Source organism: Alligator mississippiensis, chromosome 2, assembly GCF_030867095.1.
Source record: "Alligator mississippiensis isolate rAllMis1 chromosome 2, rAllMis1, whole genome shotgun sequence".
NCBI classification, from domain to species: Eukaryota; Metazoa; Chordata; order Crocodylia; family Alligatoridae; genus Alligator; species Alligator mississippiensis.
The window spans coordinates 218592820-218714635 of record NC_081825.1 but is presented as its reverse complement, the minus strand read 5'-3'; the positions used below and the strand labels follow the sequence as shown (position 1 = coordinate 218714635).

At 44.0% G+C, this 121816-nt stretch overlaps 1 protein-coding gene across 2 annotated transcripts; it reads right to left on the bottom strand.

The window, feature by feature from the left end:
* Positions 1-11420: 11420 nt before the first annotated feature.
* On the bottom strand, positions 11421-119992 carry TRIM44 (tripartite motif containing 44). Of its 2 annotated transcripts, XM_059722762.1 has the most exons (6): positions 119416-119982; positions 107079-107156; positions 88741-88980; positions 82598-82617; positions 26074-26201; positions 11421-18935 (listed from the first exon to the last, which is right to left on the bottom strand). In XM_059722762.1, the coding sequence occupies exons 1-5, from the start codon at positions 119893-119895 to the stop codon at positions 26111-26113; spliced, it is 909 nt and encodes a 302-aa protein (XP_059578745.1). In that variant the 5' UTR covers positions 119896-119982; the 3' UTR covers positions 11421-18935; positions 26074-26110. The 2 variants fall into 2 exon arrangements, 1 of the variants encoding a protein (XP_059578745.1); XR_009460090.1 differs by lacking the exon at positions 82598-82617 and having other exon boundaries at positions 119416-119992.
* Between the last annotated feature and the right edge of the window lie 1824 nt (positions 119993-121816).

The following is a 121816-nucleotide window of genomic DNA, read 5'->3' as shown; positions in this document are numbered from 1 at the left end:
TGCTGGCATGAATGAATATATCTTCTTGGCCAGCATGAAGGCTTTGCTTATAGTGTACTCAATATACTTCAGCATTGACAAGGGTATCCAAAAAAAAATCAAAAATCAATCTCTTGATTTATTTTTCCTCCTAAAGAACAAGAGAGCAGTTACTGTGGTCTCCTTGTTATAAAAGAGGACACAATATTTATACTGAGAACAGCTCTGATCAACAGGCAACTGCTGTCCATAAAAGAGTCGCACATTTTTCTTGTTGGGTTTGATAAATCAGACCCCTGCTGGATTAGTTGAGAATCACACCCTCAAACTGCAAATAACCCATCATATTTAATTATCTGGAAATTCCCTACCCCTCCGCTGTACATATAGCAGTCAAGTGTTACCAAGCCAGGAGCTCTGGCATCTGTCTCTACAATCACCCAGCCCTATATTCATAGAATGGGCCAGACTTTTACTGTGATCTAGTCAGAAATATACATCAGTATATTTATCATCCTATATCTTTAAACCAGCCTCTTTTAAAAGTTAGGAGGGAAAAAAAAATGAATGAGGCCATGTTAAAAACTCATGCAACTCATCTCACTTTAATGGACTGGACCCTTTTTAGATGGTGTGGACTGCAGGCTAGATGGACTGTAGCCCTCGTTATGTTCCAAAGTACTCTGTAGTGTAATGAATCCTGGTTGGTGGCTTGATGGTCACTCAGCCCCTCCCATCTGCTTGGTTTCACATGTCATTAGTCATGGACTGTTTATTCCTCAGGGGATCCTGCTTCTTCCTCTTTTTCCTCCTTTGCTTTATTCTTCTTTATCCCACTACTTTGCTGGACCTGGGAGCACTGAAGTGACAATGACCTGGAAGGGTGGTAATGGCAGTAAATCTCTATCAGGAGACAGGATGCCCTCAGGTTTAATGACTAAAGACTACAATTCTGCAAGAAAAAGGAGACTAACTTACCAGAGAGGTCACTATCTATCAAACAGTCACCCTCTTCTTGCCCTTACAGCCACACTGACCTTCCCCTTTCAAATACTATATCACAGCCTGCAAGTGCCGTGATACAAGGACTGAAAAATCTCAGCAATTGTTGCCAGAAGAGCAGCTTCACCGGAAACCCAAACAATGTTGCCACGCTTGATTGTCCATACACAGTCCATCCCTAATTCTGCAAGAGCAGCAAAATTCAGCACTTTGTTCCCTCACTTCCAGCTCAGTAGAAAGTCTGCTCTGGGTTCAGGAAGAGCTTCACAGCTCAGTTTTCTGATACTTACCTACTCAGAGAATGGCCAAATCCGGAACATTAACCCTCATCCACATTCAGTCAGTCCCTTATCTCAGCTCAGGAGCCACCTCCCGGGGTGCATCCAGACGAGCACACACACCACACATGCAGGCATTAACTGCACTGCTAATCTGCAGTGCAGTGGTTTTTTTTGGTTTTTTTAATACCAAGAGATCCCAGTGTCAAAAAAACCCGTGCCAGAAAAAGGTGGGGCGGAGCAAGTGGCTACAGTGGGTGCTGTCCGAAACTGGAGCCTGGCTGGCCAGAGCCATGCTCTGATGGGCAAGCAGGCTCCTTGCACCCAGATTGCTGCTGCTGGAGTCCTAGAAAGCCCCCAGGCCCCAGGTAAGGCTGCTGGGGCCAGCCCTGGTGCTGGCCCCAGCCTTCCCTACCCTACACCCAGGGCAACTTCCCACATGCCAGGGCATGCATGCCCTGGCATTCCTGGAAACAACTAGCAGTGGCACAAATATGTGCCACAGCTAGTTGTCCCTAAGGCACACGTGTTCCTGCTTGTGGGGACACCCTCCAGGAGTCTGCTTGTTCTTGGCCCATGCCAAGTGTTTTCTTGTGAGTATAAGATATCAGTTGCATGTTGCATTTTGTCCATGGAGCCCCTTTTCATGGTAAAGTAAATGAAACAGATATACACTGGATGAGGGAAATGCTAGTTGGGAGGAAGGATGCTCTTGTGGTTAATGTACTAGGTTGGGTCTCATTAAAAAGATCAGATTTCACATCTCCATCCTATCACCCTCTAGCTGTGTGACCATGAGCAGGTCATTTGTGTGCTTCAGCTTCCTTCCTTGTATATTGTGCGGGCCGGGAGCGATCTGGGCCTTTTTTCGCACTGCGCGGGCTGTGGCCAGCAGCCCGGGCACGCTGGGTCGGAGAAAGCAGGCGACACGCTAGAATTAGGCACGGACGCGTAATGGTTGATTCAAGATTATTTACTTACACCGAAGATGGTCGCGGTGTAGGCTGGACAGTTTCCCAGGTAAAGCTCCGCTTAAATCCCCAGTTTGAGGACTCAGACAGTATTCGGATCACTTCCACGGAGTTGTTGAGGCTCCGTGGATCCTTTTGCGCGCAGGGAAGAGGGATACGTCGAGGATTGCGCTCGGTGACGGGGAGAGGCTAGAGGCTGATCAGACCCCTGTTGCCTTCTTTGAATACGCTGGGTTCAATAGGATCCGCAGCGCTTAGAGATCTTCACGAGACGTGAAATCTCCTCCTCCTGATGTTCATGGAGTCCTCCCTTCCGGGGTTCTCCTCGGAGTTCTCCAACTTGGGCGGAAACCACCCAAGCCTCTTATACGGCTAGCAAGCCAATCTCTAGCCGCCACATGGGAATATTTTAACACAAGCCAATAATGGGGCTCGAATTAGAATACAAATGGCGGGAACTCCTTGCAACATGCATTTCTATGCTGCAAAAAAGAAATGCACCCCTCAAAGAAAGCTTCAAACGGCGGGAAAATAATTCAGTGGTGCCGAAGCGCACACAAACAAAAATCACACCCTTGGGTTGTGACATATATCAGGACAATTTGTCATACCCTTTTATCTGTATAAATGCAAATCCCAGAAAGGGGCTGCCTTATTAAGTATATACTCAGTGTCTTGGGTAATGGTGCCATGATATCAACTGGAGCTTTTAGGTGCCAATATACATAATACATGCATTAAATGAAATTCATCTTATAATCGAACATCACTGTCTGTGCCGTGACATACCTGCATTTCAGTAGGTATAGCCAGAGCAGCAATTATCACCTTGGTGGTTACCACTGCAACAGTGATGCCCAGGTGCTTGCTGGTTATAGCCGGAAGCAGCCCTGCCTGTTTTGCATCTGGTGGCTGGCAGGTGCATTCCACACCGCAAAAGCAGCTATAAGGAGAGAAGCCTTGTCACAAACCCATGCACTTCTGATTGTCTTCATCTCAAAGGCAAGACAGTGCCCCCCACATCTCACTGCAATAGCACGCCACTTTAGAGCTGTAGTAAACTGAGGTTGTCTCAGTGGGAAGGCAATAAAAGGGAGGAGGCAGGCCCAGCTTTGCCACACTAATGAGCAGAACCAAGACTCATTGTTCGGCATGTGTTCGATTCACCGAGCACTGAACTTCCATCCCTCGCCTTCACCGTGGCAGGAGTGAAATGGGATGCTCTGACTGAGCACAGATGGTGCCAGCGGGCTACGCAAACAGCAGCTATTGTAAAGCATGCCCAAATGTACGTGCTTCTTCTGAATGCTAATGCTGGCTCTATTAATGAAGGGAAAGGGAAACAGGTAGCTTTGTGTTTCCTTAAACCACTGTTGCTTTAAGGAGCAGCTGACAGACCTGGCGAACTGTTCATGTGCGAGTTCTAGTGAAATGTCTCCCAGAATTGAACCTGGACTTGTCAAGCATATAAGACTGATGTTGTGATACCTGAGTAAATGGAGTTCCTTTAACCGCATGATTAACCTAGCCTGTCAGTATCCATCACCAAGCAGTGAAACTGTAGCAGCTGGAAGAATTTTGAAATCTGTATTTCACCACTGTTTGTTTGCTTTTGCTTCGCATTTCATTGACAATGGAGAACGTGACTGCTCAGCTTCATATTCGGAGTGGCAAGGGCGGGCAGCCCCCACTAGATTGTCTACCCCTCCCAATCCTGCCCATGCTAGATGGCTCTCCAATTCAGTCTGGTTTTAAATGAGTTAGGGTGGGACATTGGCTATTTCCCTTGAAAAAGGGGTTTGTAGTTTAATGGATTTCACTGTTGCAAAGTTTTCCCTGATATACTGCCTGCATTTTCCTCCATTCACTTTCCTTCCATTTTTCCTAGTCATAACCCCTTTAACACAAGGATGTAGAAATGCTTCCAGGAAAAAAAAAGAAGAAAGGGCACATTTTCTAAAGCTTGAATGCCAAACTGTTGTTTGTGAAAAACCTCAATAGGGAAGAATTCATTATTTTCTATGTCTGTGGATTTACTCATCAGGGACCTTGCTTCTCTCTCAATACATTGTGGGTGTTTTTTCTGCTGTTAGCCTGAAAAAAGCCCTTATTTATTTTAGTCTCAGCTGTTATTACTTAACAGAGTTTTGCAGCATGGAAAGAATATTCTAAGTGGAAATCTTTGTGATAGCGGTGTTGGAGCATACATGCATGGAATTTCCCCTCCCACAGGGCTTCTGAATACAGAGGATGCAAAGACAAATTGTAGCTCCTTTGCAATCGCTTTGTGAACTTGTACACAGATAAATATTTTTGCCTACAGTTCTGACATATGAAAACATAAAAGAGTGGAAAAACTATGACTCAAGTACAAAATCCTGCTGCTCATTTTAAAGCTCGATTTTCCTACGTTCAGTAATCGACTTTGGCAGTTTCAGTTGGCGTGGAACCACAAAGTTGGAATCTGAACTTGCCTGAAGTTTGAGGGTATTTCAGTTCCTGTGTTTTGAAATGGGAAACGTGGATCCGGAGGGAGGCTTACATCAAGATTCAAGTGTGTTCAGAATGGAAAGGTTGAGCTTTACTTCTATTTTAGCTTGATCCGAAGAGCCTTACCATCCAGATTTTTTTCCTTTCTATTGCCAGAAGCCTTTGTGTTACAGAAGGGAGAGGCGACTTTTTCTAAATGGGATTCACTGCACAGCACAATGTGGTAACTATTAATTAGCAGGGTGGGATTCATCCCTACCTATCACTGGAACCTAAACATGTCTAGTGAGCTGCATTCCTGCTTCTCTTGCAGTTCACTTTTGTGTCCACTTGAACCTCTTGCTTGTGTTCTCCATTCATAGGAAGTCAAAGTACTTTTTGGTCTGATACTGTGAGCACTTATAAAACACTGAAACCAGTGGCAGCTGAGAGTGCTGAGCACTTTGCATGTGACACTAAATCAGTGGCAGGAACAAATCCTAGTCTACTACTGATTCTGCCTGTATTGGAGAGAGAAGTTTCCCCAGTTTCTAGGGCAGTGATTCTCAACCAGGGCATCTTTCAAAAGGGTGCCATATGATGCTAACGCTGTTTAGTGTGCAAACCTGATTCACAAGATAAAAATGAGTGATTTCAAATAAGAATCCATAGTGTTAAAAACTTTGACCTGTTTGGGTTTTTCTGAATTTTGTGCAGTTGAAAAATTGCTCTACCATTTTTCCATAGTCTGAAAATGGGTGCTCAGAGTCTGAAAAGGGTAAGAACCCCTGACTCAGCTCTCTGGAGTTGTGAAGAATCATGTTGCAACCCCTCAAAGCTGCCTCCATACAAATGGTGTTTCTTTCTTTAGGGTTACACTGCTGTTTATGAAGACAGCAAGTCATGGATGAGCAAGGAGGAAAAATATTTACTTTAGGAGGAAAAAATATTCACTTTTGGCAAGACGTTGAAAATAAATTATAAGGTAGAGCAACACTCCTGCATGAGCAGCATGGCACAGCTGTAGGTCGCTGAACTCCGCTGCTGACCTGGGTTGGGTTGGACCTTCAAAGGCCAGATCTGACCTGTGGTCCCCAGGTGGCTGACCCCTGGGCTAGAGCTTCACCAGGGGTGATGAATTAATTCATCCAACTTAGAAAAATTGGATGAAAGCCTCACCAGTAGAATTGAATTTGGCTAACTCGCAGTCCAAAAGACTGCTCAAAGAGGGGGGTCAGCAGCATGTGGCCCATGGGCTGGATCTGACCTGCAGAACCGCAGGGCTTTGGCTTTGCCTGTGTTTGTGCCTGCGCTGGGGCTAAGCAGTAAGAAACCACGTTAGGGCCAGGGAGCTGGAAGCCCCACAGCACAGCTGCCCCTTGCCACATGTCCTTCCCCCCTCCTTGCATGCAGTGTGACCACAGCTTCCAGCTGGAAAGGAGCTGCACCAGGGTTGGACAGGGGTGGGGTGGAGAGTTAAGGAGAAGCAGGATTTCTCCTCCCTCACCTTCCCCCCTCTCCAGTATCACCCAGCCTGACCTCAGTACAGCTCTGCTCCAGCCGGAAGCCGCACTTACACCACACCCAGGGAGCTGGGGGCCTGGAAAAGCAGCAGTGACACAGCTCCCAGATCTGTGGCTCTGACTGGGTCACAGGGAAAGCCACTCCCGTCTCCCACTGACGCATTGCCAAAGCCACAAAACTCACGTTGGATCAGTGCCTGATTGTTCTGGTCTGCAGACTGAAAAACGGTTGCTGGCTCCTGCCCTAACCACTTAGCTACAGGGTAAAAGGCAGAAGTACCTGTTGGACCTCTATTTTGTGTGAATATAATCTGAGAACACCTACCAAATTGAGGCCTGCAGGCAAGATAGGCAGATGATCCCAGTGAAACTTCGCTATAAGCTAAACACTTAGCAGCTTAGGTCGAAGGCAGTTCTGGGCACGCATAAAGCAGAAATGTAGGTGTCTGGGGATGTTTATTGGGAGTAATTCAGAGGCCTCAGGACTTCAGTTGTTTTGGGATTAGATGGAAGCTGATTGGTGGTTTTGAGGACTTACATATTGGATTTAGTTGCCTATAGGGTTGGTTAGGTGGCACTTAGGCACCCAGGTTTCTTTTGCTTTGGGAAGGGGGGGGGGGAGGTTAAGAGGGAGTCTAGTCCTTGGTCACAGCTTCCCAAGGCAACGCCAAATATTTCATATAGAGTTGATTTGGTCTGGATCTGTAGAACTAGAGGCTACAAACTCTGTTGGTCTCAAAGAACGGTGAAAAATGCTGAATTTGTTTCATTAGAAGTGCATCCTGTTCCTTCCAGATTTGGTTTTGAATTACAGATGAGACAAAGGCTACCACTTCACACTGAAAACCCTTAAAATGTACAGACTTCCTTTTGGACAGTCTGACTGTACCTGGGACACTAGATATTAGAGTAGAAGCAAGTACTTCAAGTCAGTTCCCCACGTTCTTTCTACTACTGTTTATGCCATTACTGAGTCCTGTTACAATTGAACCTTTCTAGGAGTACGAGGGATTATCTTTAAAAGGAAAAAAAATATGATCAGAAACAAATTCTGAAGCCCCAACTTGCAATACGTAGATGTCATAAGTGAAAACAAGCTTTAAAAAAGTGGAAAGAAAAAACATCAAACTTATAAAAACAGAAAAACAAGCAGTCAATTTGTCATCAAGGTGGTATATCTCTCTTCCCTAGTTATTAAGCAAAGTGAAAGAACACAAGAGAGAGAAGGATTAACTTTCAGAAGCACATAAATATGGACCTTGCGAGTTGAATATTAACACACTCACTGTAGGGACCTATGCTAGTTTATTTACCAGGGGTTTGTGAAAATGGTAGGAGTAGCCAGCGTTTTATTTTTCTCTTCACTTCCATTCCAGTGGGAAGATGACAGCTGCTGAAGGAAGCTGTTGTGTGAGACTGTGCATGTTTGATGATATTTTTTGTTTATACTAACTGTACTGTCCTTACCTTACATATTACCTGTATCTCATGCTTCACAGTCCCATGAAGTCACTGTTTTCCTTCTGCTTAGAAACAGGCTGCAGTTTGCACAGATAATACCAGTTTACAGGCTCTTACAATAAACCCTAAGTTGGGGGTGGGTGGGTAGGAGTCATCTTCAGAACCTGCAGCTGTGTACACCTAATAAGAGGAGGGCTGTATCACTTACCTGCAGCAATGGGGGTCTCTGAGGAATATCCTTTTTCACTCTCTTTACTAGCCTGTAACCTCTTGTTTCCTTTGTTTGGAACATGACTAGAAAAGATTTCTGAGATCATATTGAGGTTGTTCTTTTATAGTCAAGGTCACATAGGGCAAGCTTGGAGCTTATTTATTTTTCAGGACAAAGGCTTAAACTGAAAAAATCCTATATAAGCCCAGGAGCTGAAGTCTCAAGGACTAAAGAGATCAGTTACCTGGCATTGCTGTTTTTTTTAAGGGAGCTTTGCTTGATGGGGTAGCTGTCCCAGCTATATAAAGCCCACTCCAGCAGCTCAAGCTTGATTGATTAATTGATTTATTAACTGAGGGCACCAAAGACAGCAGCAATAAAGTGTGTGATAGTGTCAATATTACACTGAAGTTCCTGTGAGATGTTCTGTGTTTTCTTTCTCCAAAAATACACTTCCTGCTTTTGGTTAACAGCATTGTTGGTTTCACTCCCATACTTAATGTAGTCTCTTCCACAAACAATGGCAGAGAACAATAAAGCAACTGCAGTAACTGATGCAAAGTTGCCAAAGTCAAGCCGCACGCGCTGATGTCCTCAGGTGCTGGGGACTGCAAAGCAAAGGCAGATGTTGGATGGTGATTTTGTGATGGTGGTTCCTTTTTTCTCTGGCTGCCCAGGGGGAGAGAGCTTATTTCTTGGCTGAAAATTGAAAGAGAGGAGGGCACAGCTCCTCTGGTTTTCTCCTGCAGCCTCTTGTCTGCTCTTTGATCAGCACTGTTTTGCTTTGCCAACTGCAGGCAATGCAAAGGATTTCTGATCAGGCATGAGGATATGGTGAAAGCAGCACAAGAGACTTCAGCATCATGGAGTAAGTATTACTGGGGCCGATTGTTTCTGTAATCTGTGGAATATTCTGACATAGGCTAGTAGTGAGGTAAAGGAGGCAGGAAGTTTTAAACAAGGATCTGACATTTATATGATTTCAGAGAAGTATTTGTGGTTACACTGGCTGAGATAAAATTACAAGGTTCATCAATTCTCTTGCTTTAGGACATAAACTAATCATCAAGTGAAGTCAGGAAAAGTGTCTCGCCATGGTACAGCCTTGCAAAATTAGAGCTGTTAGAAGGATTTTACATCTTCCTTTGAAGAAGTGTCAAGTCCTGGCCTTCGTGAGAGAGAGCAAGTCAGACTAAGTGACTGGTCTACTCAAGAGGCTTCTCGAGTAAAATAAACTTTGAAGGGAGAAATTATGTGTTACAGTCACAGCAGAATGGTTGAGTGGGAAGTAATGGGACCTCAACTGGCTACGTGCTGTGCAGTGTGGTTATTTACACCTGTCGAAAGGGAGTGTGAAACGGTTTTCCTTCTACCCACGTGCGCAAAGCAGTTAAGAGTCAGGGCCAAAGACCCTCTCTCTTTTACAGTCTACTTTAAATCCAGCTTAGGTCCATAGTGATGAAAGCAATGCCATTCAACAGCAGTCTACTGGTCAAGCTATCATGTTGCATAGAAGGCTGGTTAGTCTATAAAGTGCAAATCTATCCTAAGTAGATGTGTGCACGTACACCTGTCCCCATCCTAACAGGCAGATATCCCAAGCACAGGGCAGTTGGCCCCTTGGTTAAGGATGAAGATTGCTTAGGTAAAGGAACATGAACTACTCTCTTATTCCCCAGCTCTGGTCCCTGTAGGTCAGGGTTGAGAAGCACAGGATTTTGCATTGCCACCACTTATGCTGTCAATTCTGTGGATTAATAGGCGTCTCTGGCCTATCTGTCATCTTTCCACGGCATCCCATTTCTCAGTCAACCCCTACTTATCATCCTCAATGCAAACTATTTCACAACACTTCAATTCCCCCACCAAATTGGTAAGAGCTCCTGTAAAAATACAGACAGCAAGTGGCCAGAAATGACAGCACTAGAGGGAAGAAATCAAATTCATCTCTGAGGAATATGAAAGCTATTACACCTCTGATTGATCTGGGTACAAAGGACACAAGAGGAGCAGTTTTATAAAGGCAATCATAATATAATGCGTTCTTGGCTTACACTGGTGAATTGGATCCTAAATGAACATCAATATGTTCAAATTATTCCTCCTGTATAGTTCTGAGATTACGTACAGGCTGGAGAGATGTACAAAACTAGGGTGCTACATTTGACAACTAAGTGGGTGCGTCTACATGAGACATTTACTGCAGAGCTGCTTATTAGGTCACAGTAAATGAATAAATGCCACTGTAGATTAATATGTCTAAATACAAGTACTATCCTGAGGTGGCATGATTTACTGAACAGGGCTAGCTGGGACACAAGAGTGCTTCATTGTGGGGGCTGCCTGCTGACTACCCGTCACTGAAGCATCGTCATGCCCCAGCCAGCCCCTTCCGCTGCCTGTTGAGCCAGGTTGGAGCAACCCTAGGCTGGGAGGTCTCCTGCTAGCCAGAGCTGCTACAACCCCGCTCAATGTGCTGTGGTCCTAGGCACACATCAAGATGCGGCACCCATAAGCAATAAAGTCTGGCGTGATGTGTGCCAGAGTTTATTGCTCTGTGCTAAAAGCACATGTAGATTTACCCAATCAGTCTTCCAGAATTTGGCTGCCGAAGTGGATTCTAGAGCAAAGAGGGGGTTCGACTTTTCTTTGCATTGCTTTCTTTTGCCTAAAGATTTTATTAGAGACATCTGAAAAATTGCCAGCTGTATTTCCCCCTCTTATTCAGCTTCATATGCCTTAAAGAGATTTGACGTGGTCATAGGGAAAGCATCATTTCCTCTTGTTGTCATAAACCAAGTCAATGGGTGGGGAGAACACTTGGGGACATCAGTACAGTCCTGAGTTTTGCAGGACTAAAAATTAAATAATCCTGGCTTTGAGACAAGGGTAGGAATGCTGGGTCAAAACTGGAACTCCTTCTTACTAGAGTAAAAGCTGTTGATTTTCATGAAGTAACCATGGCTTTACCTGGGCAGGAATGAGATCAGTAGCTAGGTCTCACTCTGACTTATATAAGATTTTGTTACTTTGATGTATAACATGGTCATTAGCTTTCATTTTAGTAAAACAGATTTTTAAGATGCATCAATCTGAATCTGTTACAACTGCCTATAGGTGGAAATGGAACTATTAGAGATGCATACATCTGCAATAACAAAAGGCCAACGAGAGGACTGCTGTCATTTAAACCACCATTTTAGTGTCGTTTAAACCACACTAAAAGCTTGTTATGGATTTGACTGACTTGAAGTACCACTTCCTCCATTTTACTTTGTCCAGTAGTTAAGGCTGACCATTGGATTGCTTCAATTGCTGTCTCTGTTTATAGTTCTACTTACTTATAAAATCCTCAAGCAATACCATTCCTTCTGCAGATCCTTCTGTTCTCTTTAATATCATGGGAACCAGAAGCCTGCTAGCCTGCTTTGGAAGATATGCAACTTCAAATCACATGCACGTAAGGAGCATGTTCACAGACAGCAAAATGCTGATTCAAGACGCACAGCCCAGGAAGCGCAAAAAACAAGGTTTGCAGTTTTTATTAACAATTGCTTATGTTACAAAGATTATCTTAGACTAAAAAGAAGGCTACATTAAGAGCTACAGTTCATGCTCATGTCTATGACACCTCTTGGGAGCTAATTTGCTTTTTATATTAAAATAAATGTGCCTTTTTCCAGAAACAAAATCAAACCAATGTAACACCTTCTGCCTTTCCATTCTGGAAATGTAGATTCTTTCCTATTTCCAAATCCTATTTTTTAAAATCTTTATAACAAAAAAAAAAATACAATACAGATGTTATTCTTTAAAGAAGTTTTGGTGTAGATACATGAAGTCCAACAATGCCATTGAATGGACAAATTCTCAAAAGTATTTTGGTGTCTTAAAATGTTTAAAGCTTCTAGAGGTTTTTGAAAATCCCATTAGAAGCGTACTTGTATTGTTAGGCTTAAATGCTTTTGAAAATCTGGCCCTTAAGCAACATGTATACAGTACTCATGCAGGAGGGTGGCGGAGTGGGGAGAGAGGGAATCAAGGGTGACACACGGGGGGTCAAAATCCTGAAGTCCATACCCAGCTCTTAAACAATCCTGCCTCAGGTAAACTCCCTTTGATAACTTCTGCTTGAGAAAGGACTGAGCAGAGCGGTCTCAATCCTACAATTGGATCTAGCAGTATGGCTTCTTGTTCTGTCCACACAGAACCGGCCACAGGACAGGCATTACAGTTATCAATATTCATAGTCAGTAGATTTGCTGACCAATAACCACTTACACAATTTTAGCTAGACTATGTTTTCAAATAAACACATGCTCCCAGTCTAAATTAACCTCACACTACAGTTAAACAAAAGCTGTACAAGCTAATTTAAGAGTTTTAAACACTCAATGGTATGAAAAAGTAAGCTTCATTCTGTGGAGCCTGATGGGGGTGGGGTGGGGGGGAAGGCTTACATGGGGGGTGGGGAATCAAATCAAAACTACTTACATAGGAAAGCATTATTCATTTTGAAAGTGGTTTAAAGCAAGCCACCTCACATGGTTACCACAATTTAACAGACAGGGCAACTGAGGCAGAGAACCATGGAATGACATTTTCAAGGCCATAGACATCAAGCATCAAAGTTGGAATGACAACATGGAAGTTCCCGACTCCCAGACACGTATTCAGATCATGCTGCATAACAAATAAATTGATCTGACACAGGAAGAATTTGCAAAGGGAGGGAAAAAGCCATACCATGGTTTCCTTTTGAAGCTGCAGACTGTATTAGTTTTTAATGACCCCACATGCTGTTGCATATGAGAGCTTTCCCCCTTTGCTTATGTGCTGAGGGTTGGGAGCGGAACAAGAACAATTATTAATCAGTGATAGTTTTCAAACAAAGCACTGAAGCAGCTGATTATTTTTTGACTTCCACGGGACTTAAGCGTGTGCTTAGCCTTAAGTGCATGCCATGCTTAAGTGTGTTGCTGAAGTCGGGGCTTAAATTAAGTTGGATTGTGTGATCCTGGCTGTAGCAACAAATGCTCTGTGCAGGAAATCCCACCTCTTAACCTTAAATTAGAGCTGTGCAGCAAGACACTGAGAGAGATCCTGCTGTTTGTAATTTCCGCTGGCTCAGAAGAGTGTTTTCTTCCCGCTCCAGGCCTGGCTTGCCACATCCCATCACCATTTCTGACAGGCTGCCAATGCAAAAGGTCCTGGACTAGCGAACTAGTCTCTCAGCTACAATTAATTTGTGACACTTGCAATTAGGCCTGGATTCAATGCCTTGCTTCACCCAGAAATGAATAATGATGACACTGTACTGTGGTTTTGCTATGACGAGGTCTGATTTGTGGCCTTCAGAAAGATGAACTGGAGTTTAAGGCAAGATCTTTTTTTGGAGCTGAAGCTCACTGAGGAAGAGGTGCTTGCCCAAAAGCGATGTTAACTTTGCTGTAGAGAAAGGGACTCTGCAACCTCTTTTGGAGCAGCAACTGAATTAGCTTGTTCCAAAGGAAGGCTGCCACTTCAGACCTGGCTGCTGCTCCCTCCCACTACTGAATTGCCGCTGCTGTGCTTCTGACCTAGCTGCCACTCCCTTTGCTGTAGCCACTGATTCCCCCATCTGCCCATATCCCAGCCTCACGGCCTGGCTGCAATCGCTCTGCAGGCCAAATCTAGCCCACAGGCTGTGGGCTGCCAACCTTTGCTCTAGAGAACAAGCTAGAATCTTGAATGGTTTTGTTGCAGGTACTGAAGTAAAGGTATTTATAAGAGTGCCTTTTAGCTTCATGCATTTTAGCTTATGGGGTAAAAACAGGAGCAAGACTTTCCTTGGTGGGGGGGGGGAGGGGGGGGAGCAGAATACCTGTACCCTTATTCAAGGCTGCAATGTCACAAAAAGGTGAATAAGATGCAACTATCTAATGATGTAGAGCAGTGGTGCTCAACCTACAGCCCCTAGACTGGATCCAGCTCCCAAAGCCATGTCATCAGCATGCAGGGCTCCTCACAGGTAAACACTTGGAAACAGCGGAGCACCATTAATACCTATACCTCTGGGAGCCAAATTTCCGGCCTGGGGGGAGCCCTACAGGCTGCATGACCTAGTCCTGCAGGTTGGATTGCATCAGCATGCAGGGTTGCTTCAATGGCTGGATCCAGCCGGCAGGACTGAGCTGGCATGCAGGGTCACTCTGTGGTTGGATCTGGCATGCAGGGTTGTTTAATGACAAGGTTTGGCAAACAGGATCAGGCCAGTGCACAGGTTGTGCCATGGCCAGATCTGACACAGGGATTGAGCAGGTGCATGGTATTAGAACAGTGCATGGGGGGACTTTGCAGCTGGATCTGTTACAGACTGACCTTACGTGCAGTCTTCCCTGCAGAACAGCCCTGCATCACTCATCTGGCCCGTGGGACTGATAGGTTGAGCACCAGTGATGCATAGTATCATTTGATTGGTTAGAATTTCTTTACCTGAACAATGCCTGTCTTGCCAGTGAGTCCACATATTTAATATTTGGATTCTTTTGGCCCAGATGATATATCGTTTCTTTTAACACTACATAAGACCTTGACTAATACACTTTCCAAGACTGACTCCACCTCCCATCTGCCTCCCATGATGCCAGCCTCCACTAGTTACATTTTTAAACAAGCATCTTGGTAGTTTCTCCCAAGCTGCTCCACAAAGCCACTTCATTGTTCTCCTTCAAATCCCTCCTTAAAAATCTCCTTTGCGATGGTGCCTACCAAAAGCTTGAGAGCAGTTATTCTGCTGCAGAGTTGCAGAGATCACTGCTTATCATGCTGACCAAACTTGCGTGCTCCCCAAGACTTTCTGTTTGTCTTTCTGTTCTCTGTTTGTACACTCCCTGGCACAACTAGGGACTACAACTGTCCATGACTAGGGCTCCTAGGTGCTCTGTTAATGCATATAACTAATAAAATATAATAAGGACAAATGGAGGTTTCTAATGATTCAGATATACTATCAGAGTTATGGGAGGGATCAGTGAAGAATTCCAGTCTTGGGCAGTGGTTGGAGAACAAAACCTGAAACGAGGGCTTCTAGGATGTATTTTTTGCTGTGGACCTTGGCTTAAGTCACTTTTATGCTCTGCACTTCAGTTTCCCTTCCCTCCTGTCAAATAAGGATAGCAGCAATCAGTCCTCTCTCAGGGAACGTGTACAGCTTAACGTTCTGAAGAACGCTGACTTGTCCAGCTCAGCAGTACTAAGCCTGAGGCATTTCTTTAAGAAAAGAGAATTTGAAGAGAAAAACAAGGAGAAAAATCAACAGCATTTCAGCCACTTTCCTCCATCTATGTATACCAATGCCTTTGTAAGCATAGGTTTTCTCTACTGCTGCTGCTATTACCCACTGGGGCACACTAGCATTTTAATGAGTCATGTTAAAAGGCAACTATTTCTTGTTTGGTTAGCAACAAGTCACCTTAATTCAGCCCCAGCTTCATTACAGAAGCTGTTACCTGTTTCCCTGATATAGGCTTATTCAGTATTTCTGCAAGCAATGCAGCTCATGTCAAATCAAAATATAATTCAGTCCAAATCTGAATAATACATCAGCACTTAAACAGCACAGACTAAGAACAAAATGGGAACAATGCAATTCTCATGCTCAAGGACTAACGTGGAACTGTGTAGTTTATGGGAAGCTGCTGTAGCATTCATGGAACATATCATAGGATTTAAACTGATAAAATGAATAAAACAGAAACCCAGGGCCTTTCTGTACAAACCATTGCTCTATATTTAATGCTCTTCCTGCTTCCAGTTTTATCAGGTGTCCTAGACAGTATGAGGCTGTAAAAAAGATCGGAAACCCTTCCTTAAAAAAAAAAAAAAATTGGTGCTCCTTTCTGCCAGGGTTACTGCGTTCCATATAAAGGGGTTCTGATTTATCATTTTTCTTTTTTAATTTTTAGTAGTAAAAATGTGTTTCAATCAGCGATTAAAAAGCTGTTTTTCTGGAAATCTGTCAGAATGCCGTCTAGTAAAACCCTGCACTGCTGCGAGAAAATTCCGAAGGGAAGCTATTATTTAAAAATAACACCAAAATGTCAAACCCCACACAACTGCTGAGATTTGTGACAAAGCCCTGATCTCTCTTCACAGGGGTAGACTTGGTTATTTAAAGATTCAGGGCCAAGTTTCTTCCCTTGCTCACGTGATGGCTTCTATTGAGGTTGTTACTTGTGTGTATATATAGCTATGAATAACCCATCTGTTTCCCAAACCTTGCTACATAATGTCAAGTTATTCTAGAAACTGAAATTATATTGCACCTTAGGAAGTCACTAATCTCCATATCAACCACTGAATTTGGGAGGGATCAATGACAGAGGGAAGTAGCTGCTCAGTCTAGCTCACTTGTAGTGTAAACAGGACCATTCCTTTGACTTCAGGTCTAGCTTACATTAGTCACAAATTTGGCCCAATCCTCCCATCATAATTAATGTAGATCAAGGAAAAAAAGGAAAAGGAGGATTCTTTTCCAAAGTCAGAAGTAAAAACTAACTGGCATAAACTAAGTGTCTGTTGGCCATGGGGTATTTGTAAAAAATCTATGTGTGCATGTTGGAGAAGGTCTAGTTAACTAGTGCATGCATAATATGATCACTCCAAACTCGAAACTATAAATTCTTTATACTTCTTGCACACCAGCAGTAGAGCATTAGCACAACCGCTCGTCTGAAGGGTTGGGTGGGAGACAAGATGTTTCCTAAATCTTTTTGAATGTGGCAAGGTAAGTCAATCAGATTTTGTGTTGTCCAGTTGGAGTGGTGAATGCATGAGCTGTGTAGGATGAAGAGGCTCATATGTTTACAGCACCTTGCCAAATGGGGCACTGTTAGTAGGTATTCTTCTTTTACAATCACAGCCAGGTCCTGAGAATAGTCTGTTTACTGTGTTCACAAGTCTCTTTGGGATGGCAGTTTTGTCATTTCCAGGAAATGTAGCTTTGGTGGAAGGACATGCTCACATGGAGGAAAGGGCAATCATTCAAATAGGCAGGCATATGCACAGCTGTGAATATCTGGACACAGACTTTGAACTGAGGCCAGCACATGATTTAGAAACACCAAGACAAATGTTCTGAGTAGGGCTACTGCATTCAGGACTGGCTGGAGTTATGTTTTTTAAGAACAAGTGAGCTTCTATCTTAATTATCAGCAGACCTCCTGCAGGTCAGAAATGCATGGATCACTGGAGTCAGGACTGTGGCTGGCACAAGAGGGTATAATATTTTGTCACTCACTGACAGTATCAGACACTTTTTATAGTTGGGCCTTTTTAGGCATCCAAGCAGCCAGGGGGATCTACAGACTGTGTTTGTGCAAGGAAAGCCTGGGTTAAAGACCCTCTCCAGGGTGGAATATTAAAGAAACCAACGTGGTCCTAGTGTATGAATGGTCTACAACCTCACACATAAGATAAGACAGATGCATATACGTGTTTGTGAAAACCTTGCTAAGCCCTTTTCATTCATACAGTACCCTGCATTTCCAAATCATTTTGTGGACACTGATGAATCAATCCTCATGCTGAGGTAGGGAAGCACCACCACTCCCATGTCACCAGTGAGGCCACTGATGCACAGCTCAATTAGAATCGTAGAAAACTAGGGTTGGAAGGGACCTCAGGAGGTCATCTAGTCCAACCTCCTGCTCAAAGTAGAACCATCCCCAACTAGATCATCCCAGCCAAGGCTTTGTCTAGCCAGGTCTTAAAAACCTCCAAGGATGGAGATCCCACAGCCTCATTAGGTAACTTTTTCTAGTGCTTTACTACCTTCCTCCTGAGAGAGATTTTCATAATATCTAACCTACTGCTTCCCTTGGTTCAACGTGAGACCATTGCTCCTTGCTCTGTCATATGCCACCACTGAGAACAGTCTAGCTTCATCTCTTGTGAAGCCCTTTTACTGTGTAGGGAATTTTAACCAGAATTTTCTAGCACCGCTGAGGGGCGCAGCAGAGGGTAGAGAAGGGCTGACAGGGCACTATGATAGCAAATGCTCAGGGTCTGTGATTTGTTTCAAGTAGAAAACCTGGAGTTGACCTCTTTGGGAGAGCTAGTCATGGCAGCTCTCTGCTCTGGATGATGAGAACCAATATGATGATTCATTCCCACTCTTTTCTCCACCATCCTATATATCTATATCAGAACTGGCTTGCTCTTTGGGAACCTGAAGCAGACCTGTTTTTGGAGTAGGCAAGAGAGTGATGCTGAGATTAACCACCTTATTTTGGTCTCATTTGTCCTCCCTCCACCATTGTACTGTCTTCCCTTGAGAGGCTGGAACAGAGTACTAGCCTGACATTACAGCAGAAGGAGAAACTAAGCAATGATTTGCTAGAGGTTGTAGGGGGAGTCAGTTTTAGAGATGGGATTCCTGGCTCCCCAGACTCTGTTAATATGGCATTACTAACTAGGCATGATCCTCATTCATGATGCACGTTCCCCATCCCTCTCTTACAAAATGGGCTGAGAAACCTTTGGCCTGTGCCAAGTTACTATATAGCAATTCATGTTGCATTTTTCAGAATACACTAAATTAAATTGTTAACTATACCTCTCATATCCTTCTTCTTGAAAGACCATTTCCACCTCATATCATTTATTAATCTCAGCTGCACTGAATTATTAAACTGAAGTCTTCAATAACTCCCATCACTAAAAATACCAATGTGGCTTTTAGGCTCATATTTCTACGTTTTATTGTAATACATTCTTCATTTTAATTACTGGCTCTACATTTTCAAAGGCCAGTGCCTTATCTTTGCAAGATATTTGTCAACCTAAAAAAGGCTGATGAGTGAATAAGTCATTAGGTAAGACAAGCAGTGCATTCCCAAAGGAGGGGTTTGAGAAGAGTCACATTATTATCTAGGAGAACCAAAGATACCGCAGAGTTAAGGGAGGAAATGTCAGAGGCTGCTTCTGCTGCACATGCTTCACTCAAGATGCTTCTCCCGTCTTCTTGTCACCAGATGGAGTTTGAGTGGAGAGGATCCTTCTGTGAAGTGAAAAGAGATTTTATATAAGCAAGGGAACAATAGGGATATGGTCAATTTTCTAAAAGGGGGAAGTATGTGATTTAGGATAATGACTAAAGCTCCTCAACTGGAATTTTTACATTTAGAAATCAAATTCATTTCCAACTAAAATATTTTTCTTTCTATAAAGTAGGGTGTAAAGATGATGAAAGTTGCTGAATTGACATTCCAAGACCAAACAACTTAAGCAGTGTTTCTAGCAGAGGGCAACCTACTAATAGGGAGAAAAGCCCACGACTGTTACCAGGTAAGGGAGTTACTCTTCTGCCTCACGCAGTAGAAGTCTGATCCTGAAAGTCCCAAGTGTAATCTCTGGTAATGACCTTACACCTAACTTCTCATTAGTGGTGAGACCAAGCCCTGCTGTTAAGTGACCCTCTCCTGGATGACAGAGTTCAGTCTTTATGGCCCGCTCTGCTGAAACAACAGTGGGGTGTCCAGTGCCATAGCAATGAGTTTGGCTCCCAGAGTAAAGTCCACAGCAGCAGCCTGCCCTGCACACAGATCCTGCATGTAGTGGCAGGAGGCACCCTTCCCCCATCCCTGCACCCCCATCCAATGAGCTGCTCACAGCTCCATCCCACACCCCGCCCTGGCTGGCCAGCACCTCTTGGAGCCCCTTAATTTCGGTGCCTGGGGCAGTCACCCTGCTTGGCCCCCCTTGCTACAGCACTGAAAGTGTCCATATAGTAAAATGAGGGTACCATTACAGAAGGAGCATCAATACTAAGGGTAATTTTAAAAGTATGGGTGACAACAGTAGTAATATCTCAGTGGCATGTGCTTCAAAACTGGCCAGTTATTCATCAACAGGGATCCTGGTTTTCTCTGATAAAAAAAAAAAAAACTGCAAATCCTCTGATAAAAAGTCTCTGATAAAAAATCCCAAATCTGTGATTAAAAAGAAACGCCACTATTGTATAGGTATCAATTGAATGCAATGTTTTATTGATACATTTACAATTTATTTTAAAGCAATTTGGAAGCCTACCAGTGACTCAATCACTATAATAAAATAAATTCTAAATACCTACAAATTTTGGTATTTGATCTTGGGTTTTTTATCATGGAAAATCAGAGCTTCTCCTGTTCCCTTAGCTCACACAACACAAGTGTAGGCCCCTCACTCCCAAGCCACAACCCCTGGCCCTGCCGGTGCCCCCACTCCTCCTCCCCACATCCCCTGACCCTGCTGGTGCCCCTCACTCCTCCACACCACCCCTCACAGCCCTGCTGGAGGGGGCCCCCAGCTGCCAGGGCTACAGGGCCAGGGACTTGAGTTCACAGCCCCCTGCAGCAGGGCCTGAGCCCCAGCTACCACCTGTGGGAGGCAACAGCTGCTGCACAGAGTGCAGCCTGGCTCCCTGCACCACCATGGGCAGCATGGCTGGAGCTGAGCCTATGCAGGGGGAGGCTGCAGGCTTGCGTGGGGAGAGCTGTCTTTTCACTGCTGTGGACACTCCTGAGAGGGGCCAGGAGAGACCTGTGCTCCACAAATCTCTGAGCAGAGCAGGAGCAGGTGCAGGCTGCCCGCTCAGGCTCCCCGCTCTGCTGCCCTCCCCCTGGGGCCTCTGCAGCCTGGCAGGTGGGACCTGGCGTGGCAGGGCAGAGTGGAGCTGGGCGGGGAAGCTCCTTGCTGCTGCCAGCCCTGTGCTGCCCTGCTGACACGCTCCCTGCCTGCCCCGCAGCAGAGGGGCACAACCCTGTGCTGCTGCCCCCACTGCTGGTAGGCAGGCAGGGGACTCCTCGCCAGGGCGAACAAGGGCAAAGAGCTTCCCTGCCCAGTCTCGCTCTGCCCTGCTGCACCCGGTCCCACCTGCTGGGCTGCAGAGGCCCCAGGGGGAGGGCAACAGGGTAGGGAGCTTGAGCCCACAGCGGGCAGCCTGCACCTGCCCCCACCCTATGTACTCTCGTCTGGGAGTGCACACAGTGGCAGGAACCGCCTCCCCCCGAGTCGAGCTGCCCATGGCCCTGTCCTGCTTCCCACCAAGGCCCTGTGGCCGTACATTCTGGCCCTGGGCTGCAAGCCCCACGCACAGCCCAGCTGGGCAGCAGTCCCACTCTGTCTCAGCCCCAGCCTTGCCCAACTCCTTCCCTATGAGGGCCTCAATCCCGCCTCTCTCCCAGCCAGACTTACCACCAGGAGCTGCTCTCCAGGCATGCACATGGCATCCCCCTGCCTGACTACCTTCTTCCTACCCCTTGTAGGCTGGAACTCTGCCAGCCTGCAGAGAGCTCTTTGCAAAGTGCAAGATCTGTGTGTTTCTCCGTTAAAATTAAAAATCCACATTCTTCTCGGGTAAAAGGGGGAATCTGTGTTTTTCCATGGGAAACTGAAAACCTGGATCCCTGTTCATCAGCTATTCTGTAGTAAATGCCTGTGTGCTATCTCCTGTCCCACTGCAAATGTGAGGTAATTTACCCCTCTCTGAAAATGGGTGAGCTGCCTTGCATTTACCAGGGCACAAGAATGTGCACACTGGCAGTTATTCATAGTAACTTGTTTGTTTGTCTGACACTAAGTGTGGTTCCCCCATTTCTGTCTCCCTCTGAGAATCCCTACAGTTACTGTCGCTTAAATTCACTTCAGTCTGCTCAGAGGAAGAGTCATTCTTTTTCTGTCTAGTTTTTTTTTTCCTTGCTTGGGCATTTTCAATTTCAGCGCTGGTAGAAAAAAAAATGCTGGGACCAACAATGACTTAGGCAAACACAGATTAAGTAGAAAAAGCAGCGAAGACTCTTGGGATCGCATTGGCTTTTTTCTTACATAAATAATGTATTGCATTATGGCTCTTATTCCAATCCCAACCTTCTTTAATAAGGGGAGTCAAATACAAGCTGTGCTGCACACAGCCAACATCTGAGAATTGAAAACACTTAATGTATGTGGATGTACCAGTAGCTCAATGAAAAATAGATTTCCATAGCCTCCACCTTCAAAAGGATGCTCTTGAGAAGACTTACATAAAAAGCTCTTTAATTTTTTAGGTTAATTTAGTGATGGCTGAAAATGTAGGAGTGATAGCTCTGGAGACAGAGGGGTCAGAAACCTGGCGTATTTTCACCAGGGTAACTTATGCTTACACTGGCTGAAATCGATGTAGCTCTACATTGATATAGCTTGCTAGAATATGGCAGTTACCCTGGGAAAAGTGACACTAACATTAGTCTTGTGTCCATTTCTATCCCAGAGTAACTTGGCTAAATGGGAACAAGTACCTATTAGCTCCCCTGTCACTGAGTGGTGAGACACTGTAATAGTAACTGAATAGTGTGGCAGCTACCCGCAAAGGCCTGATTGTTTGTCTGCTCCAAACACCACTGTAACTTGCATTCATATATAAAAGCAATACAGGCAACCCTCGCCATTTGTGGGGGATATGTTCTTGTGATTCCTGAGAATGGTGAAATCCGCGAATAAGGCACTGTGTTCATGAACGCTATCTGCATTCATGAACGCAGTGCCCTGGCGGCTGGAGGGGTACAGCTGCTCTGGTGATGGTGGGAGCCCACTGGCAGTGGCGGGAGCCCAGGAGCAGCAAGCACGGAGCTCCCAAGGAGCTCCTGTAAGTGTATTTAAAATGCGGGTTCAGCATTCATGAATATTTGAAACTGTGAATGCCAAACCTGCAAATAATGAGGGTTTCCTGTACAAGTTTAATTGCTGCTGCCCTACTTTGTGTCCAGGACCTGAATTACTTTAATGGTCTACAGAGCAGATACAGCACAGAGAGGGGCAATGCAAGCCAGCTTGCTCCACATTGCCCCCTATCCTCCACATTGCCTCAAGCTTGACCAAAAGTCACTTCCCACAAGACACTAAGCTTGATGTAAGCACACCCCAGCTTACTAAATCCTTTGTTTCTCTGCTGTAATAAGCATGTCAATGGAGATCTTCCTCAGAGAGCCCCTACAAATACTACTTCTTTAAATTCACCTCATTTTATCTTGTGTTGGCTAGCTAGTTCACATACCTGTGCCCTTAGGTACAGGGGCTGCAGTGCTAAAGGATGACACACAGTCCTCTCTGTCTTCCATAACAATCCCAATCTATCTAGACTAAATGGAGGGAGAAAAAGTGATCACACATTGGCTGTGATCTCTGGTTCTCCCTCTATTTGGAGACGGGCAGGAAAGGAAAGCTAGTAGAGTATGAGAGCTCATATAAGCAAAACCCCCATGAAGTGTAAAAGGTGCCCTGAAGCATTTCCTAGAATTAAATGGCATTATTGCTTTAAATCCATGTTGTGTGCTTGAAGAAAGACGACACAATTAGGACCAAGCACCTACCAGATGCATGTGTTTTTATACTGGGTTTTCCCCTCTGATTCCTGGGGTAGTAATGATTCTGCATAGCCTTAGTGCAACCTTGGGTTTGTTTCTCACCATGAAATGGCTCGATAGAAATCAAAATATTGCGTGCATATGAACAAGAATGATACCTGCTATCACACAAGCTAAGAGGAAATTTTCAAGGGCCATCAATTCATACTTTGAGGTATCTCGTGGGGCTCAGAGAAATTTTCCTTCTCCACACCCTTAGAACATTACTGAAGGAGGAAATCTTCATTTTTCTCAATTACAGGTAGCATGTCAGTTTTGATAGCATTAATTAATATTATTTTGGATTAATAGTCATGGTAGTGATGGGGTTACATCTTTTCCCAAAGCATCTGGCACTGCTTGTTGCTGGGAAATAGGGCTAGATCAGGGGCGGGCAATTATTTCGGGCAGAGGGCCACTTCATGAGTTTTGGTGAGCTGTCGAGGGTCGCATGGGTAGCCCCACCCCTTCAGTTGCCCCACCCCCTGGTCGCCATCTTGGGACCAGATGTCCCACCCCCTGACCTTTGCCACCGGAAATCCCTCCCCTTGTGCAACTTACCAGGTAGCAAGGGGTTGTGACCCTCCAACATCCTGCCCCAGTAGTGGGGTTTCAGGGGCATCAGACCTCCCCCAGAACTTCCCCCTACCTGTGCCAGCTGGTCCCAAAAGGAGGAGGCTCAGCCGCTGCTTCTGCTGGCCAGTGCTGACCCAGTCGGGCTCCTCCTGTCCCCAGCAGCACGTGGGAAACTGGCTTCAGCTGCATGTTGCTCTGGATGGGCTGGGCCCAGCCGGGTCTGCACAGCCAGCAGAAGCGGCGGCAGAGCTGTGTGCTGCTCGGGACTGACTGGCACAGGTAGGGGGAAAATGCAGCCGAGCCCCTGCCGCTCTGGCTGGGATCATCCTGTCCCGAGCGGCACATGGTTCTGCCGCCACCTCTCCTCCCTGGTGCTGACTGGGCTGGAGCTGTGGCCCAGCTGCTGCTTCCCCTCCCCCATGCCAGCCCAGCCTGACCCTGCATGGCCCGAGCGGCACGGCACGGCATGGGGAAAGCCTGCCCAGCAGCTGCTTTCCTGGGCTTATCTGCAGGTCAGGGCCCTTTCCAGTCCCGTGCAGCAAAGCAGAACCCAGCCCAGATGCTGTTTCCCCTCGCTGGCGCCACAGGTTCTGGCCCAGCCCCCCTGCCCCTCTCAAGCTGCAAACGTGGCCTGAGCCGGGGTGGGGCGAGGCAAGGCCAGCTGGGCTGAGGTCAGGGTTGGCTGCCTCACAACCAGAACCCAAGGAAACAGCCTGAGGTGCTGCAGCTGGTGCTGCCGGAGGCTTTTAGAGAGGCAGCCGCCATTACGTGGGTTTTGAAGGGGTTCTGCAAGCTGGAGGGAAGTGCTTGGCAGGCCGGATCCAGCCCACAGGCCCTATTTTTCCCACCCCTGGCCTAGATGGACATTTAGTTTGATCCAGTTGGTCAATTCTTTCCTTGCATTACTTGCCAACTCGCTACCCAGGAGAAACCCCTCCTTCCATCCTACGCCAATGGAGAGGAGAGGGAGGGTCCCTTTGCAGTTTCAAAAATGGCTCTGTTACTGAGGAGCAGTTGCTGTTAAATGAAATATAATGTTCCTTGAACCGCAGCCAGCTGAAGCAGCACAGACCCTGCCTGAGCACAAGGACTATCCTTCAATTATACTTGAATAAATTCAGTGCTCCACATTTTGCCCCTGCTCAGAAAGGAGCTTAGTGGGAAAGTCAAAACAGATCTCCGCCAAAGGGGAAAAATAATAAAGCAAGCCCCATAAATTAAGGCAAATAAGTGTATCCTAGGAACAAGAAAGCTCATGCAGACAAGGGGTCATGCCATGCATAGAAAGCAAATCCCCACTGCTGGTGCCCCCTCATGCCATTCCAAGCAAAGCTCTGTGTGAAGTGCTTGTGAGCAAGCTGGAAATGGAGAGGCCCGGAAAAATAATTAAGAAATAAACTCTACTATTTGGTGGCATCTGTCCCACAGGGAACAAAGTGTCTTTTGTGAAACCCTCCTACCAGAAGCCGCATGCAGTTTGAACTGCATCCACTGGTTTTAAACCTAAAGCAAAATCTTGTTCTCTCTCTTTGCTTTTAGTACAGAACACCAGGGTGAAATAGAAATTTAAGAACCTAGGACTACTCAACCAGGACTGGGCAGCACTTTTCCCAGGACATGAATCAAATGTATTAGTATCTAATCTAAAAAGATCTATTAGTGTTACCAAGAGATGAATAGTACTGCAGAATATAAAAATGGGTAAGGAGCTCAAACAGGGTGAATAGATGATCCTCAGATTTACATACTGAAATCATTGCTTGTTTGTTATATCTGGCTCAGGAGTTTTCCTGCCTGGCACATCTTATCTAAAATTGAGATTTGTAAAGGTCCTAATGGTGTTAAGAACCCAACATTTCTTTGAAATTCAATGGGATTTGGGAACCTAAGTAATGTAGCTCCTTTGAAGATCACAACCTAAAAACCTTCAGATGTACTTACCTTCCTTTGAAGCTCTGATAAAGCAATACAGTCCAATCACAGGACTTCCTGCTTCATTGCTTCAGCGTGTGGTTACAGAAGCAGTGCCAGAACCAAAAGTAAATGAGCTTATGCATCTCTTCAGACAAGAGGTTCCTATCCCTAGTCTATCAGTTTTCACTGGGAATGGAGAGATACTGGAGGACTGAAGTTCTTTCCATCTTTTCCTATGTTGTAAAGTTAAGCAGGTACTTGCTGAGAAAATGAAAAAAAAAATACCTGTGGAGTCTGCTGCAGCCAAGACCATATCAAGTTCTCAGCAGGGCCCATTGGAAGAAGATGACAGGTCATCATCGTCATATCGCCTGTTCCCTCGGGAAGGAGAAGCAGGAGGGAAAGGGCCGGCTCTGTAAGCAAAGCAGAAGAGACATGGGAAAGGACTCGAAGACCAATTAACTAGCACACCTATGGAGAACTGACTCCCTGTGTGACAGATGAGCTCATTGTGGGCACTGGTTGCTACTTCACCTGCAAAGGTTGCTGGTGTACAAACAGTGCAATACCCAGCTGTACTTGTGGAGCTTGATTCTTCTTAGATTGTCCCCAGTGTCAAACTGGGGTAACACCACTGAAATCAAAAGAGGATATGTTGGCATAAAACATGAGAGGTCAGAGTTGGGGCTTGTGAGCTGCGCGTGCTTGGGAATTTGTCCTAGGAAGGAGGTAGCATTGTGTAGTGAAATGCCATAATGTCAATAACTCTGGGGAAAAATAATCATACAACATGGGAGAACAAATCTGAGCTCAGCTCCTTTTCTTTTAAAAGAAAAATGAACAGGAGCTTTACAGAGAATCATCTCCATTTTGCCTGCCATTGTGCAACTGGGTTGCATGGTTCATGCCACTATTTTGAGCTATATAGCCTGAAGGTCCTTTTAGGTTAGTCGGGGAGAGAAAACTATTAAAAACATTTTTCTTAACACCCTCCTCTTGTGTTGTCAATTCTCAAAGATTTTTTTTGCCATGTAACAAGGCCAGAGGAAGTCTCACAAGGACATACATTCCAGCCCCGTAACAAATTACAGCCCAGCCTGGGAAAGACACCCTTCTGATTGACTGCCTACTCCTCTAACCTACTTCCTAGGGCAGAACATCCAATCAGGACTGCTGCCGCAAGCAGGTAGAAGCCTTTCCCACACTCAGGAGCAGCTGATACCCTTCCTCCCCCCTTGATAATGGTAGAGGGAGGGAGAGATAAGGAGGGGGATTTAAAAAGAAAGAAAGAACAAAACCCAAGCAGCTCAGAGGGGCCCTGTCATCCCTCTTCCCTCCATTGTGAACAACAGAGGAAAAGCTGGGTAGGGGGTAGAACTCACACACGTGGAGGCTGGGGACAGAATGAGGGCTGAACACGTATAGGAACTGGAAGGCAAAACTAACACAGGAGCAGAACTGATACAAGGGCAAAACTAATCACAGAGAAGAGGCAGACATGGGGACGAAAGCTCTTAACATTCATACACTTAATATATTGGGGTAACACCCATCCTGTCCCTAGGCAGCAGGAGCTCCATCAGATCAACAACCAACAATCAGTGTACACTTATCTTTGAAAACAATCTTGTGATTTTGAGATCAATCTTAATTTGGGGTGATGATAAAGCTTCATTTGGAAAGATGTGGGGTGGTAGGGGGCGTTCATAGAAAAGTAGGGTTGGAAGGGATCTCAGGAGGTCATCCAGTCCAACTCCCTGATCAAAGCAGGACCAGCCCCAACTAGATCATCCCAGCCAAGGCTTTGTCTAGCTGGGTCTTAAAAACATCTAAGGACAGAAATTCCACCACCTCTCTTTATAACCTGTTTTATTACCCTTCTAGTGAGAAAATTCTTCCTAATATCTAACCTAAACTTCTCTTGCTGCAACTTGAGATCATTGCTCCTTGTTGTAATCTGCCTCCTCTGTGAACAGTCTAGCTCCATCCACTTTCAAACTCCCTTTCAGATAGTAGAAGGCTGCTATTAAATCCCTTCTCAGTCTTCTCTTCTCTAGACTAAATAAGCCCAGTTCCCTCAGTTTTTCCTCATAAGTCATGTCTCCCAGTCCCTTCACCATTTTTGTTTCCCTCCACTGGATTCTCTCCAATTTGTCCACATCCTTTCTGTACTGGGGACCCCAAAACTGAACACAGTACTCCACTGGCCACATCAGTACTGAATAGAGCAGAATAATCACTTCCCTTGACCTACTGGCAATGTACCTACTAATGTAGCCCAGTATACCATTAGCCTTCTTGGCAACAAGGGCACAGTGCTGGCTCATATTCAGCTTATTGTCCACTGTAACATCCAGGTCCTTTTCTGAAGAGCTGCTGCCCAGCCAGTCAGCCCCCAGCCAGTCCTGGTTCATGGAACTGCTCCATCCTAAATGCAGGACTCTGCACTTGTCCTTGTTGAACCTCATGAGATTTCTTTTGGCCCAATCCTTCAATTTGCTAGGTCACTGAATCCTAGCCCTACACTCTAGCATATCTACTACTCTCCACAGCTTGGTGTCATCTGCAAACTTGCTGAGGGCGCACTTTATGCCATCTTCCAGGTAACTGATGAAGACACTGGATGAAGACATTGAACAAAACCAGCCCCACGACCAACCCCTGGGGCACTCCATTTGATACCAGCTGCCAGTGAGGCATTGAGCATTGATTATTACTCTTGGAGCCTGATATTCCAGACAGTTTTAGCACTGGCATTGGCAACACTGCATTTCCCAAAATGGACTCTCCCTAGTTAAGTAACTATTCTTTCCTTCTCATTCACACCTTTCTCCGGGCAAGAATACAAGAGAAAATCTCCTTGCCAGCAGTTTTTCTCCATGGAAAACTTTAATAATAATAATAATAATGATAATAATAATAATGATAATAATAATGCAGTGGACTGCAAATCACTAAAATATTAGGGTTTGGGGAGCAAAAAAAATTTAAAAGACAAATATACAAACACTTAAACATGCTGCCAAAACAGCAATCTCTGAAGGAAAATGGTGCATAATAACATAATTTCTCCCCAGTAGCTGTAGGTCACTGAGTGACCTTGAGTTACATTCACACCTCTATAGTGTTTCCATGGCCGCACTGGGAGAGGAATTAAATTCTCTCTCTGCAGTGCCAAAAAAAGTCAGCTTAAATACTAGAAGGCCCCCAATTAAAGTCAGATAACTGGCAGGTGTCCTGGTATGATTAATGGGTTCACATATCTTGATAGCCAAGCCAGGGCATGCACTGTGCAATGCTTCAGAATTTACAACCTGACCAGCCTGTCTGCTTTGTGAGATGTCCCTTTCCCGGTCACTTCTCACAGGTACAGGTAAAATGGAAGCCCAATTTTTCTGCCAAGGGTCTCAATGCAGCAATAACTTAGACTGTCTCACATAAATATCCTTAGGAACAGTACATTACCACAGCGCACCATTCATACTATCTGAATAGCACACTGTAATTTACTATTACTCTTATAAACTGACATGAAAAGAACCACCTGGCCTCGATGGTAGTGAGGACAGTATATGGAGCTGACTTCGGACAATGGTCAGAAAGAGAAATGTCAACACAGTGGGAGGGAAAGATACTGTATTTTTCTAGGAAATCAATTACATAAAATGTGAGAAGTATATATGCACACAATGATTCTGGCTAACTCTATTAATCTCTAAACAGAGGTGCCAACCAGCTTTGCACTTCATAAGACACCTGCTCACAAGGCAACCTGCTGAACTCTGCACCCAGCTGTGACCTGCTGTCAATGCATGCGTACATCTCCATTCTTAGTACAGTGCATGCAAGGAAACGGAGATGGGAACTCATAGAATCAGCATCTCACACAAGGCAGGCAGCAGAGAATATATTCCCAGTTAATTAGTGAAGAGACCATGGACTGAAGTGATTTAAATAGGATTGATCCTTTCTTGAGCAGGTTGATGAGGTGATCTCTTCCCAGCCCTATTTTCCTGTGATTCACCTATATTCTTTCTTGCCCACGACAGAAGTCTGGCTGCAACAGGAAAGCAACTGGCATTCTTGAAATAAATTCCTCAGTTTCATCAAATTTTCTAATCAATTTAATCCTTTTTGGTGCTGCTTATGCAGCCTCGAGGACCAAAGCCAAGTTTATCCATTAGGGTAAGCAGAAGCACTTTGCTAACAGGCCCTAACCTAGAAACGTAGTAAATCTTTTTCTAAGGATTAGAGGTCAGTGTCCAATACGCTTCTAGTCCTTAGCCTCTCCTGAGATGGCCACACAGTGTCATCTGCAGTGGTGATGCAGTCTGCTACCTGGTTCACTGGGAACTGACTAATGCTGCAAAACTATTTCACACAGGTTCAGCAAACAAGCCCATGAATCTCTGCATATGAGTGAGTGCCAACCTGGACTGTCAATGTCCTTCAGAAAGAATATAGCAGGTATTCTCAGCCCGCTAACCTCACTCCAGACCACTATATACAACCTCAGATGAAGACACTTCTGGTGTTCAAGTTCCGTCCATACTCCCTCTGGGGTACCCAGCTGCCAAGTACATATAAAGCTCATTTGTCTCACCTGATATACTGAATTCCTGAAAGAGAACACCCCTCTTCGTTAAGGGGCAGCTGAACCAAGTCCCACAGATACATCCTGATTTTCCAAAATGGTGGAAAATAATTAAATACTCAACTGCAGCTGAACAACATCTGTTATGCAAGAGAAATAAGGTAATCATAATACCTTTGCAATGTTACTAGGCTTTGCAGCAGAGGATCTCAAAGCTTTGTAATAAAGCCTCAGCAGCACTAGGAGAATGTTAAGAATCATTCGTCCTTTACAAGGAAGGGCACAAAGAGGTTCCCTGAATAGTCTGTCACAGAATAGGTCACTGGCAGAATTTGGAAAAGAGTTTAGCAGGCCAGACTTCCAGGCTGCAGGTCTGACAATTAGTCCACCCTTCCTCATTGTAGCCAGAAAGCTTACAGAAGTTTAAAACCCAAGAGACTTCTCAGCCCACTCTAACTGAGCATCTGCTGCTTTGCTATGCTATGCTACATTAACATTTTGGATGAGCAAGCGAATGTTATGTGGAATACATTGTGCATATAAAAATCTCTATTGTATGTATGTTTCTTTACACGGAGGCATGAAGACTGGTATCTCTGTACACATACAATATGCTACTGCCTTCAACAAAATGCCTTATGTTCAAGATATTTTCTATATTTGCTCTGTGTATGGACATAAAGAATGACAATTGTTTTTCCATATGCCATTCTCTACTGTTGTAGAAACAGGTGTGTACAATGCAAAGTAAACCCCTGGTCAGAAAATATGCTGTCTTTCAAAATCATACTGTGCAGAACTATATCAGGGTCCTTCAGCCTCCTGGGCACAAGGGAGGGTGGGGGTACAAAGTATTACCTGCTGCAGCTGGGCTTCCTGAATGATAAATGGTGACTGCTGCTGTGTGGTATAGGCTCCGGCTGGGGAATGGGCTCTCTATATACCAGCCACAGTAGCCCGGCTCACCCCCACTTTAGACACATTTCTGATGCAGCATTTCACTCATCATCTGCACACATGTGGGGCCCTACTCCTGTTTTTGTGTTGATACTACTGCTTGCTTTGGGTTTTTCACCTTGAGAGTTTGTTTCTTTTTTTATTGTTGGTCACATTTTCAAGTGGTTGGTGTACTGCTGTGTGCACCCTGGCTCTACACAAAGATACGGTATGTATGAACACGTGTAAACAATAAGTATTAAACACAGCAACCCCGTAAAAAGAGGGGAAATCTATCCTAAATGAATGCTTGGGGCCTGTCTTTTGCTTTTGTGCCAACGGTAGCAAAATAGCTCACTAATTCAGTGAAGAATCTCAAGAAGTCATCTCCATTTTGTGACGCATGCTGAAAGCCTCCCCAGTGTATTCATCTTCTACACAGTCTATTTTGCAGCCTATCCATCATTCAAAAGAGCTGTAAAAAAACCCAACTCCTACTTTACGCAGGATATCAATAGAGTGATGGCAACTACAGAGGTGCAGCCATAGGAAACAGCTATAACAAATGGAAGGGGGCGGGGGAAGAGAGAGAGTCTGAAATGGAAGGGCAGAACCCTACTGAAAAGAGCTGGATGGAGTTGGGGAGGAAGAAAAAGGAAAATCTCAGTCATTTATATGGAACCTTTCTTAAGAAATAGTAGTAATTCTAGACCACATTATGTATTCAGTTAAAGGCAGCTCAGATAAATCCTCCGTCCTATCTCTAGTCTAGTTACAAGTCTTAAGCACAAGCCATTTTTCTTGGAATCCTCTGAACTCTTAATTGATGGGCCAGACTCCCTTCCCCCCAAGGGAAGTAATGGAAAACAGCTCACAGCCTAAACCTTCATCTGTTAGCAGAAGCACAAGAGAACGAGGAGGTAACTCATGGTCTCATAGGGCCTCCTTCTTGGAGAGTGTCCTATTTAACGGTGTGCCAAATAATTCTACCTTAACTATTCCATCTACCCTCCGAGAAGTTCTGGCTGACAGTGAAGCTAAGCTCTTCAGTTCCATCAGTTGACTCCCGTCCTAGTGCAAGTGTATTTGTAACCGGAGAAAAAAGGATTGAGCAAGCTCCTTCTCACTTCAATCTTTTATTTCCTAGCTAGCAGCGTATTCGGCCCCTGGAGGAAGGGTATGGTTTGTGTCACAATATCATGACCCTACATGGAGGCAAGCTCTGATTATCAATACTATACATGGGTGACATCTACTTTAGGAACTTGTTCGGTGTCTTGGCTATGTGGTATTGCTGCATACACTTTATTTTCTAGCTCTGGGCTACAGCCAGATCTATGACCCTTTTTCAGATAATGTTTGGCACGCTAGGAACATGGGAGGTAACAGGTAGTAATGATAAGGCAGGGAAATCTTAACAGAGCAGAAAACGCTTTTATAGAAGGGAGAAAAACAAGTCTGGTCAGCCTATAATAATAATAATTATAAAAAGCTTCCTAATGATGCTTATCACCGTCCAATTTCAGTTTGTATTTAAAATAATTAGGGACACTTTCAGTATGATCCTGATGGAGGCAGCAAAAACACAGATGTCTGAAAGCTGATAGAAAACCTTTTGTGCAGTGGCTCTCAAAACCGTTTTACACATTATACACAAGTGGGAAAGCATTTGGAATGATAACACGTGTGCTAGTCATCGCTGTAACACTGGGAAGTGCCTCTTCAGCAAGAAACCAAGATAAGATCAGGCTTTTCAGCTGACAGAATTGTTATTAGTCTTTGTTTCCCCATTTGCCCTAGACTTGATGTCCACAATGAAGGAGGAGGACAGTGTCAGGCATAATTTTAAAAGGAAGCTGCCTGCTCTTTTCTGCACTCTTCCATAATTGTGTGTTCAATAAACATCAAATCTAACGTTTCTTTTCACTGGGGAGGTCACTGGGGAGATAAATGTTTATGCTGATCTTGGGTACTGTGCATTTTTTTTCCTGTAACTATGCACAATACCCACACACATTCCCTGGAAACAAATGGTCAGCTAGAACGAAAGTGAAAAGCAGAAATGGGAGTTTTCTACCCAGTGCTTTCTCCATCAACTTGTGTTTGTTAGAGTAGCACTGAAGGGCTCACTATGTTGGCTCTGTACCAACACACAAGAAAGTGTTCCTACCCAAAGACTTTCCAATCTAAATGGACAAGACCAAAGCCACGTGGGAGGGAAGGAAACAGAGATGGGTGAAGTGACTTGCTCAGGACAAGTGACAGAGTTGGGAACAGAACTCCAGTTTCCTGCCTTCTGGACTAGCGTCCTAACTACCAGACAATACAGCCTCTCCTAATTATTACAGCTGCTTTTTTCCTTTACCTGCTAGATATTCTGTAGCACAACCCTACAAAAAAAAAAAAAAAAGGCCTGGCCTGCTGGAGAATCGGTCTCTGAACAGATGACAATTTGGTTTTGTTAAAATTCATTTGCCCCTGACGGGCAAAGCATTGCACAGCCAACCAGCAGAGATGATGAGCATCTAATCAGATTCACCTTCATCTGACCAAACCTGCACATTTTATTTCATTGCCTTTTCCCTCCTGCTAATTTGGACAAGTGTCAGCTCAGTATAAAAGCACAAATAAACAAAATGCTGCAGCAAGAGAATAAGATAAAATAAGGGGCAAAAACCACACTGAAATCCCTGGGAGCATTAGTTGTAGCATCAGTGCTCATTATTAAGGGTTTGGGGGGAAAACGAGATGTACGCATAACTATTCTTTCCAGAGCGTCTGCTCAAATAAGACCTTGAAATGTCAGATGAGAATACTCTGTGTTCTTGGTGTATAAATATATCTCATTTCTCTTTCTCCCTCCAGCCCTTTAAAAAGTGTAGGACCAAACACAATTTCCTTTCCAGTTTTGATTCATTCTTGAGAACAGAAATTAGAAGCAGAAAGCAAGGGAGACCTTGGGATAATTTTAATTGCCTGAAGTTTTCCCTTGGAAATCAGGAGAAGTGATGCAAGATGTGTGACAGACAGCTGGCTGGTGAGGTCTACCTCGTAAGCTGCAGCAATGCAAACCTGGAATGCGGCAATGATCACCCGTGCATGCACAACGTTACTGTCTTCCCACAGAAAGACACTGCCAGAGATTCTTAACAGAAGAGCAAATTGATGCGATGAGTCTATGAGAAATGCTGGGTTCGTGACTTGGGGAATAAAGCCCCAATTCATTCACTGAACAGGTACAGCAGCAGCAGCACTTTAGCTTCCCAGGCTAGTGAGTTTGTCTTGCTCCAGAGGGAACCTCTATGGCCCAACACTTCCATTCCATCCTTCACCTCTCTACTGAGACTGCCAGCATGGTTGCTATTTATAATGTGTAATTTGGTTTCTTTCCTGGCAGGAACCAAAGCAAGACCAGACATTTTACAAATGTCACCAGAAAGATGAGTCACCATTGATCTTAAAGCTTTCCACTTAAAGGGGGATGCAGACTGGGAGTTGAACTGTCTTTGTGCTTTAGGCCAAGGATGCTCAACCTCTGGCTCATGGGCCAAATCTAGCCCGTAGAGTTGTGACATCCTACCCACAGGGTCCCCAGGAGCCAGAAAGAATTAGCAGCAGTGAAAGCTCCATATGGCTGGGTCCAACCCTACTTGAGCGATTGCGGTGCAATGGGATCAGGGCTGGACTTGCCCCCAGTACGTCCAGATTGGACCAGGCTGCTTCCTGCCCCCTCCATGCATCAGGGTCCAGCAAACCCCCTACCCCTCCAGGCATCCAGATTAGGACTGGGCTGCTTCCCATCCCACCCCTCCCGTCATGTATCTGGATCAGGGCTGCTCCACCCTTCCCGATGCATCCAGATCAAAGCTGGACCCATGGTTGGATATCCTTCCACTGCTCCATCCCTGTGAGCTGACTGGATAAAGCCTGCTGGCCAGGTTCAATCCACCAGCAGACCTGGAACTGTCCATCCAGCCCACAAGGTAAAAAGTTTGGCCACCATTGCTTTAAGCTTCTAACCCTCTTGTCCCTATTATAGTGCTTACTTTGGTCTATAAAGCCCCATGTAGTTGGATTCTGGCTACTGAAGAAAGCCCTCCCTCTCCTTGCCTGCTCTACACCAGACTCATTCTTCAAAAATATCCCAATGCTGTAATGGTGGGAGCTCTAGAATACACAAAGTCCTTGTAGTTGGCAAACCTGTAGTTGCCAAACCAGCTGGTGTTTTTAAGTGGTGTATCTGAGTACCCTCGCTTTTGCTACCACCTACAGAGCTGCACAGGAAAGGTATATTTTAGGCAAAAAGATTGTACAGGCAGCACACTTGTGCCATATCACTGTTTCTGAAATCCAGTGAGGTAGTTCAATTTCTGAAAGCTGCTTCTTCTCTGTTCATAAAGAAGACTAGCTCATGGGCTGGCAAACTTTTACAAGCCATGGGCCAGAACAACCTGGTTGTAGTCCAGTGTGGGCTGTGTGGCTTTATGGAGGAGCAGTGGTGGCAGGGGGGCTTTCCCTACATCTGCACTGGGGCTAGGCAGCCAGGAGCTACACCCGGGCCACTGCCACTACACTCAGCCCCCCATACACTGGCTGTGGTGTATTTGCAGCTTCCAGCCCATGGCAGCAGTGTAGGGCTGCAGCCAGGGGCCTGGGGCAAAGTGGAAGCAGCTACTTCTGGCTCTTGATCATGAATGTGTGGCTGCCAGCAGCAGCTGCTCCCAACCTCCACTCCTCCAACCCCCAGGATGGCATCCAGGGACGTTGACCCTGTCACCTCCCCCAGGTTACACCACTGGCCACTGGGGAGATGTGCTCGGATCAGGTATCTGCAACAGACCCATTACAGTTTCCCAAGGGCTAGAAGCTGGGGAGGAGGGAAGAGAGGGAAGGTGGGGAGTGGTAGCAGTGTACATGCAGTTTGAGATGCCTGGCCCTGACACAGCTCCCCACTGGCTGGAAACTGTACCTGTGCTATACCTGGGGAGCAGGGAGCTAGAGGGAAGTGCCAGTGTCATAGGCGCACCTCCCAGCTTCTTGGCCTTGGCATGGGCACAGAGAATACTGCTGCTGATGCACTGCTGAAAGCAGCTGGCCCATGTCAGACTGGAGCTAGGAGGGAGGGGAGAAGCAGCAGCACAGGCATGTGCATGGGTCTTGGCCCAGGGAAAGCCTTCCAGCTCTGCAGGCTGGATTCTACTGGCTTCACTGGCCAGCTGTATGTTCCAGGGGTTGGCAAGAGGTCTATCAGCCATCTCTTTTCTTAAGATTACTAAAGAAAATATGTTGTTTATTACTTGATCTATAATTAAGCCCATTTTATAAATGAATGAAACAAATGATTTTACTGTTCCAAGACCATGTTACTGATCCAAGATCATCTAAGTTTTTAAAGAAACTGAGACACCGTTAGAGATACTCGACTTTTCCAAAACAGCTACATAAAGAGTGAATTATATATTGATTCTAATGGATCTATGTGAAAGATTTCAGCCTCAGCAATGCTTTGGATTTTCCAACAGAATTTACAAATCACTTTCTACTGTGTTCAGAAAGTAACCACATGGTTACTTTTATCACAGCTAGGACCAGAAATGGGGACCCTACTAACAAGGAAAATGAAAACGGACCAATCAGTTACAAATGGAGGCGCCTGTTTATTTTACCTAGAAGAATAAAAAATGGCTAAGCTAAAAAAATCAAACCACTTAAGGAAAAACCTAAAACCACCCATAAGAAACTATTTTTAGCCCACTCTGCTGTTTCTAATGCAACTTGGTGATAAATTTCAGTGCGCTGAATTTACATCTTTCAAAAAAAATAAAAAGCTGTGAATTTTAATTTGTTTTACATAACAGTTGGCAAGAAAGAAGCAGGTGCTTTTAATATTAATTATCTAATAAGTCAGCTTTAACCTTTTTTTTTCATTTCATTAGTACATTTTCAGGTCACCTGGTATCATTAATGGTTTTTAAAAACCAAGACTGAATTTATTAAGCATGCATTACCTAGAACTACGACAGTATTCAGCTCAAAGCCAAAGCTGTTCCACAGACAGGTAGCCAGAAAGAAAAAGACTTCAGAGTTAGAAATATAGTGTTTTTCTTCCAAGATACTTTACATTCACTGCTATGATATTTTGTGTGTTGACATATCTGTCATTAACTATCACCTAACATAAAGATGCCCAAAGAAAATAATAGAGTAGACAAGTGATTAAGCATTCTTAGGCACTGAAGCTGTGAGAAGCGGCACTGGTGACATGGTTAAAGTAGTGTACCATGGTAGACAAGACCCATCTATCAAACCTTCCCTTTGACCAGTGCAAAAAACTTTGGACATCTCAATTCAGGGGTATTGAAATAACTAAAAATGTCTCTCATATCAAGACTGACAAGTACAAAATTTGGAGTGAGATTATGTTCTTACCTGAGCTATACAGCATTGTTATAACATGATTTTCTGACATTGCTAAAGCTGTAGTACATAAAGGGTTTCACAAGAAGATGAGATGTGAAATCTCAGAAATTTCATCTGATTTCAGTATTTCCTTCAACTGAGCAAAGGATTTCACCCTGTCATTATGCCAACTGAAGAAAATACTTGGGTTGGGTTGAGGTTGAAACAAAAAAGAAAAAAGGGAATTTGAAGAAGTGCTTTAAATACTGTCCAGCTACTGCAATTTATTGCTCTAACAGAGTTAAAAAAACAAACAAACAAGCCCCTCCCAGTATTTTTAAATCCCATCTATGTGTTGTCTTGATCAAATTCTCAGCTTCTCCCTTCTTTGATCTGCTGATTATATTGATGAAAGAAACAGTGGGGATCAGGCTTTGCTGTACCCCTTTTGTCAACAGGTATTGGGTACAATTTTCAAGCTCCTATAAAACATTTTTAAAAATTGCTTCTTCCTCCACTCTGACTTGTAACTTCACCACACTCTCTTATGACTACAGAAGCCATCATATTTTATTATAAAGTGAAGGAAAATTGCAATATCCTCCTTTTTCAATACCTTTATCTTTTTCTTTTAAGATGCATTAGTATTTCACACCAAAGCAAAGCAGTTATTCCTCACTCAGAATGTTGTACCTGTCAGTCTCAAAAAGCAGAGACCTTTTAGTTACTAACATGTAAGAAGGAGCATTTGCAAAGTTTTATGCTGACAAGTACATTTTTCTTTCCTTCCAAAAGACAAATGGATTTTTAAAGGAATAGTTCCTGATTCCAAAATGACATTCAGGCCATGGCAAAGTATGAAAACCTTTAGCTCAAACATGGTTGGCTGGGGGGAGTGGGGGGCAGGGAAAGAAAGTTGGCCAAGGGACTGAAAACAGGTAATCCAAATATGAAATGGCCACCAAAACCTAAGCCACAAAGCTGTTTTTACTGAGGAGAAACAAACAGTTAAGTAACTCCCCCAAGTCCCTGTTCTGCTCACAAGGCCTGTGGTTGCACCCGCTCTCTACTTATTTCTTCAGCAACGATTCCTGCCTCTCAGCACAGTGTAACGTTTCGCTGTGCTGTAGATGTCAAACTAGTTTGAATTCAGCCTTGCTCCCTGACAAAACTGACCTGCGAGAGGCAGCTGACAAGCAGTCATTTCATTGCCTCATGAAGGACGGCCCTATTCTGTGCCACTCACATCCAATTTTTTCACAGGAACAAAAATAAGCTGCTCTAAATTCTGAGTTCAACATTTTGGAGCGCTGCATCTGAGATGCCAAGGGCTGGGGGAAGAAATAATTATCAAAAGAATGCTGACATCTTTGTACACGACTGGCAATTTTAACAAGGGTGTTGCAATGGAGTCATGCCCATTCCATTGTCGTTGGGCATCTGGTAGATCCCTAATATGCAGATGTGATTGGACTGGGTTTTTTTTTTCCGTAAAGTTTCAGCACACCCAGTTCTGCAAGATGGTGAAGATTACAGTGCAGGACGTCAAGACTCTTTGGGTAGAGCCGGTATCTTATTAGACCAACTCAAATAGTTGGAAAAATTCTTCTTAGTAATTTTTCCAACTATTTGAGTTGGTCTAATAAAAGATATAGGATCTACCCAAAGAACCTTGTCTGCCTATGTCCTTAGATCAATATGGCTACAACCTATACCCCTGAAACAGTGTAGGATGGAAACTTAGTCTCAAGCATGGTATGTGGGGGATCAAACTGTGTGGGCTAGAACCAGGCTTATACTTCCTTCTGGAAAGATGCTGTGTAAACTCCATAACTGATAATGGATCAATATTCTTAAAAAAAAATCCTCATTCTCTGACTTTAAACTCTTAAAAATATAGGGATTTTCATGAACATTTTATTCAGAACTGTCAGCCAGACAGTTTGAGAAAATAATTTATGGCCCTGTTCCACAGGAATGGTCCCATGACAGATGCTTTAGTATAAGAATGGAAAAAGAGAGGTAGAAGTGTCACACTCCTATTTCTCAGTATACACAAGATGGGGACCAGTGGGCAGTCCATATGAGCTACCTTTGACTCACGCTCAGGTACCCATAAAACTGTATACCTAGACAGCACTGCAACCTTATGGCGTAAGCCAAAGCCAGAAAGATGACAGATCACAGAAAGATACATTTAGAAGAGAAAACAACATCAATTACTAAATGTCAGATGAAGCCCTCTACACCAGCTACCCATGCTAAGCTAAAAACACATCAGGCTTCCCCCTTCAAACCTGCAACAAGCTTGCCATCTCATCATGCTGGTGCATGAGGTCCATTTACTCAGTAGAAGTCAGAGCAGCTCTTGGTCACATAATTTTCTCACATGGTTTGTCTAAAGATGCTATCATTAAAAGGGTTACAGAAAATCTGACATTTATCACCATTTCAGGCTAGAACATAAGTTGCTAGTAAGTTCCTGTTCCTGTCTAATTTCATCTAAACCTTACTCCTCCCCTACCACCCCAGGATCTCAGAGTATGAAGTGTGGGCCAAATATTTTCTCAAATACCCAATGAAATGAACTGGCTGATTTGTGCTGGTATAATCACCCAGAATTCACCCTATGTACTTAGCTACTGCTTCAGCTGCCCTGATCTGGAGTCCTCTCTGGGAAAAATGTGGCAGCTGGTAAACAAAGGACCAAAAGCCACTTCTTGTGGCACTTGAATTCCTAGCTATGTGGGTAATCAAGTTATATACCTCCCATGACTAGAACAAGCTCCACCCTAAAACACCAATCAGGTTTCTTCCTTTCCCTCAGTTTTTCACAAGAACATAAATACTTTAACTGAAGGGCAGTTCCCCACTAGAACCCCACTGCCATGGCTAGAAACCTTCTCCAAAATGTCTCCATGCCCAGTTTATACTTACTTGTTCCTGTGCCAACATTATGCTTTAGCTTAAATAGCTCTTTCACCCTGATATTTATCTCCACTGTATATATAGAGATCAAACGTATCCCTTCCCCAGCCTGTCCCAAGATGGCGACCAGGGGTGGGGCAACTGAAGGGGTGGGGCTACCCATACGTCCCTTGACAGCTCGCCAAAACTCATCAAGCGGCCCTCTGCCCGAAATAATTGCCCGCCCCTGATCTAGCCCTATTTCCCAGCAACAAGCAGTGCCAGATGCTTTGGGAAACAATGTAACCCCATCACTACCATGACTATTAATCCAAAATAACATTAATTAATGCTATCAAAACTGACATGCTACTTTTAATTGATAAAAATGAAGATTTCCTCCTTCAGTAATGTTCCAAGGGTGTGGAGAAGGAAAATTTCTCTGAGCCCCATGAGATACCTCAAAGCATAAATTGATGGCCCTTGAAAATTTCCTCTTAGCTTGTGTGATAGCAGGTATCATTCTTGATATCCTAGGATCACAACTGCCATTTCCGTGGCCACATTTCATTGGTGGCTCATAGCCACCCTGTTATTGATTAATATATTCAGGTCTTTCTCCTCCTCTCTCATTTCCAGCTGATGATTTCCCAGTTTATGGCAAAATTTGGTTACTAATCTCCAAGTACATGACCTTACACACTGTACTATTACATTCTGTACCATTTTTAAATGGTCCTAAAGGCCCTAAGGGTCACCCTTTGGTATGAAATTCTGATATTTCTGTCACGGTCACTGCAGAAAATAATGAATAAGATTAGTGCCAAGACTGATTCTTGAGGAGCTCCATGAGTAACTTCCTTCCAGCCTTTACTTCTCTTTTCAACAAAACTGATTGCCACTTTTCCATGAGCTGGTTCCTTACCGACCTTACATTTCTTGTACTAATCTCTATCTTCTCCAGTTAACTAATACATTCTCATTCTCTTAACTTAACATGCTTAACTGAAGCCCAGATAGCTAGACCTCCTGAATTTCCTCTGCCTGTAAAATCAGTTATCTTTTCACAGACAGATATCAGGGCATTCTGGTACAATCTGCCTTTAGTAAATGCATGTTACATTTCATTCCATTTTCCATTTACCTTCATTCCTTTGACTGTCTGTCCTTCAAATTTTGTTTTAAAGCCTTCCTTAGTATTGAGGCTGTAATATCAGGCAATTATAGGCCCAGTAATCTATTTGTTGTCCTCCAGTCCCAGGATACTATCTTTGATTTATGAGAAATCCTGTAATGTCATGTCAAAGTCCTTTCAGAATTCTGGGATGGAGAATATCCAGTTCCTCAGTTTAAGCACATTGTTGATAAATTACTTACATCTGGGATGTGGTAATTTCCAGTTTTATACCTTCATTCCCATTAGCCATCCTGCCTTTGCTCTAACATTCAGCATTATTGTCCTTACTAAAAACTGAGGCAAAGCATCCATCTGGTCTTTGGCATTTACATGACACACTATCCCCGCTGCATAGAAGCCCTAGTGTTTCTTTCTTCCTTCTCTTGTTCTTTTTCTGGCTGAGGAACCTTTTCCTATTTGTTTTAAATTCCTTGTGCAAGGTCTAACTCAGCTTGACTTTTGGTAATTCTCATTTTATCCCTAGAGACCTCAGTGGACTCAATCTTTTAGTTTTAGCCCTCCTTGCCTACCCAAGTCACCTTCATTTATGCAGACCTAGTGCCTGAAAATTCCATTTCTTCTGCTTCTTTAAACAGGAGCTCAGTGTTATTCAATATAATTCACCCTGGAGGACAGAAGGTATATAAAGGCTCACACTGTGAATTATCAGTCACTGTAGTTTAAACATGTACTGTAGACAAATAATTTCTTCAAATCTCAATTCCTGAAGAGATTGTTCTTTTTGATCATTTGTTCCCAATCTATGATGCCTTAATTTTGCTCAACTGTTTGAATCAGGGTGAAGTAAAAAATGAACAGTCCTTTCCAGGTTCACTATTCAGTTCCCCCATCTTACAGACAAACTCTGTGGTCAATCCCCAGTAGTGTGTCTACTCACTCAAGAACCATAAATAATAGCCTTAAAACTCAGGAGTCTCTCAAAGGGCTGTGGCGTATTTAACAAAAAATAAAAATAAATCAATGATTAAGCCCTGGGATGCTCTTTACCCTTAAACATACGCTTGCGGAGAATTATGGTTATTTATTGCTCATTAACTCTGTTTAAGTGCACAGGGAGCATTCGCAAAACCCCATGACATACTAGCAAATTATCCTCCCAGATGCACTGGGAAAAAACAGAATTACTGGGATAAGAGGGCCTTGGATACAAGTGTAAGAGCTCAAAAATCCTCCCTCTCCCCTCCCCCACCAGTTTAAGATAAAAGAAAGGCCTACTTCTTTCCACCTTCACAAATGAAGGCAGCATTGCTCTCAGAAGGGGGAAAAAGAGAGATGCACCACTGAGACATCTGGAAGGATTTCTGAACCTGAATACTTTACATCTGGGACCATAAATATTAAAGAATTTTCCATTTCTAGATCAGACAGTAAAATGGCACAGACAACTACCATTACATATCAAACTGGAACAATGAATCTGCTTAAATAGCCAACTATGTACTTCACATCTTAATAATTATCGGTCAAGACAGAATTGTCAGGGCAAACATCAGCAATTACATTATCTATCCTCATATGCCTACAAAGCAGGCCAGTCAGACAACAGTCTGCTGCCATGATGGACTACAAGTCCTTTAAAAAAAACAACAACAACAAAACATGCATGGGTACAAAACTGGGTGAGACCTATTTTCTATAACTCATGTGTCAATTCCATAGAATTTCTAGTAGACCATACTGTCATTTTGCATTTCACAGAGGTGTGCTACAGAAGAGAACTATTTAGTACAGGGGTGGGCAAAATGCAGCCCGTGGGGCTGGATGTGGCCCGCCAAGCCATTCTATCCGGCCCACAGGGACTCTAAAAAATTTAGAAAATTAATATCTATCTGTCCCTGGCTGCCTGTCATGAGGCCCTCGATGTCTTGCCAAACCTCAGTAAGCGGCCCTCTGCCCAACATAATTGCCCGCCCCTGATTTAGTACCACTCCTAGTATGGTACATGCCACTCAGGCAGACATCAATACAGGTGAAAAGAGCCAGTCACATCTACCACTTAGGGCAGAATTTGGTATGTCTAAATGGCAGCTAAGGCACATATGTAGCATTTATGTGCAGATAGACACTGTGTTAAATCTGCACTGTAGACTGGCATGTGCACTCACTTACACACTGGCTGCACATAAGCGGCCTCGCAGGGAGCTGAGGGAGGGAAGGTGAGAGGTAGAGGAGGACCTCCCATGTTCCAGGTCACGGGTCCTCAACTGGCCCCCACTGTCATGTCATCTGCCCAGCAGGGCTCCCTGAAGGTCTGAAAATTTGGTAGTGGGGGAGTGGTGGCACTGTTCCCCTACTGCCAACTTCCCAGACTTGAAGGCAACTCACCAGTCAGACAGCACGGCCCTGTGTGTTAACTGGGTGAACAGGATGGTGTGCGGCCAATCCTGGTACATATGGCCAGGCAGGGGTGGCACAGGGCCGGACCCAATCTGGCTCTCTGAGTGGCCTACATGACTCGCTGGTCTGTAGGGCCAAAAGATTGAGCACCACTGTTCTAGATCAATACTTGTGATTAGGGTATTCATGCAGGAAGGGGGAATATATACTTTTTAGCACCTATCCAGAGGTTTTGAACTCACATGTGCCTGACTTCTCAGCCCAGTGCTTAAATCACCAGGCTACAGGTCAGAAATTATCCAGTGTTATCCAGAACTCTTTTTGAAGTGTCCCCTTAATCAGTCCAGAGAAAAAGCTATGTGGGGCCAAGAAGAAAAACAAGTTAGAGAACATGTCACTCAATCATATGGAAGCTACTTTGGAGGGAAGAAGGCCCCAAGTGTGAGCCTGGATCCTTGCTTTCAATTGAGGTAGAAATTATGGTACTGCTCTCAATCTATTTTTCTCCCCAAATGCAACAGGCAGTGGGTCAACTTCGAAAGCAGCACTGGAGACGGGTATGAATAATACCTGATCTGGTCATGGGGGCTATAGCACAGTGCTGGGAAGTCAGACATACACAGGATTAAATATGGGAGGATCTAGGATTTTGAAAGCGGGGCACTGCAGATGGTGTAGTGCAGTGATTCTCAAATTGTTTTTTTTTTTTGCGGACCACTTGAAAATTGCTGAGGGACTCGTTGGACCACTTAATAAACTTTTTCCTGTTCTACAAATCAAAGCACACAACTGATATTCTAATATCAGTAGTCTTACCTTACAAGTACAGATATTCTCGATTGTTCCACAACCTTTCTGCAGACCACCTGAATGGAGCTAGCAGACTAGTGGTGGTCTGAGGACCACAGTTTGAGAACCTCTGGTGTAATGCATCGTCACATATAAACACAACACATATTTTTCTCCAGTTAAAGAGAAACAAGAAGCTTTACTAAGGACCTAGTGAAATATTATTCAGTTTAAGATCAAAATAAAAACAAATATAACCATTGAAATGTGTATTAATTTGCTAGATAAAATTTAAAAAACACAGCAATTTAGGTAAAAAAATATTCAAGATAATCAAAAGATATCATGTCATTAATCCTGTGGTCATTATAGCTAAATGTATATTTCTTACTCAGATTGAGAACCTTGACAGTGCACACACAATACTTCATTGTTTCTACACATCTGAGTTAATATTACCAGGCCTGAGTTAAGGTTTTTAGCTAGAGTTAAAACAGCCTGCAGCTGATCATCAGTCCCCTCCCAGGACTTCACCAGGGCTAATTTGAGGCCTTGTGTGGTCCTGATCCATAGATTTCATAGACATTAGGGCTGGAAGGGACCGCGGGAGATCACCGAGTCCAGCTCCCTGCCCCAAGGGCAGGAAGTCAGCTGGGGTCAAAGGATCCCAGCAAGATAAGTATCCAAATGTTTCTTAAAAGAGTCCAGAGTAGGTGCTTGCACCACCTCTGGAGGGAATCTATTCCAGGCCTTGGGGGCTTGGACAGTAAAGAAGTTTTTCCTTATGTCCAGCCTAAAACAGTCTTGGAAGAGTTTGTGACCTTTGTTCCTTGTCATCCCTTGGGGTGCTCTGGTGAACAGATGCTCTCCCAGATTCTGATGCACACCCTTGATGTACTTACAGGCTGCCACCAGATCACCCCTGAGCCTGCGCTTTTCCAGGCTGATGAGTCTCATGGCTCTCAGCCTCTCTTCATAAGGCCTGTTCTCATGCCCTTTGATCATGCAGGTGGCTCTCCTCTGGACTCTCTCAAGCTTCTCCACATCTTTCCTGAATTGTGGAGTCCAGAATTGGATGCAGTACTCCAGCTGCACCCTCAACAAGGCCGAGTACAACAGGAGGATGACATCCTCAAATTTACTTGAGAAGCAGCTATGGATGCAAGCCAGAGTTTGGTTTGCTTTACCAGCTGCGACATCGCATTGGTGGCTCATGTTCAACTTGTGGTCAGTCATGACCCCCAAGTCTCTTTCGGCCTTAGTGCTAGCGAGTGTAGCACTGCCGAGCCTATAAGCATGTTGCGGGTCTTTTCCGCCCCCCGTGGTGGAGTACCTTAGATTTGTCAGTATTGGAAGTCATCAGGTTTGTATCTGCCCACTTTTTCAGACTATCCAAGTCAGCCTGGATCACCGGCCTATTCTCATGTGTGGACACTCTACCCCAAAGTTTGGTGTCATTGGCAAACTTGGCCAGTCCACTTCTGACACCTGTATCCACATCGGTGATAAAGACGTTAATGAGAACAGGTCCAAGGATGGAGCCTGGGGGGACGCCACTGGCCACAGAGCACCGTGATGATTCACTTCGGTCGACCACCACTCTCTGGGTCCGGCCTTGGAGCCAGTTCTCCAGCCATCGGACTGTGATGTAGCCAAGACCACAGTCAGCCAATTTTTCTAAGAGGAGGTCATGGGACACCAGATCAAAGGCTTTTTTGAAGTCCAGATACATGATGTCAATTTCTTCTCCCTTGCCCAGCTGATACATCACCTGGTCATAGGAGATGAGATTGGTCAGGCAAGACCTACCTGCAACAAACCCATGCTGGCTGTCCCTCAGGATGTTGCCACCAGCCAGCTTGTCAAGAATGTACTCTTTGATGATTCTTTCCAGAATCTTACCAGGGACTGAGGTCAGGCTGATTGGCCTGTAGTTCCCTGGACCTACTTTCCTCCCTTTCTTGAAGATGGGAAGCACATTGACCTTCTCTTCCAATCTTCGGGTACTTCACCTGAGCGCCAGGAATCTTTGAAAATCTTTGCCAGTGGCTGGGCTGACTCTTGCCAGCTCCTTAAGTACTCTGGGGTGCAATCCTTCAGGACCCACTGACTTGAAGGTGTCCAGTCTCTCAACGTGTTCCTTTACAAGGTCTACACTGATGCTGGTATAAATTCCCCCTCACCCTGGCTGTCCCACATCTTGCTAGGCAGGGCGGACCCTTTGGGTTGATGAAAAACTGACGCTAAGTACCCATTAAGCAGGTTAGCTTTTTCCTGGGTGTTGGTTGATCAGCAGACTATAGGGAACTTGGCTTTCACCTTGCTGGTGCAGGCATGATTCTGGGTTCCTGTTGCACTGGAAAGTAGGTCTCAATTGGAATCTGATCCCAAAATCATGCCTCCTGCCACGCACATCTCTTAGCTGGCCAGAGTCTCTTAGCTGGAACCTCTGGTTGTTGTATTGGTCACATTCAAGTATTTTCTAAAGCAAGAACTTCTGACTGACTACAAGAAAACACTCAATGAAGAATTTAACGCTTAGGCTTCAGCTTCTCTGTAGTCAGATCTCAAAGGCAATTTCCCAGAGCCCTTGCGTAATTCATACCATTCTGTAACCTGTAGCTGCAATTTTTAAAAGCTACCTATGAAATCTGGACATCAATTCTCCTATATTTTTAATAGGGAATGAGGGTCCAAAACCATTAGACCTAAGCTGCTTTTTCCATTTTCTCTTAGCCACAAAATAGTTTGTCTTTGTTAATAAACCTGACTACTGAACTAGATTCTGAAGTACTAATACTTTTCAGTGAGGTGATGAAGAGCAGATATCTTCTACAGGAAGAATATCAGTCCCCACTACTTCTCCAGAGCAGATAAATTGTTAAGATTCAAAACCCTACCTCTGCATGAGCTTGAACAAAATTTTGCTCCCGTGAGTTGACAACAGCACCTGCCTGTCCTGTGTAACAAACAAACATGCTAACAAGCTGGAGTACGCATCTGCTAGCCATTATTATAGTGAATATAATGGATTTTAAATTAGACAGGCAAGGGAGAAATACAGTTTTAAATTAAATCGACTCTCATATATTTTATACAGAGTGAGAGTGAAGACTACATGATTTTGCAGAGCCTGCACATGCATTTCCAAGAGGGAAAAATACGCCCTTAAAACCCACATGTGATCTTTATTAGGCTATTCACGTCTTCATCATTTGCTTCTAGTCTCCAAGGCAGTCTTTATAGCACAGAGCTCCCAAATCTCACTCAACTTGCTGAAGTGTCAATCAAACCAGCCCTGTCTCAAGCAATGAAGCAGAGAGCCCCCAGTTCTCTGGCAATCGGTCTCTTTATGCTGCTTCAGCTGATTTGAACAAAGCTAGAATGGCAAGGGATGCAAGAAAAATTATAGAGCAGGTATAGCAGCACTGGTACAGCAGTTCTGATTTTCTACAGTCCTATAAAATACATGGTTTGTCCAGTCATAATCAATAATGTAGTATGAACTGCTTCAGTAGCCCAAGGGATGGACTCTGGATCTAATATCTCAGACATTCCTCCTTCAGAGTGCTGGACAGACTTCAGAGCACAGTAAGGTCAGTCAAGGCAATTTGCAATGACTGGTCACTACTAACAGGTTTGACTGCACTGCAGATTGAACAGGACGGCAGGTAGGCCATTCTTGGAAACATTAATGTCATTACCCAGGCATCACTGCAGTGTAGGAATTTACCAGCATTCCCACAGCGTGGACCACATCTCAAATGCAAGATCACGCCCTCCTCCTGCTTGTGACTTCCTGAGGCACTTTCCATTGATACTCAATTTTCAGCATTGCAGTATCCACAGCAAGCAATTTCTTACATTAAAAACCACTAGGGAAATATTTAAATGCATTTACTGTAGTTTTACCTTCTTTTAATGAAGCTGAGATTCTTCAAACAAGGAGGGGCCAGCACCATGTGACAAGCTAGCTCTCCACAAACAAGTGGAGAACATTTTCTGAAGGCTGGTGCTCACAAGTAATACAGATAATAATCATGGAAGATTTGGTATGCTTCCATGTCCTCTGCTATTGCCAGTGCTAAGTGAAACCAAGGTTTTCATTCATAGATTTATTGTTCCCATTCCACTTACATATATGAGTTTGTATCATGCGCTCAAGTTTCCAAATTTTACTGAGATGCCCCTTCAGAGAAATCCCAAGATTTCAGAGCCAAACACTTCTGAAAATGTGAAAACTAGTGAAGGCAGAAACATGTTACAAACATAAGAAGGTGCAGATTCACCTGAATCCCGACCTGTTCTGGCTTTAAGAACATAAGTAGTACTATACTGGGTCTGACCAATGGGCCATTTAGCCCAGTATCTACACCCCTGCCAGCTGCCCCTTCTTCCAGCACACAGAAACCCTAGTGCATGCCTACCTTGAGTGTGACAGGCTGCAACCTCCTCAGGAACTTCTTTCTGAGGTTCTGGGTACACTTCTCCCCCTCACCTTTTCTTTTATGCACTCCCCATCCGTGGCCCCACTAAGTCCCAGGATCTCCTGCTCTACCTCCTCCTGGGTCTAGCCAAACTTGCCATATATCAGATCAGGAAAGTGGCTCACTGTGGGGGTGTTTTCCTGTCACTCAACTCATGTTGGCAACCACTAGCTCCTTAGACTTGTTTGAGGGTCAGTGGGCGCTGGCCAGTGGGCTCTGCTCAGTGTCCTGTCCTTGAAACCCTTGTTATTAACCTGTGACCATCACTACTGTCCCTGTTTATTTTCACTTGTCCATAGTAAACAGCTATTATTAGGGTGGCCATTGACACATCCCCAGAATACCAGATAGCACCTTGGTGAGGGGTGGGGCCACCAGCCCCCTTGGCCAATCAGCAGCAAGGGGTGGGGCCACCACCTCCCTACTTCCTCCTTCCATGACTGGCTCTAAACCCCTCTCCTCCTGGCTCTGCACTGTCCTACCTCTAGGCACAGCCAAAAGAATCACGAGGACAAGTGACTAACATGTATTTCTATGAACGAACTGAAAAACAGGACTTTTTCCAGTCCTCATTCAGAAACAGGCAGGGAACAAAGGGTTTAAAAACAGGATGGTCAGGTATAAATCAGGACTTACCTTTCAATGAGGTAAGGGAGACTAGTCAGGGAGGCACTAAGGTCCCGGAGGGGAGGGGATTTGGGAGTTTAAGAAGAGTGCTCCTTAACACCTTAAGGAGATGATCCTCCAAGCCCAATGGGTGACAATCCCCACGCAGATCAAAGGGGGCAAGAATGCTCAAAAGCCCCCATGGCTCACCAAAAGCATCCAGGAATGTCTCAAAGCCAAAAAGGAGGCATACACCCAATGGAAAGGAGGGGCTATCACCAAAGAGGATTATACCTCCGTTGCTCGAGATTGTAGCAGGGCTGTTAGGAAGGCTAAGGTGGAGATGGAACTGGGACTAGTGACCCAGATCAAAGATAACAAGAAGTCCTTTTTTAAATACATAGCGGGTAAAAAGAAGGTACCGAGTAACATGGGGCCGCTGCAGGACACTCTTGGAAATCTGGTGGCCGCACCAGATGACAAAGCTAAGCTCTTTAACAGATTCTTTACTTCCATTTTTCTGAACAAGGACCAGGACATCCCCTACACCGGGATCTTCAATGGACCCAGGGGAGGCACAGCCAGGCCCAGGGTCAGTGAGGACCTAGTCAGGGAACTTCTGGTGGGAATAGACATGTTCAGATCAGTGTCACAACCCAAAGTTGTGAGTTTTTGTTTGTGTGTGCTTCGGCAACGCTAAATTATGTTCCCGCTAAAATTGCAGCTTCCTTGCACGGTGGAGTTCTCTGCTGCAGGAGAGAACTCTGGTGCAACGGGGAGTTTCCCACCAAATTTGTAGCCTTCTTTGCATGGTGCATTTCTTTTGCATCTCAGAGATGCACGGGGCAAAGGAGTTCCCGCCATTTGTATGAGAGTTCGTGCCACATTATTGGGCAACTCTAATATATGCATACGTAACGGCTAGCGATTGGCTTGCTAGCCGTATAAAGTGCTTGGGTGGCTTCGTCCAAGTTGGAGAGAAATCACTTAGAGAGCGTGAAGATCTCTAAGCGCTGCGGATCCTCACGGACCCAACACATTCCTTAAGCAGGCAACAGAGGTCTGAACAGCCTCTGGCCTCTCCCCGTCGCCGAGCACAATCCTAGATGTATCCCTTCCCTATATGCTCAATTTTCGAACCCACGGAGCCTTAACAACTCCGGGGCCTGAGAACCGAACAGAGCCCATGGAGCTTCAACAACTCCGTGGGAAAGAATTGCCAAACCCGCAGAGCCTTACAACTCCGGGGCCAAAGAACCGAATTTGTCGTAGCCCTCCAACGAGGATTTAAGCGGAGCTGCGCCTGGAAACTGTCCAGCCTACACCACGACCATCTTGGGTGCAAGTAAATAATCTTTCAATCAACCGTTACGCCTCTGTGACTAATTCTAGCCTGCGCGTGCCTTGCCGCCGCGTGGTTTCCTCCGACCCCACGTGCCCGGGCTGCTGGTCACAGCCCGTGTGCGCAAAGACGGGCCCGGCTCGCCCCCGGCCTGCAGAATCAGCAGGTCCTGATGATCAGGTACTGACGATCTCCACCCCAGAGTGCTGAGGGAATTGGCAGAGGTCATTGTGGAACCCCTGGCACGGCTTTACGAGCACTCATGGTGCCCTGGCAAGGTGCCAGAGCAGTAGAAAAGGGCCAATGTGGTCCCCATTTTCAAAAAAGGGAGGAAAATGGACCCAGGAAACTATAGGCCCATTAGTCTTACCTTGGTCCTGGGAAAGCTCTTTGAGAAAATTATCCAGGGGCATATCTGCAAGGGACCAGCAGGGGAGATTACGCTTAGGGGCAACCAACATGGGTTCATTAGAGGCAGGTTCTGTCAGACCAACCTGGTTGCCTTCACAAAATCCTTGGACGCAGGTGTCGTGGTGGACGTAATCTTTCTGGACTTTAGGAATGCCTACAACATGGTCTCTCACCCCAGTCTCATTAAAAAATTAGGTGACTGTGGTGTCGATGCCTACAATCAGATTGGTCGCAAATTGGCTGGAGCGCCGCACCCAGAGAGTGGTGGTGGACAGGTCATTTTCAACCTGGAGGGATGTGGGCAGTGGGGTTCCCCAGGGCTCGGTCCTCGGGCCCACAGTGATCAACATCTTCATCAAAGACTTAGACAAGGGGGTGAAAAGCACCTTGTTCAAATTCACGGATGACACTAAGATGTGGGGACAAGTGGGCACACTAGAAAAGAGGGACAGGCTACAACTAGATCTGGACAGGTTACAGAGGTGGGCAAATGAAAATAGGATGGGTTTCAATACTGACAAGTGCAAGGTATTGCACCTGGGGAGGAAGAACCAGCAGCATACCTACAGGCTGGGGAACTCCCTTCTCATCAGCACAGAGGCAGAGAAGGATTTTGGAGCCACTATTGATTCCAAGATGAACATGGGCAGCCAATGTGGGGGCGCGGTCAGGAAGGCTAACCGCACCTTGTCATGCATCCACAGATGCATCACGAGCAGGCCCAAAGAAGTGATCCTCCCCCTCTATGTGACATTGGTCAGGTCACAGTTGGAGTACTGCGTCCAGTTCTGGGCGCCGCACTTCAGGAGGGATGTGGATAGCATCGAGAGGCTCCAGAGGAAGGCCACTCACATGATCGGGGGCAGCAGGGCAGGCCCTACAAGGAGAGGCTACGGGACCTGAAACTGTTCAGCCTCCACAAGAGAAGGCTGAGGGGGGATCTGGTGACTATCTATAAACTGGCCAAGGGGGACCAGCAGGCAATGGGAGAGTCCCTGTTCCTCCGAGCACTACCGCGAGTAACAAGGAATAACAGCCATAAGTTGACTGAGAGTAGATTCAGGCTAGACAGGCACTACTTCCAGTCAGGGCGGCTAGGAGCTGGAACCAACTTCCAAGGGAAGTGGTGTTCACTCCTACCCTGGGGGTCTTCAAAAGGAGGCTAGACCCTCACCTAGCCGGGGTTGTTTGACCCCAGCATTCTTTCCTGCCATGGCAGGGGGTCGGACTTGATGATCTGCTTAGGTCCCTTCCGACCCTATCAACTATGAAACTACCCTAGCTGTTATGCATTACATGGCCTCCCTCAAACAACATAAATTGGCTCACAGTTTGTGAGTAGACCTAGGCCCAAAGTTTTTCTTGTGTTACAAATAGGCCTGTCTCTGACAGTGAGAGTCATGGATGCTTTATATAGAGCAGTGGTTCCCAATCTGCAGTATGCATACCACCAGTGGTATGCAGGCAACCTGTCAGCGGTATGCTTTAGCAGATTTATTATAATTACTTTTTAATTTTACTGTGACAAAAATTTGCTGGTGGTACTTAAGGTTGTATTGTTTTAAATTGGTGGTGTACAATCTGTTAAGACTTTGGGAACCACTGATGCAGAGCATCCGAACAGGGTATATATAGGAGAGGGGTGGGCAAAGACCAGCCCACAGGCCAGATCTGGGAGGCAGTGGACTCCATTTCCCAGCTACTCCTGTGCATGGCTGGGGCCGGTCTCCATGGAGCCAGTAGAGCTGTGAAGTGCAGCCTGCATGCTCCAAGAAGAAATGTGCAGGCAGCGGATTACAGCTTTGCCCTGGCTACCTGCAGCAGTGACAGCCCAGTCTAGAGCAGTTCCCATTGCAAGTTCCCAGCAGCTCCAGAGCAACCTCTTGCCCTGCTCTGCCATGTGCCCTAGTGTGGCTGGGGCCAGTCTCCATGGCAATCCCAGCCTTGAACTTTCACAGTGCAGCTGTGGCTGGGATCGCCATGGAGACTGGCCCCAGCCATGCAGGCAGGCGCTGCTGGGAAATGGGAGTCCAGCTGCTGGCCAGATTGGCCATTTTGACCACCATCAAGAGTGATCTATCCCATGTCATACCTGCCCTGACCTCTACCATCATTGGTTAGAAATGCCAGAAGATACATCCCTGAATGCTGTTTAATAGCTATTAATGGAAAGATCATCCATGAATCTGTCTAGTCCCTTTTTTTTGAACCTGGCTATGTTATCTGCCTCCATACTTTCCTGTGGTAATGAGTTCTACAAGTTAACTAGGCACTGTTTAAAAAAGTACTTTCTCCTGATAATTTAAAACCTGTACCTTGTTAATTTAAGGTTGATTAAAGGTTTATTGTAAACCATGGACCTGTATACCTAAAGTGGAAAGGAAAGCAGAAGTCTCAGGACTTGACTTCAATGGAGTTGAAGGTGAAGGATGTGGCAGGTCAGGCTCATGAGTTCAAGTCACTAGCACAGAGGGACACCACACCTTGCTAACACTAACACTGGAGGGGTTTTTGAACTCCACATGGAAAGCAGAGTAAACTTCTCTTCATTTCTTATAAAGTAAGAGAAGCATGCCTTGAGATTGTGGTCTTTGAGCTTATTCATGAATGCAACTGTCTGGCATTCAGGCCAGACAGTTCATATTCATGAATGCAACTCCAGCTGTCGGGCTACACCAGAAATGTATTTACCCTAGAGCACTAACGCAGCACACAAACATTTTTCATGAAGTAGACCTAGCTGCCGAATACTTCCAGTCATCTCTACAGCTATGAAACAACAGGCATTAGTGGGTATAAACATCTCCAGCCGAAGCAAACAACCAAGAACAGAAGCTCTAAATGATAATCCACATAGGGGACATGTTTACATATGCAATTAATGCAGAGCAATAAACTCTGGGGCTTATTGCGTCAGAGTTTTGCTCCCAGAAACACAATTTGCACATGTGCCTGGGACCCCAGCATGTTGAACTGGGTCAAAGCAGCCAGCCTGGGGGCTGCTCCAACCCTGCTCAACATGCTACAGAGGGGCTGGCTGTGGCATGAGGGTGCTCTAGTGTGGGCTAAACAGCCAAGAGCCCCTGCACTGAAGCTCCCTCATGACAGCATCCATGTCAGCATCTACACATGTTGCTGTGGAGTAAAAAACTCTGCAGCAGGATAGTACAAGTATTTACAAGTACTATCCTGCTGTAGGCTTTATTAGTTTCCTGTGATTTAATAGGGCTGCATGTGTAGATGCCGAGATGTTTACTGCAGAGCTAATTAGGCAACTTTGCAGTAAACATATCTCATGCAGAAGTGCTCAGGAATACTACTGCAGAATAGGCCAGTGTTGGAATTTGACTCGGCACATCAGTAATTCAGCCAAAATGCCTTTATTAAATCCAAAGGTCAATAGCATTATACAGTTCCTTTAATTGAACACTCTAAAATACTATAAAATACTAAGCATACATTAGATAGCAATGTTACACCCACACAGTAATTATAGTTGCAAACTTTTGATCAGAATACTTATAAATGAGCTATCAAGGGAGATTCTAGTTGTCCTATGCTGCCTGGCTCCAGCAGATTAGCTCACATCAGCAAAAAATTCACAAATACACTGTCATTCCTAATACACAGAACCTAATACACAAATACTTTCTTTGTTCATTCTTGGTGGGTCTCCTCTGAGACCTCAGGGAGCCAGTCTCCTTGACACCTTCTTGGCCCAGCAATCTCCCTGCTATTGTTCACCCACCTGTTCTCCTACATTAGCACATCTATGGCTCATCACAATTCATCCTGCTAACATTACCATTTTGACTATCTCTGTGCAATTGCCTGTCACAAATCATGGTTTCCTGCAATTGCCTTGCTTGCATCTCATGCATTACCTTTCACCCTCCCGAGTGCCACACTGATCTAATTCCCCTGTCCAATCTGTTGCTCTTCTTTATGTTTCCTTCCCTGTGGTTCCTGCGCGATATGCTGCTCTGCTTTCTGCCCAATCTGCCACTGTGCTTCCTGTCCCCTCCCTGATCTACTGCATGCCACACATAGATGCCACATGTGCCATTTGTGGCACATGTGCTGCAAGTTGGCCACTCCAGGGATAAATATCCCATCACTTATTACATAGTTTCATAATTCATAGCACGTTTCATAATTCCTACACCCAGGGTGTGAATTTAATGCACAACACCTATTCTGTGCTGGTTTCCAAGGCAAACAGTCTTTTTCCAGACTAAGGGTATGGACAAACACATATTTGTAGCAGCTTCAAAAGGGAAGTGGTGGCTGCTACTTGGAAATGTACAGCAGCTATTACGCTGTAACTGTTAGGTGAGCATAATCCTGTAGCAATACAAGAGCTATATCACCTTAACTTTGACTGTGGATGAAACAGGGTTAAAGTTGGAGCAGTTTCGCTACAATTGTACAGCTACAGACTCATGCAGGCGTAGTAGCTTCAGCATAACAGCTGCTGTTTGTTTCATTTTCATATGCAAAAGTACCATTTTTTAAAATTTGGCCCTAAGTCTCTCTGCCTTAATTTCCCCAACTTTAAATGGGAATAATATTTAACTCAATGGTATGCTATGAGGCTACAAGGCATCACTGGCCCAATCACGGACAAAACACCTGACTTCATGCCATTCATGCCTACTGAAGTCAAGGGGAATGAAAAAAACCTAGGTCTTCCCACCAGATGCCAAATATTCCAAGAGACTGAGCTTAAAAGGGTCAAGAAATATTTAATGTTACTCTACCTACATGAATTTGTTCTTTAACGAGTCTCATCTCAAAACGTTTGAGCTCAAACATATGAGATGCGACAGAGTGTCAAATGTCTCAGCTCAACTTTCTACATCTTTTGTTCCTGGGGGTCCTACTAGCACTTATGTTTTCTGGTCCTATCCTGCCCTGCCCCTTTCTGTCCTCACACATTCTACAATTTATATCAGCATTTGGATGATTTGTGCTTTTTGAACTCCAAACATCTGCCACCAAATTATTTCTCTCTCTCGGTTCACTAAGCAGAGATTCTGCATCACTGAACTGGAGAGTTTATCCACTGACAACAGGCTCATCATCCAGTGCAAGTCTTTTGCAAATAAAGTGTGTTCACGTGGCGGGGGCTAGGGGGGAGAAACAGAAAAAGAAGCCTTCAAAACAGAAACGGGTGTTTTCTACGATAGATTAAGCTAGTTCACCCCATCCCTTGCCTATCCTGTAAAACTCAGATAGATCCGATACAGCATGCAGCCAATTAAAATGAGCCAAATGCTGAACTGCAATGGAACACTACAGCATGAACACAGATGTGCTACCTGTATATGTGGCAAATTGATTAGGAAACGTGCTATCAAGAAGAATAGCTGGTCACTAATGTCAAGCAAGGAAGATGTTTTCTGACAATGTAGTGTATATTAGCAAGCCTGACATCCATGCACACACATTCCTCTTGCTCCCTTGGCAGAGTAATTGGCGTATGGGTAATACTTTTTAAGTGTCCATTTACCACCGTAAATTACAGTAAAACAATCCAAAGTGCTTGTGACATCTACATAAATGCAAAATGAATTCATTATGATTGGTGCTATTACAATGAACAGCAAATGCATTCATAATGGCAGAACATTTAAAAAGTAATGTGCTGCTGGATTCCTTGTCTATAAAAAGTGATAAGAAAACTGGTGTATCACATAAATTAGAGAGAGACTCTCACGCTGGCACACTGCCACTTCAAATGCCCTGAAGAAATACAAGTGCACCTGGCCTTAGCATGGAAAGTCTCTCCTGTAAAATTACTGCTGGCAACCCTCATTATAGGCTTTTCCCAGCTCTAAGCTTGGGACAGTTACATCATGTAGATAATTCTTCTCTGACCAGTGGCTGGACCATTCCCTATAAAACATTTACATAGCGCTTTACCCAATCTAGTGTTAGGTACCTGAAGAGGTGGGAATTTTACCACTTTCTTTGGGAATCTAACTCTATAGGCTAATAGAGCTCACTGATAGGGAAGTGTGGAGGGAAGGAGGACCAAGTCCCGGATACTTACTGCAAATCTGTTTTATTGATGAACAAATTAACATCCATGGCAAGAATTTGATTGTTTGCGATATCTTAATTCCAGTGCTGCATTAGACAGGGAATATAAAGACACTTAACCAGAGACATTGCATAGACTGATACCTAGTTCAGCAAGCATGCACAAAAAGATTACCTCACAATGGCTGTTTAATGGCACATATGTAACAAAAGAGTAATTTCAACAAAATTTCCACTGGCAGGTTGTCTATAGCACCGCTGCCTTCACTGAAAATGGCATACTTTGCTGGCAACCTCAGTGCTAAGCCCCACAACCCTTGGACCTTGTGATTTAGCTTCTCTAGACATTCAGTCCCCTCAGTCGAAGGCTGGCATACACTAATAAGGCATGGAGCGAGTAGTATTTGTGCTTCTGTACCTTTCTCCAGCACTAACATTACCTTAAAAGAGGTTGTGGAATCTCCGTCCTTGGAGGTTAAGACCTGGCTTGACAAAGCCTTGTTTGTGATGATCTAGTTGGGGATGGTCCTGCTTTGAGCAGGGGGTTCGACCAGATGACTTCCTGTGGTTCCTTCCAACCCTATATTTTTATGATTCTTTGATTCACCCATTAATGGTCTAGAGGTGGGCCGTTCACAAACAAATGGAAATTACCTTACGTATTTTATTTTCCCCCCAATGAATAAAGAACTGGCTGCTACCCAAACTCACTAACTTAGATACGGTAGCAGCTGCCTAATCCCTATGCTGTAGGCAGAAGAAGACATATCAGACAGCCAGGCCAAGGACTGGAAAGAATATTTAATCAGCACGGTGCAATTCTGTCTAAATTATGCTACCAACAGATCTGCTGAGGCTTTTTTGCATTTACTTTCCTCCTCTTCCTAGATTCAAAGCCAAAAATTACCTCAATCCACACACTCTTGCCTGCTCTAAATAGCTTTTCATTGCTCACCTACACAGGAAAAAAAATACACCAACGCTCCATTCAAGCATTGGAACAAGTGGATACAATGCTTCCAAAAGCTGGTAAGGCTGCATGTCTAGTGCTATCAAAGTTGGTTTGATTCACTGGAAATCCTATGCTTTGTGATTTTTAGCACAGAGAATATGAACCTCCTCAGGTTTGCAGGAGGGCACAGCCAACAGTAAGGAAGCGTTTCCCCCATGTGATTTTTGCGGACAATCTTTGGCTTTAGAGGTAAAAAGTCTGTTGAGTGTGATCAAGTTACATTTTAAGATTCCATTCACAGATTGGGAAAGAGATGAAAGACTTTTTTTTTTTTTTAAATGAAAGCATAGGTCTCCAGCAACAGCAGAGTAACATGCTGTTTTAAGTTTGCTACAGTTGTTGTTCCTTAGCATGCTTCTAAAGAAGAGAAACATTTATGACATTGGTCATTTTCATTTAGAGAATGTAAAAGTTTTTCAAAAGTGTTAAAGGAATTTAGAAACCTAAGTCTCATTTCAAAAGCAACTAAGTGCATGTCCTATTACAGTGCAATGGGACTTAAGCCCCTTGGTGCTTAAAAGTCACCTCTGAAAGAGGGACTCAGGCTCCTCAGTCATTTAAATATATTGGAAATTTGCATTACTCCAGATTCATCTATGACCCATACAGAAGTTCCCAGGGAAATAAATTTCCTTTCTGTCACTCCAGCTATTGCTACGAAGCATCAAATATGCTTTTTATTTTTAAAGCTCAGCATTTAGGGAAATATAGTCAGGTACCCATTGCCTGACTAAACTTCAAAAGGTTGGGGAAAAATCTGGACCCAAATCCAATCTAGTAGGTTGGAGCCAACGATGCATTCTTGTGGATCATAGAAAGGGAGCCAAAATAAAAGACTTACACATGGAAACTGAGTTATATTTAGTGGCAGCTTTTGCTTGATCATGGCTGGAATTACTGTTGTTATAGAATTTATGGTTATGGAGGTGCCCATGTTTCTTGCATACTTGCAGGCTTCTGAACTTTGCATAGGAGAACATACATCACATACTCCTAAGGCCACATCTGTAGGCATCAGCATCATGCCCCACTCCTTACCAACATCCCAGTAAAACAAGAGACTACAGAAGCAGCTGACTTTCCCTTGAAATAAAGTCCGGTCTCACAAGAAATGCTACAGTAATTCAGCTAAACCTGCATGGCACAATTCTAGCTTATGAAGTCTTCCACTCACCAGCCCCTCACCTTTCAGAAGCCAAGGCACACATGTGTGTGCACACACACACACCCCCCCCTTTTGAAAGATAGAGCTTTTTTGTTCCCTTTTTCAAGTGTCAGCCCCATTACTCAGAGAAAATAAAGTGCACTAATAGGAGCCAGCAGGGAGACTGTGTCAGAAGAGAACAGGAACACCTAAAGATTGCTTTGAAAAAAAAATCCCATCCAGGTTGCAATCTCTGACACCTTCAAGGCGTGATAGGCAAACATCTATTTACCATATATTTTCCCATGTTCATCTTATTTTAAAGAGAAAGCAAGCCAATTAAAAAAAAATCTTTGTCAAGCTATTCCAAATGGAATAGCTCCCTCTGAACACCTATCTGGTATGGTGGACCTCATCCAACTTTGGCACAAAAAAATAGGCCCTAAAACACCATTATTACTTCTATTTAGCTATGTCCAGCAATATTGCATGACATGTCCAGCAATATGCAAGGCATAACATCAAAAACCGCCTCTGTCCTGAAGAGCTTCTGCTGACAGGCGGCTTCAGTACTCATTTAGTGGTAAACTTTGGTAACATATTGATTGTTTATTGCATACACTGCATGACTTTGCTTCCTATTTTAACAAGTAACTACTGCTTGATAACTACATTTGCTCACTGCCAGCCGTGATTGGATTTTAATAAATTATGGAGAAAAACAGTCCTTAACTGAAGTCTTCTGTTAGATGCCTTTCTGGAAGATAAACTTCAGTTTAAACCCAAGTTATTAGCCTTAATACAGGAGTAACTGGATGAATTTCTACAGCTTGTATTATGCTGGAGGTCAGTCTTGATCATCTAATCCTTCTCATCTTAATCCACAAGTAACCCACTGAAACCATTCAGTTGTTCCTACTTAATTTTCATACTGCAATCCCATGTAGCCATTACATACACATTAAGCATTGCCCTACAAGCAGAATGAACAGGCCTTAAAACTGAAATCACAGGTTAAGCCATAAAGGATATGTTAGCTTTCCTGTATATGATGGAAAGATGCTTACAACATTCAAGCTAAAGGAAAACATTCAACATGTTTTGTTTACTTAATAAAGTAGAATATTATCTCTGCAGACAGATTCCCACTTATCTATGCAGAAAATGGCACTATTCAGCATTGAAGACAAAGTAGAGATTTTTAAAACTTATACATATTAATAATGGGCTACTGGAGTAGTAATACAGCAGGTCTGAAATCTGGGGTTGGAGTTACTGAATGCTGAAATATTACACTAGCTATAAATGCCCTTTTGAATTCACCTAGGAATTCTGAACCATTATTCTTCCATACTCAGGGATGGAAAGAAATGACTCATAGACACTACATCACAAGCATTCCTCTGCCTGCACGCTGGCAAAGAAAAAAAGTGACTAAAATACATTTTGGGTCAAAAATAGACTCTTCGTGGTCTCCTACTCCCAACAACATGAAGCTCCCATTCTCATATCTCTGCAGAGCTAACACTACACATAAAAGTCTTACGGCTTTTGAAGTGTCTATGGCACAGAAAGCCTGTCACACAAAGAGCTGAATCTGGGCCTCTAACAAAGGTACTTTTGGGAAGAAGAGGAACTAGGACTCTAGCAAGTTATTATTTTTGTCATATTACACGAGCATTTGGGAACTTTAATATGTGAACAGGACCCCAATCAGGAACTTCTGTCTGCAGTCAGGATCAGTTCCTGTGCAAACAACGGACAAACAAACAAAGCTTCTCTGTCTTATACAAATTACATTCACAAGATGACAGACTATTAAATAGCCAAGCAGGACCAGGATGCAAGGTGAGTAATATTTAACAATAGTATACACACATTTTTTATAATTAGAAGTAGGATAAATTCTCCCCCTGGCTAACAAAAGTCATAAAAAAAACCTATGGTAGGTATGATGGCAGGTGCAAATCTGAAGAAGAAACAGAGATATTCCCCAGTCTTACAAGATGACTTGGGTGAGAGGGCAAATGAGCTGCAGGGAGAAGCTGACATATTTGTAGGATGCAAAGTCTACAGATTCTGGTAAAAATGTGAAAATGAGTTAATAAAGAAGCTAAGTAGATTGGAACTGAATTATACAAGGCCTTAAAGAAAAAGGCAAGGGAACTGCAGTTGATATTCGTGCCACAAGATGAGTGGCACAGTCAGAATGATAAGCTAAAGAGATCTGCTGTTCAAAAAGGATTTCAAGGGGACAAAAGAGCAGCAGTCATGGCTAGACAGAAGGAGAAGATTATAGTAGTCAAGTTGGGGGGGGGAGGAGGAGGGAAAAGGTCAAGATAAAAGCACTGGCAGTCTAGAAAGACTTCGTAATGTTGTGCAAGAAGAAATGGAGAAAACTGACAGGGCTTGGAAGCAGTAAACAATGAAACAAAGAATAAGTCCCAGTTGCAAAGCTGCCTAGGAGTATGCAGTGCTGACCATGGTGAAGAAATTTAGGAGAAGTTGCTTAAGCACAAGAACTTCTATTGCGCTTACTTCCAAGGACCAAAGAAGCCAGAGCCAGGAGCAGTAATCACAGGAGCAACCACACTAGGTGCTGACAGGCAGTGAGAATGTGAGCTTGCAACATTTCTGACTGGATATTCTCTGATCTCTGTTAATTGGCTCTTTGTGCCAACCCTTCTTTCCTTTCCCCATAGTCTCCTTCTTCATTTCAGCCTAATTCAAATAGTCTTCAAAACTCCATATTTCCTTTTATCACTCTTAGTTTTCCTTGTCTTGCTATTTACTCAATTCCCTGCTAAATGAACCTTTTATCTCCTTTCTCCCATAGAAAGAAAAGCTTGCAAAATTGGCCAACTGTCACTCTACACACAAGTGACATGCCTTTTCCCTCTCTGCATTTGTCTCTTAATTAGATTTCAAAGAATGTCATAGATGTTAGGGCTAGAAGGGACCTCGAAGATCATCAAGTCCAGCCCCCTGCCTGGCAGGAAGTCAGTTAGGGTCAAAGGATCCCAGCAAGATAAGCATCCAAGCATTTCTTGAATGAGTCCAGAGTAGGTGCCTCCACCACCTTTGGAGGGAGTCTATTCCAGGTCTTGGTGGCTCGGACAGTAAAGACATTTTTTCTTATGTCCAGCCTAAAATGATCTTGTAGGAGTTTATGACCATTGGTCCTTGTTATTCCTTGGGGTGCTCTGGCGAACAGAGGTTCTCCCAGATCCTGATACACACCCCTTATGTACTTATAAGCAGCCACCGGATCCCCCATGAGCCTGCGCTTTTCCAGACTGAAGAGTCCCATTGCTCTCAGCTTCTTTTCATAAGACCTATTCTCATGCCCTCTGATCATGCGCATGACTCTCCTCTGGACTCTCAAGCTTCTTCACATTTTTCCTGAATTGTGAAGCCCAGAATTGGATGCAGTAGTCCAGCTGCACCCTCACTAAGGCCGAGTACAACAGGAGGATGACATCCTAAGATTTATATGAGAAGCATCAATAGATGCAAGCCAGGGTTTTGTTTGCTTTACCAGCTGCAACATTGCATTGGTGGCTCATGTTCATCTTGTGGTCAATCATGACCTCCAAGTCTCTTTCAGCAGTGGTGCTAGCAAGCATAGCACTACCAAGCCTATAAGTATGCTGCTGGTCCCCACATCCCCCCCCCCCCCCCAAGGTGGAGTACCTTACATTTATCGGTATTGAATGTCATCAGGTTTGTATCCGCCCACTTACTAAATTTTTCCAAGTCAGCCTGGATCAGTAGCCTGTCCTCAGGTGTGGATGCTATGCCCCAAAGTTTAGTGTCATCGGTGAACTTAGCCAGTGCGCTTCTGATACCAATGTCCACATCGTTGATAAAGATGTTGAAGAGAACTGGTCCAAGGACAGAGCCTTGGGGGATGCCACTGGTCACGGAGCACCATAATGATTCACTGCCATCGACCACTACTCTCTGGGTCCGACCTCGGAGCCAATTTCCCAGCCATCGGACTGTGGTGTAGCCAAGGACACAGTTTGCCAATTTTTCCATGAGGCAGTCATGGGACACCAGATCAAAGGCTTTTTTAAAGTCCAGATATATGACATCAATCTCTTCTCCCTCGTCCAGGTGATAGGTCACCTGGTTGTAGAAGGAGATGAGATTGGCCAGGCAAGACCTACCCGCGACAAACCCGTGCTGGCTATCCCTCAGGATGTTGCCTTCAGCCAGCTTATCCAGAAGGGTCTCCTAGATAATTTTCTCAAGAATCTTACCAGGGATTGAGGTCAAACTGATTGGCCTGTAATTCCCGGGATCTACTTTCCACCCTTTCTTGAAGATGGGTACCATACTGGCCTTCTTCCAGTCTTCAGGTACTTCACCAGAGCGCTACGAGTTTTCAAATATTTTTGCCAATGGTTGGACTATGACACCTGCCAGCTTGAGTACCCTAGGGTGTAAACTGTCAGTGGTAAACTTAAACTGTAAGCTTTGTGGGAGCAGGGAAGGCCTCATACACCAAGTCTGTACAGTGTCTAGTGAAGTTTGTATAGTGCTTGTCAAAATGGGACTGCATTCTCAGGATCTCTCTAGTCGTCATAATAAAGCAAGCAGTAGAATAATACGATTTAAATTAGGGCATATAATGACAAGGATTTGACATATTACTATAATTCATGAGGGAGATTACTGGGCAGAGGATGGGTGAAAAAGGCACAGTCGCACAATTACAAGGCTCCTACTCTCATATGTATGCATACAAACAATCAGAAAACCATTAAAAGTAGGTACTACTTCACACAAAAATTGCTGCCTTGTATATCTCTAAAGTATCTCATTACCACAGATCTGAATCAACCTCCATAAATCTAATGCATTGTATCCTTAACTTTTATTGCTGCAAATTATCCAAAGTGCAAAAGGTATGTTATCAGAACTCGTGGTAGAGGTGATATCTTTTATTAAACGAACTAGATTTTTGCAAAAAATTCTTTTTTTTTTTTTTAATAAAAATCTAGTTGGTCTAATAAAAGACATCACCTCTACCATGAGTTCCAATTCCTTTTGCCTCTAGACCGATACAGCTACAACCTGGATACTTGACAAAAGACATGTTATGGAATGGAGGCAATAAGCAACCTTAGTTAGGCTAAAGCAGCTTTTAAAAAGCTTTAAAAGCTGATATCCCTTTACTACTCTATCTCCCTTCATTCTTTAAACTTATTGAAAAAACACCCATTTCATCCCACACCCTCTCCAGCTGGCTTCTGACTCTTGTAGTGGATCCCTGTAGTCTACTGAAATGTCTTGCTAGTTCAGCTGGCTGTTGATCCTTGCCAGCTTTTCTAGGAAAAGCTCAGAACCGCATCTTCAGCTCGACTGATCTGTCAGCTGCATTTGCATGCCTGACCAAGTTCCAATTCTTATACTTCTTTGACTTCTGACTCCACTTTTTCCTACCTGTCTAATCACTCTTCCTGCATATCTTTCAGAGGATCCCTTTTACAATTGGGGATCTGTCCTCAGTAGCCTTCTCTTCAACCACCACTTGCTTCTGGATACTCTTCTTTGCTAATACAATTTCAGTTCCAAGCTTCATGTAGATAAATCCAAGATCTACCACTCTTTCAGACCTGACCATGTCCAAATCAAAATATCAGCCTCTTTCTCTAACACTGCCTCAAGGGTAACTAATTGACTCAAGCTCAAAAACCAACATGGTTAAAACAGAGCTGTTCTCATCCCCTCAGCAAATTTCCCCGCTACCTCCTTTCTTGGACACCACCACCACCACCACACTGACTGTTGCTGAAGTTCATATACATAGACATCAAACTTAGATCTACCTTTAGGTCCTTCCATCCAAGCCATGGCTAATTCTTGTACATCTTTTCGATCCCACATGCTTAGCACATGGTGCATCCTATCTATCCTGACCCATGCAGATAAAATGCTCATTTGATCATTCCTTATCTTGTGCCTTGATCATTGCATTATTTTTCCTTTTGGCCTTGACGAGTGACATATTTTCAAGTACATACCCATGTACAGGGCAAGATCAGTTTTCTCACCTGTGATATGATGTTGTTACCCTTCTCTTTGTGATTTTCTACAACATGACAGCCTCAGTGCTAGCCACTAAACTGCATGCACTTCTAGCTCCACTGCTTCTACTCTGCTTGCACAGATATAGAAAACTGGGTATTGATTATTGACTAGTTATCACGAAAGCAGTGAATGTCAAATCACCATCCCATCCCTCTAAATGAAATCTACTACTTTATGCCCTTGCTAGGCAACGGAAGATAATTTATTTCTTTAGAACAAAAGCCTGAATATATCATACTAACAGCCTTCTGCATTATGACCCCACTAATCCTATTAAGAGAGAGGTTACTGGGCTTGGGTTTGTTGGAGAACAGCACATTAATGAGATCTCCTTGAAATAATCCCATTTCTAATATGCAGGGAAAATTACATTTTCCAGAATAATTATTGTGTCACTCAAACACCCCAACTCCAGTATTAATTGCTTCTCTCCAAACTCCAACAGCAGCTTATTAAATGGCATAACTCCAAGATGGGGGAAAAATGGGAAGTTTATGCTATTTGGAGCCACAATGATTTTGGGAGACTTTGTCTTTAACAGGGTAGCTGCAAACATCCCAGCAGTTTGGTAAGAAGTAGGTCACTGCATTACTGAATATCCTTCTCCTGGGAACAGTCTCTCCACCCCTCACAACCTTTATTGTCACAAGCCATCTAGTCTGCGGCCTGGAGGGCACAGAAGTGGAGGATAACAAAACTCTTCCCAAGAAACTAAGTAAACTAAGCCACTTCTCTACAGGATACTGTCTGATCTCATAAGCAGGGATTCTGGTTTTCTCCAATTTAAAAAAAAAATCCCCAATTTTCATATTAAAAAAGCAACCCTAAATTGCCAATTTTTTCCGTGATTAAAATGAAACACCTATATATACACACACACACATATACATACACTGCCCCCCCCAAATGTGGATTTGGGGTTAATTTTTTGTAAACCAAAAACTGGGATTTTTTTTTAAATCGGAGAAAACCAGGATCCCTACTCATAAGCTACACAGAGTAAGGCCCAGTCACATCGTGTAAGAGATTTCCAAGTGAAGCAGGTGCTGCAGATACAACCATGGTATATCAGAAGGAGCCATGAGCCACCTTCTGAGTCGGCACTAAACTAATGCTTCATTGCAGAGGCTAGGGGGTTTCTGTATGCTGTCTTTCAAACAGGAATAAAGCTATTGCCAAAGCCAACATAACTTACGGGCAGTAGAAGCTCCCTCTTAAAGTGATGTTTTCCAAAAGGCTGATTGCCATAATCTGACTTAGAAACGGTTGTATTTAATAACCTATCCACATGTATACTGACTGCCTCAAAGTAACTCCTAACCATTGCACAATACTGGTGTAAACCCTGCACTGAAGGCAACAGCTTTATGCTAGATTCCTACTGGGGTGCTAACGGGAAATGGAATTTGGGTTAGCAACTGCAAAAGTATTTTGGACTCCGCACAGTATTTAATTTACGTAGTTCCTCTTCTCCAAGGATTTTCTTACTGCTTCCCTCCTGGGTTTGGTTCCTCTGACACCTCCCCGAGTAAAGCCTCCTCAGGAAGGACTCTTACCATGTCCCACTTCACAACACTTCCCAGCCCAGGGGGACCTCAATGGCTACAGCAAGGCACACCATACTGACAGCATCTGTGTCCTGCCTTTTCATCTGTGCTGTTCTCCTATAATTACCAAGAGTTTTCCTCCTGCTACAATTATCCCCCCCAGTTAATTATCAGCTCTAGAATTAAGCTGCTTTCCTCACTCTTCCCTTGTTACCATAACAACAACTGGCCTGCACCTGCCATTGGATGAGCAGTAGCACTTTTTCAGTGGAGGGGGTGGTGTGTGTGGAGGAAGAACAAAGCAGCCGTGGTTGTAGTTTCTTCCCATAAGAGGAAAACATTTGGGAATCCCAACGAGAAAGGGAAAAGATGGACAATGAGCGGGAATGCACACAGAGAGACAGCTGCAGGGTGCCTGCTGCTCTAGGCAGGTGGGAAGTGCTCCCTGATTCCTCTCTCCCCCACCAATTCACCCCACAGAGCGTCCAAACACATCATTGCCCTTAACCTTTGGCTGCAATAAGCGACTTCTCGCTATGTTTCTTTTTATATAAAAGCTGATTACGTGGAACAAACTACTGTACACAAAAGATTTTGCAGTCTAGTGGACAGGGCACAGGATTAAAATATAAAAAAAATCAAAAGACCTGGCCCACAGACTCACTTGTCTAGCCTGGACTAAATTGCTTAGAGGAAAAAAAAATGTCAACAATACTTTCTAATATGAAGCATCTCCAACATGCCAAATGTGAGATGTCTTGAGCCCAGGTTTCCACGTGCCAAGCTTTCATATTTCTAGTTGAAGTCAAGGTGGGAGCTCGCCACCTTTGAAAAAGCAAGGAAACCTGACCTGGAATGGCCAGCCAAAATTTCTGCCCACTTTTGAAAAATGTTCATCTTAACTTTTCCAAGCCCCAGCTCCCACAGTGGGCATAACACTTTACCACCTTGGACATAAGAAGCACTAAACAACAGCCAAGTATTAGCTTCCATTGGCACCCAGAGAACTGGAAGTGGGGATTACATTTGGAGACTTTAAGGGACATACTGAGATTTTGAGTGCTGCAGTAGAACAGGAGCAACATTTTGGTCTCTAATGATTTGCTGCTTGGTGTTTTGGAAGGGTCTGTAGTGTCATTACCTATATTCTTGCTTTAATATGTTTGAGAATAGTTGAGACAGAGTTGTTTTTTTAGTTTAAACAAAGTGATATTAGCCATTCCCTTTAACAATCTGGAACTCCCTAATTCTGTTAACCCCCTTGGAATAACAAGGTTTCTGGCACTTTCAGTATTTATATGCATATATTTTTGTGCTGCAACACGCTGGAGATCCACCGTGTGCAGCTGTATAAGTAGCGAAATGCACATCAGCGTACAAAAAGTGGCAGCAGTGCACTTTTGAGCTAAAACACTTTCATGCGTTTTAGTTAAAAAGCGCGCCGCTGCCATCTTCTCAGCGCTCATGTGCATTTCGCCATTTATACAAATGTATGCACCGCAGCACCGGGCCCTTTTAAAAGCACCTGGCGCTGCAGCACAAGCATGTGTACAAACGCACTTTATGTCTACACAACATCTTGCACTGAAATGCATTTGATCAGTCTGATTTGTATTCCTTAACACAAAAGAAATATAAGCTGTAAAGGCACAGAGCTTGACTACTAAGAGCAGAGGCAGAGTATGTAACATCTACAAATATTTGGAAGGAGTAAACAGCAAGATGAGGAATTTTTAGTGTTGTTCAAGAGAATGGTGTAAAAGAAGCAGTGGGATGAAGCAAAGAAATTTAGATCCAACAACAAAAAGCTTCCTACCAATAACAGCTGTACAGTAAAAGACTGTGAAATATGCTCCCACAGGGAATAAAGTGACAGAATCCCTAACCCTAGGACTGGAAAAAAGAACAGAAAATATGTTTTAAAGAAGAGTCTTGTGCTGAAAAGAGGCTTAAGATAATCTATTAGGTTCATTGTCCTCCCCCCATTTTCCTAAATACTAGTCTGCCACAAGGTATTAGCAACTTAACCATAAATGGTCACCAATAAACAAGGATGGAAGTAGGGGGGAACGTTCCACAGAGTTAAAAAAGTGGACCCAGAAACAGTTGAACAGGGTATTGAAACTACTCAAGTTTACTTTGTATTTGCACAGCACCTACAAAAAAGGAGGAGAGATCCCCCAGGTTCACTTAACAGGTAACAAAAGTCCAAGAAACAAGAAAACGGCTGTATTAATGCAGTGTGACTTGGGTGACAAGATAAAGGAAAAAGCTCAGGACTTCAACTCTTCATGACAGGGCAATGGTCTTACCTGATATTTCTGTCTGGGACTTTAACCTGTTGCCATTTTGCTTATAGAAACTAGAGTCATGCACATATTATAAGCAAGCAAGTTACATCAGTAAAATACCTGAATAGGTATCGACTGAAAGCCACAGATACTACTATTGTTCAGCAAAAAGGCAACATTTCTAAGCAACTCATCTGCTAAGAATATGGGCATATCCAGGCATTTCCAACTGAAAGCACATCATCCCAATTTTCTCCCATGTCTGCATTTGTTAAACAGTTACTTTTGCAGGTGCTGGCTGAAGTCCTTTAAAGTGGACATGTGAACAAGAAACTGGAAGAGCTTTCCTACTGCTGAGAGTTCCTAGCCAGCCCATTAAGTTCTGTCACACTGCCTCTGCTTAATATGACACATCTGAAACACAATTCTTGGGAAGAAGAGAAGAGAAGAAGAAGAAAATGATATATCAAAGAGATAACACATGGCCTTTCCTTTGCCACTGACCATTCAGCCTCTGGGAAGGCAGTTGTATAAAAACAAATGCAACTGGAAAGGCAAGCACAAATACTCCATTTCTTGAGAGGCTGAGGTAAGAGCAAAATTTCTTGTGGCTGACAGGAAATTATGTTCAGATTAGTACAAAAGATTAGGGCCAATGGACCTTTGAGAGCTTTTACTGCTATTTCTTCATGGGATTCTCAGCACACCTAACCCTCTCTGTCCCTTGGGATGACAGATAAATCACCGCAGCTTTGAAAAAGGACAAACTTTCTTCTTGGCTGCTATTCTAAGACTACCTGTCAGCATACACGCGCAGTCTCTCATCAAGCTGAGCTGCATATGTGCTCCAAGAGACATATTACAAATTACTACCAGGATTTTAAAAATCTTTGCCAAGTAAGACTAGGTAGCAGAGAAAAAAAAAGGTGCCAGTTGTAAGGAAACAGTAATTTAGTCAGTAACCATTTCACCGTTTTTTATGCTGTATTTTATTTATTAATTTTCCCATATGAAGGGAATACATCCATTTTAAAATAATGACACAGCAGTAACCCTCTGGCCCTGCTCTTACCAAAAGGTAGTTTCAGGACCTCCAATCCAACAGTTATAGGGGCACAAAGCTGGTTTCGAGCCATCTGCATGATCTGACAGCTTTGGGACTACTTCAGCCCTGCATACCACTTGAGGATACCTAATATAGGGGAAAGCCTTCAGGGATTTATAGATCGTTTGGATCACTGGAGCAACACAAAGTAGTTGTGGCTGGAGTCCTAATATTTGCATCTACATTGTTTAGAACGAAAAGCAATTTGGTAGAATCTAACAAGAAACAAATCTCTAGGCATTAAAATACAATCCCATCTTCTATCACAGACTATATAAGACTATATATCAAAAACTGCCAAATTGCAAATCATTATGGGACAAATTAAGTCACCTAAGTTTCTAAAAAGGTCTGCGAGAGGATGAAATCATGGGCTAAGCCATGGCGAAGATACCACAGTTTACATGCCTATACAGATTATAGATTTCATAGACATTTGGGCTGGAAGGGACCCCGGAGGATCAGAGTCCAGCCCCCTGCCCCAGGGGCAGGAAGTCAGCAGGGATCATAGGATCCCAGCAAGATAAGCATCTAAATGTGTCTTGAAGGCATTCAAAGTGGGTGCTTGAACCACCTCCGGCGGCAGTCTATTCCAAACCTTGGGGGCTCGGACAGTAAAGAAGTTCTTTCTTATGTCCAGCCTGAATCGGTCACAGTGGAGTTTGTGACCATTCAATCTTGTCATCCCTTGGGGGGGCTCTGGTGAACAGACGTTCCTCCAGATCCTGATGAGCACCCCTGATAAACTTCAGGTGGCCACCAGATGATCCCTGAGCCTGTGCTTTTCCAGGCCGAAGACCCCCATGGCTCTCAGCCTCTCATCATAAAGGTCTGTTTTCCTGACCTCTGATCATGTGCGTGGCTTTCCTCTGCACCCTCTCAAGCTTCTCCACATCCTTTTTAAATTGTGGAGCCCAAAACTGGACGCAATACTCCAGCTGCGGCCTCACCAAGGCCAAGTACAGCGGGAGAATGACATCCTGGGATTTGATTGAGAAGCATCTATGGATGCAAGCCAGCGTTTTGCTCGCTTTACTAGCCGCAGCATCACACTGAAGGCTCATGTTCATCTTGTGGTCAACCATGACCCCCAAGTCCCTTTCATATGTAGTGCTAACCAGCATAGCACTACCGAGCCTATAAGCATGCTGCAGGTTTTTCCTCCCAAGGAGGAGAACCTTGCATTTTTCGGTGTTGAACACCATCAGGTTCTTGTCCGCCCATTTCATGAATCTGTCCAGATCCTCCTGGATCACCCTCCTATCCTCAGGTGTGGATGCTTTACCCCAGAGTTTGGTGTCATCAGCAAACTTGGCCAGTCCGCTTCTGACACCAATGTCCACATCATTGATGAAGATGTTAAATAGTATAGGCCCTAGGACAGAGCCTTGTGGGACCCTACTGGTCATAGTGCACCAAGACAATTGGCTCCCGTCAACCACCACCCTCTGGGTCCTACCGCGGAGCCAGTTCCCCAGCCAGCAGATCGTGGTGATGTCAAGGCCACAGTTAGCCAGTTTAGCCAAGAGGTGATCGTGGGATACCAGATTGAAGGCTTTTTTTTAAAGTCAAGATTAGATGCACATGATTTCATTTCTGCTCTCGACCAAGTCCACCACCTGGTCTGGACATAAAAATGAATATGAAATTTTATTATAACCTCTATGATACTAGCAGGGGTGGAAAAGATTGAAATCTGCATGAAGAAGGTTTAAAATGGGGAATTAAATCAAAAAACTTTTCTATTGTTTTAAAAGAGGCTAAGAAAATAAATACAATTTAGATTGACCTGGGTTGTAGCTACCCTGACAATTATTTTAAAAAGGCACTCCATATAAGGGAATAGCCACCTGGCTAAAACCATGCACATAAAAGAACATTAAAAGAAATTAAGCATGCGGATACAACCATCTCCCTCTTGAAATCTCCTGCCCCTACTTTGGAAGCTGTAGCAAATTGAGCGTGGTTGGTAAGTGCAAAGTGGACTGACCAGCATCAGAAAAATGAAAACTCTTTGCTCCTGAAGAAACACAGAAACACAGCAGGGACCAATTGGATCATCGAACACAGTTCTTTGCAATGTCAGACAATGGTATAATAGAAGGTAAGTTCAAAAGGGCTGCAGGAACATCCACGCTGGTTCTCCCTTCATATCACAAGTCACAGACCACCCTCTAACGCTGAATAGCAAACTTTGAAACTTCAGTACAAAAGTCTCAAAAAATACAATGTGCAGCAGAGACCAAGGGAGCCACAGATGCCTTAGACCCCTGTAATGGCAGAGAACTTGTTGTTAGGCAAAATGGGCCCCAACTCCTGAAAATACATGCATCTGCAAGTCAGTCCTGGTTGTGGGAAGAAGCAAAATTAAAAATAGAAAACTGAATATGGCTTTTGTGTCAGCAATTGCGCTATTTCTCCATGAAGGTAAGAAAGGATTTAAGAGCCAAATTAAAATGGTATTATTTTATTCAGGTGCCTAATTTGACATAGAAGTCAATGGCAAATAAGGATCCTAAACTGAAAGTAGGCATCTAAATAGCAAGTTGGTATCTACATAACATAGTTAGGAGAGAAGTTAGACAAGCTTTCAGGCACAAAGTGTCCTTCCTCAGGTGAGGTGAATCTAGATCTTAGTTTTTACTTACATATAGGCTATTCCCGAAAGGAAATGACTATTCATCTATAGATAAGACCTCTACTCAGCTATTAAAATTAAAATATAATGGAACAAAGATTGGCCAAAGCTAAGAGTTCTTAGGTTAACTGGCTGATAAAAGAATACTATATTCTGGTTCTTCTATAGATTGCTACTTTTAAATCAGGCTAAGAAAGTAACTCACTGATTCCTGCCATTTTCCTTATCATTCACTCTCTTTTCTTTTGTATAGTATCAGATATCAACTTCCAAATCTATAAGTCACTGTCTGGTTTTGTTCAGTGTGCAGATTCCATCTACCCTGTCTGGGCATTTGTTAAGATTACACATTTTGATTAAGTGCTGTGCTCTGCTGTTTGTTGGACATTGCATTCACACAGGGAGCTGTCCAAAATGTTCATCTTGTGAAATGTTGTTTTGAAGCCTCTGTATCCATACCTCAGTCTATTCAGCGTGACCCATGCTTCTATATTGAAGTTGTACCCAATGTGGGACTTGTTTGGTATTGGTATAAAATGTTGTAGAAATAGGCCTGACCTCTCCCAGAGGTCAGCCCACTCTGTTGCTGCCATAGGTGTGGTTCGACAACGTCAATCTCCTCCAGGAGCTTGTGGGCTTTGTGTGCAAAAAGTTTATGACTTTTAGGCCTCTTAAACCTCCATCTGTTCAGGTCTTCAGTTAACAGTTGATGGAGCAGGTGATTTTCATCATCTCTTGCCACTATTGCCAGTAACGATGTTAGGATTTGTCTTCTTATATCACTTGGTCTAATGCCTGAGACTACAGGAAGTACATCTGTATAAGTTGTACAGTGTGTTATGAGTCTCAGCGTGCTGTTAAGTATAGTGTCGAGCTTTTTAACATGACAAAATATTCCTATCGCAAGACAACAGAGTTGAATGCCAATGCCACCAAAAGGGATTTACTACATTGATTTGCAGGGTCCTTCGTGCCGGTACCAGCTCTAGAGACTTTGGAAAAACTCTTTTCTAGGGTGTGCAATCTCTTTTACAAATAACATGCTTGTAAGCTCTGGACAGGACAGGACAGGACAGTGATCTCTTCAAAGAAACCAGCCTGCAATATCCACGAACAGGCAAAGCTGCCAAACACCAAAACTTCTTCCCTTCCTTTTTTTCCCCACCACCAGCCTTTGCTGATATTGCTTATAGAGGAAATCTCCAAGTCAGATAATGACTGACCACTACAGAAGGGTGAGCACAGGCCACAATTGCAGTAATTTTGGTTTCCCAAATTCTGAAACTGCTCTTTGGGATTAGAGAAAACAAACACCAGCAGACTCCTCTCCACTCCTCCTCCCAAAAAGGAGGATGAAGACTGCATAGCTTTTTCTTTTCCATACCTACCAGTGCCAAAGGATACCAAATATCCTTTGGCACAATACACAAAGGATATTTGCTGCAACCCTCAAAGGAATGGAGTAATGGGAACAGGTAGGTTCCCACTGAATGACTGGTAGCTCTGGAAGGTGTTATTTTTCCTTAAAGTAACTGTACAAAGGCTCCTAGGTTGCCTGCTGATCCAATGCAGCTCTGCACTGACTTGCAATGCAAGACAAATGATAATGGAGCCCTCTGTTGAAGAAGGAAGACTAATCAGACAAGATATTGGCAATCTCTCTTCTTTTTGAGGCTGATACTGAACCATAATAAAGGAGAACAAATAGGAAACTGGGAAGGGGTACTGATTTGAGTCCAGGACTTGGAGCCAGGAACTCCCACATCCTATTTCCACCACACAACTGCAGTCTTTGGAAAACCTCTTTGCTTCAGCTTCCCCATCTATTAAATGGCTATAATGTTGCCCACCCTACTTTGTAATGTGCAGATAATATAAATAAAATTATCCTTTAATTATCAGCACCTGCTCATTTAAAAAAACTAATCTCCCTCCTCACCCCCCAATAAAGTTATAAGGCATGTTTAAAGAGATGTGGTACTGGTGCCTAGTCATTAAAGATGTCAGTAGGAAATGAAAGCAGGATTTATGAACAAGATTGTTCCTAAACCTGAGCCATTAAGAATTAACTTAGTATCATGAAACAGATGTAATAAGAGATTACAGAGGGACCATTTACATGTTCCGTTCCGGACAAGATTTTCTCAGAAGCATGGTGAAGCTTACAAAAGAGAGACAGAGTTGTGATTATCAAGCTGTTAACTAAAAATCAATTACTGTTTGGCTTTTGTTGGTGACAGGCAGAGCTCATACACAGCAGCCCCAGCTCTCATCTTGCTGAAGGAAAGGGTGACAAGGGGAAATAAATATGTCCAGCTTACTCTGTGCTAACATGTGACAGCTGAGTTTCTTCACATGTCGTCTTAATATGGATATCTGGATGTCTCTCAGAATAATGAAGGTCTCATCTTTCACATTTCTCTGCTTCCCTACAATCACGAACAGATGCCTGGGTTTCCTCATAAGTACATAGAAATTAAAGTAATACAACAAACAAGCAACGAATTCAGAACACCACAGAAAAAAAGGGATGCAATAGGGATGCTGCTCAGAGTGCAGTGAACTAACTGGAGATGCACCAGTTGCGTCATGTGGTGCCCTTTGGGTCTGACAGAAGGTATGGACAGACGTGCATTTGAAGCACTCCAAATCTCCCTCCACTTTGGGAGGGCTTCAGCACTGTGCAAAAATGCCCCCACTTCAAAACAGCTATGAAGGCATGATATGGTAGTGCTCTTAAGCCAAAGGGGCCAGCAGAAATCCCAGCATGTCCTGAAGGACAGCTGAGTGTTCACTGAAATGTTTGCCTGGCTCCCTTACATTCCCCCTTGCTTCCCAGAAGGAGATAAGGGTGAGAGCAGAGCACTGGGATACTGGAGGACTAAGCGATCCCCTGTCCTGCTCCACTACAGGGTGATGTTTCAGGGAGCATTTCAAACATGACCTTCTTCTTTCATATCTGAAATGCTGCAGCCACTTCGAAGCATTTGTCTGGCCACATACATCTGCACCCTTGCTGTTTATAGTATTCTGAGTACTCCAAACAGTCTGTCCATCCATCCATCCATCCATGGCCAAAGAGATTAAAAAAGACACAAAAAACAAATCCTTCCAGAAACAAGATACTGGCACTATTTTCTTTGCCAACCCTCTCCACGGAGCTAGCTAACACAGAAGCTACTATTTCATTGAGAACTGCACCGATCTTGCCATAGGGTGAAGAGAATCAGGCCCTAGAAGGTGATCAGTTCTGTAAGAGAGAAGCAATAATTTTCCAGTGTAACTGGGGCTCTTTCTGCAGAGAGAGATGCCTGAATGAGATGTGCTAGGGTTATATATTCTAGCAACTGTGAACTTAAACGTTATTATTGTTGTAGTTTCAAATCAACTACTGTCTCTTTTGTACTAGAGTTATATTACAAAAGCAAGGCTGGCTTATTTTGAAGGAACCTGTTAGCTCTGAGTATAAAGGCTGATACAAATACGACAGATAGCCAAGTAAAATACCATTTGTTTTTTTGTGGGAAGGGTGGACAAGAAGATTTTGTGTTTGGGCTGACAAGTTTTTATACTGTGTAAAACTGTCATAACATCTCATTTGTAGATCAGGCAGGAAGATGATAAGCAGCCTAGTCTAGATAAAAAAAAAACAAACAAACCAAAAAAAAACAAAAAACCCAACCAGGAACAGTAGAGAAAGCTGGAAAATTGCTGCTTAAAGTAAGTGGCTCTTTTGTTTAAGCATCCACTTTTCAAATCTGCCCTTTGCAAAAACCCCTTTTAAAAAACGACTAAGCACTAGTTAAACCTCCATTTCCATGCACATCAATACGCCCCCACTCAAATCAGTTCTAATCAAACAGAAACAGAAGAAGGCCAGATGGAAAGACAATGGGCAACTACTCCCTAGTGGGAAGCCAAGCTATTAACTCTGCATTGGTCTGTGTAAGGTGAGCAGATTATCCCTGTTTATAATTTATTCTTCTGCTTGAATCCTGGTAATATTTTCACTGTCACAAAACAGCTTTAGTAAGGCAGGCTCCCCAAAGGCTATGGGGCTGAATGGGTGCCCAAAGTCACTTCTGGAAGTTATTTTAGCAATACAACTTGTCCTTGATGCATAAAATTGAAGGGTCTTTGTAAATGGTGCAGCAAAAGGAATCTGGGACCATAAAAGTGCAGGAGAGAATTACAGTCCAATATCAGTAGAGCATAGCGAGCTACATGTAGGCTCCATACAACACGTGCACTACTGCATTAGTGTTTAAGATTCATTTGTCTGATTTACACCAGTCCATTCAGTTCTGTCAGGGATTTCAGTCACTGCTGTTTGGAATAACCTAGGGTTAGAATCCATGTCCTAAGAAATGAGCAATATAGAAAGTCCTAAATCTTTGCTACAGCAAGTGAACATTGCATCTGGAATGCCCAATATATTAGCATTACCTACACAGAAGATGAACTGGCAAAAGGAAGCACTGCTGTGATATAATTTGTAGCAGCAAAGCAGATTGAAGGTAAATGAGGGTCTGTGCCCATCATGTAGACCAGAAAAAAAAAAAACAACACACTTCACATTTTCATCAAGACTTTCATCACAAAAAGTGCTTCATATTCTTAAAAAATACAGCATAGTAAAGTGCAGACCCAGGGCTGTGGAAAAAGCAACAGGAGAATTTTGGTAAATTCCTACACTCGCAGAAAATACTACGGAATTCTTAACACCCACAAAACCACCCATTATTTAAGGACTTCAATCCAAAGCACACAATGTACCCGAGATAGGCAAATTTAATAAGTTATTAAGGCCTCTAGACATATAGCTACATGGAGTCTCCAACAGTCCTACAGCTATGCTGTTGTCCTCTTTCACCTCTTTGGCAGGTTAGGACACTCAGCCTTTAGGAAGTTAGAGTCTGTCCCACAGAAAAGAGGTGACAAAGCAAAGGGCTGCATATTTGGCTTTTATTTACCCTTGCACAGCCACAATGAAGCAATGGTAGCAAAGCCCATCTTCAAGTCTACAATTCCCCAAAGGCATCTGCTGGACTAAGATCAACAGTACTCTCCTAAATCAGGTCTGCTTCAAGGGTACAGAGAGAGCTGGAAGGTCACTTCGTTGCCACTCCTTCCTCTGCCAGCATAGGTGGTCTTGTGGTCAACTGCCTCAACCTATGGAGAAGGTTCCTTGTGCTAAATGGCAAATTGGACCCTACAGCTCTTGGTGGAAATTCTGTCTGAAGCTGCTGCTGCATTTAAATTATGGGGTTTATTATTATTAAACAGTCAATAGAGCAGTCTGTGCTATTCTGATACTGAAGCCTTCTCCATCTTTGGACCTTCTCTGCTGTCTGTGCACCACAGAATTTCACCTGTAGTGTTCTGTGTTACTACCACGCTGAGCAAGACAGTATGGAACAGTCTAGTATCAGGCACATGGTCAACAAATCAAACTGGTGGAAGAACTAGAACAGCAGTTCTTAGTGTTACATGTATTTTTAACAATACTCCCACTCTCACAGAAGCCTTGTCACCTTTCCCCATATCCCTCCCTCTTACAATTGCAGTACATTCCTATACTGCACTGTTACTGGCACCTTTATTAACTAGGTGTACTTGATTTCAAGGGATGTTGAAAAGCATGTCAGAATAACTGAAACTTCAGAAGTTTAGTAACAGTCTGTACTGAATTGTTAATTAGAACAGATTGAGTCAGACAGAAGCACACCATAAACAAACTAATTAGTATCAATGAGTACATCAGGGCAGGTCTATGGAAGCAGCACTCCATCACTGGCTTCTAACAAGTTAGCACCCGTTTGTTACCTCTTGGCTAATGTCCTGTTGAAAAGACATTAAACCATCTGCAGGCAGACCAGAAGTCGCACACTAACAGAACACAAAGATCCACTTTTCCTGTCATCCTTTTATCATAATTGGCTCATTCTTACCACACTGTCCAATTCAGTCCAGCTACAAAGCCAGTTCTCATTTAGGATCCTCTATATGTAGAATAAACATGTCATTTGCAGATTATATACCCTCAGGGCTGTCACTGGACTGGCAGTTGGTAAAACAGCAGTTTCCTTAAAAGGGCTGAGGAATGCCTTGTGCCCCATTCAGAATTAAGATAGACAGTTTTAATGCAGAACAACATATGGGCATGAAAGATTCCAGAGGGAATGTGAGAAGAGGAAGAATTAGGACAAGCCATTCAGTTTGTCAGCCTGCACTAACCATTGTCATTTAAATACAGCGAGTCAAGAAAACAGGATTCCCTTAGACATCGCCCACACAGATTCCCCAGATGCAGCCCTGCAGAAGAACTGTACATAATTTTGCTTTTTGCAAGAAAAGAATAAGGAAGTGCAATATACCACAAATTTATGAGAGAGTCCAGAACAGGCTTAGTTTAATCAGATTTCAATAGTTTAGTTAACCGGAGGCAACCAATGCAGGAAGAATTTTGGCCACTTTCACAGAAACAGAAATATTCATTTATGACAGGAGGGGTTACAAAAATAACTATGAATTTTAGAAGACTATAAAAGCCTTATGCTTTTGGACATAATTCAACCTTTAATGGGGGTTAGGGATACATTCTGTCTGGCAGGAAAACGGGCATATCATTCCACAGTTCTCTTCTTCAGGATTTCTTGTATCCTACTCTGAAACAGTGGGCATTGGCTAAAATTAAAGCAGTGCTAACAGACTACAAGGACTATTGCCTGACCCATTTGAGCAATCCCTATCCTCTGGAATAATTCACATAATCCCATTCCCAATCACCCATGATTCCTGGTTTTAACTTTCTGTATACATGCATGGTCTCACTTTAAGCGGCAGGTGTATGTAGACGTGAACAGAAGAATTAAACAACGTAACGGTAACCACACAGTCAGCAATCATTTGTTCCCATGCTCCCTGTTCACCCATATACACGGAAGAATTTAAGGCAATAATATAAACCAAAAGGAACCCATATGCCACAACGCTTTTGGAGGCTGTCTATTAAATCCGTTCCACACCCCAGGGCTACTTGGAATTTTATGACCGCAAGCTGATTTCTGCACTTGAAAAGCACAAGCCCACATCCAACTTTGGAATTTCTAAGCAGTACAGTATTTATGGCTTACAGGATTCCCTGCTGTCAAGGGCAGCAGTGTACAGATTCTTCAGTTTTTTTTAATAATTCAAGAAAAGACCACCACAGATGCAGACATAGTTACGGTTTGGATTTTATAACTTGCTTTTGAAGTGTTCCACATAAGGCCCACCCACTATTTCTTATGTAACAGAACTTGCTTTGATGTAGTAGAAGTTCTAACAGTGCAAGCAGTATAGGATCAGGTGCCTATTTTTTAAAAAACGGAGAGGTTTGCTATAGTGGTAAGTTTACATTGCAAAGGAACTGGCAGGCCCAGTAATGATCACTTCTTTTAGAGCCACTGAACTTCAATAAAATGTCATCCTTCCCTAGACTTAGGAACAGAAGATAGGAAAGGTAGGCAACCACATCATATAATACCTTTCATCAACTGGTCTAGATCCACCTTGAAACCTCTTCAAGTTTCTCTCTCCACTATTCTTACTGTTTCAGCACTTCACCCCTGTGCTGTTGTTCCAATTTCCAGCCTAAATTTGTTCCATGGGAACAAAATAATATTATATTAAAACTGATTCCCAAACATTGAGCTAATGGAAGCTGTGGGTGCTCAGTATCCTGATTATCAAGCCACCTAATTAGGGTTTTAGGTACTGAATTCTGAGCATTATGTCTGAAGTGCATTGTCTAAGAACAGGCAAGGTTTTTTGAGTCAATGTGATATCTTTTATTAGACCAACTGAGCAGTCGGAAAAAAGTTCTTGGCAAGCTTTTTGGCACAGACACCCTTCTTCTGGCATAGGGAGACTCTGCTGGTCTGAGACTCCAAGAACAAGCAGTGGCATAGTCAAGCTTAGAACTCCAGGGCATTTATAGACATGCTCCGGGAAGCGGGGCGCTTGAACTAGCGCAGCTCCAAGAGCTGCACTAATTAAAAGTGCCTGAAATGTCACATGCATCAGCATCCCCATACTGAAAAATGGTGGCTGGGCGCTTTGAACTAAAGCTCATCAAACCAGCTTTAGTTTGACTCACTCCGCCACCATTTGTCAGCACGGGGACACTAATACACATGATGCTACAGTCTGCTGGAGCACAGTATTACCACACTCCAGCAGACTCAATTAATTGAATCTGCTTTGATGTGCTGTAATTACAGCATGATAGAGCAGCCTCTCTGCATGTGTATAGGAGCCCCCAGACTGTAGTTTCCAGCATTCATCCACCTGGGATACAGACAGAAGGAACAACTGCATCAATATCAAACTGCATCAATATCAAAACAGGAGCATAACTAAGAGGGGAGAGGGGAGCAGAAAAAGTTACTGCTGCTGTAACTAGCAGCTAATCACTGCCACCACTGTGCAGTCCAGCAGCCACTGCCCCATGCACTGAGCCATTGCTCACAGCACAGAGCTGCTGCCCTGCCCTGTTACACCTCTGTCCAAAGATGCTGCTACAAGCTGTTATGATCCATCTGTTACATCCCAGGGCTTCTATAGCGATACAAGTGTAGCAAAGCTATTTTAACTTTAACCCAGTTTCATTCTGGCTTAAGGTTTCAGCAATTTAAACCAACATGTATCACTACTGGATCATGCAGACATATAAAGTAACAGCTGGTGTATGCTCTCAAGCTATAGCTCCCCCTCCCCTTTAAATGCAGTTAAAAGGTATGCTTGTATACAGCCTCCACCCCACTATTTCTCATGTAAAAGAGAAAAAAAAAAGGCATTTTCAATAAAATGTTAAGCATTATAGAAAAGCTGTGACTGCAAGTGAAGAAAAACAAACAAACAAAAAATATATACTCTTACCTGTGGTCTTCATCTCTGCTCTGCAGGAAAAGAAAGAAACGAAACTGAGTGTTGAGTTCAGCACTTTAAAACCTTGGGCTTTTTCCTTCCCCAAACACACACAGACATTTTAGTAAGCTATGTATTATGGCAGATCCAGCGCACACTGTCTTTAAATGTAGGAGAGTGCATATATTTCTATTTGGTGAGGTACAGTATGAATTAGAAGCTCAACTTGACCAAGGCCAATAAGAACAGGTCAATTTTTACTACTTGGCATAGGCAGCTCAACAATAAACGATCAAGTCACTTTCCAACAGGAGAAATGCTTTAACACCCCTTATCCCCAATTCACCTCATTTATAGCAACAGAGAATACTAACACCATCTTGTCACTTGCTACAGGGAGAGTAGGATCAGATACCCAATGTGAATGGAAGCAGGTGGTGTATAAATTGCACAAGGACCTAATGACAGCTAGTATCTCAGTCTACATTTCTTCATGCAGTGGAGGTTAAATAGCTGCATAGACTGCAAAACACATTGGACTCAATTGTCATCTTACACACAGTGGTATGATAAGAAATACAGAGAACTTAATGTAGTTTAAGAAGAGAATCACTTTTCATTACAGCTATTCATTTTGTACAAAGCATTCAGACTATCTACATCAGATGTTTTATACAGCAAAGGACACTGCAACTGCAATCACAGATCCTATGTAAAGTGTGGCAATACTGCAATGGGGACATATACACGCCACCTCCTTCCTCCTCAGCCCCACTGAACTCTCCTAGAGAAAGGCATGAGAAAGAGCACTGTGGAAAGCAGACTTTGATTTCTGATTACTTGAACAGTCTGATAGGAAACAATATATTAACTGAAGCAGTTATGCAATTTAATATGCTTTACATAACTAGGCAACTAAACCTTCATACAGCATAGATAAAACCTCAGTACGTCCACAGATGTTGAAGGCAAAGAATGTATAGGACAGCTGACACTTCATGGATAAAAATGATTGGTATTATATTTAGGTGGCTCTATTTCTAGATAATTTTGGTCTTTATATGCAAATGCCCTTTCTTAAGCAGAGACTGTGTGGAACACCCCTACTGCTCATCCCCCCCAAATAAAGTCACAATTCTCTACTCTGGTAAGGTGAATCCTGCTGAATTTCATTATGGTAAAGTGAATCCTAGCTGGATTTGGTTGCTCTCCCTACTATCTGCCATCTGTATCTATTTAATGTCACCAACTAATCACTGGATTGCTGATGCAGACTTTGGCAGTTCTCTCTGCACTTGACATTGACATATATGTCAATCAGCCGTCCAATTCCAAGGAGGGAAAAGTTCAGTGATCAGGCTTAAAACTAGTCTAAAAAGTGATCAGACTTGAAACTAGTCTAAAAAGCAAAAAACATGCAAATTCCTTTTCCTAAATAACAAATCCCACTTTAGATTTGTAAGTGAGAAAATTCTAAAAATCTAATTACTTTCAGTTTTTATGCAGTTTCTCTTTTCCTTTTATTTCTCTTTGCTTAGATAAGAAAGAGACTATCACCTTATTTTTTGTTTATAGTTCAGTCTCCCAGCCGTTTGTCTTCTAGGTACTCTAATTTTACAGCCACATAAGGACAATCAGAATCAGGTTTACAGTCAATTTCACTTTTATGCTATTTTGTACTAACAAAATGAGACAAATGTTTGGGTTACAGTTGTCACATGGACAGGTTTATTCATTTAAATAGACTCAAGAATGAACAAAAAAAACCCAACCACAAAACTTCAGTAGAATTTGAGTATTCAAAAGGAAAAGTGGGGCAGTTCACTTTGACTTCTACATTTAGGCATGGAGTGTCATAGGTAAACTCAGTCACAGCATTGGCAAAAGTCATGTTGTAGCATAAGGGAATCCAAATGTAAATTTCTGGAACACAATGGGGCAGCTCAATTGCTGGTGTAACTGTACTGGAGTCCCTGGAGTTTAAGCAGGTACTGGTTTTCTCCTTTGTTTCTGCCCCTGAAAAGGCTGTGTAAGCTGATTCACTTCAACAGGGTTACAAAATTGTAGCCAACATCAAAGTTTGGCTCACTGGCTTTGATGCACCACTGCCTTACACCTTCTTTAGTTGCAGACAACTATAAAAAGCAAGTGTGAACTGTCATAACCCAAGGGTATGATTTTGTACGTGCTTTGGCACTGCAGAATTATTTCCCGCCACGAGGAGCTTTCTTTGCACGGTGCAATTCTCAGTTGCAAAGAGAAAACCCCGGTGCAAAGGAGTTCCCGCCATTCGCATGCAAATTTGTTCCCCACTGTTGGCCAGTTCTAAATTATTCCCACGTGGCGGCTAGCGATTGGCTTGCTAGCCGTATAAGAGGCTTGAGTGGTTTCCGCCCAAGTTGGAGATCTCCGAGAATCTCAGGAAGATCCTGAGTACCCCGATTCTGAGAATTCCGGGAGAAATCCGAGAGAATTCTGGCAAGGAGTCCGTGATCACCTCGTGGACTTCTACGTAAATCTCGGACCGACTGGTAGCCTGATCAACTACTAAGAATCTCTCCCCATCGCCGCCTAATCCCTTGACGTACCCTTCCCTGCGCGCTTTCGTTCCACGGAGCCTAGCAAACTGTGTGTGTGTGTGTGTGTGTGTGTGTGTGTGTGTGTGTGTGTGTGTGTGTGTGTGTGTGTGTGTGTGTGTGTCCAGAGCTCTTTCCGAGTTATTTCAAGAGGCTCGAGTTTTTCTACGGGTCTTGTTCGTACGAGTTTTGTAACTGCAACGTAAGTGAAGTTTTCTTCTGCCTGCACTGCAACCATCTACAGTGTAAGTAAAATAATCTTTAATCGACCGCTACGCGTCCGTGCCTAATTCTAGTCTGCCGGCCTGCATTCCCCAACCCACGTGCCAGGGCTGCTGGCCACAGCCCGCCGCACCCCCCCGAAAGCCTCAGACCGCTCCCGGCCCGTACATGAACTACCAAATTTGAATGTCACCATTTTACATCTGCTTTTTACACGCGTGTTCTTAGACAAAAGGTAACTTAGTCTCCTCTGAGTTACCTATATCCTGGAGTTGCCCAAATTTGCCAGGGTACTGCAGAGTTAGAGTACCCTCAGTGGTCCTCTTAACTCCCTACTACACATTTCTTTCCCCACAGTTCCCAGGAAGAAGAGAACAGTGGAAGAGCAGCTCACTCCAGTCCCATTTTGCAGATCACCTTATCAACCTGCCATGTCCAGGTCTTGCTCTATACCAGCTGAGATAGTTCCTTTATGTTGTTTAGATGGTGCAAAGAGATGTTAGTGTAACAGAGAAACCAGTCCATTCTGCACACCTGGAATGCATAAAATTCAAGGCAGTTCCATTCATTTCTTAATTATTTGTACTGTCATAGACCGGGGATCCATTGTGTTTCACAGAAGGTCTCCAAAGTCTGGTTCAAAAAGTATAGGAAGCTTCATAAGTGAAACTGGGACACCTTGCTTATCAGCTGACACAGCTGCTTGCTGTACAAACTCTCATTTAAGGACTTCCCTTCAAGTGCAGAAGCTCTCTATACTAGTATAGAATTAGCTGCGATCAAGATTTAACACTATTCCTCTTATGGCTGGAGAAACAATCTCCTCATGGTACCACAGTCAAAGGGATTTCTGTGGCAACTCACTGAATAATGGAAAAAGCAGCTGCAAAACAGTAACTGAGCAAAGACTACAGAGATATCAACAGTGACTCAATTGCATTTCAATCTATCTATAAAAGTGTCTGTAGTTCCCTTTATGTTGCAGGTGAATCAAAAGTTATTGAGCAGAATTAATCTATCCCCAGAGTATTAAAAATGTTTAAGCTGCAGTGCATACCTGCTGGGGATCTTTCCAACTTGAGTTTTCCCTGCTGTAACTCCAATGAAATAGCTGCAGTTTCATTTGGGCTGAATGTCACCTATTGTCTATGAAGTCAGTTTAAAAGAATACTTATATTGATTGAAGAACCAGACATCAAGCACATGAGCCTTAAAAAGGTGTTCAAGCACTTTGGTACAGGGACCATTTTCTCAAGTGTCCCTACAGTGCATAGCACAATGGTACCCTGATCTTATTTGGGGTCCTAAAATCAATACTGTAATAAAAACAAGATCCTGCAATGGAATCATAGATACTTCAACAAGTAAACATATATTTGATGCCATTAATGCTGGTTTAAATTATTACTCAGGAACTCAGAACACTGAAGCCTTGAACTGGCTCATGTATACCAATTTACCATATCATTACACGGTCTGACCAGGTCATCTTGCAATGAATACTAAACCTACAAACAGCGAGAGTTTCATGAAGCCTTTACTGTGAAAAAGACAGAGGAAAACATAAATTTAGTGGGAAAAGTTATCAACAAGGGACACGCAAATTGGTTTTGGGGGAAAAAAATGCGAACAAAAAACCCACTTTGGGCTTTTTGATCTTTTTATACAGATCAAAAAATATACTGCTTCAGGTTTGTTTTTTTTAATGTGTAGACATGCTTCCCCCCTCTCTCACATAATGAGTTGTCTTTTAAATCTTTGTGTTTCTGGTTTCAGATCAGGACTATAAGACTAGAAAGAGAAATACCAGTTGTCATTTAATATTTGTAGTACACGTGAACATACTAAGGGGTCTGGCTTTAGATGAATTTTGGGTAGTTGCTTATACAAACCCACACACTGACTATTGGATAGTTTAGTTGATAGGAGAAAAGCAGCAAACAGCAGAGAGGACAGGGAGATGTATGACGTTTTCCTCACTAAGTAAACAAATTCTAGGAGAGGAGAGAAAAGCAAACTAAGTGTAAAGTTGGTGTGTTTGGGAAAGAGGTAGTGTGTGTGTATTATAATATTATAATTAAAATACAATTATAACACACACACACACACACACACACACACACCAGGTTTAAAGAAAAATGTTATTCTCTTCAGGATGAACAATGGAAATACAACCTTTCCTGTATAAGACTTGGGCAGTATGATTATTATAAGCCAAGTTGGTTCAGTGGTTAAATCCCTCTCTTTTCACTGCTCCTTGAAAGAAGTATATAGTGTAAAGTCTTTTTGCTTTTGTGAAGTATTGCTTTGTTTTACTAGCAATGACCATTCTCTGTTATTTGGTCCTGTTATCCAGCATAGTGAGTCTACCATGAATTTTAGTATTATGAGGCTGGAGTCTTAAGAGTTTGGTAATGGATCTCCCTTCACATGCTCAGATTTATGAAATCTGGAATTTTTTTAGTCACCCCAATTTATTTAGCTATGAACTCCTTGGGCCCAATTTTCTTCTCACTTTATTCTAGATTTACACCAGTATGAAAGGAGACCTAGATCCTTTAGACTGACTCTTCCTTGCGAGTTTTCAGATATACAATTATATTGTATTGTAGCATTAATATGCCTACCTGTTCTACAAAGAACTACAACATAATGACAGTTCAGTCCTGGTGACTTCACAATGTGCATCGAACCCAAATTCCATGGCTCAGTCCCTCCGTCAGGTATGTTATGCATATCAGGAACATGGAGACTGCTTCTTTAGTCTACGCTATACTCACTCCACCCAAGAACCAGGCAGGGTAAGATGTAGCTTAAATAGGAACACAAACCCTGTGAGATCTACATGTGAGTTCTGAACAAAACAGGGAATGCCACTGACTTAGAGGCTTTGTTTTCAACATGAATGCAAATGTATATCTACAATGGTCTCATTTTGCAAAACGGGTATCCCAAAAGATTCAGGTCAGAACTCTGGCTGGTCAGGGCTCTGTGGTAACGCCACAGGCATCTACTTAATCAGCCATATTACAAGAATGTTAAAACGCTCCTTGATGGCTTGTAAAGCTGCAGCAGACTTAGAGACTTGGAGCTGCGGCACACCAGAAAGCCACTATTAAGTTGTTAAAGACATTTGGCTTTGTGCTCCTCTTAACCGTTTAGAGCATGTGGGTATCTAATGTAAGCACACAACCCATCATGTATTATTACTCACATCTTGGCTTCCCACCTTGGGCATTCAGTGGCATTTATAGACATTTTTAACACTGGCATATGTAATAGGAAAGACTCCTTTTTTGAATCTATCACAATGCTTTGCTGCCTCCTGCCAGAACCACAGCTGTTCTTAGTTGTTACCTCAGGCTTGAGCAAGGCTAGCTCACTGAAGATGTTCAGCTGCCTCTGGATCTCTACCATCTCGGTCATCAGCTTTGCCATGTGGACATTGATATCAGCCAGCACCTCAGTCACATGAGCAGTGGCCACTGCTTCTTGGAGGTCCACCAGGTGGAGAGCTTTCTGCTCTTCCTCACAGATCAGCTGCCGTACTTTATCAAACTCCTGCTGAATACACAGCTTCATCTCACTCTGGGTTACCTGCAGATCACACACAGGAAAGAGCAATTAGAAAAGGTTCATGATGTACGTGTCTGAGCTATCCCGCCTCAGTGATTACATGAAGTGACTAAATCATGAGTTAGTCCCTGCTATCCAAATATTAGAGTGTTTTACCTATACTGTGGCACCTGGGCTCAAAACAAAGGCCAGAAGAACCAGTTTCCAAAAGCCCGTTCCTTTATGGTGGAGTTCACAATTCACTTTCCTCAAATGAATCCCTGACCTCCCTCTCCATATAGGAGGTCATTTTCCAAGTAGAAAGGAAGACAGCTATAACAATTTGCTGCCACTTCGGCACAAGTTTTTTTATAATCCTCTTAAGTCCCAGGTTATTCCCGAATCTATGTTTTCAGCCCAGCAGCATAAATGTAGAAGTCTTATGGGTTGTCTATAATTAAATTGGAAGTTCAGAAAAACAAGAAAGGACTACAGGGATTAAGATAGGACAATCGACTGATGGATAGAGAGGCATGGTGAGACAAAACTGGAGGTGGTTAATAAAAGTGACAAGATCAATTACAAGATAAGAACCTAAGAAGTTGACATTATCGCAATTACCAAAGATTAGGCTAAAAACAGTAAAAGTAATTTCATTAAGCTAATTTGATTTTAACTTGGAAGGTTTAAAATTGACATATACTCTTGGTATATTGAGGTCTTCAATCATACAGCCGTAGGATAAAGACTCCAAGATTTAACAAACAAAACAATCTGGACTCTTCGTTATGACTTACAGCACTTTGTTCTACCTGCAAAATAAGTACTGGGTTCATTGGATCCTTGTTAGCAAGTGATATAGGCAAGCATATGTCAGTTATTTTTCAACATGTGTCAAACTCACCTGGGACCCTGGGCTGGATCTAGACCACAGGGCTCCTCATGGGCCTATTCCAGCCCAGAGAATGGGAGCAGCCACTGTAGCTACTACAGCAGCAGGTCCAGAGGCAGCAGCAGCAGGTCCAATAGCAATGGGAGAGCTCCAGGGACAAGGGTCTGGCAGTGGGTCTAGGGGTGCAATGGGAGACTGGTAGGAGCTGAGATGGCAAGCCAGCAGGGCCAAAGGGCCCTGTATTCTGTGGCAAGCCATGCTTTCTAAATTCCAGTAGCCCAGCAGGCAAGATAGAGAGGCTTCATGGAACAAATATTTGATACCCCTGTTTACAGCATGCACTCCCTGAAATTCTTGGGAATCTAGATATCATACGAACAACTGTCCCTCATTAAAAAACTGGAACTACCACCATAGGTTCCTTCTGCTCATGAATTTCAGCACATCTTTTATGACGAAGCTTCTCCCTCCCTCACGTCCTCCCTAATTTATATATAATCAGCTAAGTAAAGAAAGTTATGGCACTGAATTTACTTGACTACCATACACCACAGATGATGAATAGATGAAGCTACTCATGAAATGACAGAGCAGTATTTTATATTATTTAGATAACATACCTCTGCAGAAAGGTGTATGACTCAGAGCTCTGGATACCAACTTATTCTTTCATATCTGCAGAACAGATGCAGCAGGGGGAGTAGCAGTCAAGCTTTCACCAACACTAACTCAAAGTGCTTTTTGGCATACCCTTGAGTGAGGATAGGTCAGAACCTGACCTTGCTCAGGTGCAAATCAGGAACAGTTCCACTTAGATCAATGATGCAGGTGAGATTAGAGTCAGAGTCTTTGTATTAAAGCCAATAAAGGACTTCAGAATCTATATGTCACGTGTTGCAAAGCCTAATTTAGATGCCTGAACCACTGTAGGTATCCTGGCCTAGGTGCCTAGGACTCTTACACATGAAAAAGGAGAGTTACTCTTATTTAAAGAAACTATGGAGATGGTGCTCAACTTTCACACAGTAGCTTGGGGGTGAGGACATTTGTCTAGGAACAGGAAACGTAAAGTTCAAAGCCCTCTTCAGTCCGAGAGGACTGCAATTCACATTCTCCTCTCATGTTGAAGCAGTTTCACTAAGCAGAAAGGAATCAAGATTCCGGGATGAAAGTGAGAGAGAAAATGTAAGGAATATGATTTGTTGCTTAGTGGGAGCAGGAAATCCTGGCTTGTGGCCTTTGCTCTCAGCTCTGTTTCTGTATTTTACTGGATGGCTCAAATGCAAAAATGAATAAACAGCACAGTACAGTTCCCTTTACACATGTGGGCCCTCCTCATCACGCTTCAGTCTCACCAACTCATCTTACACTCTTTCTGATCAAAGGAATCTTGCAGTTATGGCTGCCAAGAGACCTGGCTTCAGTGGGAGCACTCTCTGGCACATGGGAGATATGGAAGACCTCTGAAGCTGAGGAAGGCATTGAACCTGGGACTTCTGCTCTTCAGCAAGTGTTCTAGCAACTCAGCTGTTACATAAAGTAGGGTAGCAGTATCAACACCATCATCTCCTCACTGGCTGCACTGTGAAAAATTGGAAATGATTGTGCTCTGTTAGAAGCCTAGTCCTGTCTGCATGTTCTGGGTGGGTTTTGGGGATGGGAAGCTTATTGTATTGGACCTCTCATAGGACAAAGCACAGTGGTACCTACTTTCTGGGTCCCAACAGAGCTTTTCAGGAATGCACAGATGCAAAACTGTAGGTGCCTACAGAAGTTTAGAGTCAGAGTCAAACAGGGAGATGCCTTATAAATTAGGCACCTCCAGGGTCAGGCAGCTACTGAGTGGTTGGGTTTTTCTTATTGTAGTTTTGAACCAGGATCTTAAACCCACCAAAATTCTTATTGGGTCTTAACACATGTACATTAATAATATGCATTTTTAAAGGGATATCAAGATGCTAGAATGACTCTCAAAACAGAGAACAACAGGAACACATTTGTTACCCTGACAGCCAATTTTAACACTTTTCATGCAGAGGATTCTGTTAATCCTGACGAACATTCACTTTCCTCTGAGCAAGAGCCTGAAATTTAATGCATAAATTCACACTTCCTAAATAGGACACCCTGCAAAAACCTTCAGAATATGGCACAGTTTCTCTATATATTTTTGTACTTTAACAAAAAAATTATATTATTTCAATTTATTTAAAAACCATATAATAAGCATCTCTTGTGGACTTTGGATGCCATATTCACATACAAAGGCCATATACATGTCACCTAAGTCAATAAAAAGAGCTCCTTATTTTCCTATCCAAAATACTCAAAAGTGGGGGGGGGAGGGAGGAGAGGGTGGGAGGGTGGATGCATTTCCCTGACCTCACTCAGAGCTTGCCTGCCATGACTTGAAATGGGAGAAATGATGAGGGTTATTCCCCAAGTGAGGTGAGATGCCACTGACCACCAGGATGGAATTTAACGTGTTCTGTTTATTGAGTGATTGTTACAAAGTCTTAATGAGCCATGCTTATTGCTCATTAACAGGGATGCACTTTCCTCATCATCCGAGTCGTGCTTGTTGTCCTTTAACAGGGATGCAGTTCCCTCACTACCTCATCAAATTTCCCTGTGATCCCCTCACCCTAATTTCCTTCTCTAACGTTTTCTTTCCAGGGTCCCTGGAACTGTCTTTGGCCACCCTCACTCCCTGCGACCCCTCGGGTAAGTACTCCACTGCTCACCAGTCGGGTGTCGATTTGTGGTCCTTCAGGTTTATGCGTTTCCATTCTGTCCGTCATCCACCGTGGACTCCTTTCTCTCTCTCCAAGTGCCCTGAGGACAAGATCCTGTCCATCGCTGTCTGCCTTTTAAGTATGGTGGCCACTTTCATCTCTCTTATTTCCACCTGGTGTGTAGATCCTCGTCAGCTGGGTCCAGTCGGCTACCAACATTGTCTTTTTCGTGACCCCGTCCCCTTCAGCAACCCGAGTCCCATGATTTTCCTCAAATAACAGGGTTTCTACCTTAACACCCTGTTATAGTAATAAAATAATACTAATGTACTTTAATTTGTATGATGAGATTCTGGGCTCCCAAGTAGTAAGTGTTGCACAAACTCTTACTACCAATAAGAAATCTCTGTCCTAGGTGGTTCCCAATATTTCCAGACCCACAACTTCATTTCTAGTAGGCTTGTGTTTTTATTCCCATTTCAAACCTGAGTCTTCCAAAAGAACTTCCATAGCATTCATGATCCCATGTGGGGTTGTGATCCCTAATTTGGGAATCACTATTAAAAGACCTTTTAATCAAAAGAGACAAAACCAAAAGAAGTATTCTCTTCATCTTACAGATTGGAAACCAAGAAAAAGAAAGATTAGAAGTTCAGCAGGTATTAAAAATGTTTTTCCAATGATCTCAGCTTGTTAGATTTGTCACATTCACTCAGTACCTAACTGTAAGTGATCCTGTTAGAGCCTCTTGGTACTGAGCTATCTGGAAAAACTGGTCCTAGGTGACTTAATGAAGGTCACATTTAAAGACTGATGCACAACAAATACAAATATCTGGATTCCTATCCCAGTGCCTCCACCACAACCCATTCTTCCTCTCTCAGAGCTTACCACATGACTGGTCAACAGTCCTAAATCCTGCATCATCAGGGCTCCTTCTGCTCTTTTCCTCAGACTTTAAAGTAAAATGAAGCTCTCATGCTCATGCATCATGGCTAAATTTAAACGCCAAGTTGAAGTTTGAAGAGACTGCATCTACACTGGCAAACCTGAAATCATAATTCACAGCACACACTGTTTCACTGATGTTAACAGTGGTGGATAGGCTGCAGTTAAGTGATGCAGTGACAAGAGTACATCCACATGCATGTCCCTTACCACTGCATACGCCCATAATGAATGTGCAATCAGTTTCTTCTAGCACAGAGTGAGGAGATCTTAGAGATCCTGGATTTCAATAGGAAAAAAAAACCTAACAACTTTTCTTTATTGAAGACCCCAATACCATGCTTTGTCCATGGAAAGTGCCTGAAAGCCAGGGCAGTCTATGATGAACAATGGTGTTAACATGCTCTGTGTGAAACACTGCTCAGTACACAGGCAGCCATGGGCTCCCTAGCTAAAACTGGGAGTTACTTTCACGGACTGTCCAACAAAGAGTGAACTACAGTAATTCAATCATATGCTGCATTTATTTCATGCAAAAACCTCAATTCAGGTAAAGTCACAGTCAAAAGGAGCATGACCTTATCTCAGAAGGGTATTCCATGCTCCTCAGGGGACAGAATGTCTTTATCTGTGTCTTGTGCAGCAGCAACAATATGGTCAGACTTTAGGAAAACTAAGCTGTGATCTTATTTCCACATTTACGTAAATGCACTTAGATCAAGCAGAATCTGTAAGGTAAGGTCATCCCTATGCAAAAGCCATGCAGACTAACAGATGTAGGTGTTGTAACAGGGAGACTGAATGCTCAGTATGGATGGATGGGCGTGCATAGTAAGATCCCCTTCCCACTTACAGAACAAGATGGTTTTAGTGAGTATCTATGACGTATGCACAGTTTGAGAATAGGAAAAAAACAGCTGAATGTCAGAATTAATGTATTACTTCAGGTTCAGATGAACTGGGGTGGGAGAGAACACAGCCTTCCTAAATCCAACTGATTTTTGAAGAGTCATAAACAACCCAATTAGCCAAAGCAGTATTCAGCTGCCCTGACTATGAGATCATACTTTTTCTCTGCAATCCCACCACCTTCTGGATCAAGTGAGGCAGGGGCCTTGCCTACTGCTTCTCTCTCACTACACAGTACAAAGCAGATCTGCTCAGCACACTGAATTAGGCAGATGCCCAAGCCAAAAAAAAAAAAAAAAAGCATGCAATCCTGTTATTAAAGGCTATGTTATAATGCAATTGTATAAGGGGGGTAAACTAAGGTTGTGCAAGTAGCTTTACATTTGGCACTTCCTACATTTTGAGCACTTGATTTTGCAACCTTATATATTTAGCTTGTATGTTCAGTCTCCTAGTTTTGTTTTGTTTTTTAAGTAACTCAGACCAATAGAAATGCCCCATATGGCCTCTTACTGTCACCCACAAGGGCACCACTAGAGTTGGAGTCTGACACACAAACCTCTGTCACCTTGCGTGAATGCAGAAGATGGTAGCAGTAGACTATCATCCTCTGTGTGGACAAGCAATGGAGGGATATAACACATGCTGTGCCAGAGGATTTCATAAGCATTAGGTAACAGCAGAACAGAGGAATGGTTTTAATCAATAATCTTGGGCACTAGTTCCTAGTGAGCTAGGAATGAAGCATGCTCTTATTAGTCCAAGCCCTTTTGGTTTATTCCCTCCCAAGCCATCATGGCTATAAATGGCTGTTGTCCTTGGAGCAAGATCAGCCACGCCAGGATATATTCTCTCTCCTGCTTAGTCCCATCTCGCTCCTCATTCCAATCTACTTGTTTCTCTCCCCAGTCCAATTCTCACAGCTCTTAAAGATAATCAACTTGTGCATATACCATCCCCACAGAAGGTGGCACAGGGAAATTCCCAGGGCATGAAGACTGGGTCCCTAGAGCCCCAGGATGAGCTGCTCAGGGTGGCTGGAAAGCGTGGGCAGTTCTGGGCTGCCTGTGCTGTCCTGCCATAAATGAACAGATGTCCATTGCAAAAAATCAGCAAAAAATTGTTACTACCAACTGGGTCACGGGTCACAGCCACAGTTCAGGGCATTTGTGGCATGGCAATCCATCTGTTTGCACTCTGTGCTACCATAAAAATGTTTATAGCAGCACAAAGGTGACTTCTGTTTGCAGCCCATCTCTTCTCCACCCCTAGGTCCTTATCCCCATCTCATTCTCCTTGCCTACCCATTATACCCCAAACTGCTTGCCCAGCCAATCCCAGTTCCTATGTCCTGACTCCTCAATTCAATCCATTTTCTGGTCCAGGTCTCCCCCCTCATAGTTCATCTACTCCCTTTCTTCACCTGCCCCTGGCCTCCGGTTATCCTCACCTCATCCTGTCCCTATCCTCTCTCTTAAGATAACTTTCAGTCTCCCCCTCCCTGGTTTCTCATCCATTACCAGTTCCCAGACCCAGTTTTCTAGTCCAACTACATCTACCTGTCTACCCACTCCAGTTTACAATCCCTTCCAACTCAGTTATTTTCTCCCCATCTTAGTCCCATGTGGCCCCTTACTCCAATCCACTCCTTTCTCTTCCTGGCCTGATTTTTGTCCCTTTCATGCTTCATACTTTACCTACAATGTAGATGGATTACTGAAGACACAAAGGAGGCAGGCTCTCTGCTCTCAATGCCAGGTCCTAGTCTCAACTTAAGCTAAAGCAGCAATTACAGAGAAGTTGTACTTTGCTCTTGCATCCTTGAGCTGGAGAATGCTCCGCTACTCTCTGGGGATAGCACATGCACAATTTGGTTAATTTTAACAGCTGAGAGATGAAGCAGGTTCTTTTCATCTGTGGCACTAATGCGCATGCAGGCTGGTCAGCACTAGAAGTAACAAACACAGTGAGCCCAGAATTTTAAAAATTTGGCTGCTAAGAACAAAATAAGTGGGGGTGGGAAAGTTTTAGTCTCTGAATCACTGGCATTTCCAAAGATGTGACATACTCCTAGCATAGAAAAATCTGATAGAGTCCTGAACAACCAAAACCAGGGTGGAAAGTAATTGAAAGTATCAGGCACCCTTAAAAGGTGGCACTACCAAATTTGCCGATATTATAGTTAAAAAAAAACCAAAAAACCCCCCTGAGATCAAGACACAACAGTCTCATAGGTATAATTCTTTTAACTGGCAACACTTAACCCCTGATCACCAGCAAGGCTGTTACCAGCCCGTAACTGGACATACAGTACTTTTACTTTTAATTAGCATTGTCAGAAAATGATGAAAACGTATGCTGGAAGGTCTCCTGGAAAAAATATTCATGGGGCATCCTCCAGCAAAAACTCTCCAGGGTCAAGGGCAGGAAGCAGCACAAACATAAAGCCGAAATGCCTCACCCACTTCAGAAGCATTCATCCTATTAGCCAGACTTCCTGCCAGGTATAAAGGAAGCCATTCTGTGCCTCACCTTACGAGGGGAGGATTGAAATGAAGCTAGAATATAAAGTACAGATCTAATAATAAAAAATCAAGGTACAGGCATCATCTCCGGTGTTCATTTGAATGGTCAGCATTCTGAAAAGAAAGAAGAAAAAACCTAGTGGGAGAGGATAGCACCTTTGAGTCTGCCCTATCCCAGCCAACACAGTAGCAGCAGGCCCTGTAGTGAAGGCACATCAGGGTTTTGAAATTCATAAGAAAGGAGTGAGAATTTCTGTATTTGTTCTTACTGTATTTATCCGGTTACCTTGCAGGGTGTTATGGGGGCGGCGTATTTTGTTGTTGTTGTTTTGAGGAATCTAATTAGAGAGCTGGATCTGAGCACTAGAAAGACTCTCTGCACACATTTCTTCCAAAAACTGGCTAGCATAATGGCCTTGTTTCAAGTGAGTTTGCAATCTCAACATAATCCCCTAATCAGCTTCTCTCTTCACTTCTCTACAGCGGGGACAGAAAGAAGGAAGGAACAAGGTTGTATAGCCAACCAGATTCCATTGCTTGTTCAAATGACAAAGCAGTGGTACCTACTGGACATCTTCTAATCAGGTACCTGCAGTTAAGGTATCAGCTCTTTATGTACAGAAAATTCAGGATCTTTCTTTAGTGGTGAACAAGATGGGAGAGAAGGTAACTTGATTTAGTCCTCATACGCATGTGCAGTATGAGAACATGTGATCATGAAATTATAGATTACTTTAGAAATATAGATTACTTAACCGCAGGGCTCCCCTCCTGCCAAATGTCTGGACCTGTGGGGGGCTCCAGACCCTGCGTGCTGGATTGAGCACATGATTCCAGGGCACGGAGGAAGCGCTGGGCCAGAAGGGGACGATGCCAGACCCCAGGGCCCAATTCTGGCATGTGGGACTGGATCCAACCCACAAGCCTGCCCCACATTACTCATCTGGTCTGCAGGGCCAAAAGTTGAGCACCACCGGACTGCTCCATTTGCAAACACCCCTAGAATGCTCTGGGCAGATGTCAAGAAGGAAAAATTAAACAACTATAAATCTTGCCTTTCCTAACTTCTGAGTACTGAATTAGCACCAATATGTTCTTTGAAGACTTTGGTGTGTTATTTAATGTATTTCAGCCTGCAGAGTGAGGCCTTACAGTCAACTTGATGGCATTTCTATTGATTCGTGAGATAGTGTGCATGACACATTTTAACACAGAAAACTCAAGACACAGAAGTGACAGGAACTGCAATCAAGTCACAGAACCTGAAATAAAATAATTGGGATTAAAGGAGACAGTGCAAAGCAACTGCAGGAGCAATTACAAGAATGCCAAAAAGACTACTCTAAATGCCAGGGCCTAAACACCAGCAGTACAGTAAAACTGCAAACAGCAACAAGTAACTAACCCAGAGTCAAATCAAGTCTGTGGCAAAGAGGGAGTTGAATTTATACCTTCAGGCTCATAAGGCCTTATTCTCCTTTGTTTTATACCATATGCAGACATTGGCACAAGATGTTGTATAGGGGGATAGTATCTTCCGATAGAACATACATAAATGACTGCTGCAGCTACCTCTATGACACCAGCAATCATCCTAAGCACACCATTAGATCCATCATCTACAACCAAGTTAGAACTGTATCTGATCTGATCCCACTGACTGGGATGCACACTGAAGGGATCTGAAATGGGGCTTCCTACACTTAGAATGGACTCTCCAAACCAGAGCCACTCAAATTAACAGCCAAACTCAGACCTCAGTCCGACCTGCTATAATACCAACCATGTGACAAAGGCAACAGAATTCCTCTGGCTGCCATCTACAGTTTGAACACTTTGAATACATCATTAAATGGCCTCCAGCCCCTCCCAGAAAATGACAACCATCTCAAAGCAACCTTGGATTTAGCCAATCTGTGGCAAGTGTGCCATAAGAGACACAGGCAGCCTCTGTGTGGCATGAGGCAGATCAGGGAGGAAGCAAGGAGCACAGCTGTAGAATGGGCAGAGAGATGAAAGCAGAGAAGCAGGTCAGACAGAGAAAGGGGACTGGAGTAGTACTTGCAGAGGGTGTGGGTCTTAATTTGTACCATGTTGCCAAAAATGTTGACCCACACTGGACTATGGGTTACTGCACTAGTTTTGAAACTCCAGATGTTTATTCCTAGGTCCTTTGACAAGTTTACTGTCTCATTTATCCCTACTGACCACTCTAATCCTTTTGCTCCTTTTAGCAATGCCCATTCCCATCCTTTCCTTTATATTTAAATTAGTCTCCATTTCATACCTATTCCTTCTCCAAGTCCATTCATAGCATCTGACAAAGAAGGCTGTCTTCTGAAAGCTCATACCTCTGAACCAGTTAGTCCCAAAGATGCCACCCTGCTCTACCTTCTATAGTCCTATAGTAGCGGTGGCCTCAACTAACAGACATTCAGTTCCTGTGCTAAACACCTGTCAGACAAAAGGACATTAACTCCCCTCCAATTAAAATTGCAGTCTCCACTCATAATTCAAACCAATCCAAGCAATTTCAAGAACAGTCATTCACAAGACATCTCAGTTCATCTGTTTACAATGCTATTTAGTCCCATTAAAAATGATGGCTCTGACAATAGCTCAGCATTGCATTAGTACATTGTGTGTTTGGCTTTGATGGCTACATGTCCAAAGTATGAGGTCAGTGTAAATGGAGGTTAACGAACAGCAACTGCTTAGAACAAAGCTGAGCAGATACACACTATGGGCATCCAGCCAACATGTTATTGTTGGCCCAAACTTCTTGCCCAACTGGTGTTCCTGAACTGGCGGTTGGGAGGGCACCATCTGGCAGGCTGGCCACAATGCAGCCCCACATGGGAAAGAAGCTTGACCCAGGCCTGTGGAGAGGGAAGGGGGAGTGACCTGGCCCCATGTGGGGGAGGAACGGGTGTGGCCAGGCCCCAAGCCAGTCCCATGGAGGGGAGAGGGTATGCCCCAGAGAAGGGGGCATGATTAAGACCCAACCTGGCCTGTGGGGAGATAAGGGGGTATGGCCCAACTCAACCTGACTCTGCAGGAAGAAACGGGGTGTGGCCAGGCCCTAACCCAGTCCCACGGGGGGTGGAACATGGCCCAACTCCAATCCAGAAACAGGGTGAGGGCCTGGCCACTAACACAAATGAAACTGCACCAATGGTAGCTCTAACGTGGGAGATTTTAACAGTGGAGGACAGACGAGGAAATCTAATGTAAATTAAGCCAGAGTTGATCAGAAGAATTAAACCCAATTCCTACTGGATTACACAGCGAAGGAGCAATCTACCTAGTGAATTTCCAAATGGAGCCTCACCTGCAACCTGCAGGGAAAGCGTTACATCATCAACTCCAATTGTTACATTTTCTTTGCCTAGTAAATTCAGGATTAAACAGTCTCTAGACAAGATCTCAGTGAAAATGCAGCAACACAAGGACAGATCAAAGAAATAAGCCCATCCCTTTAAGAGTGTGCTCTTGGCTAAACCACATATATGTCACCATAAAAGCTGCCTCAGCCCTAAGCACTCAGAAAAGTGATCTTTTGCTGCCCAGGGACTCTTCATTTGAACTGAAAAAAATAATTCCTTGGAACAAAGCTACACAGTACGTATTGAATAAAGCTTTCCAGAAACAGAATGTTAACTAGGGACTCAACTGTTCCATGCCGATCGGTTACACAGCTAATGTGCTGTTCAGACAACACATGCCACATTTCTGACCTCTGATCGTATGACACTATCGTATTTCTCCAAGTGTTTGATAAAGGTCCTGGCTACCAGTCACAATTGATCAAGCCACTTTCAGGCTTACCCAGCCATACACCATCCTTGGATTCCAAACAAACTTTCTTTCCCAAGAGTTTTACAAACCGAGGGCCCAACACCCCTCCCACAGAAATCTGTTGGGAAATTTCCACAGCCTCCAGTTGGTAGCAAGACTGGGCCCAGAGGTCCCTTTTCATTCGCCAATGAAACAGAGCAGATTACTAAGAGGGTATGGCTCAGGAAAATGTAAAATAAAGAGAAAGACAATAGGAGGGGAAAGCCAATAGCTAGGGCACTAAGTCTGAACTCAGAAAATCAAGTTTAGTTCCCCTAGACTCCCTATGTGACAGCAGGCAAGTTCTTTGTCTCTCCTTGTGCTTCATTTCCCCATCTGTAAAGTGGAGATGGCAGCGCTGCTTATGACATATGGTGCTATGAAGGTGAGTACATTAACAATCATGAGACGCTCATATGCTAAGGTACATTAGCATCCGAGATAATTATTACTGGAGAGAGACAGAAGAACATGCTATTCAACAGAAGTGCTAGAGGGTAGTTACACTGGTATACAAAAAAGTGACATAGTACTGGATACTTAGCTAGCATCAGCATTACCAGCTTTGTTTTTTGCTATATTTAACCATCTGTGGCAATTAGACTTGTTTTGCATCTCCCTTGAGAATGAGCACATTCAGCAATAGCACCTTTCCATCCACTGTGGTAAGGCCTGGTTTCTACACGGACCAAAGGGAAAAATACTCTTCCTACTCAGTCATAAATCCCCTTCCTGGGAGGGCATCCATCCAAAAAAAAGACTGAATTGGTTTGACTTTATTTTGCCTGCAAGATCTTACAAAGTCACAGCAATGCCAAAAGCATTTTAAAAATCCAGTTATTTCTGTCCACAGTAACATAGCATTGTCAATATTATTAGAGCCATTTTCTCTGTGGGAATTTTATTACAGATCAATACAATTTGTGTTACTTGTCAGGAAGATTAGTAATTGGATGACTACCAACAAGACCCTTCTCCATCCTGCTGCTATTCTCTACCCAACTTCTTTCTCCTTTCTGTAAGTTCTTCTTGGCATATAACAAGACAGTGAGTGATCCCAGAGCTGAAATGAGATTCAATGCTTGATCATTATCTAAAAGATAGTTCCCCTCAATTCATAAAGAAATTCAGGGTTATGCCCCTTTGCTTAAGACATGCTAGACACTCAGCCCAAACTAAACAGGGGAAAGAATTAGGAAGGGGACGAAAAGACTGTCAAATAACACTCAGCAGCTTTATCGCTATTATCATAGTAAAGTTTTATATGTAGGCACAGAGACTCCTAAATTAAATGTCAAATATCATCTGGTGTTGGAAATATGAAGTGTAGTCGCCTATAGGGAAAAAGTGTCTGACAGCTCCACTCTGCTTGTCAAAATAGCATTTGCCTCATAATCTGCGATTCATATGCCCAAACAGCTAGTTGCCAGAAAAATGCTACTGGAGACTACTCGCTAAAGCTTAGAGCAAAAAGAGGACAAAGAAAAAAACCTTAAGTAGGGTGATTTTTTAAAACTGTATTGAGCTGCTTAATGTGTTTTCCTGCTAATACTAATCAAGCAGATTATTTATTATACAGAATATTTCACATTTGAGGAAAAATGATGATTAAAGATCAATTAATCTTTTCTTCCTGCCTTTTTCTGCATCTTCCTCCACCGTTTAAGAATCTTGCAACTGTTTCACTTTTTAGACAAGTCCTGGACTGTTGTTGCCTTTTTTCCAAGCTGGCTCCAGAAAGGCTGCCAACTGGAGTTTAAAGTCTAGTTAATTGCTTCAGTGCACTGACTTCCTCTTTGTATAGGGAGTGTACAGATATACACAAAATCCCAAGACAGGCTCATACCAGCTGTCATTTTAATACAGCTACCCTGTCAGCCAGTTTAGTAAAAACTAAATTCTGTATAAAAGAGAAAGAATTTTTTACATTCAGGGACTGCTGTATTTGTTACTTTTGTAATTATATAAACATAAACAAACTATACAATGATCAGGGTACTCATGCAAAATCCAGGCCGATGACTGTCTGGATTTTAAGGTGAAATACTCAGGAGAGAAAGTTAGTTTTCAGAAAAGCAAGATAATTTAGAGGGCTCCCAGTTTTCCTAGCTGTCTGATCCTGGCAGTTGAGAGGCACCCTTGGCTCTCATTAACCACAGCAGGAGTTAAGGATGCTTAATAACTCATAAATTACAGACATCATTCTGTGCCTGTATGTACTAATCTACTGGGATTATGTTGAACTCTTGTCTGTAGCAGCTCAAGATATGAGCAGGATGGTTAAGCAGTGGAACAGATTACCTAGCATGCCCATGGAAGCTCTGTTGCTCTGAAGTTTTAACTGCAGGTTACACAAACAATTTCTTTGGAATGGTTTGCAAACGTGAAAGATAATCCCTCTTTGAGCAGGGGGTTGGACTAACTTTGGGACCTCCTGAGATCCCTTCCACTCCTATCGTTCTATGATTCTAAGACATACTACAAGAGGAGAACATAGGTTTAGAGTAATTACAGGGTTAGTCTTTTTATATGTGGAGCCCAGGTAGGAGCAGGACTCCCAAATTACCAGATGGGGGCTACCCTCATTTTCCATAAAGTGGCAAGGTACAGGAATGCAGTTTAGACAGGGAATTTCTTGGACCATGTGGGGCAGCTAAACTTTTGCCTGTGCCCTCCTATTTTATGTTAATTCAGGCTAGGCCTCCTATAAATGTGTGTTTGGATTTTTTTGATGGTACAACAGAAAAACACTTATTCCAATTATACACACCTGTATTAAATTGCTTATCAAACAGCAGATCCAATAATCACACCAAAAATGAATTAGCTTCACCACCACAAAGAGGGGAGTAATGGCAGGCCTGAAGGAGAACAAACTCAGGTTGTCACAGACCAAATGGATTCCAAAGGCTTCTCACCAAATGTCTTCTTTGGTCCTTAAATACTTCAGAATAAAGGTCTGCATTATCAGGAGCCAGGCATTAAAAAAATTATCTTCAGTGAGGGGATAGAAGAATGGGATACAGGTTGAGTAACAGACTCTTAACATTTCAGCTGAACCACCAGGAATGTACTTATCAGTAATCTAACCAAGTTCCCTCTCCACTCCACCCCTCTTGTTCTACTTCCATTCAAGATATCACACCAACATGTGAAACAAAAGGGTATTTTCAGGAACCAATTTATAACCCTGAGACTTACAAGTGAAAGAAAAAATCTTAGCATGTTGTACCTTAAAATATATATTATACCTATTCTATCCACTATCCTCAGGACCTTGGAGGAATTGCTGGTCCTTGTGACCTTTTTTAATTAAAGAAATAAAAGGATATTTAAAAAGAGGGTGCAGAGATGGTGGGGAGAAGTTGCTGGAATCCATCCAAGTCTTAGCAGGGAAGGGCTGCTAGATTTATATTAGATGAAATCATAAATCTTCATCCACCCTTTTCAGAGCACTAATGCTAAAAATAACTACAATGCCTGCGGGATTTCAACATTTGGATTAATCAAGTCTTCTGGTGCTAGAGGGAAAAAAGCTATAGGAACAAAGTGCCAGAGGATTTCTAGGCCAGAGCATTCAGGCAAGGATGCAGCATCCAGAGAATGAACTGCCATTTGTTTCTGGTTCAGGCAGATGTTCCAAGAAGATTACAGCACAGAAAGCGGGAAAAAACACCCTTCAGTCACAAAGCAATCTGTTAGAAAAGGAAACAGAGATATAGGCCAGGGTAGAGGAAAGCTGTCAACTATCGCAAGAAAGCTCAATTAATATGAATGTTAGGATAGCAAATATTTTCGTTCGAGTGTATGAACAAGTGTGGAGCATTCAGCATCTAAATGCCCACAGACACAGATTTCTTCTTGCTGTTTCATACAAACACATACTTTGTAAATTGTGGTAGTACTAATAAATGATCAGAATCTGAAGGGAAATGCAGAGATTGTCAGGAAACAGCAGGGGAACAAGAGTGCATAAGTTTAAAGATGAGGAAAGATCTACTGGATCATCTAATCAATCAACCCTGGCCGCTAAATTATGCTATTTTTTGACCCTGCTTTATTTTCCATGAACAAAGTAATGGGGCTCCCCTTGAGAGGTTCTTATATTATCTAACAGATTTCACTGCTTTGAATTTCTTCCCCAATACTTGGCTTAAATCTGTTTTCCTTTAGGATTGTTCCTTAAGACCTTGGGCAGTTTCTTGTCTGAATCATCATAGTAAAAAAAAAAACCTGCTGAAGTATATACACATTAGGGATTTAGAAACCTCCTCCCTGTCTCTCACAAGATTGTTCAACAGCATTCCAGTTTTTGGCTTCCCCTCCTAACTTCTCACTACCAAGCCCTCAGATGAAGCACCACAGCATCATCATCTGGCATTTCCATTACTATTTTTTGTCATGCTAACAGGTATGGTAAACTTGTTATTTGCAGTCTTCATCTCCCCCTACCAACAAAATCATAGGATGAATATGCTAATAAGAAAAGAAATGAAAAGCAACTAAAAGAAACAAAACTGAAATGGAACAGGAAGCATAATTCCCAAACATAATATTAACACCAAACTGTAAATCTCTCCATGTGTTTTTTTGTCAACACTTAAAAAAATCACTGGTAAATAAATAAAAAATGATAACTGCTGTTCAATCCCATTTTATGCCCCGCTGTGCCCTTATGCTTGACCATGTGCTTACAAATAATGAACAGAAAATACTACCTGTAACACAGTTTGCTTGCTCATTCATTCCCTCCCTTTCTAATATGCTGCTATATGAATGAACATGGCAGTTACTGACAAGAAACACATTAAGTATGCCTCAAAGAAGTGAAACGTGCTTATTAATTTGAAACAAAAAGCCATATAATCATTTGCTAGATTACAAAAATGTTTCATAATTTGAAACATTATGATAAACTGCCTGTTGTGAGAAGAAATCTTTTTCCACGTACTGCTCAATCTCTGCATTATTTTATTAGCAGATCTTTGGCTTTCTTTTTCTGGTTTCAGCTCGTACAATAAGCCAGAACATTGTACAAGCCAACATGGGAATAAATTGATTGAAATGTAATTGAACAGATAAAGATTTTTGTCCAATGGGAGAGCATGCAAATAACTGAAATGCAAGCAAAATCTACTGGATTATTGCAGTTTGCAGTTTTTATTCTAGTGTAGATTTGGGAAGGAAGTACTTGAGATGTTACACTGTCCCTCCCCTTTCAAAGACAGTCTTCCAGGAACACTGTAATCTTTACATCTCTTGACTAGTCTCCTTGTCATTTGGCCTCTTAACACAGTCTCCAAAATGCTCTTAGTTATTCTGAACCATCATTTGGATGAAAGAAGTAAGAACAGTGCCTTATTTTCCCGATAGGACACACTTCTCTGGTTCTCTTTAGCTACAGTATATCTTGCATTGGATGTTTCACAAGCTATTTTCATCCTTTTTGGCATGGATGTGGGCCTCTAAGGCAAACACTGCTGTAAGGAAAAATTAACAATACATGTGTTTGCAGTTCAGGAAAAACAATTACTAATTGTATGCTTAAAAGTAAAAAAAATAGAGGGAGAAGAAGTATGACTTACAACTAGACTCTTTAGTGTGTTCTACATTTTGACTGATGAACTGAGGCCTTATACAGATGTTCAGTTTCTCTTGGGAGAGTCACTGCTCTCCCACAGGAGACCACAAGTGTAGAGATGTTCAGGCTTTTTCACCCAGAGTAAAAATGGCTGCTCCAGAACAAAATAACCTAGGAACAACCAGGGTTAAATCACACCCAGGTGTTTCTCCTGGGAGAGCAAATGTCGATATATGTATATCTGTCTCAGAAGAGAGAACACAAAACTTCCAAGGGAGTCAGTCTTTCACTTGCTGGACTCTGAGGAGCAGAACATGACCCCCTTTGCAATCTTCATATTGTGCTGCACAGCCAACCAGGACTACTGTATGTGCTGCTGGCATTTGTTGCCAGGCTGAGTAAGGGAGCCTGCAAAGCATGCTGAGATGTGTGCACAGAATTCTGCCTTGGCTTCACAGTATCAGCAGACATTGCAAGAACTCTGTTCTTCAGGGCCGCAGCATTTCAATGTCTGTAAATGTGGCTCTGGGCAAGTTTCTCTACCAGGAGAACAAATCTGGGAGAACTCTCCCAAATTATTTTAATGTGTATATGCAGCCTTAATTAGATCTTAATAATCAAATAGACATTAACAATAAAATGTATTTAGATCAAGAAGGATGAAAGGCAGGAGATAGCCAGCATGCAAACAAGTAATCATTTCAGTGACTTACTTTAGGGTCTGTGCACTTGAACTTTAACCTTTCCACCATCTCCAGCATGGCCACCTTCAGGTCAACGGGTTCTCGATTCTATAAGAAAGAGAGGACAGAGGTCACTCATTTTAACTCCACCAAGCACAACAAAGATTTTCACAAGACAAAAAGAGGCAGCAATTTTTCAGCTAATTCTAATGGGCAAGGTGCAGTGAACCCATGAATACATTTGCCCATTCTTGCAAGACTGCTTTTGCTCAGGCAGAAGACTCAAAGGAAAGAAAAGAAAATTGGGGGGAGGGGGAGGGGGGAGGGGACAGCCGCCAAGAAAACTGGGAGAACTATTGGAATGAAAATTATATGCAATTGCACAGGCTGACTCATTCATTGCTTTGTCTCCTGGCTCAATTGCATTCAAGTTCACTGAATTAAGGCCTAATCCTGCAAAGTGTTCACAGGCCTCAACCATCACTAAAGCTAATGGCTCAACAACTTGCAGGAGGCACTCAGCAGTTTTCAGGATAGGACGCTTGCAGAGGTTATGCAGGGAGGGGGCAGCCGGGAACCTCATTACATTTATTTTCCGGAGTGTGCACTTGTGGCCTGATAATTTAATCTGGCACTTTTTATAGTTCCATTTATAAAAAGAGAACAGAGAAAAAGATTAAAAAAGGAAAGAACTAATTAGGGACGCAATCAAGGGTTCATACTTTAGGAGAAAAAAGTAAAGTGAAGTGCTAAGCACTTATGGAACCCCTGTAATAGTCATTTCCTTTGCTTCAACTGCTCTCTGGGAAAAAATAAGTTACACTTCTTATTCAACAGATAAGAGCCTAATGACAAATATAAGAGTTTATCAATCTGAAGGAGGCTCACTCCAAGAAGCTCGTCATACTTATCTATAGCATTTAACAGAATGGCTTTTAAAAGATTCACTGCTGATAACAATTATGATTAAGAGATATGTACACTAAAATGTGTTTTAAAGTGTATTGTGTGGATGCTTATCATATCAGTTATGCTTATGCAGACAAAACATAAGTGCCTGAGGTAATGCTAAACTAAGTAGACCTTTTGAAATGCCAGGATGTGCCTAGCAAGAAATGTGGCTAAACTTCAGGCTTACAAGATATGGGCAGCTGGTTTTGCACGGCCCATAACTCACTTGCATTCTACAGAACAAAGATGAACAGAAGAACATTACTCAGATTATATTAAACCGGGTAGTTCTTGGAATATAAAACCACTGAATGGTTTTGGAAAATTGGGTATGCAATAAACACCGTCAAAAAAGTGACCTAATAACTGGTACAACGTAAAAGGTCCTGATGAGATCTACAATAAAGTTTATGTAAAATGCAATATATGTGCATGCACAAACGATTACATATATAAGCTGAAAAGAAGAAACTACAGCAATACAGGACCCCCGAAGAGAAGGCATAACAATGGATCTGATGAGGGATGAGTCAACCTGCCCTGAGATTGGACAACCTCATTTTCCCTATCCATTTCACATAAAGGATGCAAGAAGCTCTCTTTATGCTCTTGGGCAGAGGCCAACCACAATCCCAGTATAAGTGCTGGAATGGCTTCAGGATGCTCAGTTAAGTGGTATTTTCTTGGAACCGGAATCATTTTTATTTCTCTGACTCCACCCCCCACTGCTACTCAGCAGCCATCTTGTGTCTTCTTTAGGACCACTGGCCAGAGGGCCCATGTTACCAAACACAAAAACATAGATGGGCTTCAGAGCCAAGAGATGGACACAACACTGTCCAATACCAGGAGCCAGTAACGCCTACTGACAGAACCCGCAGCCAATTGGAAAAGCAGGAATTACTCTATTCTAACAACTCCTTTGGTCTGTCAAGAGGGCAAGAGAAGCAACACCAGTGCCGCTCCCTCTCCACCCCGGCACTCAGGGCTCTAGATCAGGGACATCAAAGACATGGCCTACCAAGTCTCTTGAGGCTCTTCTCAGCCAGACTGGCTGACCTGCTCCACCGGGCTTTAAACTAAGCCCGTTGGGGGACGGGGGGACTACCGCCACTGCTGGCCCGCTGAGCAATCCTTGCAAAGCCAGCGGATCACGGCACTCAAGGGAGCCCACCCCAGCCCCAGCCCTGGTAAAATCTGTGGGCAAGGAAGGAGCCCCCCAGGGGGCACTTGCCTGCCTGTACACTAATGCCAGGAGCTTGGGGAATAAGCAGGAGGAGCTCATCCTCCTGCTCAGTGCAAACAATTACAATGTCATAGGGATAACGGAGACCTGGTGGGACTCCACCCATGACTGGACCATGGGGATAGATGGCTATACCCTGTACAGGAGGGATTGTGTAGAGAAAAGGGGCGGGGGTGTAGCTCTCTATGTTAAGGAAAGCTACGCGTCCCTGCAAGCCGATATTGGCGACCAGGGTGGACGGCTGGAGACCCTCTGGGTTAAAATCCGTGGGGAACACGGCACAGGGGACACAATGGTGGGAGTCTATTACAGACCTCCCACCCAAAGTCCTGAGCTTGACCAGGAGTTTGCCCAGGAACTGGCTAAGGCAGCTTGCTCCAGGACCATGGTTGTCATGGGTGACTTCAATTACCCAGATATCTCGTGGGAGGATCGCTCAGCAAAATCTGAGCGGTCGCAGAGCTTCCTCTCGTACATGGATGACCTCTACCTGACTCAAGAAGTCTATGGGCCAACGAGAGGCAAAGCGCTGCTCGACCTGGTACTGGCTACTGGGGATGACCTAGTCGGCGACCTAGTGATCGATGGGAAGCTGGGTGACAGCGACCATGAGCTGATCACCTTCACCATCCGCCGAAAAGCTGGCAAGTCAGTCAGCAACACAGAAGTCCTTGACTTCAGGAAAGCCGACTTTGACAAGCTCAGGAGGCTTGTCAGTGAGGCCCTAAGGGACTGTGACCACAGGGAGAGGGGAGTTCAAGAAGAGTGGTTGCTCCTCAAGGGAGCGATCCTCAATGCACAAACTAAGTCTATTCCATCTCAGAGGAAAGGCAGCAAGAGGGCACAGCAGCCCCCCTGGCTCTCCAGGGGCCTAGCAGACCTCCTGAGGCTAAAAAGGAAGGCCTACAAAGGATGGAGGATGGGAGTCACCTCCAAGGAGGATTATTCTGCACTGGTCCAGTCCTGTAGGGAGCAAACCAGGAAAGCCAAGGCTGCAACTGAACTCCAACTAGCTTTGAGCATCAAGGACAATAAAAAGTCCCTTTTCAGATATGTGGGGAGCCGGAGGAAAAGCAGGGGCAACGTTGGGCCCCTGCTGAACCAGATGGGGCAACTGACAACTGATGCCCAGGAAAAAGCCAACCTATTAAATAGGTACTTTGCGTCGGTCTTTCAATCAGACCCAAGGGATGCCCATGCCCGCTACAGGGCCAGGAAGTCCGGGTGAGGGTGATCCCCTGCCCTCCATTAATGCTGACTTCGTGAAGGAACATCTTGAGAAGCTGGATACCTTCAAGTCAGCTGGCCCTGACAATCTTCACCCCAGGGTACTCAAGGAGCTGGCGAGCATCATAGCCCAGCGTCTAGCGCGGATCTTTGAAAACTCTTGGCGCTCTAGTGTAGTGCCCGAAGACTGGAAGAAGGCCAACGTGGTGCCTATCTTCAAGAAAGGGAGGAAAGTGGATCCGGCTAGCTATAGGCCCATCAGCCTGACTTCTATCCCGGGGAAGATCTTAGAAAAGTTTATTAAGGAGGCCATCCTTAATGGACTGGCCGACGCCAACATCTTAAGGGACAGCCAGCATGGGTTTGTTGCGGGTAGGTCTTGCTTGACCAATCTCATTTCCTTCTACGACCAGGTGTCCTATCACCTGGACAAGGGAGATGAGATTGATGTCATATATCTTGACTTCAAAAAAGCCTTTGATCTGGTGTCCCATGATCGCCTCTTGGAGAAACTGGCCAATTGTCACCTTGGGTCCTCCACGATCCACTGGCTGGAAAATTGGCTTCGGGGTCGGACCCAGAGGGTAGTAATTGATGGAAGTCACTCATCGTGGTGTCCTGTGACCAGTGGGGTCCCCCAGGGCTCTGTCCTTGGACCCATACTGTTCAACATCTTCATTAATGATGTGGACACTGGAGTCAGAAGCGGACTGGCCAAGTTCGCAGATGACACCAAACTTTGGGGCAAAGCATCCACACCAGAAGACAGGCGGATGATCCAGGCTGACCTGGACAGGCTCAGCAAGTGGGCGGATGAGAATCTGATGGTGTTCAACGCCGATAAATACAAGGTTCTCCGCCTTGGGAAAAAAAACCCCGCAGCATCCTTATAGGCTCAGCAGTGCTATGTTGGTTAGCACTATGGAAGAAAGAGACTTGGGGGTCATCATTGACCACAAGATGAACATGAGCCTGCAATGCGATGCTGCGAATAGTAAAGCGACCAAAACGCTGGCTTGCATCCATAGATGCTTCACAAGCAAATCCCGGGACGTCATTCTCCCCCTGTACTCAGCCTTAGTGAGGCCGCAGCTGGAGTACTGCGTCCAGTTTTGGGCTCCACAATTCAAAAAGGATGTGGAGAAGCTTGAGAGAGTCCAGAGAAGAGCCACGCGCATGATCAGAGGTCAGGGAAGCAGACCCTACGATGACAGGCTGAGAGCCCTGGGACTCTTTAGCCTGGAAAAGCGCAGGCTCAGGGGTGATCTGATGGCCACCTACAAGTTTATCAGGGGTGACCACCAGTATCTGGGGGAACGTTTGTTCACCAGAGCGCCCCAAGGGATGACGAGGTCGAACGGTCACAAACTACTACAAGATCGTTTCAGGCTAGACATAAGGAAGAATTTCTTTACTGTCTGAGCCCCCAAGGTCTGGAACAGCCTGCCACCGGAGGTTGTTCAAGCACCTTCATTGAACACCTTTAAGATGAAACTGGATGCTTATCTTGCTGGGATCCTATGACCCCAGCTGACTTCCTGCCCTTTGGGCGGGGGGCTGGACTCGATGATCTTCCGAGGTCCCTTCCAGGCCTAATGTCTATGAAATCTATGAAAGTCCTATCATCTGGCCCCAGTGCTGCTCGTGCATCTCAGAGTTGACCTGCAGGCCGCTGCTGACCCTCCAGCAAGCACCTGCTTCTCATTAGATCAAGCAGTGTTGCAGAGGGGCCAAAGTAGGACCATGCCAAACGCAGCATTCACACCGGCTGCTCCAAAACATATGCTGGGTCTCACATGCAGGGCCAGCCTGTGGGTATGATCTGGCCTGCAGACTGATCCCATGTCACTTACCCAGCCCATGGGGTCAGCTGAGTGTGGTACCCCCATGCAGTTAGTCCCACTCCTGCATGGCTAACCCCACAGAGGAGGACACAATATTGGAGACAGGCCACACTGTGGCACAAACGTCACTGAGTGCAAGATTGATTCCATGCAGGGGGCTAATCATAATCCCAATCTTGCCAATCCACAAACCTAGTCCAGACCTCATGGAATTTGATAATGCTGATACAGAACCATCCAAAAGATTCATAGATGTTAGGGTCGGAAGGGACCTCAATAGATCATCGAGTCTGACCCCCTGCATAAGCAGGACAGAGTGCTGGGTCTAGATGACCCCAGCTAGATGCTTATCTAACCTCCTCTTGAAGACCCCCAGGGTAGGGGAGAGCACCACCTCCCTTGGGAGCCCGTTCCAGACCTTGGCCACTTGAACTGTGAACTGTGAAAAGAGGGAAAGCAAGACAAAAAAAATGGATGAGTCCCAAAGGACACCAACATCCCTCCCAACTAAACAGTTGGCCCAATAAAAGAAACCACATATTTAAAAATAAATAAGCAAACTTTGCTTCTTCACAAGGTATGCCAGCACAATGGAGCTTTTTGCCTTATGAAGCTCTGAACCAGATTCCTCCAGGAACACAGATGCCAACAAGATCACCCCTAAGCTATCTCCATTCAAGGACCTTTTCAGGTACTTTCACTGCTGAGGGGTTTCCTTGAACAGCCCAAAACATGCATCACAGTGTGTCCTGTAACCAAAAGATACTCCCCTCCACTTCAGGAAGTTTCTGCTAAATTACGTTCTTTCCTCCTCCCTTCCTCCACACCATTGGGATAGGTGCATCAAAATAGCAACGCTGCACCAGAAATTTCACCTGCTTCCAATATTTATTCTTCACTTCAAGGCTAACTAGTGTCAGTCAGCAGAGTTTCTAGGTGTTGTCCAAAACGGAGAATACAACACAACTATTTTCTCGGCAATCAATTGTGACATAATAAGTTCAGGATTAGGATTCTGAGGGAGGCATATGGAACGCTTAAAATGAGGTACTTAAACATGATTGCTTCCAGAGAGTATTTTCCACAAGGCATCAGAAGTGTCCTGAGGGATTAGCTAAACACAAGACAGAAGGCAAAGTGACTTCGACAAGCCAAGTGGCATCCCTGTGGTCCATTAACACCTCCCCATAATAACTGATGGAGGCAGAAAAATATGAGGTTTTTTTTCCCCTCAGGTCTCAAGAGACGCTTGCAGACACTGAATGCAGAATCAGAAAGATTTTTGTGTAGACTGCTTTTGGAGTGAAACTTTTAGTATAACCTGCATGTAGTCCCACAGATTCTGATCCAGGTCTGAAATCTTAGGGTATGTACCCTGTATCTTTTGCTTCACTTGCCATGAGATTCTTCCACTCAATGGAATGTCATTTACATTATTTTTCAATAAGGTTACTAGAGTGTGGTTTGCGAGCCATACAAGCCTGGCTGTTGTGATTTGTCAAGGAGGTATTAAGTGCATTCATGGGTATGCATCTATTCTCCCCAATCTTCTAATTTACAGGTATCCTTTCATCTGTTATATATGGCCTGTTCTTACAGGAATGAGTTAAGTTTGTGCACACATTTGAAAAACAGCATGAGCCAAACTAATGCTAAAAATGTTTGTTACTCATTAAAGCATCTCCGCTGGAGATACAGAAGTGCAGCCAGCAATTTGAAGTTCGAACAAATACTACCCAATCTTATCCCTCCAGCCACCTCACTGAAATGTATCAATTATCTCCATGGTATGACTGGCCTACCATTGCACAAAAATGGAGGCTCATCCTGCAAAGTAGAAAGCACCTGCACTTCCTATTGATTTCATTCAGCATTGAACACTCAGGACCTTGCAAGAGAGGGCCCCTACTTATACAGCAGGTGCAGTTTGCTGTGGAGTTCCTAGCAGGATGTCAATAGGAAGCATGACAAAGAAGAAGAACTTGCAATTTTAAGAAAGACAATGCTCTGAGAAAATGAAAGTACATACCCATTATCTGTGATGGGAATGGGAGCATCATGATTAGATTTTATTAAATATAAAGCATCTTCACTTATTTCATTCTGTGACCTTTGTGACAAAGAATATGTCAACCAAAAAAAATGCACAAACAAGGAGGGAAATTCTGTGCTGCCCAAGGGGAAAAAAAGAGGGTGCATTCTGATGATCTCAGGCTGCTCTGCAGGGCCCCCCCCCCCCCCCCTATAATTAGGCTTCCCTGGGGGCCTGTGTTATGGCAACATGGCCTGGACTTTGCTCTCCATCATAATACTCTCCAGGATCTTGGCGAATAGCAGCTTTGTCTGTACTACACCTTCCCAGACCCACCCTCAGAATACCCACCTACATAACAAGGGCTTATTAAAGAAAACTCAGGAGCCAGCCTTTTGACTATCTGCACAGGACTGTCTCTTCAGGGAATACTGTCCCTCCAAGGCCAAGGGCTTTTAGAGAGCCCTTGTCACATCACTCAACCTTTTTTAGCCAACACAAAGGGGCTGGAGCAGGTATGAGAATCTCACCCCTGGTTTTAGATAAGAGATGCTAAGCAGTCAGGCTTTAGTTCAAGTCTGAACTTTGGCAGTGTTCAGTAATCAGAGAATGCATTAAGGCAGCACGGGAGACCACAGAGCAAGGAGGGCTAAGGGACTGCAGAGGGGACAGCTGGCCCACAACTGTGGCAGGGTCCCAAGCACCAGCCCACCATGCCAAAGGCTCCTTCCTTTTGATTGAGAAGTCTATGGGCATTAGACATCAAATGCCTTTCCTAAGCTGAGCCTTAGTGTTCATTTAAGATACGAAACAGGCACAGCAAAGAGAGCAGGCAAGTTTCCCCATACTGCCCCAGTCCAGATCAGCTGAAACTACCACCAGGGAGCTCACTTGTACTAGCAGCTTTCAGGATACAGCCATGGAGAACCGAACTAAGACCAAAGTGAAATCCCACAAGGCCAGTCATTGTGCAGCCATCTGATGGTAACAATTTTCAGTCATTACTGTTAAGGGACAGATGTACCACAGAGGCTGAAGGATTAATAGCTTATTACCTCTTGGATCATTGATCCAGTCTCTCTGAACCCAGAGAGGTTTAAGGTAAAGAACAGTCAAAGAGCAAGAGGAAAAATGAGTGCGAAGTCTCTTTGCTAGCCATTTGGGCTACTAAGGAACAAATAAACCTATTGTCAAGAAAGCAAACAGATAAATGGCTTCTAGTAATGAACAGACTTCTATTTTTTTTCCACTGACTATTTTGGTATTTAGAAAATTAACACCATGGCTTTGCAAACCTCCCACAGTTCCTTAGACAGAGTAGCACTTTTCCTGGGATCTCAGGAAAACAACCATCAACGCTGGAAGGGAGGCCTAAAATTAGATTTACCAGCTGTGTCTTGGGTTGTCAGGGTACACTGCAGTTGCAGGCTATTGGAATATACAAGAATCTCCCAGTTTATAGTGCAAAGTACATTGCAGTCACCACCACACAGAAACAGAGCAAAAAGCCTTAAGTCAGGAGAGGGCAACAGGATGACAAACCACTACACCAAAGAAATCCAGCATTGTTATGACAGCCACTTGCTCAGGTAACATTTTGCTTCAAAATTTCCTTATATTATCTCCAACTGCAATGAAAATATTATTGTCTGAGATTGATTAGAGGCACATTTCACCACATCCTCAAATGCCAGTGACCCAGCCCAGTTGTTTTGGGGTTTTTTTTAATTTTCTGCACCCAGCTCCTCCCCCTCCAATTTATTTTTTTCTCCACCTCTTTCTCTATTTTTGTCTTTCTCTCTAGCTTTTCTCCTCATAGTTTTTCCACTCCCTAAACAGAAATATATATGCTGTTTAATAGGAAAAGATGGAGAATCAGATGGAGACGATAATTCAGTGAGGCTAGCCCATACATGTTCTTGCAGCTGCCCCTAATGCCCAAAGAAAAGATAAACTAAACTTGGTTTAGCCAACTGTTTCCCGAGGCTGCAGTGCCAGACATAAGGATCTTGTCAGTAAAGTTTGGGTGTCATCAGTTCAGCTAAATAAGCATGAGCACTAGCTCAAACCAAGAAACAGGTAGATTCATTTTAAACACCCTATTTTCTAACCAATCCAAGTCAGATCAGGTTTCCATAGCACAATGGTCAAAACAGGGACTATCTGTTGCACTACAAATGCCACTTCTACCTCTGGTAAAGCTCAACTGGCAGTAGCCATGATTGAAAACTTTCCTACAGTATGCAAGGTTTAAGCTAAAGGTAAATACTAATAATCATCAGAGTGCTTAGCTACAACTTCCCATTTGCAAATTATCTGCCGGGATCTATTTTGGACAAAAGGTAAAAGGCAAAGGAAATTATATAAATTAGCTATAATACAAGCTGGAGTGGCCTCTACCACATACAGCTGTCAGAAATACTACAAGAAAATATGGACCCAATACTTCTATTAAGGCTAATGGCAGACTTGCAGCCAACTTCAATGGACACTCAATAAAAGAAGCAGTATTTCTAATATCAATATATTTTGACAGTGATGGATTTGCACCAGCCTACTTGGTTTCCAAATAAAAAGTACTGTAACGGAACAGTTTAAATCAGGGCAATGGTATATCAGAGGCCCACGTACCCAGTTTATCTGAGTACTAGATATGTACACCAGTGTACTGTATAACACAGTCCCAATTTTGTTATTCATCTTGTAACAAATTCCAGTTATCTGCATATATATTAAATGCACAATCAGCTTGAGTGAATAGCATCTTTCAGCCCTGCTATCTGCTTCCTAACTATATACATTGCATTTTAACTGAAAGAGGGAGTGGGAAACAGGTGTCAAAGGGCTGCTATTAGATGCCTTGAAAAAATGACACACTAGAGTCAACTTCATGGCTGCTCCCCTCTCTCTATTAGCAACCTTGAGAGTGACTAGAAAAGCTTCAAAAATGAGGAAGCTATCCAGTTTCACGTCTGCTAATATTGCAACAGTGAAGGGCCTGTGTACTTAATAAGTGCTGCTTACAGAGCTGTCTCGTAACAGCCCTGGAAATGGACTATGTCCCCACATTTTCCTTTATTAGCAGTTCTGGAACTATTATAGTAGCTTTGAAATAGTGTGCAGCTAGTCAGTTTTGGGGATGCTACTAGCACAGGGCTGTGTACTCAATGAACACCGAGTTCAGATAAACACATGCTCCAAATATATGCCTAGCCTCTTTTCAATCCAGAAGCTATGCACTTAACCATATATAGGAAAGCTTACCCTACATTTACTGAAAATCCAGACACCAGACACCAAGACCTATGCCTCTGTTTTTTGGAGGAAAGTTGTGAACACACTGAAAGATAAATTTGCCTAATATTTTAAAGAAAAATTACACTTAGAATAAAGCTTGCAACAAGGATCATGCTTCGAAAAGGCAGTCTCCTGATACAACCACATGAAAATGCCATAACTAGACTCCATAAAACTTAGGAAGGAGTTGGGATCTGAACTTAATTATTTTTGTACTACTCTGCCCACTAAGAATCCTAATCACATGGTTGCACTCAGGGCCATCTAGTTTTTAGTGGTCACCTTATAATATCTACAGTTCATTCCTTAGAAACCTGTTGCCAGCAGGTATCCATTTTGATGTAAAACGCAGTACCTAAGGGCAGGCTCTACGTTATTGTATATAAAACAGCAAGACACAGAGCTTTCAGAAAATCAAACGGTGAGGTTCCTTCAGTCCAACTGGGTCAGAAGTAGACTGGTCTACATTTTGTTTCTTACAAATGATATACAACAGGGAATATAGTTATGGCTTTAGTGCACAAAAAAGCAGACAGAGGGGTCTTTTCCCACGTGGTTCTTAGCTTATGTGTATCAGCACTCCATCTTTTGATGTCAACAGATGTGCCCAGTATGAGGCCTGTGGAAGAGGAAACTCACGCCCAGGATGCCCAAGCCTTTTTAGTTTTCTATCAAGGAATAATAATTCTAGGCCTGGCACGTGCACAGAGGGGAGGTGGCTTAAATCCCTTCCTCCTGTTTACTCACGGGTGCAAGGTCCATTTTAGTCCCTGATACAAGCTACTGCTGTTATGAGGATTATCCTGCCCTTCATTTTCTGCTACCGTACCTCTGAAGAGACTCAACAACGAGGAAGCGCTGCAGTGCATGGAAGTCCCAGACGACCAAGACTCGCTGCACCACTGGCCAGCTCCCCGAGATTCGGCCATTCCACAGAAGACACCAGCACCGCAGGCGCCTATAACACGAGTGCTGAGGCTGCTCTGATGAACTGGAATTGCAGTGCGGCAAAGCAGACTCAAGTAACCAAGTCTGCTGGAGTGTGGCGATTGCCCAGCTCCAGCAGCCTCCTGCGTCTCATGTATCAGCATCCCTACGCTTAAAAATGGGGAGGGGGGGGGTGCTTGAACTACACATTGTCAAATGAGCAGTAGTTCAAGCGCCCCTGCTGCCATTTTTAAGCACAGGGATGCTGATGCAGGAGAGGCGACAAGCTTTAATTACAGGGGCTCTGGGAACAGCTCTAATTAAAGCGCCACCCCTGCAACTGAGCACGTGTAAAAGTGCCCTGAGGCCCTTACGCCTGCACACAGGGGCTGTGAGCCAACAGTGGATCTGACCTAATAACAATACAACTGCCAAACCTTGCAGGCCTGGCTTGCCTGCCCAAGCTTTTAAACCCATGTTTCCAACAGCCATAAACACAAACAAGAGACCCACTTTGGGCTTTCTGATCCGTTTCAGATGCCCACCAGTCACTGAATCGTGGAGAAGCTGGGCTGGCAGGGACCTCCACAGGTCGTCTAGTCCAACCCCATCAGTTCAAACGTGCAGCCATGAGTCCCCTTCGCCACCAGTGCCTAGGGCTCCAAGGCAGGACTCCCCCCCCACCCCGGCCCCGGATGACAGAACCTGAAGATCTAGAAGGAGGGAAGGGAGGTTTCTCACCCTCTCCCCTGGGGTGGCTCAGATTCAGAGAGAAACAGACCGGCAGGGGCTGCGGGCCGGCGGCCAGCCCTGCCCGTACACTGAGGGGCGCGAGGCGCTCACCCGCGCGGCGCGGTACGCCTCGTCCAGCGTGACGAGCGCGTGGTGCTGGTGGGCGCCGCGCAGCGCGCAGAGCACGCAGATGATGGCCTCGTGCTCCCGGCAGTACAGGCTCAGCTCCTGCCCGTGCTCCGCGCACAGCTTCCGCTCCGGCTGCTTGGGCGCCTCGGCCTGCGGCTCCGGCCGCGGCCCCGGCTCCGACTTGGACTCCTCCCCGCCGTGCGGTGGCCCCGGTGCGGGCGGGCGGCGCAGGCGGTGCGCGGGCTGGCGGCGGCCGTGCTCGCGGGCGTGCGGCGCGCAGAAGGCGAAGCCGCAGTCCTGGCACAGCGCCGCCGCGCCCCGCGCCTCGTCGGGCTCGCACGCGTCGCACATGCCGTCGGGGGGCAGCTCCTCCGCGCTGCCCGACGCCATGGCCGGCCCTGGCTCCGCAGCTACTTTCGCTTCTAGAGCTGGGGCCGCGCCGCCTTCCACTTCCTGAGTCATTTAAAGTGGCGATGGCTGGGCCCCCCCTGTGCCCGCGGGGAAGCGCCGCCGCGGCGCGGGGCGGGCCGCGACCCCCCGGGGAGCCCCGAGGAGCTGGGCCTGGCCGCGTCCCCCGCCCTCTCTTTCTTCCTTTCTCGAGGTGTTTCTGCCGCCCGAGGGAGAGACGCAAGGTAAAAGGAAGAGCTGCAAGAAAGAGGCAGGTGACAAAGCCTTGCCTGCCTCCATCCCGACTAGGGCGGTCATCCCAGAGCAGTGCTTCTCAAACTGATGTAGCGGACCGGCAGTTTTTTTTCCAGTGGGCCAGGGACCGGTGCCCGGTTCAGCTGGTGGCAGCAATGCATGTAACAGCGCTACACAAATGCACGACCAGCTGTTTCTTTCTCTTTCCTCACCTTGCACGACGTGATGTCGCCTGGAGTGTGGAAACGTGCGAACTGTGGCGCTCTGACATATCAGTGATATGCTTCTGAAAATATATTTCTTTCTTTCCTGGCAACTCACTGCAGACCAGCGACTGGTGGCTCGCGGACCGGCACCAGCCAGCGGACCACCACTTTGAGAAGCACTTTCCTAGAGGACAGTCTGGTTGTCCTCTGTGGATGCAAAACTTTATGCAGGGCTGTCCCGGGGGGGACAAATCAGGGCCTGTGCTTTGGGGGGCCCCCCAGAGCTGGGTGGGGCGGCTGCAGCAACTCCATGCTGCCACCGACTTTGCATCCGGCCGCTCGTCCATCCCCCCGCCACCACCACCACTGAATCTGCAGCCGGCTTCCTTGCTTCCAGGGCAGGGATCCGCACAGGCTGATTTCCTTGGGCCCTGCATCCTGCTTGGGTCACCTCTTGAAGAGAAAAATAGAGGCCATAAAGGTGCTGGGTTTATCAATAAAGGACAGAGTAGCAGAAAACTGGAACGTCCTCTGTGATGGCCACCCTAATCCTGACTGTGCATCTGGGCCAGTGGAAGTCGTGACCCTGGCATCTGGTCTCATCCCGGGACCATGGCAACTACAGCGTCGCTCTTACAGAGGTGGTTAAGGGAGTCACTGTAGCACACCAGCCACCCCCCTTCCCTCCTTGCAACGCCCCTACACACCGCCTTGAAGCGAATCCCAGATGAGGGGTTCTCCCCCTCCTCTTAACCATCTTGCTCATTCACATGCTGGGACTGGAAGGTGTTTTTGAGGCTGGGCCCTGATTAAGACAATGGTTTTGTTTTAGGATTAGGCAAAGGATTTGTATAGGGTGGTTTGGATAGAGATGATCTTGCTCCAGGTGGGGGGTTGAACTAGATGGGTGGTTCTTGTCACAACCCAGTGATTTTGGTGCCTCGGCACGATGGAATTTTCCCGCCACATGAGAGCCTCTTGCACAGCAAAGGTTTTCTGTTGCAACAGAAAAACCCCGGTGCAAGAGAGTTCCTGCCATTCGAATGCAAATTTGTGTCCCGCTATTGGCCAGTTCTAAATTATTCCTACGTGGCGGCTAGTAATTGGCTTGCTAGCCATTTAAAATTTTGTGTGACTTCCGCCCAAGTTGGAGAACTTTGAGCACGCTGCAGAGTGCTTCTAAAAGAGATCTGACTTGCGGCTGAGCTGATCGATAGACTGATCACCTATCGATTCTTCTCCCCGTCGCCGAGCGCAATCCCCGATGTACCCTTTCCCCGCCGGCTTGATTTGTGGACGGATGAGCTGGCCTGAGCCCTGCCAGCTTGAACAACTAACATAGTTGTTCAAACGACCGGACTGTTTGCGTCGCAGCTACAAGCGGTGTAAGTAAAATTTTGCAACCATTAAGCTTTGTCTGCCTCTCTATTCACCAGCCCGCCCAACGAACGAATAATTACTAAATCACCTCGAGTCGGCTCTGGCCGTCCGAGAGAGTTCTCATTGTACCAAGACTCATTTGTAAATATTGATGG

Excerpts from the sequence above, each read along its gene's own strand:
- TRIM44 (XM_059722762.1), bottom strand. The coding sequence starts at position 119,895 with ATGACTCAGGAAGTGGAAGGCGGCGCGGCCCCAGCTCTAGAAGCGAAA. Across the intron at positions 88,981-107,078 it reads TCAAGTGCACAGACCCTAAA|GTAACCCAGAGTGAGATGAA; the intron begins GTAAGTCACTGA and ends TGTGATCTGCAG. Across the intron at positions 82,618-88,740 it reads TAGCCTTGCTCAAGCCTGAG|AGCAGAGATGAAGACCACAG; the intron begins GTAACAACTAAG and ends CTTTTCCTGCAG.